Source organism: Labrus bergylta, chromosome 9, assembly GCF_963930695.1.
Source record: "Labrus bergylta chromosome 9, fLabBer1.1, whole genome shotgun sequence".
NCBI classification, from domain to species: Eukaryota; Metazoa; Chordata; class Actinopteri; order Labriformes; family Labridae; genus Labrus; species Labrus bergylta.
Window position 1 is genome coordinate 30767942 of NC_089203.1, and position 107355 is coordinate 30875296.

Below are 107355 nucleotides of genomic sequence, written 5' to 3' on the forward strand. Positions count from 1 at the left end.
GCTCCTGAAATCCTCCTGACCTGCTTGTTCACACATGCACTTCACAGAGGGAGACTATCCCTGTCAGACGGAAGGAGTGGCAGGGGTCTGCTGAGGTAAGACATGACGTAAAAAAGATGACGTGGAAGTGGTGCAAAACAGTTAGGACTGAAGTAACAATAGTAAGAAACTTTAAAAGTCCTGCTGACAGGGAACTGATATAGAATAAAACTGTGACGGAGGAGAGGGTGGCGGTGTAGATGGCGGTGTAGAAGTGCATCATCGTGGTCATTTGGATGGCTTTGTGCTATACTGTGATCCTCTTTGAATTTATTTAACTTACTCTGTGTATTCGATGAGTTCATCTTGATTTGAAACTACAGATCAGACTTATACTTTCATCATGGTCATTTGCTTTCATGAATCATGAACTCGGGTCTTTATTCTTTGAGTAGTAGCTGGGTGACTTGAGAGCGGTGCAGTATGTATGTGACAGGTTGGCAGCGTCTCTCCTTTCTCTTGCTTCCTGAGATGAAAACACGACGGCTCTGAAGTGGTTAGGCCAAACAAACAAGGCGTGGGCACAGTGAGCTTTAATCATCAGAGCACACATGTAGGCTTCCTGATGTGCTTTGAGGTGTGAACCAGAACACCTCTGTGTGTTTTCATTTCAAGCTCCCTCTTTCAGAAGGTCGCCTCAAAACACACACACTAGGAACTTTACATGTATTCCTCATGAGCTGATGCAACGGTGGATTTGTTCAATACATCTTTAATATAAACACAGAACGACCACATGTCACATTGTTTATCACAAAACCCATTATAACAACATATTGCACATGTACAATAACTAAAAAAAAGAAACAGTAGAAGATTAAGATGTTCAAACAAAAGGCCCAATGTACCACTGTACCCCAGGACTGCAAAGACTGACCCCCAATTTCCACTTACTTTTACTTACTTGCTTACTTTTTCTCCGTTGGACGGCGCGCGCCCTACCCCACTGGTTCCTTTTTCTGGCGCCGCCACAGCTCGCCCCGATATGGAAAAGCCTTTATGCCACGCCTTGATAAGAGCCTCATCCATCAAGTCAGTAGCTGGTGAGAGATGGCGAGCCCGTCCTCCCAGGGATCTGTAAGTTCAGCCACCAAGACGGTTTTTGTAGCCTTGGATGGCAGAACTAGTCAGTGATGATGCTGCCACCTCCTCTGGGAAGACCAGACCCCTCTTCAGGTCTACTTACATCTCCCAGTCAGTCACTCGATGCATAATGGAGGGTGGATACCTGGCCACTGTTCTTACACTAGGCGCCCTGTTGCCTTCCTTTTGGAAAGTGATTGTTTTAGCTAATGGTTTTGATCCTCTTCAGTTCCATCCAGTTTCAGTTTTGGTAAGGACCTTGTCGTGTCTCCACCTGTACCGGTCTCTCCCAGTGTCTTGGTACATCCTGGGAGCTCCTGAGCTCTGGTAGTTTCCTCGGGATTGTTGGTGGACGGCCTGCCTGAACAACGAAGCCCCCCCATTTGTCCCTATCCTTCTTCCTGCATCTTATCCCATCTCCCCCATCCCATTTTTAAGCCTGGCGCAGTTTGGGTAGATGGCTGTTGAGTGAGTTTGGATTTTCCCAAGATATCTGCCTGTTTAAAGGAAGTTTTTTCCTCTCCACTGTAACTTTTGCTAAATGTTGCTAAGTGCTCATGATGGTTTACGCTTGGTCTTTGTAATATAGCAATGAGTAAGGTCTGTGGTAGAACTGGGCCTGCAGAAAATCCGCAGAAAGAGGAAACCCTCCGAACCTTGGGACGAGAGTAAATAAAAGAGACTTTCAGAAACTGTTGAGTTGCTAAGTCACCCAGTTTATTACATGCAGCATGGAGAGAAGTTCAGCTATGAGTACAGGATACACAAAGTAAGTTCTCTGCCCGCTCTTGGGGCGTACAATCTTTATATACTTGAGCATATAGTGTGATCGAAACTTACAGAGGAGGATCAAAGAAACAGGTGCAGCTTTATCTGTGTCAGCACCTTGTGGTCAGTGTATAAATATGTGAATGTAGCAGTAACTTGTCCTTGAGAGTTTAAAAAATAGTCCTTATAAGGAGCTGTTGTTGAGTCTGTGTACGTGAGATAAAACACCTGTGGTGAGGTGAGTATCGTGCAAGGTTCGTGTGTTGCAGTGGTCATATAAGGACACGGTGCATGTATACGTGATATGTGTAATGCTATGTGTAATGCATTGGATCAGTTAATGAGCAAACATAAAAGTATAAAGAATATAAGATTCCACAGGTCTTGTATCTGCTCTTTTGTAAAGTGTCTCGAGATAACACTTGTTATGAATTGTCGCTAAACAAATAAAGATTGGTTGATTGATCCAGTTTGTGTTTCAGGGTTACAAAGAGCTGCTCCACACTACTTGCAGGAAGAATCTTAACCCTGAGGTAACGAGTGTTTGTCAAAAGGTCTGCCACAGCACGAAGCCTGCCTTGATCTGTACCCAAGAGATCTTTCCAAGAAAGTGGACGTTCAGGTACCTGGTCCCATTGCGTCCACTGTCCCCGCTGTGAGTGCTAACACCGATCCTCTTCAGCTTCACATAACGAGTCATCCATGATAATGTAATTTGACAAAAACCATAACATTTACACACAATTATATCAAAAGCTGCAGAGAAATCAAACATGATAACAGCTATTATTTTCCTCAGCTTTATACCCTTAAACACGTCATCAACCATTTAAGGTCACTTGCCTGACACCTTATTCGATCTGCCATCTTATACTGTGATAGAGGACCACAATGGAAATAAGCCCTCTGGCTTTTTTGTGTATTTTGGTCCTTGACAATCTATTTTTCTTATATGCAGCCTGATATGATCGGCCTGTCATGTATGTGTTTACATGTTTTCAAATACATCTATCTATCTATCTATCTATCTATCTGTCTATCTATCTGTCTATCTATCTATCTATCTATCTATCTATCTATCTATCTATCTGTCTATCTATCTATCTATCTGTCTATCTATCTATCTATCTATCTATCTATCTATCTATCCATCCATCCATCCATCCATCCATCCATCCATCCATCTAAGTTAAGGTGTAGCTGTAGAATATATTTTAGCAGGTCTTCAGCAGTCAGTCTCCTTCAAGTGTAATCTGAGCTGCACCCTTTTCTCACCTTCAAAGAAGTGTTAAAGAACATGTGGTTTCATCTGAAGATTAACTTTACTGTAAATGCTTGACTGCAAAGGAAATAGACCCGTTAGTCAGAGTGCACATGGCTCAAGATCTGTGCACAGTTCAAAGGATGGCGTCAGACATTTGCGTCATGGACCAGGTGAAGGCTGGAGAACAAGAGGGTCAGTAAAATCTAAGAATAGACTCATCACATCTTTTTTTAGAACAGCTTCATGAAGGATTTAGTTTTACATTTAAAGGTACAGACACAGAAACAGCCTGTTCTGAGCAGGGCTGAAATAGAGGGGTTTATAGACATGATCAAATACAGGATCAGAGTGGATTTAGAACAAGAAACTTCACACACATGTTTTGAGGAGCTCTGAGACTTATTTAAACTGAAGAGGAGGAGGAGGATATGTCACCTTTAACACATAAAATTAGTTCAAACACGTACTTGGACACTGAGACTGAATACTTCTCTGGAAGCCTTTCATGCCCGCCCATGTGTGACGTTGCATGACAGCTATAATAGGTGCTTTAATTACAGATTAAAAAGCAACACGCCCAACCAAAGGCTTATTTGGAGCTTAATCTGAAAAGCATCTTTGTGTGTTAAAGTGTCACACATTGAACATCCTACAGAAACATCCACATTGATGTCATCATATTTAGTTTTAAAGTGTTGATCATGTTAGAATATAACTTCAGAAATATGAGGCCGCTCTGCCAGTTAGAAACACAAACAGCTCTCGATGGTAGATCAGCTGAAATGGGTCACTTGGTTGCAACATTAAAACAGGAAGTGCATTTTCTGTGTTAGCCAATCAGTATGATTTGCTCTTTGGAAAACCTTAATCTTAATCTTAGTCTGACATCTGTGTGGGAGACTTCAGTTGTGCAAGAAGGGTGCTGTAGCACAATGGTCGGAAGATTTGCTGCTTTGATTCTTCTCAGTGCTTTGTGTAAGTACGACTCTTCTCGACTTTCTGAAACAAATGAGAACATGAAACATTTGAGATCAATGATCTAACCCTGACACGCTTTCTGCTGCCGTCTCATAACATCTGATGTGATTTTTCTCTCCTGTCTTCAGCTCAAACTGTGGACATGCAGCACCAGATCTCTATGACTGTGGTTGAACCTGGTGAGGATTTTAACCTGACATGTTCAATCACCGGTCTGAAAGCCGGATTGTTTTACTGGTTTAAGCTCAAGTTCGGATACATGGTCCAAACGGTTGCGGCAGGAAATTTTGGAAACGTAAAAGTTGGAGAACAATTTAAAAACTCTCGACACACTGTCACAGTCAAGGAGAAACTGTATTTTCTCAACATCAGAAATGTAAGCAAAGAAGATGAAGCAACGTACTTCTGTCAAGCTGGAACGGCGTACGAAATGAAGGTTATTAACAGCACTCTCTTAGCGGTGAATGGTAAAGTATGCTCATTACAGTTTGTTCTTTGTCTGCATCTGTGCCCCAAATATCATGAGCTAATTCCTGCTTCACTGTGACTCACACAGATCATAAAAACCACCAGAACCTGGTCTATGTGAAACAAAGACCGGAGGCGCAGTCGGTCCAGGCGGGCGGCTCAGTGAAGCTCCAGTGTTCACTTCTCTCCAAGTCCAAAGAAAACAGAGAGCAGTGTCCAGGTGAACACAGTGTGTACTGGTTCAGAGCTGCAGCAGGAGAAGCTCATCCAGCTGTTATTTACACTCAAAGCCACAGAAGTGAAGAAGAAGAGAAGAGAAGCTGTGTCTACAATCTGTCCAAAACCATACACAACTCGTCTGACGCCGGGACGTACTACTGCGCTGTGCTCACATGTGGACAAATCCTGTTTGGTGAAGGAACTACAGTGAAGACACGTATGTTTTATATTCTAATTTAAGTCATCATGCATGTATTGTTATGTTGCCTTCAGGAACTGTGCAAGAAAAACATCTCCATGATACTTTCACAAAGTTTTTTTTAAAGTTTTTTTTTAAATTTATTTTTGAGGTTTTTATGCCTTTAATGGAGAGATAGAGTGGATAGAGTCGGAAATCAGGGAGAGAGAGAGAGAGAGAGAGAGAGAGGGGAATGACATGCGGGAAAGAGGCCACAGGTGGGATGTGAACCCGGGCCGCCCGCTTGAGACGACAGCCTCCATACATGGGGAGCGCGCACTAACCACTGCACCACCAGCGCCCCACAAAGTTTTTTTTTTGGCCTTATTCTGCTGAAATACAGTTTTTGAAATCTCTACAGGCCATAAGATCTTCTTCAACTTCTAACAGCCGTCTGTTTGTGATGCAGCGACTCTTCTGCACATTTCATACCGACTGTTACAAGCCACAAAGGTTAAGAACAACTGTTAGTGTGTGTAAGGGCGACAGAAGCAGACCGTTGAAAAGTCCTTTTCCTGCACTCCTTTTTGTCCCATCAAAGCCTGAGCACCTCTGTTCATACCTCTGTTCATACCTCTGTTCATACCTCTGTTTATACCTCTGTTTATACCTCTGTTCATACCTCTGTTTATACCTCTGTTCAGACCTCTGTTTATACCTCTGTTCATACCTCTGTTCATACCTCTGTTCATACCTCTGTTCATACCTCTGTTCATACCTCTGTTTATACCTCTGTTCAGACCTCTGTTTATACCTCTGTTCATACCTCTGTTTATACCTCTGTTTATACCTCTGTTCATACCTCTGTTTATACCTCTGTTCATACCTCTGTTCATACCTCTGTTTATACCTCTGTTTATACCTCTGTTCATACCTCTGTTCATACCTCTGTTCATACCTCTGTTTATACCTCTGTTTATACCTCTGTTTATACCTCTGTTCATACCTCTGTTTATACCTCTGTTCAGACAGTTTATGAACAAGCCTTGAGACTTCCTCGTGATAATAATAGTTATGATTTCAGCCTAGGCACAGTATTGCTTTTAGTTTTTCTAGAAGAGGTTCAGGGAATAAGCTCGATCTGCATGAACATTAGCAGTTTTGATATGTTGACACCTGTTAATAAATTATAATCATGTAAAAGCGATTTAAGGTTAAGCGCTGTCTCCTGTGGTTTAAATCTTTTCATTTCAGAACAAGAACCGTGGCCGTTTTACATCACGTTTGGGACACTGCTGCCCTACAGCGTGTTTGTGACGGCTGCTCTCATTTTCTACAGAAACCAAAGGCCCGTGTGTAAACAGTGCAAAGGTAAGTTCAGGTTGTTCAACACATTAACAAAGTCATCATGAGCAGAGCTGGGCACACATTCGTTAATCACAAGCTACATCCTCCAATGTTAAAAAAATAAAGCATATGCTGAAGTGTAAAATCCTGCAGTTCCTCCAGTGTCCACTAGAGGCTGGCTGCAGAAGCACAGGAAGTTGCATACACACCCATTCTAAAAAGCCTGTTAACATGTTTACAGCCTGGTTCAAAAAAACAAATGATGGGTAGATGGGACCGCCATCGATGGGACTCCAGCGCCCCCGGGTTCATCCTTTAATATTTACAGGCTATGACGTTAACGTTATTTTCATTTCAGATAAAAATCAACAGAATAAACTGATATCGAAGTTAACGTCTTTGTTAACACATTAACGCTTAAAGGACTGCTCCCACCTCTGCTCATGAACAAACACTTTTCTAAACAGTCTTTGATATTAAATGTATCTGTGATGCCATCACTTCTCGCTTTTATCAACAGGAGAAAAAACTGCGTCCAATCAAGGCGAACGTCACAGATCAGCTGAAGATCAACCAAATAACGAGGTATATGTAATCAAAGTTTCATATATTGTACAGCTTAACGTGATTTGGAACAGGTGGTTGTTTCACAGTGGATACGTGTAAATCCACTGATGGTGTTGGGGGAGCATTTTTTAATCTGAGTGCCAAAACCAGAAGGACTTATGAAAATAACGACACCAGCTGTAGAGATGAGATACATTTAATTTTCAATGCATGTCTTCTAAGTATAATCAGTCATCTATAGTTTTAACCCCCTAAAGCCCGCCATTTTTCAGGCCAATTTAGGCCCCATTTTTGAGTCGTACAATTCATTTAGAATTTAGGCCAAATTTCAGCCTCATCACCAGGCGTCAGTCCTGCAGTGTTCAATGAGGCACGACGTCCAATCACTGTTCAATTGAATTTCTGACATCAGCAACAGCAGAAATGTCCTTTTCATATGTCTCCTATCATGAAAGAAACAATGGCAGAAATATCTGCAGACCTCCAGCTGACAGGGATTTTTGGTTTAGCTGCTAGTTAGCTTGTGTTGAACGATGATGCAGATTGTGTGTGTAAGAGAGAGAAAGCACATGTTGTGTGCCGTGCATATGAGACAACTAAAACCAACCTCCATCTGCGGGAGTTTATATTGACAACAGTAAATGTTCCTTTCTAGTTTTACCTGCACAGTGTGAGCTCTCAGGTCGCGTCCGACTATCAGTGTTAGCCATAGACTAAATGTTAATGGACGAAGCCTGAGTGTTTCTGCAGGGGGCTTTGGAGTCCCATCGGCAGCAGCCAACCGTGCTGGAAATGCTGTCTCAGCCTAACTGTCAGTCAACCTAACAACAGGCTGAGAGCTGGAGCTGGAACATTACATCACGCCCAACTGTCAATCATGTCAGCTAAGCGCCTAACTATGGATTGTTTTCAGAATCAAAATGGACCCCCCTTGCAGTGTGTGCCAGTGATGACTAATCAGACCTATTGGTTTTTTTGTGCCAGGCTGTAAACACGTTAATTTATGCTGTAAAAACTGCTTTTTTTCCTGTTGTGTGTATGTGACTTCCTGGGTTCCTGGAGCCAGCCTCAAGCGGACAGGAGGGCTTACAGGAGGACCTAGGAGACAAAGTCAAGTTTAACAGCTCTTCAACTTTAAACATCAGAAATCTTTGTTCGTCGTACATTTAATGCCTCGATGGACAGGACAGCTCCAGAGTTTAAACATGGTCCTATATCTGATCTTACGTAGCTGTGGTAAAGGTTTGGTTAGAGCTGTAAAAAAAATTGTGGTTCAGGTTAAAATAAGTTCTACTTCATGGTCAGAGTCACTATTATAAACAAAAGGTGACAGTTGTGTAACAGTTTTAGTCTGACTAAACGTCTACCGTTTGTAGTAAACAGTTTCATATTATTGATTTTATGATCCTGGCTCAAACATCTCAAAGTCAAAATGATCTTTTACAGGATGCTGACGAGGCGGCTCTGAACTACGTAGCGCTGGATTTTGCAGCTAGGAAAGCTAAAAGATGGACGGCTGCGAGGGAGCAGTCGCTGGATTGTACATACTCCGGTGTAGGAGAAAGTCTATGAATGGATTTATTGACACGTACAGACAGAAGCGGCCTGGTTGGACCAAGAATAGATCATTTTACTCTTATGAGCTCCATTATTGTAAACATTTGAATGGAATCTGAATGTACGATTTTGACTATGATGGAAACAAATGTCCTCTGCTCTTTATGTATTATTTATCACAATATAAGACATCTTTCTAAAAGTGGTACAATTCAACGTAAGGTACTGGACCTGACAAACGAAATGTAAACATGATGAGATTTCTTTGTTCTTAATGAAAACTGTTGGCTTTGTGGAACCATTTGACTACACAGAGACGACTGAACCATTTTTCTTTTTATGAATTTTAGTGGTTCTGAAAAGGAAAAGGGACTCTCTTATTCCCAAACTGCTTGTGATGATAGCCTTGATGGTATCCTCTCTGTAGGTTCCAGCTGTGATACCCCAGCTCCTTGTTTCATTTTTATGAATAAACTCTTTTGTAAGCTGGATATATTTTCCAACATGACATTATGTGAAGTGTGAAATGTCTCTTTACTGTTTGGTTGTTTTAATCAGAGCTGGACTGTGTGTAACTTTTTAAAAACAATTTATATAACCATTGTTCTGGTGGCAACGACTCATCGGCTCAAAAGTAAGTTGGCAAAACTTTATTTACATAGCACATTATTACATAAATGAATCACAACATCCAACAGGGCAAAATAAGAATTAGACAAAAACAGAAACAATTGAAGCACAAGAAAGAGTTTGGGAGTAACATGAAGGCTTGGCTGTACAGCTGAGTTTTTAGATGTTTCTTGAAACAGTCCAAAGATTCTGCAGAGCTGATGGTTTGTGGGACTTGATTCCAGAGAGTTGGGGCTAATACAGCAAAAACATGGTCACATTTAATTTAACGATTAGAGCACTAGATGTAAAGGACCAGATGGTGTTGTGAGTGAGTCAGTGGGTTCCTTGATGGGCCAGTTGGTTTTGTTGGTGGGCCAGTTGGTTTTGTTGGTGGGCCAGTGGGTTTTGTTGGTGGGCCAGTGGGTTTTGTTGGTGGGCCAGTGGGTTTTTTATGGGTGGGCCAGTCGGTTTTGTTGGTGGGCCAGTGGGTTTTGTTGGTGGGCCAGTGGGTTTTGTTGGTGGGCCAGTGAGTTTTGTTGGTGGGCCAGTTGGTTTTTTATGGGTGGGCCAGTAGGCTTTGTGGGTTGGCCCGTTGGTTTTCTTTGTGCACCAGTTTGTTTTGTTGGTGGGCCAGTGGGTTTTGTTGGTGGGCCAGTGGGTTTTGTTGGTGGGCCAGTGGGTTTTGTTGGTGGGCCAGTTGGTTTTTTATGGGTGGGCCAGTAGGCTTTGTGGGTTGGCCCGTTGGTTTTCTTTGTGCACCAGTTTGTTTTGTAGGTGGGCCAGTAGGTTTTGTTGAGGGGCCAGTGGATTTTGTTGGTGGGTAGGCCTGTTTGTTTTGATGGTGGGCCAGCTGGTTTTGTTGGTGGACCAGTAGGTTTTGATTGTGGGCCCGTGGGTTCCGATGGAAGGCCAGTGGGTTTTTAAAGATGGCCAGTGGGTTTAGTAAATAATAAAATCTACATGATGCAGGTTTAGAGTTTAAGCTCGACTTTATTAACAGCATCAGAGTTTCACCTGAGCGTACACGCTGTCCTCAGAAAACTCTCTCTTCTTTCTTCCTCTTGGTTTTCTTGCAGAAAAGTTTAGAGCAGCATAGTTTAATTTGTTCTCAGCATCGGCCTGTGCAGAAGATAAAATAGTTTTACAAACACAATGACATGAAAATTAAGATCCTGTCTACTTGATGTTATCTCTTACGGTGTTGTGTTCTTGCCGTGATGCATTATCTTTTCTGGCTTCTGAAACAGCGCTCTCTAATCCTTTTAGGAGAAATAACATGATGAAAATAAATATAAGATGTGTGTTTGAAACATAACTTAGCACAATGAACACCAGAGTATTCCTGACTGAGCTCATGCATCGTGAAAATACAACAACATTTAGAGAGGTCTTTAAAAAGTTGTTTGATACTGAAGTATTTTTAAAAGCAACATACTCCAGAACTTTAACTCATGTTATGATTTGACGCAACAACTTCCCCTTGTATTGGAGGAATAATAGACCAGGAGGATCTCTACTTTGAATCAAGTCATGACTTTGTGAACTTTGTCCACCACTGGTCGCAGCTATTGTTCATCAGGATATCCTTGTATCCCTTGAAAGGCGGCATATAAATTTAAATCTCTTATGATCTGTTTACAGCGCTTACCTCCATGTTGTTTACGTGCTTTTTGTTTGCAGAGGAGGAAAACATTTCCAACAGTAGAAATAACCAAGCAGACGATTAAAATCACCATGATGATAAATCCAAAATGTGTTGATTGTGCTGGAAGAAAAACATAGCCACTGGTCAGTTATAATGTCAACAACAAATTTTAAAATATTTCTTACATGAGCTTATGTGATGTCATACCAACGTCCACTTTGGTCCCATCTCCAAATAAAAGGCGTCCACATGTGTCCACAGCACAGTAGTAGGTCCCAGCATCAGAGGAGCTGATGTTCTTAGAGAAGTGATGAACACAACTTTTCTGAGAGGCAGATCTCTCCTCACATCCATCACGTCTGTTTCCAGCAGTGTAGATGATGTCTGGACGAGATTCATGTGATCCGGCTCTGAACCACAACACGCTGTGACCTCCGGGACACGTTTTACTGTCCGGGTCAGAGAGGACTGAACACTGCAGAGACATCAAGTCTCCTGGACGGAGCTGATCAGAGACTGTCGGCTCCTGAACGACTCTCAGCTCTGTTGTCCTCTCAGTGTTTCCTGCAAATGTTAAGAAGTTCTAATGTAACAAACAGTATCAGCTTAATTTATAAAGCTCTGGCATGATAAGATGTAAGGATGAGAACGTTTTTAAAAGTGTTATTATATCCTGAGTGAAATCATCACCTTGACAAAGACGAGTAACAAACCAGAAGAATTTTAAAGATATATTGTTTTATTTGACAAATATAGAAAAATAGTTTGTTGACACTAAATAACGTTTTTTAACTATTGAGAGACATTAGTACGATGTTGCTTTCAGTGGATGCAGTTATTACGTACCTTTTAATGACACATAGGTTCCACTCCAGCTAATCTTAGGCCACTCCAAGGCTGCACAGTGATACATTCCCTCGTCTTCTTGAGTCGTCGTCAAAATGGTCAGATTGCTCATATTTTCAGAAATGTTAGCATCGAATAATGAAGAAGAGAACTCTGTTTCAAATAGAGGTTTTCCATTTCCCCCCAGTGTCACCATTAATTTCAGCCTTTCCCCGGCGCTCTGCTTGTACCAGAAGACTATCTGGCTTTTGATATCCGGTAAAACACATGTTAAAGTCACAGGTTCCCCAAGTCCAACTGTGGTCACCGGAGGAAGCGTATCTAGATAAAAGAGACAATAATTGAAACAATCAACAACAATTATCACGATTAGACTTCCCATGAATCACCTCTTCCTCTTACATACATGAGAAAGTATTTAGTCATTAAGTTTCATCACTCACACGCCTGATGGAGGAGAAGCAGTGTGATCCACAGCACCATCATCTTGACACTGTCTCATGTGAGGAGGCTCCTCAGTTACTTTGTAAGTGACGATGGTGACGAGGTCATCAAAGTCACTCCTGCACACGCACCTGATTGGTTATCTCAACATGCAATCAAAGAGCATTTCCTACCACACAGGTCTCTGCCTGTTTCTTTTTTTTTCATAAGTACCGGCAGCAAATGACACGAGACAGAACTGACAGAGTCACGACGGTAGAGACAACAAACAACAACGGCGGTATAACCAGATTGGAGATTAGACAAGAAATTAGACAAAACAAATTGTATTTCTATTTAATCCCACTTTTTCACAATAAACTATGTCTTTCCATTTTCATATCATGTTGTGCTCCTTATTTTTTCAATGATATTTTTTGGGGCCTTTTGCCTTTTTTCATAGGACAGCTGAGGAAAGACAGGAAATGCTGGGAGGAGAGAGTGAGGGATGACATGAAGCAAAGGGCCGAGGCTGGACTCAAACCCACGGCCGCTGTGATGAGAGCTATTGCCTCTGTTCATGGGGCGTACAACACAAACACTAGGCTATCAAGCGCCCCCATGTTGTGCTACTTTATTAGAGTTTGAGGCGATTATTTAAGTGTAAATTTGTCCTCAAGTTTTGAAATGTTTTTTTACACATTATAAGCTTGTTTTGCACTTCCCAGCCGACGGAGATTTGTTCTTGATTGTGCTTTAAATATCAGAATCAGAGGCGTGTCTAAGGGCAGAGACATAGAAATATCATTGGCCACCTCAAAAATCCTTAAATATTTGCCCTGTCAAGGGCGGGAATTATGTTTAAAGCAATCGTTAGGTTTTTATTTTTACAAGGCTAGTAGTTTTCTTTACAAATCAGTGTAGCATACTTTCTTTTGTATGTACCTTAATTGTAAATAAAACCTTTGCACATATATTTCATACGTTAGGTGCTCAGGAAGGTAAAGCACTCTGCCTTACTTGCAAAGAACTAACCGGTTAATGTGTATCTGCAAGTTAGACTGTGCAGGATTGTGCATACAAATTTTGAAGTACTTAACAATTCTGACTTTGAACATAAATCTTCTTTTTGTGTAATTAAAACATTAAGATATTTTTTCTATTATCTCGTCGTATAAAGTAGATATGATTGGTGCATTAAGAAAGTTTAAATAATTTATATTTATTTGTATGTGTTTGAGCGTATGTCAAACTTAAGGCGACCCCTGCATAAGACAGTGGCAAGCTACAATATTTTGTGTTTTGTGGGTCGGCCAGTTGGTTTTGTTGGTGGGCTAGTTGGTTTTGTGGGCGGGTAACTAGCTTTTGTTGGTGGGCCAGTTGGTTTTGTGGTTGGGCTAGTTGGTTTTGTTGTTGGGTCAGTTGGTTTTGTGGTTGGGCTAGTTGATTTTGTGGTTGGGCGAGATGGTTTTTTGGGTAGGCCAGTTGGTTTTGTTGGTGGGCAGGTTGATTTTGTTGGTCGTCAGTGGGTTTTGTGGGTGGGCCAGCTGGTTTTGTGGGTCGGCTAGTTGGTTTTGTGGGTGGGTCAGTTGGTTTTGTTGGTGGATCAGTGGGTTTTGTGGGTGGGCGAGATGTTTTTGTTGGTGGGCCAGTTGGTTTTGAGGGCTGGCGAGTGAGTGTTGTGGGTGGGTTAGTTTGTTTTGTAGGTGGGTCAGTTGATTTTGTGGTTGGTCGAGATGGTTTTTTGGGTAGGCCAGTTGGTTTTGTTGGTGGGCAGGTTGATTTTGTTGGTAGTCAGTGGGTTTTGTGGGTGGGCCAGTTGGTTTTGTGGGTGGGCAGGTTGATTTTGTTGGTGGTCAGTTGGTTTTGAGGGTGTGCCAGTTGTTTTTTTTGGGTGGGTCAGTTGATTTTGTTGGTAGGCTAGTTTGTTTCTTGGGTGGGTCAGTTGGTTTTGTTGGTGGGCTAGTTTGTTTTGTGGGTGGGTCAGTTGGTTTTGTTGGTGGGCTAGTTTGTTTTGTTGGTGGGCCAGTTGGTTTTGTGGGTGGGCTAGTTGTTTTTGTTGGTGGGCTAGTTTGTTTTGTTGGTGGGCCAGTTGGTTTTGTGGGTGGGCTAGTTTGTTTTTGTTGGTGGGCTAGTTTGTTTTGTGGGTGGGCCAGTTGGTTTTGTTGGTGGGCTAGTTTGTTTTGTTGGTGGGCCAGTTGGTTTTGTTGGTGGGCTAGTTTGTTTTGTTGGTGGGCCAGTTGGTTTTGTGGGTGGGCTAGTTGTTTTTTTTGGGTGGGTCAGTTGGTTTTGTTGGTGGGCTAGTTGTTTTTTTTGGGTGGGTCAGTTGGTTTTGTTGGTGGGCTAGTTGTTTTTCTTGGGTGGGTCACTAGCTTTTGTGGGTTGCCCAGTTGGTTTTGAGGGCTGGCGAGTGAGTGTTGTGGGTGGGTTAGGGGTTAGTTGATTTTGTTGGTGGGCGAGATAGTTTTTGGAAAATGCCCCAACTGTGACATCTTTTCACACCTTCACAGGTTTGAATCACCACATGGGAAATGGGGTGACTTCTCAGCCCCCAGCTGAGGAATATCGAAACATCAGAAGACTTGCAATGAGCCTTATTACCCAGATTTCAAAGAATGCGCACAAGGTTCATGGAATCTATGGCAAAGGATATAGAGCGGTTTGATCCAGATAACTGCTGCATCGATGAGTACCTCGGAGAGATCAACCTGTGCCTATGTGATTTACCTGATGCATCCACACGAGAAAAACTCAGGCTGATCTGGAAGACAACTTCCAGGAGTGTCCATGACATCATGACTACCCTGCGACGAAAAGGACATCAACGTACGTCTTCCCACTCGAATGGAGAACACATCAACGCCACTCTTGCCGTAAGGGACTGTCGCCGCCATCAAAACTCATCTGCATCTGTGTGCATTGATTGACTTGATGTGGCTTTGTTAAATAAACTCTTTTATAATTTAAAGAGCACTTGTTTGTGATTGCTGGTGTATTTGCATTGTGATACAAGCTGTGTGCGAAGGCTTGTGTACGGATTCCACGCCTTCAATTTATTAAATAAAGATAATTAATTATTAATTCTATTAGTAATTAATTAAATAATTTGAGACTGATGTTGGGGATATTTGGTTATTTGTTCTCTGATCTCAGAGTGGTGCCCCAAATCAATTAAACTTGGTTAATAATATTTTTAATTTATATTCATAATTAATTTAGGATAAGTATTATTATTACAACCAAATTTGACTATATAAAACTCCAACTGTATTAAATACCATCATTCTGATATTTAAAGCCTTTTTTAAAAAACGTGGTGCAAATTCGCCATAGACTGACAGTTCCTGGAAAAACAAAGAGTGGGACCAAATTGCAGATACGAAAACTAAAGATTTAATTTTTACAAAAAGGCAAAATGCAAATACTAAACTTACTCTGCAAAGGTACAAACAAAGTCCATCAAAATCCGAACACAGGGAACTAAAACACAGAAGTTCACAAAGACCATTCGAGGCTCAGGGACACAAGGAAGGAAATGACGTATGACGAATTGACCAGGAAGTGTAAGACTTGAGGTCGTATAACCTTTTCTAGTCTTCTGACTACAGATGGTGCGTTCAATTTGATCTAGGAAGTCGGAAACTCCGAGTTACTGATACGTCATCAGGAATGCCCCTCTGAAGTCTGAATTCCAACTTTGACACTCGTTTAAAATACAAAATACAAAAAAGTGGGGAGCAGGTGGGGCAGTGGTTAGTGCGCGTGTCCCATGTATAGAGGCCATGGTCCTCCAAGCGGGCGGACCAGGCTCGATTCCGAACCTGTGGCTTCTTTCCCGCATGTCATACCCTACTCTCTCTCTTCTTGATTTCCACCAGGACCAGGCTTTCACCTCATGAGTGCTTGTTTACTGCAGATCCTTTCAGTATTTTAAATAATAGAGGATTTAACTTTAATTTAATCCACATTTCAACATCTTTTTTTAACAAAATAATCATGAAAAAAAATCACAAGCAGTATAAAAGAAAATACAGAATGTTTAACCTGCAATCAGATGAGACCTGTCAGCATGCAATAATATCAAGGACTGTATCAGCAAGAAGATTTACTTATCACACACACACACACACACACACACACACACACACACACACACACACACACACACACACACACGGAATGATCTGATCTTCCACAAGTTATTGAAACATATGTTTATTTATTTACAGAGTTTAAGCTTCAGATCATCTTCAAATTAAACATTAAATCATTTTATAACAACCTCTGCCGTCTTTTAACCCTGCGACCTCTTGAACAGTTTGAGGCTGCACCAAGCGGTATCCTCTGGTGTTAAAAAATGAAGCTGATGCTGAAGTATAAAATCCTGCAGTTCCTGGAGTGTCCACTAGAGGCTGGCTGCAGGAACACAGGAAGTCACATACACACCCATTCTAAAAAGCCTGTTTTTACAGCAGAGATGAACATGTTTACAGCCTGGTTCAAAAAACCAAATAGGTGTGATTAGCTCATGTCTCCATGGACACACACTGTACGGGGGGTGAATGTTTTGATGACTCATCAGTTTTGATTTGATGAAGGATAAGAGTTATTCACAATAAGGCGTGTAGCTGACCTGATTGACAGGTGGGCGCGGTGTAACGGTTTGTCAGGAGGTTTAAAACCCGCCTCAGCTCCAGCTCTCAGCCTGTCGTTAGGTTGACTGAAAGTTAGACTGAGACAGCATTTCCAGCATGGAGACCGCCATCGATGGGACTCCAGCGCCCCCTGCAGGAACAGACAGGTGACATCCCTCCGTGCTTTGTGAAGTAATATTTACAGTCTATGTAATGTACACTGAAGACAAACAAGTAAAAACACTGTAAAAAACAATCTAAACAGCGTCTCTCGACCTCCTGCAACCCAGCACAGGACGTGTGGGAGTAGAGAACAAATAAGAAGGTGCAACCCCTAATTAAGAGTACATTCATCTATTTGGATCTACCACAGAAAATACTCTGCTGTCTACTTTTAGGAAGAAGTGTGTCTTTAAAATGTTGCAACACATTGTGAATCAGAATGCTTTATAAAATGTTGAGAACAATCAAACAGGCCATTACACCCTTTGAATCTTAAGACGACTGTTATGTAGACCATGCAGAACTAAGTGCTAAAAAGCAGACCCTATTGAATCACTGATCCATCTCAAAAGCCTTCACAGCGGCGTAGATCCTCTCTTTCTCCGCTGCTTTTGCTCCTTTCTTTGATTTCATCACGGTAAAGACGACGGCAGAATAAACCTGATCTCTCTGTAACAACACAGTGAAGGAGATGAGAACAATCAACATGAATATAAAGTCAGAACAGTAGTTTTATAAACTTTAATCTTACCTTTAAACTCTCCAACATCTGTCTTCTCCAAACATCACAGTTTTCTCCCAAAGCATCAGATGCTGAAATTAGGAGAGAGACAAAAAAAAGATTAGGAAACATTTGAATCAAACATTATTTTATCAAAATGAAACAAGAGTAATCTTTATTACCGTTGTTGTTTGTCTTGATGGCATGAATAAGGAAGGCTATAACGATGAGCGTGAGGGCCAAGGCAGCACAGAGCAGAAAAGTAACTGTGGTTTCCTTCAGTGAAAACTTCCCTGAAACAGAATTAGAAGAAAACGTCCTGATTACAAGATTTTAAAATTAAATTGTTAAATGCAATTTATCCATGAAGCCATAATTAGGCACTTGAATCTGTTTTACTGATACTGTTATCTTCAACGTCCACTTTGGTCCCATCTCCAAATAAAAGGCGTCCACATGTGTCCACAGCACAGTAGTAAGTCCCAGCATCAGAGGAGCTGATGTTCTTAGAGAAGTGATGAACACAGCTTTTCTGAGAGGCAGATCTCTCCTCACATCCATCACGTCTGTTTCCAGCAGTGTAGATGATGTCTGGACGAGATTCATGTGATCCGGCTCTGAACCACAACACGCTGTGACCTCCGGGACACGTTTTACTGTCCGGGTCAGAGAGGACTGAACACTGCAGAGACATCAAGTCTCCTGGACGGAGCTGATCAGAGACTGTCGGCTCCTGAACGACTCTCAGCTCTGTTGTCCTCTCAGTGTTTCCTGCAAATGTTAAGAAGTTCTAATGTGACAAATAGTATCAGCATAATTTATAAAGCTCTGGCATGATAAGATGTAAGGATGAGAACGTTTTTAAAAGTGTTATTATATCCTGAGTGAAATCATCACCTTGACAAAGACGAGTAACAAACCAGAAGAATTTTAAAGATATATTGTTTTATTTGACAAATATAGAAAAATAGTTTGTTGACACTAAATAACGTTTTTTAACTATTGAGAGACATTAGTACGATGTTTCTTTCAGTGGATGCAGTTATTACGTACCTTTTAATGACACATAGGTTCCACTCCAGCTAATCTTAAACCCAGACTCCATGACTGCACAGTGATACATTCCCTCGTCTTCTTGAGTCGTCGTCAAAATGGTCAGATTGCTCATATTTTCAGAAATGTTAGCATCGAATAATGAAGAAGAGAACTCTGTTTCAAATCGAGGTTTTGAATAACTCATCAGTGTCACCATTAATTTCAGCCTTTCCCCGGCGCTCTGCTTGTACCAGAAGACTCTCTGGTTTTTGATATCAGGTGAAACACATGTTAAAGTCACAGGTTCCCCAAGTCCAACTGTGGTCACCGGAGGAAGCGTATCTAGATAAAAGCACAAGAGACAATAATTGAAACAATCAACAACAATTATCACGATTAGACTTCCCATGAATCACCTCTTCCTCTTACATACATGAGAAAGTATTTAGTCATTAAGTTTCATCACTCACACGCCTGATGGAGGAGAAGCAGTGTGATCCACAGCACCATCATCTTGACACTGTCTCATGTGAGGAGGCTCCTCAGTTACTTTGTAAGTGACGATGGTGACGAGGTCATCAAAGTCACTCCTGCACACGCACCTGATTGGTTATCTCAACATGCAATCAAAGAGCATTTCCTACCACACAGGTCTCTGCCTGTTTCTTTTTTTTTCATAAGTACCGGCAGCAAATGACACGAGACAGAACTGACAGAGTCACGACGGTAGAGACAACAAACAACAACGGCGGTATAACCAGATTGGAGATTAGACAAGAAATTAGACAAAACAAATTGTATTTCTATTGAATCTCACTTTTTCACAATAAACTATGTCTTTCCATTTTCATATCATGTTGTGCTCCTTATTTTTTCAATGATATTTTTTGGGGCCTTTTGCCTTTTTTCATAGGACAGCTGAGGAAAGACAGGAAATGCTGGGAGGAGAGAGTGAGGGATGACATGAAGCAAAGGGCCGAGGCTGGACTCAAACCCACGGCCGCTGTGATGAGAGCTATTGCCTCTGTTCATGGGGCGTACAACACAAACACTAGGCTATCAAGCGCCCCCATGTTGTGCTACTTTATTAGAGTTTGAGGCGATTCTTTTTTCTTCAAAGTGTAAATTTGTCCTCAAGTTTTGAAATGTTTTTTACACATTATAAGCTTGTTTTGCACTTCCCAGCCGACGGAGATTTGTTCTTGATTGTGCTTTAAATATCAGAATCAGAGGCGTGTCTAAGGGCAGAGACATAGAAATATCATTGGCCACCTCAAAAATCCTTAAATATTTGCCCTGTCAAGGGCGGGAATTATGTTTAAAGCAATCGTTAGGTTTTTATTTTTACAAGGCTAGTAGTTTTCTTTACAAATCAGTGTAGCATACTTTCTTTTGTTTGTACTTTAATTGTAAATAAAAACTTTGCACATATATTTCATACGTTAGGTGCTCAGGAAGGTAAAGCACTCTGCCTTACTTGCAAAGAACTAAACGGTTAATGTATATCTGCAAGTTAGACTGTGCAGGATTGTGCATACAAATTTTGAAGTACTTAAAAAGTAGTTTGTTTCTTGGGTGGGTCAGTTGATTTTGGCGGTAGGCTAGTTGGTTTTGTGGGTTGGCTAGTTGGTTTTGTGGGTGGGCTAGTTGTTTTTGTTGGTGGGCTAGTTGTTTTTGTTGGTGGGCTAGTTTGTTTTATGGGTGGGCTAGTTGTTTTTGTTGGTGGGCTAGTTTGTTTCTTGGGTGGGTGACTAGCTTTTGTTGGTGGGTCAGTGGGTTTTGTTGGTGGGCTAGTTTGTTTTGTTGGTGGGCCAGTTGGTTTTGTGGGTGGGCTAGTTGTTTTTGTTGGTGGGCTAGTTTGTTTTGTTGGTGGGCCAGTTGGTTTTGTGGTGGGCTAGTTGTTTTTGTTGGTGGGCTAGTTTGTTTTGTTGGTGGGCCAGTTGGTTTTGTTGGTGGGCTAGTTTGTTTTGTTGGTGGGCTAGTTTGTTTTGTGGGTGGGCCAGTTGGTTTTGTTGGTGGGCTAGTTGTTTTTGTTGGTGGGCCAGTTTGTTTTGTTGGTGGGCCAGTTGGTTTTGTTGGTGGGCTAGTTTGTTTTGTTGGTGGGCTAGTTTGTTTTGTGGGTGGGCCAGTTGGTTTTGTTGGTGGGCTAGTTTGTTTTGTGGGTGGGCTAGTTTGTTTTGTGGGTGGGCCAGTTGGTTTTGTGGGTGGGCTAGTTGTTTTTGTTGGTGGGCCAGTTGGTTTTGTGGGTGGGCCAGTTGGTTTTGTTGGTGGGCTAGTTTGTTTTGTTGGTGGGCTAGTTTGTTTTGTGGGTGGGCCAGTTGGTTTTGTGGGTGGGCTAGTTGTTTTTGTTGGTGGGCCAGTTGGTTTTGTGGGTGGGCCAGTTGGTTTTGTTGGTGGGCCAGTTTGTTTTGTGGGTGGGCCAGTTGGTTTTGTTGGTGGGCTAGTTTGTTTTGTTGGTGGGCCAGTTGGTTTTGTGGGTGGGCTAGTTGTTTTTTTTGGGTGGGTCAGTTGGTTTTGTTGGTGGGCTAGTTGTTTTTCTTGGGTGGGTCACTAGCTTTTGTGGGTTGCCCAGTTGGTTTTGAGGGCTGGCGAGTGAGTGTTGTGGGTGGGTTAGGGGTTAGTTGATTTTGTTGGTGGGCGAGATAGTTTTTGGAAAATGCTCCAACTGTGACATCTTTTCACACCTTCACAGGTTTGAATCACCACATGGGAAATGGGGTGACTTCTCAGCCCCAGCTGAGGAATATCAAATCATCAGAAGACTTGCAATGAGCCTTATTACCCAGATTTCAAAGAATGCCCACAAGGCTCATGGAATCTATGGCAAAGGATATAGAGCGGTTTGATCCAGATAACTGTTGCATCGATGAGTACCTCGGAGAGATCAACCTGTGCCTCTGTGATTTACCTGATGCATCCACACGAGAAAAACTCAGGCTGATCTGGAAGACAACTTCCAGGAGTGTCCATGACATCATGACTACCCTTCGACGAAAAGGACATCAACGTACGTCTTCCCACTCGAATGGAGAACACATCAACGCCACTCTTGCCGTAAGGGACTGTCGCCGCCATCAAAACTCATCTGCATCTGTGTGCATTGATTGACTTGATGTGGCTTTGTTAAATAAACTCTTATAATTTAAAGAGCACTTGTTTGTGATTGCTGGTGCATTTGCATTGTGATACAAGCTGTGTGCGAAGGCTTGTGTACGGATTCCACGCCTTCAATTTATTAAATAAAGAAAATTAATTATTAATTATATTAGTAATTAATTAAATAATTTGAGACTGATGTTGGGGATATTTGGTTATTTGTTCTCTGATCTCAGAGTGGTGCCCCAAATCAATTAAACTTGGTTAATAATATTTTTAATTTATATTCATAATTAATTTAGGATAAGTATTATTATTACAACCAAATTTGACTATATAAAACTCCAACTGTATTAAATACCATCATTCTGATATTTAAAGCCTTTTTTAAAAAACGTGGTGCAAATTCGCCATAGACTGACAGTTCCTGGAAAAACAAAGAGTGGGACCAAATTGCAGATACGAAAACTAAAGATTTAATTTTTACAAAAAGGCAAAATGCAAATACTAAACTTACTCTGCAAAGGTACAAACAAAGTCCATCAAAATCCGAACACAGGGAACTAAAACACAGAAGTTCACAAAGACCATTCGAGGCTCAGGGACACAAGGAAGGAAATGACGTATGACGAATTGACCAGGAAGTGTAAGACTTGAGGTCGTATAACCTTTTCTAGTCTTCTGACTACAGATGGTGCGTTCAATTTGATCTAGGAAGTCGGAAACTCCGAGTTACTGATACGTCATCAGGAATGCCCCTCTGAAGTCTGAATTCCAACTTTGACACTCGTTTAAAATACAAAATACAAAAAAGTGGGGAGCAGGTGGGGCAGCGGTTAGTGCGCGTGTCCCATGTATAGAGGCCATGGTCCTCCAAGCGGGCGGACCAGGCTCGATTCCGAACCTGTGGCTTCTTTCCCGCATGTCATACCCTACTCTCTCTCTTCTTGATTTCCACCAGGACCAGGCTTTCACCTCATGAGTGCTTGTTTACTGCAGATCCTTTCAGTATTTTAAATAATAGAGGATTTAACTTTAATTTAATCCACATTTCAACATCTTTTTTTAACAAAATAATCATGAAAAAAAATCACAAGCAGTATAAAAGAAAATACAGAATGTTTAACCTGCAATCAGATGAGACCTGTCAGCATGCAATAATATCAAGGACTGTATCAGCAAGAAGATTTACTTATCACACACACACACACACACACACACACACACACACACACACACACACACACACACACGGAATGATCTGATCTTCCACAAGTTATTGAAACATATGTTTATTTATTTACAGAGTTTAAGCTTCAGATCATCTTCAAATTAAACATTAAATCATTTTATAACAACCTCTGCCGTCTTTTAACCCTGCGACCTCTTGAACAGTTTGAGGCTGCACCAAGCGGTATCCTCTGGTGTTAAAAAAATGAAGCTGATGCTGAAGTATAAAATCCTGCAGTTCCTGGAGTGTCCACTAGAGGCTGGCTGCAGGAACACAGGAAGTCACATACACACCCATTCTAAAAAGCCTGTTTTTACAGCAGAGATGAACATGTTTACAGCCTGGTTCAAAAAACCAAATAGGTGTGATTAGCTCATGTCTGGATGGACACACACTGTACGGGGGGTGAATGTTTTGATGACTCATCAGTTTTGATTTGATGAAGGATAAGAGTTATTCACAATAAGGCGTGTCGCTGACCTGATTGACAGGTGGGCGCGGTGTAACGGTTTGTCAGGAGGTTTAAAACCCGCCTCAGCTCCAGCTCTCAGCCTGTCGTTAGGTTGACTGAAAGTTAGACTGAGACAGCATTTCCAGCATGGAGACCGCCATCGATGGGACTCCAGCGCCCCCTGCAGGAACAGACGGGTGACATCCCTCCGTGCTTTGTGAAGTAATATTTTACAGTCTATGTAATGTACACTGAAGACAAACAAGTAAAAACACTGTAAAAAACAATCTAAACAGCGTCTCTCGACCTCCTGCAACCCAGCACAGGACGTGTGGGAGTAGAGAACAAATAAGAAGGTGCAACCCCTAATTAAGAGTACATTCATCTATTTGGATCTACCACAGAAAATACTCTGCTGTCTACTTTTAGGAAGAAGTGTGTCTTTAAAATGTTGCAGCACATTGTGAATCAGAATGCTTTATAAAATGTTGAGAACAATCAAACAGGCCATTACACCCTTTGAATCTTAAGACGACTGTTATGTAGACCATGCAGAACTAAGTGCTAAAAAGCAGACCCTATTGAATCACTGATCCATCTCAAAAGCCTTCACAGCAGCGTAGATCCTCTTTCTCCGCTGCTTTTGCTCCTTTCTTTGATTTCATCACGGTAAAGACGACGGCAGAATAAACCTGATCTCTCTGTAACAACACAGTGAAGGAGATGAGAACAATCAACATGAATATAAAGTCAGAACAGTAGTTTTATAAACTTTAATCTTACCTTTAAACTCTCCAACATCTGTCTTCTCCAAACATCACAGTTTTCTCCCAAAGCATCAGATGCTGAAATTAGGAGAGAGACAAAAAAAAGATAAGGAAACATTTAAATCAAACATTATTTTATCAAAATGAAACAAGAGTAATCTTTATTACCGTTGTTGTTTGTCTTGATGGCATGAATAAGGAAGGCTATAACGATGAGCGTGAGGGCCAAGGCAGCACAGAGCAGAAAAGTAACTGTGGTTTCCTTCAGTGAAAACTTCCCTGAAACAGAATTAGAAGAAAACGTCCTGATTACAAGATTTTAAAATTAAATTGTTAAATGCAATTTATCCATGAAGCCATAATTAGGCACTTGAATCTGTTTTACTGATACTGTTATCTTCAACGTCCACTTTGGTCCCATCTCCAAATAAAAGGCGTCCACATGTGTCCACAGCACAGTAGTAAGTCCCAGCATCAGAGGAGCTGATGTTCTTAGAGAAGTGATGAACACAGCTTTTCTGAGAGGCAGATCTCTCCTCACATCCATCACGTCTGTTTCCAGCAGTGTAGATGATGTCTGGACGAGATTCATGTGATCCGGCTCTGAACCACACCACGCTGTGACCTCCGGGACACGTTTTACTGTCCGGGTCAGAGAGGACTGAACACTGCAGAGACATCAAGTCTCCTGGACGGAGCTGATCAGAGACTGTCGGCTCCTGAACGACTCTCAGCTCTGTTGTCCTCTCAGTGTTTCCTGCATGAAACCAACAGACCAGGAGGTCAAAACAGAAAAACGTTGTTTCATGTAGAAAAAAAAAGGTCTGCTCTGATGGCATAGAGCTGACTTTATACCAGAATATTTTCAAATCTGATCTAATTATAAAAAAGCTGAGAGACCACAGACATGAGGACAGTCTCGACTCATTTTTCATTTCATAATCCTCTGACACACGAGACGATTCAGCGAGACCATGAGACCACACACCTGCTGTTTGAAGTAATAAAGTAACGGAAACAACAAGCCTCGAATTGGGCCTCTGCCTTTACGCTTCATTTCAGCTGCTGTCTCTTTAAGGTCCCCCTCCCCAAGTGCCCACTCTCTTCTGATTGGCCAGCTCTCTATAAGACTTCTAGGGGGCAGAACACTGCAGGGCTGCAAGGGGAGGGCTGTTCTCCATTGCTTGGAGAAGAGAGTAAATGTAAGAGGTTTCAGCGGCTTATGTAGATGCTTGATCTGAAACTTTACCCATGTTTACTTTGGGCATCCAGCATTGTAACACTAATGTGAGTTTAAAATGAGGATCAGCAGAAAAGGTTGACTGTACTCAAACTCGGCAGATTGGCACTGAAATGGAGTAAATGTGGAGCTGGTTTATCCGAGTTATGACCACTCGAACATCGATGGAACTCCAGTTAAGACAAATGAGTATATTTCACATACAGAATGGTTTTAACAAACTATAAAAATATTGTAAAGCTACATTTAGCACATTTATTATCTCTCTGCTGATCCTGTCATGTGCACATTGTTAGTATTCTCAAATCAGGTTTTGTGTTATTAAAGGGTTAAAGTTCGGAAACTGGATTTCATATTTGATATTTATGAACAGGGCTGCAGCTGCTGAAGGTGATATTGGATGTCAATATAAGATAATTAGGGGCAGATTTTTTCACATCTATATAGCACAGATTTAGATCAGCGTCTTCTGAACGTGTAAAACGTGTAAAAATATATCACATGGTTACCTTTGACGACCAAATAAGTTCCGCTCCATTCAGTTTTGCTGATCCACTCAGTGACCGCACAGTGATACATTCCCTCGTCCTCTTCACTCGTTCTCAGGATGGTCAGGTTGTTGGAGTCGCGGTCATATTTGACCTCAAATCTTGACTCTGAGAACTCTGGTGAGAAGATGGGTTTTATAGCTTTCCGCACAGTCACCATTAACGTCAGAGTATCCCCGTTGCTCTGCTTGTACCAGCTCAGTTCTCGGTGGCTGATCTCGATTTTGGGCAGAGCACATTTTAAGGTCGCAGGTTCACCGAGTTGAACCGTGGTCACTGGAACATGTGTGCCTGGATGAATCAAAACACATCAATTAAATACAGAGAACGATGTGTATTCTTGCTGATGGTTCCAGTTGGCGTGCTGAGAATGAGAAAACGATTACTTACATCCTCGCTGAAAAAGAAGCAGAGTAACCCAAAACAGCTTCATCTTGACTCGGTCTCTTCTTTGATAATGTGTTGGTTCATCAGCAAGTGAAGGAAATGAAGCTCATGTGTCAAACCAGTCAAATGGATCTGATTGGTTACCACAGAATACATACAAAAAGTGAACATCCTGTCATGTAGGTGTCAGCCTGGTCTTGGCGAAGCATATTACAGCTCTTACATCATTTTTAGCCAAAGACGAGAGATTGTGACCTTTGCACACTTTCCTTCCCTTGGTGATTGCTTCTTCCTTTGAAGCAGCAGTTGCTGTTTCCAGTTCTCATCTGTGATACTTCACATCTTTTACATATTGGAAGATAAACAGGGTGGCTTATTTAAAGAACAGGATTCTTAAATCGTTATCCTTCAGAGGTCTTAAAAGTCAGGCTGAACTAATGCTCCCTTTTAGACTGACCTTACATGAACCAGAGCTAATGAGCATTTGCATTTGGTGCGCTCCCTGCATAGCAGTGTGTCTGACATCTCTCCACTAGTGCATGTCCACAGGTCCTGTTTGTGCATGTGTGTCATTTAGGCCTATGTTTGTCTCTCAATAACAGAGTGTAAACACCAGAATTTACCTGAGGGAAGAATAAAGTATATATCTTCAAATTCAAACTTTTCATCCACAAGGCCCAGTTGTTTAAAGCAACAATATGTAGGAAATTAGTTGGTCCATTTTGGCACCGACCAAAGGTCGTTAACTGCACATAGTGCTGTTAAACGCACAGTATGTAAAATCCGCCACCAGGGGGCTCTCAATCAAAACAATAAGAAAAGATAATGTCGAAGCCGGCGGGGAATCATGGGAATGATTCTCTCTGCTACTCCCCCTTCCCCTCCCCCCTGGTGAAAATGAACTCTGTGTTGATCGTAGTAAACCGACCTGAAAAAGAGAATATGTTTTTCCAATGATGTATCTGAGTTTAATTTACATGACGTTTTTATCACTGCAGCACATACAGCAACAGTACGACAGCTTTCAGTTGCAGCTCCCGCTAGCTTATGCAGCGGTCTTTGGCGTAACATCTGGTGTTTCCTTGACAACGATAAACATTTCGTGTCTGTCATGGCGGTCGCCTAAAAGACACGGACCATGTCAACTATAAAATTACAGATTCCCTGGCTTTGATAACTTTTGGAAAAATTTGAGGTAATGCAAGTACTCAACAATAAAATGTATATAACATGGGTTTAGTTAATCTTTAATTAATCAACATATTTTAATGTAAACATTTGTGACAAATATGTAGACGTGGGCGATGGAAGAAGGTAACATATTAACACTTAGTATTAACCTCTGTGAACACATCTCAGTGAAACAAGCTGTCATGGACACGAGCTCTCTATGCTGTGGGTCTATTGCTGAAAACAAAACAGATATTTTGAATCATTGGGTTTCATTTTCCCAACAAAAATGTAAATGAATGCAGTAAAACACGTCTTTAAGTTATTCAAAAAGGAAGCCTATTCTCATCTTTCTCCTGCAAATCAAATATTCCCCCCAAAGAGCGCGGACAAAAAACGGCACAAGCAGTCCATAGCGAAATCGTAAATATTTTTTTTAGAGTTTCATTTCCCCTCGACAACCCTGACGTGGGCATAGATGCTCTCTTTCTCCTCGGTTTGTACATCTCTTGTTCGTGCTCTGCCAGATTTCCTGCTCGTGAAGGTTGGTGCGGAATAAATCAACGAGTCCTCATCCACCTTAAATAATTAAAAAGAGGATTGTTAGGGGATAGCAGCGTTGACAATTTACATGACATCTTCTCTCGGCTTTACTTACCTGCTGATTCTGCTGATCACCACTGGCTGTTTCTGCTCGTCCCTGCAGAGCGACGTCAGCTGTATCATGAAATAAAAACACAGACTGAGTTTCGTCTTTAATCGTTTAATTGATTGATGTACTAGGGACTCTGCTTACCATTGCAACAACCACAAGATGCATTCTTGAGCTTTCTTATCGAATAAATAAGAAAGGCGATAATTACGAGGCATATAGCCAAAGCAGCACATAACAGGAGGAGGAACAGGTGGTCTGTCTTTGAGTCCTCCTTCACTGCTGGAACAAAAATAAGCAAAAGAATCAAAGTAAGTAATCAGTGATTAAGACTCATGTAAAGGGGACATGCTGTGAAAAATTCACTTGTTCAGTGTTTTTGAACATATATTTGGGTAACCTGAGAGTCTACTGACCCACAACATGTGAAATAAACCCATCCAGTCCTTTGTTTGTGGTCTGCATAAGTCTTACAACACAGAGAAAAATGCTCTGTTTCTAATGTGCTCTCCTTGTGATGTCACAGTGGGATTGTGATAAAAAAAAATAACCTCCAATCCGCTGGTATCTCCACCCATGGACTCCACCCCCAGACTAGAACAAAACTTTTGAGCAGGTCCGCACATTTTTATTCTCTCTACAGAGGAGTGATGACTACGGGGAAAACTCAGGGGGGGCTCATTGCATTTAAAGAGACACACACACCAAAACGGAGCGTTCTGAGAGAGCTGGTTTATACAGGGTCACAAACCTCCTCTGGTGCTTGATTCATGTTATATTTTAAAGATTTATATTTGGGCTTTTTGTGCCTTTAATGCAGAGATAGGACAGTGGATAGAGTCGGAAACCAGGGAGAGAGAGCGGGGAATGACATGCGGAGAGAGGCCATGGGTGGACCCGGGCCTCCCACTCAAGACGAGAGTCTCAATACATGGGACGCGTGCCCTAACCACTGCGCCGCCAGCGCGCCCCAGATTCATGTTATATTTTGACCAAAGCACAGCACAGATGTTTCATTTAGACCACAGGGGACTGTTTGAAAAGGTAGTAAAGGGGGAAATGTCCTCTTGTCCACAAGGTTCAATCTCGGGCCCCATGCTTTTCACTGTGTATATGAGCGATATTGTTTCTTCTTTGAATGGTTGTCATGCCCATCTCTATGCGGACGACACTATTTGTATTGTATGCAGATTCTGAACAATTAGCGTTCCATGTGAACACTTGTCTCCGAGTTGCGACAAAATGTCGGCTTTCTATTCAGAAACAAATGAAGACTGTGGCGTGCACACAGTATGTGGAAATTGGGAGTTATAGACATACTGCAGCCTCAACTCAACACCCTCTGGACGCCGTCTATCAAAGACTTCAGTTGCCTTTGGATCAAGCTTTAAACATTGCAGTTTAAAGCCCCGTCCCTTTAACTAGCCTGTTGTAGCTGCATGTTTTGACAAATGAAGCCAGGTCTCAATTACAGGCCCTAATGCATTTAGTGTTGATCAGTTAGTGGATACAAAATCAGGAGAAAATAAAGATTAACTTAAACCTGTGCTCGTGTGCATACCAGCCATGCCATCTTAAAAACCAAAAGAAAATTCTTCATTAGTAACTTAATTTGTTTATTGATATCCACAATATTCTTTTTGGTTGCTATTTACAATTTTTTTTGTATTTTCCATCTTCTGTGCAGGAGAGTTTGTTTGAAAAAGAATTAAATAATAATAGCTAACTTGTTTTATTTCTTGAAAGATTTCTTTCTGGGCCCCTTGTGCCCCTTAATGTAGAGACAGGACAGTTGAAAAGAAAAGAGAAAGAGAGAGGGAAACGACACGTGGGAAAGGAGTCTCAGGTCTGACCCGAACCCAGTGTGCTGTCCGAAGGCCCACAGCCCCAACACATGGGGGGACGCACACCATCCACTCCACCACCAGCACCCCCCAGCAGCCGTTATTACGCAGAACAAGTCGAAGGATATCTCTGTATGATGCTTTTCTTCTTTGCTGCTTGATGTGGTTGTTGTAATTTCATGAAGATCTTGTATGGAGGGACAGAGATAGCATGCTGGGAAGCTGATGTCATGCTTTTTAATGCTTCATTTATTTATCAAATTATTATATATTTGTTGGGTTAGGGTTACGGGTTACACTGTTTTACAATCAGTAACTTTTACATATAAACTTGTTTATCAAATTGTACGATTAGAAACTGCACTTTATGCACTGCTGCACTTTTACCAATGTACCTTGCATTTGCACTTTGCATTTGTTTTATGTATCATCTGTGTTTTATGAAGTATATGTGATTCTCACTGCAACCTAAGTGGTACCAATAAAGTCAGTGAACCTGAACCTAAAGGCTCGTCTTGGTTGGACGACTGTCCAAAATAAGGCTTATTTCATAGACTAAGGTAAATACAAGTCAGGGCACTGAACTCATCATTTCAAACACCAAGGAAACATTTACCTTGTTTGGCCGAGTCTGATCTGTTTCCAGAAGTTTTCTCCTCACATGTGTCCACAGCAAAGAAGTAAGTCCCCTCACCAGAACAGCTGAAGTTCTGAGTGACACTGCAAATACATTTCTTTATCGAGACTCCAGCCGGGTTCCTTTCACTTCCTTTAACACTGTTCTCTGGAGTGAAATTCCATCTTGGATGAGACTGATGTGATCCGGCTCTGAAGCAGCACGCACTGTGTTCTCCTGGACAGGTTTGCTTCTTCTCTGAGTCTCCCGGACCGACCGGATCAGGAGGACGGACTGCAGCGTCTCCAGGTTGTGCTGCTGGGAGATTCAAATCTGATTTTTAAATGTAATTCTGTCAACTCTCAACACAATCTTTTACAAATAGCTAAATTGTGTAAATTATAATTAGCTCACCTTTAACTGTCAGGTTTGTTCCTGTCAGAAAAGTCAAGTTTCGTTGATTTGTTCTCATACAATAATAAAATCCTGTATCCCTCAGCTCTGCTTTTCTCATACGCAGAATAAATTCTCCTCCCTTATCTCGTTGTTCCATAGTTGTAATGCGTGAATTCTTCACATCCAAGCCATTTGCTTTTCCTAAGTATTCAGGAAAGTTTCCAGAACCGAGGCGGATCCAGAAATAGCTTCCTGTAGAGTCAAGCTTACACTTCATTTCAACCTCGTCTCCGACTGCAGCAGTCTTTTCATCAAAGGACGGATGATTCATGCATCCTGAAAAGACATTCTGTCACATAAATATAAGAGATGACAGACTTGTGCATGCTCTCTTCTTCAACGTTAAACTTTAGTTCTTTACATGTGTAGGAATATTTGAGAGTACACTTACGTCCCCCTCTGAGCATCATCAGCACATTAAGCACAAACAGCATTTTCTGGTGAATCCACTCGGCTGATGTTTTGACTGCGAGGTAAAATGATTCACTGTAATTAAATCATTGCATGTGGGAGGGATCAGTGTCAGAGCAACGTGATTGGCTTGTGATTATGCTACTGTGTGCCACAACAGTGGAAATGTTGAGTCTTTCCAACCTAAACACATGAAACCAAACCAGCGAGAGCTTTGGTTTCATGGAGGGTTTCAGACGCTGAAAACACGAGAGATGAATAAATGTGATGTTAAGGTTGCCTACAGAGCATCTTTGACTTTGCACTGTTGACCAAGCTGATGTTTTTATGGTGAAGCTCTCTAGGACACAAACATAAACCCTTAATGAGATGTTATTTCACCTTGTTTGGATCATATATCAAGAGAATTTACTTTCACATTAAGGGTGAGGAAAAAGACAACATGGAACAAAACATCACATTTATATGTTGAACGCTTTTTTTTTCATTAATTGCATGTTGATACATCAGGTTAAGGTCTGCTAACCTCAACTCTGTGGTTTAGCGCAGGAAGTGATGGAAAAGATAAAAAACATTGATTAAAGTTTCACTTCGACTTCATACAACAGCTTCATATGGATGCAGAGGACGAGAAAGTGAACCTCTGTTTCTATTTGTTCAAATTTACAGTTTTTAAACATTCTCTCTCATCTAGGTTTTCCAACTCTTATGACGGCCTGTTTGAATTTCTAGTCTATGATCACTGAGACTGTACCTTGTTCACGTGTCTCTGTTTGGGATTTTTAACACTTTTAACATTCTAACTTAACAATGGATTTGATTTCCTTGTCAGTAGTTTAATTTGTGTGACGGACATCCTCATCTGTGAGTGTTGGGGCTCGCATGTTTTTAAATAGTTCATGTTTTTTTATGCTCCACAACAGAGCTCCTCCTCCTCTCCTGTGCTTCCAGGAGGTCACCATCCTTTTTCATGTTTACCATTATTGTATGCATAGAAGTGTTTGCATCTTGTGTGTTGTTTCTGTGTGATTTGACTATATAACAATTGATTGATTGATTGACTATTTTACAGATCATATTACTGCCTGTCACTATCTGTAAATCTTTGTTACCAACCACATATGTTCCTGGGAGCTCCTGAGCTCAGAGGTCTTGTAGGTTCCTTGGGTTTGTTGGTGAGGATGGCCTGCTGCTGTGGTTAAAATTGGTAAGCTTGAATCCGCATATTATGCTTTGCTGCTTTGACTGCAGATCATCAAGACTGGATGGACAGACTAAGTCAGTGGTTCTCAAAATGTTTGTCTCATGCCCTCATTGGAGGAAGAAAATTACAACATTTTAAATGAGAATAATAATAAGAAGAAGGTATCCTAAGGTGGCTCAGTGGCTTGTTCAGTGGTACTTCAGCAGTGCTACGGAAGTGAATGACCTGGCACCTCATCAGCTACCAGACCGAGGGACTGAATTCAGGAGAATCTGAGAGTTACCTGATGATACATTGATAATAGACATGAACATGAGACCTTGTGAGGCAACATAATGCAGTCTGGTTCATCACTATAAAAACCTCCTTACAGAAAGGAAATAAGCGAGCTGTCCAAAGGGTTCTTAAATGTGCAGTAATTAAAACCAAGACCAATGCATCATGGTTTGTGGTGTTACCAGGCTCATCATGTCTAGTATTCTCACTTATTTCCTTTGTGTGCAGAGCTGTGCATGCAAACACTTAGACAGAAACAGACATTTAAAGTCAGCGCTGAAAAAAACAAATGACACATGGAAACTTAAGCACTGCTGTGGTCAGGCATCAAACAGAGGTGTTAACACAGAGGGGCTTTACTTGTTCTCTCACTCTCAGTTTGAGGCCTGTCAACATCGACCTGCTCTAAAGTGTTAGTGTTTTAAAAGGGCAAGAGGGATGACATCACACGTTTTTGTTTTATGAATCTTTAAAATAGAAACTTACTTTAGAAAAAAGACTGATGGAGGGGTGGGGGTGCCTATTGTTGAGATGTTAGACTGTGGTCTTGAATCATGTTTACTCTTAAACTGGGAGCAGTGTTTAAGCAGCAGCCTGCACACATTATCAGTGACTGAATCCTCACATACCTTCACATGTATTAAGATGTCTTTAATTGCATCTTTTAAACACAATAAAAACAACATTTTTAAAAGTATGGAGGAGCTGTGCTGCACAATGCATACGTAAGAACCAATGTAATTATAAGGAATACGGCATAATACAGAAAGAAAACTGCACTGCTAATGAGCAAATGACCAAACACACCCTGAAATGATCCTGCTGAAGGCTAGTATTTCTCTCCCCTCTGTTCACATCCTGTTGAAGTTCATAGTTAGGCCTGTTCTGAGAAGACAACCTCAAAGGGCGGTCAAATGGCAGAGAAGCAGCCCAACAAACCCACCACAGCATATGCAGCGTTGCTTGTTGTTTTCACAGCAGATGTGCAGATTAACTTTTCACAATGCTTTTAGACCAGCAGACAAAATGCTTAAATATTTGAGGAGGTATCCTGTAGCTGTTTCAATCAATAAATAAATCTTTTGTTGTATAGCGCAAATTCATAACAAGTTTTTATCTCGAGACACTTTACAAAAAGCAGGTAAAAGCCCTTACTCTTTGCTATATTACAAAGACCCAGTGTTAATCCATCATGAGCATAGCACTTAGCAACATTTAGCAAAGTTACAGTGGCAAGAAAAAACGTTGTTTTCCTCATGATGAACAGCCATCTACTGAAACTTGAGGCAGGCTGTCCACCAACGATCCAGAGGACACTGGAACATGAGCGCTCAGGAAAATATGTGCTTAGTAACTAAGATTAACAGATAGCGACATTCAGTAATGTGATCTGAATGCACAGAGAGAGAGAGAGAGAGAGGGAGAGATAAGAGCTCAAGATGCCAGTTCCCCAGGTAGTCTAAGCCTATAGCAGCATAACTACGAGCTCATCTATACCTGCGCCAGCCCTTACTATAAGATTTATCAAAACAGAATGTTTTAAGTCTAGTCTTAATGTATATGTATGTAGTGCCTGTTTCTGTCATTATTGTGGCATAGTGCATATCCATAGGATCCTGTATGTGCATGTGTGTGTATATTTCAACCTATGTGTGTGTTCATGACTTACAGAGTGTAAAAACTGAAATTTCCCCTTGCGGGGATCAATAAAAGTAAATCTTAAATCTTAATCTTAATCTTGTTGAACAAGCTGGTGAGGAAGGCCTGCTCTGTAGTGGGTCTTGATCTGGACAGTTTGGAGACAGTGGGTGAGAGGAGGATGAAGGACACCCTCTCACCCTCTACATGGTGAGCTGTGGCAGATGGGCAGCTCCTTCAGCCAACGCCTCATCCCCCCCCAGGTGCAAAACAGAGCGCTTCAGGAGCTCCTTTGTGCCCACTGCCATCAGACTGTACAACAGCAGCCTATGACAACAATAACAGTCCATCCTGACACTAAACTTCACCCCCATAAAACACTACCCACATGACCTGCCTCATTATTATTATCATTACTAACATTGTATTATTATTATTATTATTATTATTATTATTATTATTATTATTTAGCATCAATGTATATAGACATAAATACTGTACATTCTATATATTTTATTATATTATTATATTAGTCTATATTATATAACATTTCATTATATTACACTATATTGTTCATATTGCACTATATTATATTATATTATACTACATTATATTATATAACTGCACTCTGCATTACTGTGGTACAACACTGCCTCTCTTCTCTGCTGTTTACATTACTTGCTGCTAGTTATCATACCAAGTCACTTTAATCATCACTTTTCACTTTATCTTTTCATTCTCTACAAATACTGTCTCAACTCCCTGCATAGTTAACTTCATCATTCATTTTGCATATACCCCCTGTTTTTATTTTTATTTATCTAATCTGTTTAATGTGTATTTTGAGCTTTCTTGTCTGTGCTGCTGCAACGCCCGAATTTCCCCTCTGGGGATCAATAAAGTATTATCTTATCCTATCCTGTTTTAAAACCCTTCAATAAAAATACATAAAAGAAGAATACAGAGTGCAGTCTATGTGCTTCTAGCAGGAAACCACACAGGCACTGCTGTGCACCCTCTCCCCCAAATAATTATATCACCTGCAGTGTTCTCCCAGCAGAAGACACAAGGGTGGGTCTAACATTGTCCAATTACTCACAAAGCACATTGAGCAGTCATCTTCCAGATAAATCTGGAGCTCCATCACAGTCTAAAAATGTTTATTTCAGCAGCTAAAAGTTGAATTCTGTTTCCTCTTTAGAGTTTCCTCTGTCCTGTCAACTTCACATCTACAGTTTTTAGTTTTGCTGCTAAACTGTGCCATGATGTTTGCAGCTGTGGCGTGTGTTTATACTCTGTGTAGTCTTTATTAACATTAATGAATTTAATACTATTATTAAACAGTTGTTACTGCGCCTCAATCATTGATCTGAGAGGTTATTGTCAATGCTCTGCTTAATAAATATCAGTGTTGGTGATGACAACGATTGAGCCATGAAGTCACCAAATCATTGTTTTGCCAGGGAATACGAGACTTCTTTTCTTGGTCCTTGGGTCATCCTGGCTGCTCTGTTTTTCACTGATCTTTTTCAGCATGGTTGTTTCTTCTCTTAAGGGGCTTGGTTCAAGATCACAGTCATAACCTGAGGACATGTCTTGCTATTTGCTAACCTGTGCTCCCTGAATTAATTCAAACATGTCCAGCACAAGAAGTGCTGATGAATACATTTGTCTGCAGGGAGCTGACCCCATCCTGTAGGGTTTGGATGTCATTATTTATTTCTTCTTTATTTCGAACGATTAAAAAATAGATGAAAATGAAAATTATGCTTATCGAAATGCTAATTGAATAGCTATTTTTTTAATCACCTCTAAGGAGAGGTGGATCAGACAAGCGACAGTTTCTTGGAATGCTGTGTGGTCTGATTGAAAAGGAGCCTCGGTTCCCGGCTCACATAAGGTCGTGGCACACTTTCACCTCGTAAAACAGAAGCCTAGTGGCTGATAATTACTTTAAACTGCTTTGATATACAAATCTAAATTCGGTAGCAGAGCAGATCTGAAGTTTTCCTGTAACTGCATCAGAGACCACTCCACTACCAAACAGAGGTAAGCTGCTCCACTTTCCCTCTTTTTCCTGTAGTTTGTCCCCACTACAGTGCACTTTGTATTACCAAACATTACCCAACACAGAGTGAGCATGCCAGCTTCCAGCTTTAGTTTAGTGCACGACTGCATATATTGTTTATGGTGCTAATACTCTACCTTTGGTGATAAAACCAATCTAACAATGACTGAACACAGATGAGTCAAAACATGTCAAATCATACACAGTTCAAAATTACAAAGGATATTCTCTTCTTATTGTCACATTGCTGCAAGGTTTTACATTTCTCACAGTCTTTAAAAATATACAAATCAATTATTTAATGTTTTAAGCATATCTTTTATTTAGCCAGTCGGAGGAGTTCTGACCCCGGTGTAGATCGTCTCTTCTGTTGCTGCTTTGACTTTTCTCTTCTCTCTTTTGTCCGTTCTAATCTTAGAAAAAGTCGGTGCAGAATAAACCAACGAGTCCTCAGCGCTCTGAGAAAATAACAAAAAATAGTTTGAAGTCAGTATGCTGTTGATAAAGCTGTGCAGAGTATGTATCATGAATTTAGTTTCAACAGCAACATGAGGGTGAAACTTTTGCCCTTTTAGAAATCAGCTACCTGAGAAAAAATAGTCTGAGCAGATATTTATATAAACTTACAAAAAGCAAAACAATATTCCAACAAATGATTCTCGTTGAATCTTTTCTGAAGTATCTCACCTGCTGGCGTCGTCGATCTGCTGCAGGATGTGTTTGCAGAACTTCAGCAGCTGTGATATCAATTAAAAACAAAGATGTAAACATTTAATTTACACAAAGATATAAAGTTAATGTTTGCTCAATACTTTATTTTATTTATTGGAGATAATGTTCTGTTACCTTTGCTGGAATCACACGATTTAGTCTTGATGATATGAATCAGGAAAGCTATAATAATCAAGCTTATAGCCAAAGCAGCTGATAACAGAGACAGAGCTATTACGGCCGTCCGATTGTCGGCTCCTGAAAACATATAAAAACATATTGTGTTAAGATGTTTCACTAAAATCTTCCAGGTAGATTCAATTGTTTGAAAATGAATGTTAAAAAATGATTCATATTGAATGCTCTGCAGTTACCTTTGATGTCAATCTTTTTCCCATTTCCAAACAATGTCTCTCCACATGCGGCCACAGCACAGAAATAAGTCGAGGCGTCGGAGGAGTTGACGGTCTTTGAGAAGCTGTAGACACATTTCTGTGGAGAGTGAGCCTCTGGACTCTCCTCACATCCTCCAGGTCTGTTTCCATGAGTGTAAATGACACTGGGATGATTTTCATCTGATCCAGCTCTGAACCAGAACACTCTGTGTTTCCCTGGACATGTGTTGTTTTCAGACTCAGAGAGAACAGAACACTGCAGAGTCATCAGGTCTCCTGGGTGGACTGGATCCTGTGAAATGTCTTGAACGACTGAGGTGATACTGGGCTCTGGTCCTGAATAAATTCAACACAAAGTAAATACGCTGGATTTGTTAAAAAATATTCAAAGTAGCTGCAGTTTAGAATTAAGAGAAAAACATCCTAGAAAGTATGCTGTATGTTTTTTCCTTATTCAGGGGACATTTGGTTGACTGCTCTCATAAATGGTGTTAGGTATTGTTTTAAAGAAGTTGAAGTGCATTTTATTTACCTTTAATCTGCAGAAATGTTCCTTTTAAAACTGTCATTTTAATACTCTCTCGTTTCACACAAAAGTAAAGTCCAGTGTCCCTGAGTTTTACTCTATTAATAATCACGACAAACGTTCCAGGCTCTTTTTTTGCTGTGAATCCAGGAGTTTCTTCAACAAGGTCAGAATCCATGGCATTGGTTCCGACCAAAACCTCAGGCAAATCACCAGAAACGAGCCGGAGCCAGAATAATTGTGTTGAATACCAAGAAGCATCACGAGGACACGTCAGAGTCACATCATCTCCAACACCAACAGTCTTTGTCTCAAAGTTCTCATAGATGGTGCATCCTGAAGAAAATAAATATATGTCAGTGTTTAACAACAGAGAAAGATCATGTACGCTCTGTGCTAAAAATAAAACATGTTAACCCTTAAAAGATCAGAATTAGACGAGAAGATTGGACATAAACTTACGAGCAAGTGTGAGCGTCAGTAGAAAAACAAGAACAGACTTCATTTTCTCCTTCGTCCACTTAATACAGCAGTAGAATGAACTCGTATGAGAAGCTGCTTCTCCTTCATAGAACCATATAAAGTAGGAGGGAACAATCACAGAGTAATCTGATTGGCCCTTCATTATGAGGGTATTACTTTACAACCACAGTGGAAATTTTTTTGACCGTCTTTCAAGCTAAAGCACATGAAACAATAGCAGCAGCAAGCTTCTGTTTCAAGTTTTCATGGTGGGTTTCTGTACCTGCTGCTGAGCAGAAACACACTAACTACAGTTTTCTTCAGTATTTTTTCAAACTCAACCAGTGGTTCGTGAAAGCATCAACTTTCCCATTTTGGCAAATACGATGATGGATCTTTCGAACCAGAAGTGACCATATTTGGATCTGGATGTGGATACACATTAGTCCCTTACATGCAGCAGTACCCCCCTCTCTGTGTGTGGTTTAACATCCTTTTTGGAGTGTTCTGTGAGTGTGTGGAGTCACATGTCTAGCGAGTGGTCCCTCCCCTAAGGTATATAAGTTGCTGAGACTGAGTGATCTGTTTCGTATTTTTCTTAGCGCTTGAGTGTGCACTGATGAGTCAAATAATCCCCACTGCTGGTGACCAGTCTACTGGGAGCTGCCGGATATTATCTGGTCTGCTGGGGCCCGCAGAGGTCTTGCAGTGCCATTGGCGTGGGAGTCCGCCCCCCTGGATTAGATGGCCTGCGAGTTTCGCAGTCAGGGAGGATCCTGTTGTTCCCTGCCCTCATTCCACACCAGGGCGGAGAAGCAGCAGACCCCAAATCTTTGAGGACTCCAGTCCACTTGTGCCTCAAGTTCAAAGGTTCAATGACCAGGGTGTTTTTAGGCCTTTTTAGGAGTGAGAGTCACCACCATGGTGGCGGGGCAACGTTCTGCTCCCCCCTCATCCAGGGACCTGCTGACAGCCTGACAGTATTACGACGTCATGTACAAGAGGTATTCGTGCTTAGGCACGGTTAGTCTTGTGTAGTGTGACCGCGGGCCTCGCCAGACAGCAGGGGAATGGCGCTGTGGGGGGGCAATCGTGCTTGGGTACAGCACGGTACGGATGGCGAGTGTGACCGCGCCCGTAGGTACCACGAGCAGGTCTGATAACTGAAGGCTCTACCTCCCATAGTACATTTAGAGACTGTAGGTACCACAATCAGGCCTGATAACTGAAGGCTCTACCTCCCATAGTACATTTAGAGACTGTAGGTACCACGAGCAGGCCTGATATCTGAAGGATCTACCTCCCATAGTACATTTAGAGACTGTAGGTACCACGAGCAGGCCTGATAACTGAAGGCTCTACCTCCCATAGTACATTTAGAGACTGTAGGTACCACGAGCAGCCTGTACCACTAGCAGGCCTGATAACTGAAGGCTCCACCTCCCATAGTACATTTAGAGATCGTAGGTACCACGAGCAGGCCTGATAAACGAAGGCTCTACCTCCCGTCGTACATTCAGAGACTGTAGGTACCACGAGCAGGCCTGATAACTGAAGGCTCCACCTCCCGATGTACATTTAGAGACTGTAGGTACCACAAGCAGGCCTGATAAACGAAGGCTCCACCTCCCATAGTACATTTAGAGACTGTAGGTACCACAAGCAGGCCTGATAACTGAAGGCTCCACCTCCCGTAGTACATTTAGAGACTGTAGGTACCACAAGCAGGCCTGATAACTGAAGGCTCTACCTCCCGTAGTACATTTAGAGACCGTAGGTACCACGAGCAGGCCTGATAACTGAAGGCTCTACCTCCCGTAGTTCATTTAGAGACTGTAGGTACCACGAGCAGGCCTGAAAACTGAAGGCTCTACCTCCCATGGTACATTCAGAGACTGTAGGTACCACGAGCAGGCCTGATAGCCGAAGGCTCTACCTCCCATAGTACATTTAGAGACTGTAGGTACCACGAGCAGGCCTGATAGCCGAAGGCTCTACCTCCCATAGTACATTTAGAGACTGTAGGTACCACGAGCAGGCCTGATAACTGAAGGGTCTACCTCCCATAGTACATTTAGAGACTGTAGGTACCACGAGCAGGCCTGATAACTGAAGGCTCTACCTCCCATAGTACATTTAGAGACTGCAGGTACCACGAGCAGGCCTGATAACTGAAGGCTCTATCTCCCGTAGTACATTTAGAGTCCGTACTTAGACCTGCATTCTGGGAGCGTAATGTTCCTGAAGGGTAATACAACATTATCAGCTCTTTAAGATAAGATTTTTCCTGATCAGAGCTTTGTAAGAGAGGAAAGGATTTTAAATTATATTCTAGATTTTATTGGGAGCCAGTGCAAAGAAGCCAATAAAAGAGAAATGTGATCCCTTTTCCTAGTTCTTGTCACTACAGCTGCAGCATTTTGTACTATTTGAAGAGTTTTCAGAGACTTACCAAGGTAGCTGTCTAGTGTGCAGCCAGCCTTATTTTATGAAGCCATAAACTCCCACTACATATCTCTTGTTGAGGCCAAACAGAGCAGGTACAAACCAGTGAGAGATTAGCACCTCCCCTCTGGCTGGTGAAAAACACAATAAAAACACTTCACATTGCTGCCTTTTCCTAAACCTAAGTTGTTGTTGTGATACTATTTCTAATAAAAACAGTATTATAGCTCTCTCACTTTAAAGAAGGTAATAGAAAAGTTAAGTTGAACTTCCTGAGATTCAAACAGAGTGCAGCAACAGAAAAAAGCCTCTTTGTATTCACGCCTCGATGTGAAGCCTAACCACAACGGCACTTGAGTTTCCATGCATGACTTGGTCTTCAGCTGTGACTGTGAATGTGTGTTCATCTGTTTGTTTGTGTGTGTGGGCAAAAAGTTGACCACAGGCAGAACACCTAAAAGTTTTAATGCACAGTGAACTAACCACTAGCATGCAAGAAATATCTCCTAAGCTGTTTCTGCTTCATGCTTTCTCTCTCTCTCACTTAAAGTCAGTAACTTTATATGCACAGTTACGTCCACCTACAGTTACAGCTCAAAAAGGCAATTTTTTTTCAACCTTTATTTACACTCGAGACATCATTGAGGGGCGGACTAGACTTTTGGGGTGGAGCATGCTTGAGCAAAGTACAGATTGCCTAGTGTGAGTGCGCCCTCAAACCTGACTGATATGGGCTCATGATTTTGGTTCTGGAAAGAAAATCTTTAAACTAGTCATTTATTAAGAATTCTATATTGTTTGGCCTGTAATTATTGAGATTACCCTTGTCACCTCCCTTATGTAGGAGCAGGTGAGGGGTTTGTGGAGCATGCTCAAAACGCCTAGTCTAGTTTGGGTCTGACTGAGGTAGGACGTAGGTCAAGCAGCAGTAAAATCAACTGCTGCTTGCCGGTTTCAGTCCTCATGGTTTCCTGTACACAAAAAAACAGGGAATGTGGCAGAACCCTAAACTTGCAATACAATCACTCTGCCAACTAGCCTTTAAGAGGAGTATTGCAGCACTAAGGAGCAAGCATGTTTCAACATTTAAAGGTAGAATATGCAATATTTTACACATAAATATAGCAGAAATCCAGTATATCCTCTGAAAATAACTCTGAGTCATGACTGTCATGAGAGTCCCGTGGTATCTACACACTGTTTACATGGACGAGCCGGCTGGCCGGCTCATCCCCTTGCGTATAAAAGTTGTTTAGTTGAGGGACTAGAGAAAAGAAGAATAACATACTTTACTCACTGCTTATTTGAATGTCATGTAAGTGTTTTTAGATCACGGTCATTTGGTGTAAATTCACATGCAATGTGAAGCTACCAGCAAACTAAAGAGCGCTGCAACGGGAGACGTGGAGCAGCAGTAAAAAATGGCGCACTAAAAAAGCAGACATATATTGTTAATTGACATGCGACATTTAAAAGGTTACCAATCCTGCCTTATGCTGTGATAGCCTATTTGGGTTGTACATAAAAGTAAGGTGTATTTAACTTCATCAAAAAAATTCAATATTTGTGTGTTTCTGAGCACAAACAATTACATTTGCACATGCTGTCTGACAGACGGCTGAGGTGCTTGGAGGGGGGTCTAGAATGTTGGTGGTCCTAGTGTTAATGGATCAAGCAAATGTGTAAAACTTAAAGTCTTGTATTTACTTAAAATGCTGCAGTGATGATGTCCTATTTGTGTTTTTGTGCAGAATCTTCAAGGCTCGATTGTAAAGGTGCTCTACAGATTTCTGACAGGTTGTTCTGGGACCAGGCAGCTAAATCAGAAGACAATATGGCACCCTATTATCTCAAAGAAAGATCTGTGGTTTCTGATTGAACATCCCTGAAGTCAACCAGTGGTGTGTAAAAGCATCAACATGTGCATTTTGACAAATACCCCGATGGTTCTTTAGAATCAGAAGAGACCATTTTTGGACCTGGATGTGGATACACAGTCATTTTAACGCACACATGCCCCCTTCTCTGTGTGTGGTTTAACATCCCTTTTGGAGAGTTCTGTGAGTGTGTTGAGTCGTCCGTGTGCGTATGTTTGCAAACCGTGCGTTGCATTCTATATCGTATAGGCTCCACCCTCTAAGGCTATTGCTATTGGATTTATCACTTGCGAACCTGCGCAGCACTAAAAGAGTTATATGTTGCGGTCCACCCCCATCCACAAGGTGGGCCCCTCCCATGGCAACCTTTTTCTGGAGTGAGAGTCACCACCATGGTGGCGGGGCAGCGTCCTGCTCCCCCCTCATCCAGGGACCTGCTGACGGCCCGTCTGGCAGACCAGTCCCACCAATGTGCCAATCAGGCGTCAGCAGCGACCAACAACCTGTCCAAGCCCATCCACGAGGAGGGCCCCGCCCCAGCTCTCCCCTGAGGTATAAAAGCGACTCAGACTGTGTCATCTGTTCCCTCTTTTCTTCGTGTTTGAACTTGTTTTTATGTGAATGTTTACATTTATATCAGACTCCAAAACAACACCCAGATTTCTTGCTTGATGTGTGGCTTCTGTGAAATTGATGGTAAATGAGCGCTGACTCATGATCCCTCCTGTTTGGGACCGAATACAGTTATTTTGTTTGAAAAAGGAGAAGGCCAAGAATATACCCTTGGGGGACCCCACATGTAATCATTTCATGTTCAGAAACATTTTTACAACCTGAAATAAAGTATTTTCTACCTTGAAAGTAAAGAATACAGCCGTGCAAGTGGAATGACACCACAGTGTTCTGTATTTATGACTTGAGTATTCATAGAGGCCAGTCTGACTTTGGGGCCTTGTAATACCCAGTTATGCCGTTCTTTCAAGCCAAACAGAGTCATAGCAGGTGGCGGTTCAACATGAGTCTGGTTCTGATCCAGGCTTCTGCCTGTTCAACATGAGTCTGGTTCTGATCCAGGCTTCTGCCTGTTCAACATGAGTCTGGTTCTGATCCAGGTTTCACTTTGTAAAAAGCAATTTTTTTATCTTCCCATTGTTACTTTGCTAAATGTTTGTCTGCTGATGGATGAATTTTGTGTTTCTGTAAATATAATAAAGAGTAAAGTGCAGAGCGGCTGTTTTTGTAGAAACATTTATTATGAATTGGTGCTGAACAAATAAAGATTGATTGACTGAATGATTGATTACCTCCAAATGATAACGAGACGTTTGACAGAACCCTGAAAATGTAAAGCAGATTTAGAAACATATATTTCTTATCCTCCCAACATGTGGTGTGATGTTTCCTCATAAACAAAGCGCTCATGGACTTACAGAAAGAACAACGCAGGAGACCCGGTAAGCCTGAATGTTACAGTCCTTTAATCCAAGGAGGTTTGACAAATACATTTTATTATGAATTATAGAATATCATTTGCATACACATACCAATACAGTCACAACCTGAGTGATAGAATATTCATAGCACCTCCTTAAGTTATCTAAGTGTAGATATTTGGAGGTAATCAGCATTTTCTTAAGCTTTAAACAAACTAAAATCAGCTAAATCAAATGTAGCCAAACAGACCTTTTCACTCACTAATTCAAACCAAAATCCTTCACAGCAGCACACATCCTTTTCCTCTGCGCTACTTTTGCATCCTTCACTGCACCACGGTCAGCTTTCCTCATGGTGAAGACCACAGCAGAGTAAACTTTAGTCTCCTCATCAATCTGGGCAAAGATAGACATGAGCTGTTAAATGGACAAAAACATAAGGACAACATGAACATCTTTAAATGATTTACCTGTTGATTTTTCACCCTCTCGCTGTTTAATTGCAGGACGACAGCAGCTGGATAATGAAACAGAAAATACATGCAGAGTTAAAATGAAAGATGAAGAAGGTTTGATGATTTTTTGCTGCTTAGAGAATGAGTTCGTCTAATTACTTGAGCCAACAACCACAGCTGTTAGGAAGATTATAACCCGGCAGAAAAGTGTCTTCCTCCTTCTGAGAACACGTTGTTACATGAAATTGTATAATGCTTTTAGAACGGGTCATCGTCACTAACCTTTAGATTGTTCACTTTCTTCTCTCGGAGTTTGGAAGCAAATGAGAGAAACATTTCCAATCAGAGAAATCACCAAGCAGAGTATCGCTATGACCAGCCCGATCAATTCAAAACTTGCTGTTCGTTCTAGACAAGAATGAAAATAAAAAAGAATGATTTAATTATTAATATAATGTGATTACAGTTCAGGTTCAGGTGCGTTTATTTGTACCCTTAAGTAGGTTTGTTTGCAGCCAGCAAGATAACACACAGATTACAGAACAGATGTAACAATGAACAACACATTAGAGAAAGGGGAACTATATATAAACCGACTAAAACATCATAAAAACCCCAAATAATTATAAAAGTGCTCAATGTTCTCACAATAAGAAGCATAAGGGAGAGAGATATCTCAACCAATAATATCAAAAACAAAAATGATCTCTTCAGGCAGGGTCAAAATACGTTTTTGACATGGAAAAAAAAAAAAATGTTTTTGCAAATATGGCTACAGCTTGTTCACTTCTGTGATAGCAGCAGGAACAAAGCTGTTTTTGTACCGCTGTGTTCTGCACGTTGGGACTAAAATCCTCCGTCCGGGGAGAAGCTGAAAATCACTGAGCAAAGGACGAGAATCATCGTTTATAATCGAGGTAGCTATCCTCTGCAACTGTCTCAGAGACGCCAGGTAGAGATGAGACTCACCAATCAGACTCACCCCACATACCTCAGAACGGAGGTACAGAGCACTGAGGTGCAGGTTTGACTGAAACCATGACACCAAAGAACAAGACAAGACTGATCCAATAACAGCATGATAAAACATCATCATTATGGTTCATGAAAGTACGACAGTTTCCTACAGACACAAACACTGTTTAGACTTTTTACAAAGCGTTAGCTTCAAAGTTAAAATTCAAATCAATGATGGTCCCAATGTTTTTATAAGATTGCACTTACTCAATATTCTGACCTTTGAATAGTGGCATCGTTCACTTGAGTTTTCTTTCTAAAATCAATAATCATATGTTGAGTTTGAGATATGTTCAGCTGGAGGTAAGACTCCTCACACCTGGTACAAACTGGTCATTTACCGGGCCGTGGCTCGTCTCATTCTCTTGAAGCAGACATACAACAACGGAGTCATCGGCATATTTTATAAAGGATGTGTTTTATGATAAATATATGTGTTGAGATCATACCAATCTGCAATGAGACCATCATTTCACACTTTAATCTGCAGATTCTTAGCATAAAAAACGTTTGACCTTCAACATCTACTTTTGTCACATCTCCAAATATGTGCAGTTACAGAAACAGAGCTATTACGGCCGTCTGATTGTCGGCTCCTGAAAACATATAAAAACATATTGTGTTAAGATGTTTCACTAAAATCTTCCATGAATGTTAAAAAATGGTTCATATTGAATGCTCTGCAGTTACCTTTGATGTCAATCTTTGTCCCTTTTCCAAACAATATCTCTCCACATGCGGCCACAGCACAGAAATAAGTCGAGGCGTCGGAGGAGTTGACGGTCTTTGAGAAGCTGTAGACACATTTCTGTGGAGAGTGAGCCTCTGGACTCTCCTCACATCCTCCAGATCTGTTTCCATGAGTGTAAATGACACTGGGATGATTTTCATCTGATCCGGCTCTGAACCAGAACACTCTGTGTTTCCCTGGACATGTGTTGTTTTCAGACTCAGAGAGAACAGAACACTGCAGAGTCATCAGGTCTCCTGGGTGGACTGGATCCTGTGAAATGTCTTGAACGACTGAGGTGATACTGGGCTCTGGTCCTGAATAAATTCAACACAAAGTAAATATGCTGGATTTGATAAAAATATTCTCAATTTAGAATGTTTGCTTTTAGTAAAAATGATTTTTATTTACCTTTAATCTGCAGAAATGTTCCTTTTAAAACTGTCATTTTAATACCCTCTTGTTTCACACAAAAGTAAAGTCCAGTGTCGCCGACTTTTGCTTTATCGATAATCATGACAAACGTTCCAGGTTTTTGTTTTGCTGTGATTCGAGGAGTTTTGTGAACGTCGTCATATTCAAAGCTAAATGTTCCTCCCAAAACCTCAGGCAAATCTCCAGAAACGAGCCGGAGCCAGAATAATTGTGTTGAATACCAAGAAGCGTTACGAGGACACGTCAGAGTCACATCATCTCCAACACCAACAGTCTTTGTCTCAAAGTTCTCATAGATGGTGCATCCTGAAGAAAATAAATATATGTCAGTGTTTAACAACAGAGAAAGATCATGTATGCTCTGTGCTAAAAATAAAACATATTAACCCTTAAAAGATCAGAATTAGACGAGAAGATTGGACATAAACTTACGAGCAAGTGTGAGCGTCAGTAGAAAAACAAGAACAGACTTCATTTTCTCCTTCGTCCACTTAATACAGCAGTAGAATGAACTCGTATGAGAAGCTGCTTCTCCTTCATAGAACCATATAAAGTAGGAGGGAACAATCACAGGGCAATCTGATTGGCCCTTCATCATGAGGGTATTACTTTAAAACCACAGTGGAATTTTTTTTGACCGTCTTTCAAGCTAAAGCACATGAAACAATAGAAGCAGCAAGCTTCTGTTTCAAGTTTTCATGGTGGGTTTCTGTACCTGCTGCTGAGCGGAAACACAATAACTACAGTTTTCATTAGTATTTTCCACTCTGTATAAAAGAAGTGTATGAAGACTGAAGTCAACCAGTGAGCATCAATGTTGGCATTTTTGCAAATACTACAATGGTTCTTTGGAACCAGAAGTGACCATATCTGGACCTGGATGTGGATACACGTTAGTCCCTTACACACAGACACGCCCACTTCTGTGTTTGTGGTTTATTGTCCCTTTTGGAGTATTCTGTAAGGGTGTGTGGTCTTTGATGTGTGTGTGTTTGGAAGTGCTGCGGTACGTTCTGTAGGTTGTGAGGTGTAAAGTAGGTGTAAAGATGGCGGCCTGCTCAGACTCTGCGGCCTGGAGCTCTCCCATTAGATACCACCTGGATTTCCCAACAAAAGGAAATAAAACCTTTGACCATGTTTACTGCAACATAGCAGGGGTTTACAAAGCGTCCCCCTCCCCCACATTGGCCGGTCTGACCACATCAGCCTGCTTGTGACCCCCATATACAGACCTCTCATCGTAAGGATTAAACATCACGCTTTGTACCATCGGGGTCTGGCCTGAGGGAGCAATGCCCAGGCTACAGGACTGCTTCGATGAGACAGACTGGTACATCTTCAAACAAACTGCCACCAACAACAACCACACAGACTTAAACACCTTTGCCTTACCTCTGCTGCACTCAGCACCTTCTGCATGGGCAATATAACCACAGAGATGAACATACATGCACTCCCCAACCACAAACTGTGGATGAATGCAGCTATGGTTAACCTGTTGAAGGCTTGTGAAACTGCTTTCCGCACAGGTGGCCTACAGTACAGCCGGGTCCAGACTGAGGAAAGGCATCAGACAAGCGAAGCGCTGCTACAAAATGCGTATAGAGGAGCTCAGACTCCTGACGCATGTGGCATGGCATCAAGACCATAACAGGCTATGCAGGCAACAACAGCAGCCCAACACACACTGCCAACTCATCTCTCCCTGAGGACCTGAACCACGTCTTTGCCAGGTTTGATTGTAGAGACAATCTCAACAACCCATCACTGACACTGCAGGGGGACATGCCAGGTGGGCTGATGCTGAGCCCCTACTAGGTGAGACCGCCTCGGAACAACTTCATCCAAAACAAAGCCACTGATCGGGTTACAGGAAGGGCCCTGAAACATTGTGCAGGACAGCCAACAGCAGTGTTCACCAACCTATTTAACATCTCCCTGAAGCAAGCAACAGTCCCAACCTGCCTCAAGTTGGCCACAATTCCTCCAGTGCCAAAACAGACAGGAATCAGGTCACTGACTCATTGACCACTGGCGCTGACACCGGTTGTGATGAAGTTCTTTGAACGCCTTGTTCTGGTACACATCAAGAGCAACATGCCACTCTCCTTGGACAAACACCCACAACACAACTGAGGACGCAGTGTCACTGGTCCTCCCCACTGCACAGACACACTTTGATCAGCGGGATGCTGTTCATTCACTTCAGGTCAGCTCCGCTTTCAACCTAAACCACCCCCCCACAACCTGGCCACAAAACTGATCCCGCTGGGCATTAACACTCCTGTGCAGCTGGATCAATGTTTTCCTCACTGACAGGCCACAGACTGTGTCTATGGTAAAAGATGTACCCTAGGGTTCTGTACTGAGCCCTCTACTGTTCTCCCTCTACACACACGACTGCAGACCCTCCCACAAGAATACCTCCGTTCTTAAGTTTGCAGACGACACCATCCTAGTTGGCTGAAACACCAACAACAATAAGTCAGCCTACAGAACAGAGGTTGAGAACTGGGAGCCGAGACAACAACCTGATCCTCAATGCGGTGAAGACGAAGGAGATTGTCCTCGACTTCAGGAGGCTGAAGCCCAACATTAACGGCAAGACAGTGGCGGTCGTGCACAGCTTCAAATACCTAAGTGCCCACGTCAGCCAGGACGCGACTTGGTCCATCAACACCTCAGCGATGGCCAAAAAAGCTCTTCAGAGTCTCCACTTCCTGACATGCCTGAAGAAGGTGTGACTTCCAAATCAGCTGCTGGTGAACTTCTACATGTCAGACATAAAGAAGAAAAAAAAGATCCAAATGATAACACGGGGGCATTAGCTTTAAATTCAAAATAAACAATACTAGACCACGCTGATAGGAATCAGCTCGCCTAGGCCACTTCCTACGCCTGCCGTCCGGTCTACACAGCACCTGACCCCCATGCCAATCCCTGAAGGTGGTGTGCCCACAGGGTGGCAGCTCCATGTTGTTTCTTCGGGTTGAACCCGATTGGGCCCCATGTAGGAAAGCCTGGCCACTAGACGCTTGCCGTCAGGCCCCCCCAGGTCTGGCTCCAGTGAGGTGGCCCAGTCTCTCACTTCCAAGGTATCTGTGTTCCCCTTCTGTTGCTTCTTGGAGGTTTCTGAATCACTCTTTGTTTGGATCTCACCTGGGACCTATGTGCCTTAGGAGACCCTAACAGGGGGTAATGCCCCCCAACAACACAAATTCCAGGTTCACAGGGACATGCAAACCCCTTCACCACCATAAGGTGGCCATTCATTTGGGGCTCAGCAGGATTGTGGGCCGGACCGTCGTGGTGAAGAGGGAACTACGCTGGAAGATTAAACCTACGATTAACCGGTCGATCTTCGCTCCAACCCTCAGCTGTGGTCATGAACTTCAGGAAGGAGAAACTTTTCATCCAGTCAAAATGTGTTACAGTTTTACACTCTTCCTCCCCCTCTCATTCTCACCCTCCCTCTTCCTCTCTCTGCAACCTCTTCCCTTGTTGTTGTAAAAAAAAGGTGCTCACTTGTGGTCTTTTCATAGTGCTTACTTCCTGATCGAAGTGATAACAATTAACCATTGAGGTGTTTGGCTAATTAGCTCATGTCGTGTCATTTTGAATGGCAGTGTTCTGAAATTGCAAACATGTGACTTTATGTCAGATTGTTGTGTCTTATGCAGAGAACCGTGTTCAGTGCATTTAAAAAGTCTCATTTTGAATTGCAAAATGTGTGTAAAGCAGAAAATGTGTTTAGACTTCTGGAGACTTGAGAAGAGGTTTTGCTCTGTGTGTCAGTTTACATAATTGTGCTATGCACGTCATTTTAGTGTGTTAGCAATTGGAAAAAACTGTAATAACTATATTCCCGTCCCCTGTTTTCTTGAGCTGCTGTAATGCACAAATTTCCCCCACGGGGGATCAATAAAGTTTATCTTTATCTTTATCTTTATCTGCAAATATTTCTGTGCATGTGAATAATCCGATGAATTTTCTACAATTCGAACTATTTTAGTATTATGGCAAAGCATACTAAAGATGAGAGTGCTTTTCATTATGCCCAACAGTGTGTAGATGGTTAGACAAAAATCTGGTAATATGAATGAAGTGTGGTGCCATTTGGTGCAAAAGTTTGATTTTGATAATGTTATATGTAGTTTTGGTTGCAGTGCTTCATTTTGCAGGATATATGAGGTATTTTGCAGTTTGGGTGTGTATTTTGATAAAACCAGCATAGTTTGCAAAATTGTTTTTTCGCAATGGGAAAAAACTGTAAAGCAACACCTTTATTAAAAATGAAAGAAATAGTCAAGAATATTATAAAAACTCTGCAGTAGAAGAAGAAAAACAAGTCAGTCCTCGTGTCATACAGAGTTTATTAAAAACAAAAAAGCTTTAAAATAAGAAATGCAACATAAATCCTCAAACACATCTTTCCTTTAATACAATCATCTTTGCCTTTGAATCAACACAAAAATAAAAGTTAAAAGTTAACATCTTTAAAACGACACAGAAAAAAAGAGAAACAGCGGACCAGCTTCTCTCCCACACAAGTGTTCCTGCAACCGCTTCAGAGACCACTCCACTACCAAGCAGAGGTAAGCTGCTCCACTGTTTGTCCCCACTACAGTGCACCTTGTGTTACTGAACATTACCCGACACACAGTCAGCACTCCAGCTTCCGTCCAGTTTTAGTGCACGACTGCAAATATTGTTTATCTTGCTAATACTCTACCTTTGGTGATAAAACCAATCTAACAATGATTGAACACAGATGAGTCAAAACATGTAAAACCATACACAAAACATTACAAAGGTTATTCTCTTCTTATGGTCACATTGCTGTAAGATTTTACATTCCCCACAGTCTTATAATATACATATCAAATATTTAATACGTCTTAAATGAGCACATCTTTTTAGCCAGTCGGAGGAGTTCTGACCCCGGTGTAGATCGTCTCTTCTGTTGCTGCTTTGACTTTTCTCTTCTCTCTTTTGTCCGTTCTAATCTTAGAAAAAGTCGGTGCAGAATAAACCAACGAGTCCTCAGCGCTCTGAGAAAATAACAAAAAATAGTTTGAAGTCAGTATGCTGTTGATAAAGCTGTGCAGAGTATGTATCATGAATTTAGTTTCAACAGCAACATGAGGGTGAAACTTTTGACCTGCGAGAAAGTTTGCATGAGCGCTATAAACGACCAACGGTATAAACGACCGCATAAACGACCAACGGTTAACGGGTGGACAACTTTCTCGCCGTGAATCAGTCAAAGTCTGTCTAAGTAGTTCTGACAAATAATGTTAGCATGCGTTGCTAACTCATCAGGGGACAGTAAGGTTATTCATACAACATCAGGTCATTATATGATAATATCAGCTACCTGAGAAAAAATAGGATGAGCCTGCAGATATTTCTATAAACTTGTAAAAAGCAAAACAATATTCCAACAAATGATTCTCGTTGAATCTTTTCTGAAGTATCTCACCTGCTGGCGTCGTCGATCTGCTGCAGGATGTGTTTGCAGATCTTCAGCAGCTGTGATATCAATTTAAAAAAAAAATGTAAACGTTTAATTTACACAAAGATATAAAGTTAATATTTGCTCAATACTTTATTTTATTTATTGGAGATAATGTTCTGTTACCTTTGCTGGAATCACACGATTTAGTCTTGATGATATGAATCAGGAAAGCTATAATAATCAAGCTTATAGCCAAAGCAGCTGATAACAGAAACAGAGCTATTACGGCCGTCTGATTGTCGGCTCCTGAAAACATATAAAAACATATTGTGTTAAGATGTTACACTAAAATCTTCCAGGTAGATTCAATTGTTTGAAAATGAATGTTAAAAAATGATTCATATTGAATGCTCTGCAGTTACCTTTGATGTCAATCTTTGTCCCTTTTCCAAACAATATCTCTCCACATGCGGCCACAGCACAGAAATAAGTCGAGGCGTCGGAGGAGTTGACGGTCTTTGAGAAGCTGTAGACACATTTCTGTGGAGAGTGAGCCTCTGGACTCTCCTCACATCCTCCAGATCTGTTTCCATGAGTGTAAATGACACTGTGTTTCCCTGGACATGTGTTGTTTTCAGACTCAGAGAGAACAGAACACTGCAGAGTCATCGGGTCTCCTGGGTGGACTGGATCCTGTGAAATGTCTTGAACGACTGAGGTGATACTGGGCTCTGGTCCTGAATAAATTCAACACAAAGTAAATATGCTGGATTTGATAAAAATATTCTCAATTTGGAATGTTTGCTTTTAGTAAGAGGTTAGTTTTTTAAAATTATTTTTATTTACCTTTAATCTGCAGAAATGTTCCTTTTAAAACTGTCATTTTAATACCCTCTTGTTTCACACAAAAGTAAAGTCCAGTGTCTCCGACTTTTGCTTTATCGATAATCATGACAAACGTTCCAGATTTTTGTTTTGCTGTGATTCGAGGAGTTTTGTGAACGTCGTCATATTCAAAGCTAAATGTTCCTCCCAAAACCTCAGGCAAATCTCCAGAAACGAGCCGGAGCCAGAATAATTGTGTTGAATACCAAGAAGCGTTACGAGGACACGTCAGAGTCACATCATCTCCAACACCAACAGTCTTTGTCTCAAAGTTCTCATAGATGGTGCATCCTGAAGAAAATAAATATATGTCAGTGTTTAACAACAGAGAAAGATCATGTATGCTCTGTGCTAAAAATAAAACATATTAACCCTTAAAAGATCAGAATTAGACGAGAAGATTGGACATAAACTTACGACCATGTGTGAGCGTCAGTAGAAAAACAAGAACAGACTTCATTTTCTCCTTCGTCCACTTAATACAGCAGTAGAATGAACTCGTATGAGAAGCTGCTTCTCCTTCATAGAACCATATAAAGTAGGAGGGAACAATCACAGAGCAATCTGATTGGCCCTTCATTATGAGGGTATTACTTTACAACCACAGTGGAATTTTTTTTGACCGTCTTTCAAGCTAAAGCACATGAAACAATAGAAGCAGCAAGCTTCTGTTTCAAGTTTTCATGGTGGGTTTCTGTACCTGCTGCTGAGCGGAAACACACTAACTACAGTTATCATTAGTATTTTCCACTCTGTATAAAAGAAGCATACGTATGAACACTGAAGTCAACCAGTTATTTGTGAAAGCATCAATTTTGAAGTCAAAAGTCTTTGGATGAGGATGTCGACACACATTGTCTGGTTGAGCTGCACGTGCCCAGGAAAATCTCAGAATCTATTTGTCTGGTCTGTTCTTGCTGTCCCCCAAAACACTTGAAGACAAATGTTATATCAAGACGCTTTACAGAGAGCAGGTAAAGACGTTACTCATTGTTATGTTACAAAATAATATTAGGATAGACTACCTCCCATAATACATTTAGAGACTGTAGGTACCACGAGCAGACCTGATAACTGAAGGCTCTACCTCCCATAGTACATTTAGAGACCATACCACGAGCAGTCCTGATAACTGAAGGCTCTACCTCCCATAGTACATTTAGAGACTGTAGGTACCATGAGCAGGCCTGATAACTGAAGGCTCTACCTCCCATAGTACATTTAGAGACTGTAGGTACCACGAGCAGGCCTGATAACTGAAGGCTCTACCTCCCATAGTACATTTAGAGACTGTACCACGAGCAGGTCTGATAACTGAAGGCTCTACCTCCCGTAGTACATTTAGAGACCGTAGGTACCACGAGCAGGCCTGATAACTGAAGGCTCTACCTCCCATAGTATATTTAGAGACTCTAGGTACTACGAGCAGGTCTGATAACTGAAGGCTCTACCTCCCATAATACATTTAGAGACTGTAGGTACCACGAGCAGGCCTGATAACTGAAGGCTCTACCTCCCATAATACATTTAGAGACCGTAGGTACCACGAGCAGGCCTGATAACTGAAGGCTCTACCTCCCATAATACATTTAGAGACTGTAGGTACCACGAGCAGGCCTGATAACTGAAGGCTCTACCTCCCATAGTACATTTAGAGACCGTACCACGAGCAGGCCTGATAACTGAAGGCTCTACCTCCCATAGTACATTTAGAGACTGTAGGTACCATGAGCAGGCCTGATAACTGAAGGCTCTACCTCCCGTAGTACATTTAGAGACCGTAGGTACCACGAGCAGGCCTGATAACTGAAGGCTCTACCTCCCATAGTACATTTAGAGACTGTAGGTACCACGAGCAGGCCTGATAACTGAAGGCTCTACCTCCCATAGTATATTTAGAGACTGTACCACGAGCAGGTCTGATAACTGAAGGCTCTACCTCCCGTAGTACATTTAGAGACCGTAGGTACCACGAGCAGGCCTGATAACTGAAGGCTCTACCTCCCATAGTACATTTAGAGACTGTAGGTACCACGAGCAGGCCTGATAACTGAAGGCTCTACCTCCCATAGTACATTTAGAGACTGTAGGTACCACGAGCAGGCCTGATAACTGAAGGTTCTAAGATAAGATAAGATAAGATAAGATAATCCTTTATTTATCCCACAATGGGGAAATTTACAATGTTACAGCAGCAAAGAGCAAAGATTGCAGACAAAAAGTGAACACAGTACAATTTAAATTAAAAAAAAAGAAAAAATAAGAATGTACAAAAAAAAAATAGATAAAAAAAAAAAAAAATCAGCTTTTGACAAAAGTGTAGTCCGTAATATTCCATGTAACACAGACATGCACACAGTGCACATAAAGTGTAACATGTTATTGCACAAAGTGGTTTGATAAACATAATATAACATTAATATAACATTATTATTGCTTATTGCACAAAGTCAGATTGAATTGTCCAGTTGTGTGTGTGTTTTGTGATCTACTGGGAGCAGGCTTGGTTAAACAGTCTGACCGCAGCAGGAAGGAAGGACCTGCGGTATCTCTCCTTCTGACACCGCGGGTGGCGAAGCCTGCCGCTGAAGGAGCTGCCCAGAGCTGTTACAGTTCCATGCAGGGGGTGGGAAACGTTCTCCATCAGGGATGATAGCTTTGCCATCAACCTTCTGTCTCCCACCACCTCAACAGGGTCCAGTGGGCAGCCCAGGACAGAGCTGGCCTTCTTCACCAGTTTGTTCAGTCTGTTCCTGTCTGCAGCCGTAGTGCTGCTGCTCCAGCAGACCACTCTGTACAGGATGGCTGATGCCACCACAGAGTCATAAAAAGTCCTCAGGAGTGCTACCTGCACACCGAGTCTCCTCGGCAGATGAAGTCTGCTCTGGCCTTTCTTGTAGAGAGCTTGTGTGTTATCAGTTCAGTCCAGCTTATTGTTCAGGTGAACACCCAGGTACTTATAAGAGTCCACTATCTCAATGTCCTTTCCCTGGATGTTCACCAGTATGGGAGAAGTGGGTCTGCGTCCGCATTGATCTGAAGCCAGTTCCGTTGGCACCAGTCCACAAAGTCCAGGTTGAGTTCTCTGTACTCGCCCTCGTCTCCATCAGTGATGAGGCCGACAATTGCAGAGTCATCAGAGAACTACTGCAGGTTACAGTTAGGTGTCTTGCATCACATTGCTGCCTAACTGAAGGCTCTACCTCCCATAGTACATTTAGAGACTATAGGTACCACGAGCAGGCCTGATAACTGAAGGCTCCACCTCCCATAGTACATTTAGAGACTGTAGGTACCACGAGCAGACCTGATAACTGAAGGCTCTACCTCCCATGGTACATTTAGAGACCGTAGGTACCACGAGCAGACCTGATAACTGAAGGCTCTACCTCCCATTGTACATTTAGAGACCGTAGGTACCACGAGCAGGCCTGATAACTGAAGGCTCTACCTCCCATAGTACATTTAGAGACTGTAGGTACCACGAGCAGACCTGATAACTGAAGGCTCTACCTCCCATAGTACATTTAGAGACCGTACTTAGACCAGCATCCTGGGAGCGTAATGTTCCTGAAGGGTAATACAACATTATCAGCTCTTTAAGATAAGATTTTTCCTGATCAGAACTTTGTAAGAGAGGAAAGGATTTTAAATTATATTCTAGATTTTATTGGGAGCCAGTGCAAAGAAGCCAATTAAAGAGAAATGTGATCCCTTTTCCTAGTTCTTGTCACTACAGCTGCAGCATTTTGTACTATTTGAAGAGTCTTCAGAGACTTACCAAGGTAGCTGTCTAGTGTGCAGCCAGCCTTATTTTATGAAGCCATAAACTCCCACTACATATCTCTTGTTGAGGCCAAACAGAGCAGGTAAAAACAAGTGAGAGATTAGCACCTCCCCTCTGGCTGGTGAAAAACACAATAAAAACACTTCACATTGCTGCCTTTTCCTAAACCTGAGTTGGTGTTGTGATACTATTTCTAATAAAAACAGTATTATAGCTCTCTCACTTTAAAGAAGGTAATAGAAAAGTTAAGTTTAACTTCCTGAGATTCAAACAGAGTGCAGCAACAGAAAAAAGCCTCTTTGTATTCACACCTCGATGTGAAGCCAAACCACAACGGCACTTGAGTTTCCATGCATGACTTGGTCTTCAGCTGTGACTGTGAATGTGTGTTCATCTGTTTGTTTGTGTGTGTGGGCAAAAAGTTGACCACAGGCAGAACACCTAAAAGTTTTAATGCACAGTGAACTAACCACTAGCATGCAAGAAATATCTCCTAAACTGTTTCTGCTTCATGCTTTCTCTCTCTCTCACTTAAAGTCAGTAACTTTATATGCACAGTTACGTCCACCTACAGTTACAGCTCAAAAAGGCAATTTTTTTTCAACCTTTATTTACACTCGAGACATCATTGAGGGGCGGACTAGACTTTAGGGGTGGAGCACGCTTGAGCAAAGTACAGATTGCCTAGTGTGAGTGCGCCCTCAAACCTGACTGATATGGGCTCATGATTTTGGTTCTGGAAAGAAAATCTTTAAACTAGTCATTTATTAAGAATTCTATATTGTTTGGCCTGTAATTATTGAGATTACCCTTGTCACCTCCCTTATGTAGGAGCAGGTGAGGGGTTTGTGGAGCATGCTCAAAACGCCTAGTCTAGTTTGGGTCTGACTGAGGTAGGACGTAGGTCAAGCAGCAGTAAAATCAACTGCTGCTTGCCGGTTTCAGTCCTCATGGTTTCCTGTACACAAAAAAACAGGGAATGTGGCAGAACCCTAAACTTGCAATAAAATCACTCTGCCAACTAGCCTTTAAGAGGAGTATTGCAGCACTAAGGAGCAAGCATGTTTCAACATTTAAAGGTAGAATATACAATATTTTACACATAAATATAGCAGAAATCCAGTATATCCTCTGAAAATAACTCTGAGTCATGACTGTCATGAGAGTCCCGTGGTATCTACACACTGTTTACATGGACGAGCCGGCTGGCCGGCTCATCCCCTTGCGTATAAAAGTTGTTTAGTTGAGGGACTAGAGAAAAGAAGAATAACATACTTTACTCACTGCTTATTTGAGTGTCACGTAAGTGTTTTTAGATCACAGTCATTTGGTGTAAGTTCACATGCAATGTGAAGCTACCAGCAAACTAAAGAGCGCTGCAACGGGAGACGTGGAGCAGCAGTAAAAAACGGCGCACTAAAAAAGCAGATATATATTGTTAATTGACATGCAACATTTAAAAGGTTACCAATCCTGCCTTATGCTGTGATAGCCTATTTGGGTTGTACATAAAAGTAAGGTGGATTTAACTTCATCAAAAAAATTCAATATTTGTGTGTTTCTGAGCACAAACAATTACATTTGCACATGCTGTCTGACAGACGGCTGAGGTGCTTGGAGGGGGGTCTAGAATGTTGGTGGTCCTAGTGTTAATGGATCAAGCAAATGTGTAAAACTTAAAGTCTTGTATTTACTTAAAATGCTGCAGTGATGATGTCCTATTTGTGTTTTTGTGCAGAATCTTCAAGGCTCGATTGTAAAGGTGCTCTACAGATTTCTGACAGGTTGTTCTGGGACCAGGCAGCTAAATCAGAAGACAATATGGCACCCTATTATCTCAAAGAAAGATCTGTGGTTTCTGATTGAACATCCCTGAAGTCAACCAGTGGTGTGTAAAAGCATCAACATGTGCATTTTGACAAATACCCCGATGGTTCTTTAGAATCAGAAGAGACCATTTTTGGACCTGGATGTGGATACACAGTCATTTTAACGCACACATGCCCCCTTCTCTGTGTGTGGTTTAACATCCCTTTTGGAGAGTTCTGTGAGTGTGTTGAGTCGTCCGTGTGCGTATGTTTGCAAACCGTGCGTTGCATTCTATATCGTATAGGCTCCACCCTCTAAGGCTATTGCTATTGGATTTATCACTTGCGAACCTGCGCAGCACTAAAAGAGTTATATGTTGCGGTCCACCCCCATCCACAAGGTGGGCCCCTCCCATGGCAACCTTTTTCTGGAGTGAGAGTCACCACCATGGTGGCGGGGCAGCGTCCTGCTCCCCCCTCATCCAGGGACCTGCTGACGGCCCGTCTGGCAGACCAGTCCCACCAATGTGCCAATCAGGCGTCAGCAGCGACCAACAACCTGTCCAAGCCCATCCACGAGGAGGGCCCCGCCCCAGCTCTCCCCTGAGGTATAAAAGCGACTCAGACTGTGTCATCTGTTCCCTCTTTTCTTCGTGTTTGAACTTGTTTTTATGTGAATGTTTACATTTATATCAGACTCCAAAACAACACCCAGATTTCTTGCTTGATGTGTGGCTTCTGTGAAATTGATGGTAAATGAGCGCTGACTCATGATCCCTCCTGTTTGGGACCGAATACAGTTATTTTGTTTGAAAAAGGAGAAGGCCAAGAATATACCCTTGGGGGACCCCACATGTAATCATTTCATGTTCAGAAACATTTTTACAACCTGAAATAAAGTATTTTCTACCTTGAAGGTAAAGAATACAGCCGTGCAAGTGGAATGACACTACAGTGTTCTGTATTTATGACTTTATAAAATCATAGCAGCTTATATGAGTATTCATAGAGGCCAGTCTGACTTTGGGGCCTTGTAATACCCAGTTATGCCGTTCTTTCAAGCCAAACAGAGTCATAGCAGGTGGCGGTTCAACATGAGTCTGGTTCTGATCCAGGCTTCTGCCTGTTCAACATGAGTCTGGTTCTGATCCAGGTTTCTCTTTGTAAAAAGCATTTTTTTTATCTTCCCATTGTTACTTTGCTAAATGTTTGTCTGCTGATGGATGAATTTTGTGTTTCTGTAAATATAATAAAGAGTAAAGTGCAGAGCGGCTGTTTTTGTAGAAAACATTTATTATGAATTGGTGCTGAACAAATAAAGATTGATTGACTGAATGATTGATTACCTCCAAATGATAACGAGACATTTGACAGAACCCTGAAGATGTAAAGCAGATTTAGAAACATGTATTTCTTATCCTCCCAACATGTGGTGTGATGTTTCCTCATAAACAAAGCGCTCATGGACTTACAGAAAGAACAACGCAGGAGACCCGGTAAGCCTGAATGTTACAGTCCTTTAATCCAAGGAGGTTTGACAAATACATTTTATTATGAATTATAGAATATCATTTGCATACACATACCAATACAGTCACAACCTGAGTGATAGAATATTCATAGCACCTCCTTAAGTTATCTAAGTGTAGATATTTGGAGGTAATCAGCATTTTCTTAAGCTTTAAACAAACTAAAATCAGCAAAATCAAATGTAGCCAAACAGACCTTTTCACTCACTAATTCAAACCAAAATCCTTCACAGCAGCACACATCCTTTTCCTCTGCGCTACTTTTGCATCCTTCACTGCACCACGGTCAGCTTTCCTCATGGTGAAGACCACAGCAGAGTAAACTTTAGTCTCCTCATCAATCTGGGCAAAGAGAGACATGAACTGTTAAACGGACAAAAACATAAGGACAACATGAACATCTTTAAATGATTTACCTGTTGATTTTTCACCCTCTCGCTGTTTAATTGCAGGACGACAGCAGCTGGATAATGAAACAGAAAATACATGCAGAGTTAAAATGAAAGATGAAGAAGGTTTGATGATTTTTTGCTGCTTAGAGAACAAGTACGTCTAATTACTTGAGCCAACAACCACAGCTGTTAGGAAGATTATAACCCGGCAGAAAAGTGTCTTCCTCCTTCTGAGAACACGTTGTTACATGAAATTGTATAATGCTTTTAGAACGGGTCATCGTCACTAACCTTTAGATTGTTCACTTTCTTCTCTCAGAGTTTGGAAGCAAATGAGAGAAACATTTCCAATCAGAGAAATCACCAAGCAGAGTATCGCTATGACCAGCCCGATCAATTCAAAACTTGCTGTTCGTTCTAGACAAGAATGAAAATAAAAAAGAATGATTTAATTATTAATATAATGTGATTACAGTTCAGGTTCAGGTGCGTTTATTTGTACCCTTAAGTAGGTTTGTTTGCAGCCAGCAAGATAACACACAGATTACAGAACAGATGTAACAATGAACAACACATTAGAGAAAGGGGAACTATATATAAACCGACTAAAACATCATAAAAACCCCAAATAATTATAAAAGTGCTCAATGTTCTCACAATAAGAAGCATAAGGGAGAGAGATATCTCAACCAATAATATCAAAAACAAAAATGATCTCTTCAGGCAGGGTAAAAATAAGTTTTTGACATTTTTGCAAATATGGCTACAGCTTGTTCACTTCTGTGATAGCGGCAGGAACAAAGCTGTTTTTGTACCGCTGTGTTCTGCACGCTGGGACTAAAATCCTCCGTCCGGGGAGAAGCTGAAAATCACTGAGCAAAGGACGAGAATCATCGTTTATAATCGAGGTAGCTATCCTCTGCAACTGTCTCAGAGACGCCAGGAAGAGATGAGACTCACCAATCAGACTCACCCCACATACAGTTTTCTTTCTAAAATCAATAATCATATGTTGAGTTTGAGATATGTTCAGCTGGAGGTAAGACTCCTCACACCTGGTACAAACTGGTCATTTACTGGGCCGTGGCTCGTCTCATTCTCTTGAAGCAGACATACAACAACGGAGTCATCGGCATATTTTATAAAGGATGTGTTTTATGATAAATATATGTGTTGAGATCATACCAATCTGCAATGAGACCATCATTTCACACTTTAATCTGCAGATTCTTAGCATAAAAAATGTTTGACCTTCAACATCTACTTTTGTCACATCTCCAAATATGTGCAGTTACAGAAACAGAGCTATTACGGCCGTCTGATTGTCGGCTCCTGAAAACATATAAAAACATATTGTGTTAAGATGTTACACTAAAATCTTCCAGGTAGATTCAACTGTTTGAAAATGAATGTTAAAAAATGATTCATATTGAATGCTGTGCAGTTACCTTTGATGTCAATCTTTGTCCCATTTCCAAACAATATCTCTCCACATGCGGCCACAGCACAGAAATAAGTCGAGGCGTCGGAGGAGTTGACGGTCTTTGAGAAGCTGTAGACACATTTCTGTGGAGAGTGAGCCTCTGGACTCTCCTCACATCCTCCAGATCTGTTTCCATGAGTGTAAATGACACTGGGATGATTTTCATCTGATCCGGCTCTGAACCAGAACACTCTGTGTTTCCCTGGACATGTGTTGTTTTCAGACTCAGAGAGAACAGAACACTGCAGAGTCATCAGGTCTCCTGGGTGGACTGGATCCTGTGAAATGTCTTGAACGACTGAGGTGATACTGGGCTCTGGTCCTGAATAAATTCAACACAAAGTAAATATGCTGGATTTGATAAAAATATTCAAAGTAGCTGCAGTTTAGAATTAAGAGAAAAAAATCCTAGAAAGTATGCTGTATGTTTTTTCCTCATTCAGGGGACATTTGGTTGACTGCTCTCATAAATGGTGTTAGGTATTATTTTAAAGAAGTTGAAGTGCATTTTATTTACCTTTAATCTGCAGAAATGTTGCTTTTAAAACTGTCATTTTAATACTCTCTCGTTTCACACAAAAGTAAAGTCCAGTGTCGTCGAGTTTTACTCCATTAATAATCACCACAAACGTTCCAGGCTCTTTTCTTGCTGTGAATCGAGGCTTTTCTTCAACATCAACAAGGTCAGAATCAATGGCATTGGTTCCTCCCAAAACCTCAGGCAAATCACCAGAAACGAGCCGGAGCCAGAATAATTGTATTGAATACCAAGAAGCATCACGAGGACACGTCAGAGTCACATCATCTCCAACACCAACAGTCTTTGTCTCAAAGTTCTCATAGATGGTGCATCCTGAAGAAAATAAATATATGTCAGTGTTTAACAACAGAGAAAGATCATGTATGCTCTGTGCTTAAAATAAAACATACTAATCCTTAAAAGATCAGAATTAGACGAGAAGATTGGACATAAACTTACGAGCAAGTGTGAGCGTCAGTAGAAAAATAAGAACAGACTTCATTTTCTCCTTCGTCCACTTAATACAGCAGTAGAATGAACTCGTATGAGAAGCTGCTTCTCTTTCATAGATACATATAAAGTAGGAGGGAACAATCACAGGGCAACCTGATTGGCCCTTCATTATGAGGGTATTACTTTACAACCACAGTGGAAATTCAAGCCAAAGCACATGAAACAATAGAAGCAGCAAGCTTCTGTTTCAAGTTTTCATGGTGGGTTTCTGTACCTGCTGCTGAGCGGAAACACAATAACTACAGTTTTCTTCATTTTTTTCCACTCTGTATAAAAAAAGTGTATGAACACTGAAGTCAACCAGTGAGCATCAATGTTGGCATTTTTGCAAATACTACAATGGTTCTTTGGAACCAGAAGTGACCATATCTGGACCTGGATGTGGATACACATTAGTCCCTTACACACAGACACGCCCACTTCTGTGTTTGTGGTTTATTGTCCCTTTTGGAGTATTCTGTGAGGGTGTGTAGTCTTTGATGTGTGTGTGTTTGGAAGTGCTGCGGTACGTTCTGTAGGTTGTGAGGTGTAAGGTAGGTGTAAAGATGGCGGCCTGCTCAGACTCTGCGGCCTGGAGCTCTCCCATTAGATACCACCTGGATTTCCCAACAAAAGGAAATAAAACCTTTGACCATGTTTACTGCAACTTAGCAGGGGTTTACAAAGCGTCCCCCTCCCCCACATTGGCCGGTCTGACCACATCAGCCTGCTTGTGACCCCCATATACAGACCTCTCATCGTAAGGATTAAACATCACGCTTTGTACCATCGGGGTCTGGCCTGAGGGAGCAATGCCCAGGCTACAGGACTGCTTCGATGAGACAGACTGGTACATCTTCAAACAAACTGCCACCAACAACAACCACACAGACTTAAACACCTTTGCCTTACCTCTGCTGCACTCAGCACCTTCTGCATGGGCAATATAACCACAGAGATGAACATACATGCACTCCCCAACCACAAACTGTGGATGAATGCAGCTATGGTTAACCTGTTGAAGGCTTGTGAAACTGCTTTTCGCACAGGTGGCCTACAGTACAGCCGGGTCCAGACTGAGGAAAGGCATCAGACAAGCGAAGCGTTGCTACAAAATGCGTATAGAGGAGCTCTGACTCCTGACGCATGTGGCATGGCATCAAGACCATAACAGGCTATGCAGGCAACAACAGCAGCCCAACACACACTGCCAACTCATCTCTCCCTGAGGACCTGAACCACGTCTTTGCCAGGTTTGATTGTAGAGACAATCTCAACAACCCATCACTGACACTGCAGGGGGACATGCCAGGTGGGCTGATGCTGAGCCCCTACTAGGTGAGACCGCCTCAGAACAACTTCATCCAAAACAAAGCCACTGATCGGGTTACAGGAAGGGCCCTGAAACACTGTGCAGGACAGCCAACAGCAGTGTTCACCAACCTATTTAACATCTCCCTGAAGCAGGCAACAGTCCCAACCTGCCTCAAGTTGGCCACAATTCCTCCAGTGCTAAAACGGACAGCAATCAGGTCACTGACTCATTGACCACTGGCGCTGACACCGGTTGTGATAAAGTTCTTTGAACGCCTTGTTCTGGTACACATCAAGAGCAACATGCCACTCTCCTTGGACAAACACCCACAACACAACTGAGGACGCAGTGTCACTGGTCCTCCCCACTGCACAGACACACTTTGATCAGCGGGATGCTGTTCATTCACTTCAGGTCAGCTCCGCTTTCAACCTAAACCACCCCCCCAGAACCTGGCCACAAAACTGATCCCACTGGGCATTAACACTCCTGTGCAGCTGGATCAATGTTTTCCTCACTGACAGGCCACAGACTGTGTCTATGGTAAAAGATGCACCCTAGGGTTCTGTACTGAGCCCTCTACTGTTCTCCCTCTACACACACGACTGCAGACCCTCCCACAAGAATACCTCCGTTCTTAAGTTTGCAGACGACACCATCCTAGTTGGCTGAAACACCAACAACAATAAGTCAGCCTACAGAACAGAGGTTGAGAACTGGGAGCCGAGACAACAACCTGATCCTCAATGCGGTGAAGACGAAGGAGATTGTCCTCGACTTCAGGAGGCTGAAGCCCAACATTAACGGCAAGACAGTGGCGGTCGTGCACAGCTTCAAATACCTAAGTGCCCACGTCAGCCAGGACGCGACTTGGTCCATCAACACCTCAGCGATGGCCAAAAAAGCTTTTCAGAGTCTCCACTTCCTGACATGCCTGAAGAAGGTGTGACTTCCAAATCAGCTGCTGGTGAACTTCTACATGTCAGACATAAAGAAGATAAAAAAGATCCAAACGATAACACGGGGGCATTAGCTTTAAATTCAAAATAAACAATACCAGACCACGCTGATAGGAATCAGCTCGCCTAGGCCACTTCCTACGCCTGCTGTCCGGTCTACACAGCACCTGACCCCCATGCCAATCCCTGAAGGTGGTGCGCCCACAGGGTGGCAGCTCCATGTTGTTTCTTCGGGTTGAACCCGATTGGGCCCCATGTAGGAAAGCCTGGCCACTAGACGCTTGCCGTCAGGCCCCCCCAGGTCTGGCTCCAGTGAGGTGGCCCAGTCTCTCACTTCCAAGGTATCTGTGTTCCCCTTCTGTTGCTTCTTGGAGGTTTCTGAATCACTCTTTGTTTGGATCTCACCTGGGACCTATGTGCCTTAGGAGACCCTAACAGGGGGTAATGCCCCCCAACAACACAAATTCCAGGTTCACAGGGACATGCAAACCCCTTCACCACCATAAGGTGGCCATTCATTTGGGGCTCAGCAGGATTGTGGGCCGGACCGTCGTGGTGAAGAGGGAACTACGCTGGAAGATTAAACCTACGATTAACCGGTCGATCTTCGCTCCAACCCTCAGCTGTGGTCATGAACTTCAGGAAGGAGAAACTTTTCATCCAGTCAAAATGTGTTACAGTTTTACACTCTTCCTCCCCCTCTCATTCTCACCCTCCCTCTTCCTCTCTCTGCAACCTCTTCCCTTGTTGTTGTATAAAAAAAGGTGCTCACTTGTGGTCTTTTCATAGTGCTTACTTCCTGATTGAAGTGATAACAATTAACCATTGAGGTGTTTGGCTAATTAGCTCATGTCGTGTCATTTTGAATGGCAGTGTTCTGAAATTGCAAACATGTGACTTTATGTCAGATTGTTGTGTCTTATGCAGAGAACCGTGTTCAGTGCATTTAAAAAGTCTCATTTTGAATTGCAAAATGTGTGTAAAGCAGAAAATGTGTTTAGACTTCTGGAGACTTGAGAAGAGGTTTTGCTCTGTGTGTCAGTTTACATAATTGTGCTATGCACGTCATTTTAGTGTGTTAGCAATTGGAAAAAACTGTAATAACTATATTCCCGTCCCCTGTTTTCTTGAGCTGCTGTAATGCACAAATTTCCCCCACGGGGGATCAATAAAGTTTATCTTTATCTTTATCTTTATCTGCAAATATTTCTGTGCATGTGAATAATCTGAAGAATTTTCTACAATTCGAACTATTTTAGTATTATGGCAAAGCATACTAAAGATGAGAGTGCTTTTCATTATGCCCAACAGTGTGTAGATGGTTAGACAAAAATCTGGTAATATGAATGAAGTGTGGTGCCATTTGGTGCAAAAGTTTGATTTTGATAATGTTATATGTAGTTTTGGTTGCAGTGCTTCATTTTGCAGGATATATGAGGTATTTTGCAGTTTGGGTGTGTATTTTGATAAAACCAGCATAGTTTGCAAAATTGTTTTTTCGCAGTGGGAAAAAACTGTAAAGCAACACCTTTATTAAAAATGAAAGAAATAGTCAAGAATATTATAAAAACTCTGCAGTAGAAGAAGAAAAACAAGTCAGTCCTCGCGTCATACAGAGTTTATTAAAAACAAAAAAGCTTTAAAATAAGAAATGCAACATAAATCCTCAAACACATCTTTCCTTTAATACAATCATCTTTGCCTTTGAATCAACACAAAAATAAAAGTTAAAAGTTAACATCTTTAAAACGACACAGAAAAAAAGAGAAACAGCGGACCAGCTTCTCTCCCACACAAGTGTTCCTGCAACCACTTCAGAGACCACTCCACTACCAAGCAGAGGTAAGCTGCTCCACTGTTTGTCCCCACTACAGTGCACCTTGTGTTACTGAACATTACCCGACACACAGTCAGCACTCCAGCTTCCGTCCAGTTTTAGTGCATGACTGCAAATATTGTTTATCTTGCTAATACTCTACCTTTGGTGATAAAACCAATCTAACAATGATTGAACACAGATGAGTCAAAACATGTAAAACCATACACAAAACATTACAAAGGTTATTCTCTTCTTATGGTCACATTGCTGTAAGATTTTACATTCCCCACAGTCTTATAATATACATATCAAATATTTAATACGTCTTAAATGAGCACATCTTTTTAGCCAGTCGGAGGAGTTCTGACCCCGGTGTAGATCGTCTCTTCTGTTACTGCTTTGACTTTTCTCTTCTCTCTTTTGTCCGTTCTAATCTTAGAAAAAGTCGGTGCAGAATAAACCAACAAGTCCTCAGCGCTCTGAGAAAATAACAAAACATAGTTTGAAGTCAGTATGCTGTTGATAAAGCTGTGCAGAGTATGTATCATGAATTTAGTTTCAACAGCAACATGAGGGTGAAACTTTTGACCTGCGAGAAAGTTTGCATGAGCGCTATAAACGACCAACGGTATAAACGACCGCATAAACGACCAGCGGTTAACGGGTGGACAACTTTCTCGCCGTGCATCAATCAAAGTCTGCCTAAGTAGTTCTGACAAATAATGTTAGCATGCGTTGCTAACTCATCAGGGGACAGTAAGGTTATTCGTACAACATCAGGTCATTATATGGTAATGTCAGCTACCTGAGAAAAAATAGGATGAGCCTGCAGATATTTCTATAAACTTAGAAAAAGCAAAACAATATTCCAACAAATGATTCTCGTTGAATCTTTTCTGAAGTATCTCACCTGCTGGCGTCGTCGATCTGCTGCAGGATGTGTTTGCAGAACTTCAGCAGCTGTGATATCAATTAAAAACAAAGATGTAAACATTTAATTTACACAAAGATATAAAGTTAATATTTGCTCAATACTTTTTTTTATTTATTGGAGATAATGTTCTGTTACCTTTGCTGGACTCACACGATTTAGTCTTGATGATATGAATCAGGAAAGCTATAATAATCAAGCTTATAGCCAAAGCAGCTGATAACAGAAACAGAGCTATTACGGCCGTCCGACTGTCGGCTCCTGAAAACATATAAAAACATATTGTGTTAAGATGTTTCACTAAAATCTTCCAGGTGGATTCAATTGTTTGAAAATGAATGTTAAAAAATGATTCATATTGAATGCTCTGCAGTTACCTTTGAAGTCAATCTTTGTCCTATTTCTAAACAATATCTCTCCACATGCGGCCACAGCACAGAAATAAGTCGAGGCGTCGGAGGAGTTGACGGTCTTTGAGAAGCTGTAGACACATTTCTGTGGAGAGTGAGCCTCTGGACTCTCCTCACATCCTCCAGATCTGTTTCCATGAGTGTAAATGACACTGGGATGATTTTCATCTGATCCGGCTCTGAACCAGAACACTCTGTGTTTCCCTGGACATCTGTTGTTTTCAGACTCAGAGAGAACAGAACACTGCAGAGTCATCAGGTCTCCTGGGTGGACTGGATCCTGTGAAATGTCTTGAACGACTGAGGTGATACTGGGCTCTGGTCCTGAATAAATTCAACACAAAGTAAATATGCTGGATTTGATAAAAATATTCTCAATTTGGAATGTTTGCTTTTAGTAAGAGGTTAGTTTTTTAAAATTATTTTTATTTACCTTTAATCTGCAGAAATGTTCCTTTTAAAACTGTCATTTTAATACCCTCTTGTTTCACACAAAAGTAAAGTCCAGTGTCGCCGACTTTTGCTTTATCGATAATCATGACAAACGTTCCAGATTTTTGTTTTGCTGTGATTCGAGGAGTTTTGTGAACGTCGTCATATTCAAAGCTAAATGTTCCTCCCAAAACCTCAGGCAAATCTCCAGAAACGAGCCGGAGCCAGAATAATTGTGTTGAATACCAAGAAGCATCACGAGGACACGTCAGAGTCACTTCATCTCCAACACCAACAGTCTTTGTCTCAAAGTTCTCATAGATGGTGCATCCTGAAGAAAATAAATATATGTCAGTGTTTAACAACAGAGAAAGATCATGTATGCTGAGGGGTTTGTGGAGCATGCTCAAAACGCCTAGTCTAGTTTGGGTCTGACTGAGGTAGGACGTAGGTCAAGCAGCAGTAAAATCAACTGCTGCTTGCCGGTTTCAGTCCTCATGGTTTCCTGTACACAAAAAAACAGGGAATGTGGCAGAACCCTAAACTTGCAATAAAATCACTCTGCCAACTAGCCTTTAAGAGGAGTATTGCAGCCCTAAGGAGCAAGCATGTTTCAACATTTAAAGGTAGAATATGCAATATTTTACACAGAAATATAGCAGAAATCCAGTATATCCTCTGAAAATAACTCTGAGTCATGACTGTCATGAGAGTCCCGTGGTATCTACACACTGTTTACATGGACGAGCTCATCCCCTTGTGTATAAAAGTTGTTTAGTTGAGGGACTAGAGAAAAGAAGAATAACATACTTTACTCACTGCTTATTTGAGTGTCACGTAAGTGTTTTTAGATCACAGTCATTTGGTGTAAATTCACATGCAATGTGAAGCTACCAGCAAACTAAAGAGCGCTGCAACGGGAGACGTGGAGCAGCAGTAAAAAATGGCGCACTAAAAAAGCAGATATATATTGTTAATTGACATGCGACATTTAAAAGGTTACCAATCCTGCCTTATGCTGTGATAGCCTATTTGGGTTGTACATAAAAGTAAGTTGTATTTAACTTCATCAAAAAAATTCAATATTTGTGTGTTTCTGAGCACAAACAATTACATTTGCACATGCTGTCTGACAGACGGCTGAGGTGCTTGGAGGGGGGTCTAGAATGTTGGTGGTCCTAGTGTTAATGGATCAAGCAAATGTGTAAAACTTAAAGTCTTGTATTTACTTAAAATGCTGCAGTGATGATGTCCTATTTGTGTTTTTGTGCAGAATCTTCAAGGCTCGATTGTAAAGGTGCTCTACAGATTTCTGACAGGTTGTTCTGGGACCAGGCAGCTAAACCAGAAGACAATATGGCACCCTATTATCTCAAAGAAAGATCTGTGGTTTCTGATTGAACATCCCTGAAGTCAACCAGTGGTGTGTAAAAGCATCAACATTTGCATTTTGACAAATACCCCGATGGTTCTTTAGAATCAGAAGAGACCATTTTTGGACCTGGATGTGGATACACAGTCATTTTAACGCACACATGCCCCCTTCTCTGTGTGTGGTTTAACATCCCTTTTGGAGAGTTCTGTGAGTGTGTTGAGTCGTCCGTGTGCGTATGTTTGCAAACCGTGCGTCGCATTCTATACCGTATAGGCTCCACCCTCTAAGGCTATTGCTATTGGATTTATCACTTGCGAACCTGCGCAGCACTAAAAGAGTTCTATGTTGCGGTCCATCCCCATCCACAAGGTGGGCCCCTCCCATGGCAACCTTTTTCTGGAGTGAGAGTCACCACCATGGTGGCGGGGCAGCGTCCTGCTCCCCCCTCATCCAGGGACCTGCTGACGGCCCGTCTGGCAGACCAGTCCCACCAATGTGCCAATCAGGCGTCAGCAGCGACCAACAACCTGTCCAAGCCCATCCACGAGGAGGGCCCCGCCCCAGCTCTCCCCTGAGGTATAAAAGCGACTCAGACTGTGTCATCTGTTCCCTCTTTTCTTCGTGTTTGAACTTGTTTTTATGTGAATGTTTACATTTATATCAGACTCCAAAACAACACCCAGATTTCTTGCTTGATGTGTGGCTTCTGTGAAATTGATGGTAAATGAACGCTGACACTTGATCCCTCCTGTTTGGGACCGAATACAGTTATTTTGTTTGAAAAAGGAGAAGGCCAAGAATAGACCCTTGGGGGACCCCACATGTAATCATTTCATGTTCAGAAACATTTTTACAACCTGAAATAAAGTATTTTCTACCTTGAAAGTAAAGAATACAGCCGTGCAAGTGGAATGACACTACAGTGTTCTGTATTTATGACTTTATAAAATCATAGCAGCTTATATGAGTATTCATAGAGGCCAGTCTGACTTTGGGACCTTGTAATACCCAGTTATGCCGTTCTTTCAAGCCAAACAGAGTCATAGCAGGTGGCGGTTCAACATGAGTCTGGTTCTGATCCAGGCTTCTGCCTGTTCAACATGAGTCTGGTTCTGATCCAGGCTTCTGCCTGTTCAACATGAGTCTGGTTCTGATCCAGGTTTCTCTTTGTAAAAAGCAATTTTTTTATCTTCCCATTGTTACTTTGCTAAATGTTTGTCTGCTGATGGATGAATTTTGTGTTTCTGTAAATATAATGAAGAGTAAAGTGCAGAGCGGCTGTTTTTGTAGAAACATTTATTATGAATTGGTGCTGAACAAATAAAGATTGATTGACTGAATGATTGATTACCTCCAAATGATAACGAGACATTTGACAGAACCCTGAAAATGTAAAGCAGATTTAGAAACATGTATTTCTTATCCTCCCAACATGTGGTGTGATGTTTCCTCATAAACAAAGCGCTCATGGACTTACAGAAAGAACAACGCAGGAGACCCGGTAAGCCTGAATGTTACAGTCCTTTAATCCAAGGAGGTTTGACAAATACATTTTATTATGAATTATAGAATATCATTTGCATACACATACCAATACAGTCACAACCTGAGTGATAGAATATTCATAGCACCTCCTTAAGTTATCTAAGTGTAGATATTTGGAGGTAATCAGCATTTTCTTAAGCTTTAAACAAACTAAAATCAGCTAAATCACATGTAGCCAAACGGACCTTTTCACTCACTAATTCAAACCAAAATCCTTCACAGCAGCATACATCCTTTTCCTCTGCGCTACTTTTGCATCCTTCACTGCACCACGGTTAGCTTTCCTCATGGTGAAGACCACAGCAGAGTAAACTTTAGTCTCCTCATCAATCTGGGCAAAGAGAGACATGAACTGTTAAATGGACAAAAACATAAGGACAACATGAACATCTTTAAATGATTTACCTGTTGATTTTTCACCCTCTCGCTGTTTAATTGCAGGACGACAGCAGCTGGATAATGAAACAGAAAATACATGCAGAGTTAAAATGAAAGATGAAGAAGGTTTGATGATTTTTTGCTGCTTAGAGAACGAGTTTGTCTAATTACTTGAGCCAACAACCACAGCTGTTAGGAAGATTATAACCCGGCAGAAAAGTGTCTTCCTCCTTCTGAGAACACGTTGTTACATGAAATTGTATAATGCTTTTAGAACGGGTCATCGTCACTAACCTTTAGATTGTTCACTTTCTTCTCTCGGAGTTTGGAAGCAAATGAGAGAAACATTTCCAATCAGAGAAATCACCAAGCAGAGTATCGCTATGACCAGCCCGATCAATTCAAAACTTGCTGTTCGTTCTAGACAAGAATGAAAATAAAAAAGAATGATTTAATTATTAATATAATGTGATTACAGTTCAGGTTCAGGTGCGTTTATTTGTACCCTTAAGTAGGTTTGTTTGCAGCCAGCAAGATAACACACAGATTACAGAACAGATGTAACAATGAACAACACATTAAAGAAAGGGGAACTATATATAAACCGACTAAAACATCATAAAAACCCCAAATAATTGTAAAAGTGCTCAATGTTCTCACAATAAGAAGCATAAGGGAGAGAGATATCTCAACCAATAATATCAAAAACAAAAATGATCTCTTCAGGCAGGGTCAAAATACGTTTTTGACATTTTTGCAAATATGGCTACAGCTTGTTCACTTCTGTGATAGCAGCAGGAACAAAGCTGTTTTTGTACCGCTGTGTTCTGCACGTTGGGACTAAAATCCTCCGTCCGGGGAGAAGCTGAAAATCACTGAGCAAAGGACGAGAATCATCGTTTATAATCGAGGTAGCTATCCTCTGCAACTGTCTCAGAGACGCCAGGAAGAGCTGAGACTCACCAATCAGACTCACCCCACATACCTCAGAACGGAGGTACAGAGCACTGAGGTGCAGGTTTGACTGAAACCATGACACCAAAGAACAAGACAAGACTGATTCAATAACAGCATGATAAAACATCATCGTTATGGTTCATGAAAGTACGACAGTTTCCTACAGACACAAACACTGTTTAGACTTTTTACAAACCGTTAGCTTCAAAGTTAAAATTCAAATCAATGATGGTCCCAATGTTTTTATAAGATTGCACTTACTCAATATTCTGACCTTTGAATAGTGGCATCGTTCACTTGAGTTTTCTTTCTAAAATCAATAATCATATGTTGAGTTTGAGATATGTTCAGCTGGAGGTAAGACTCCTCACACCTGGTACAAACTGGTCATTTACCGGGCCGTGGCTCGTCTCATTCTCTTGAAGCAGACATACAACAACGGAGCCATCGGCATATTTTATAAAGGATGTGTTTTATGATAAATATATGTGTTGAGATCATACCAATCTGCAATGAGACCATCATTTCACACTTTAATCTGCAGATTCTTAGCATAAAAAACGTTTGACCTTCAACATCTACTTTTGTCACATCTCCAAATATGTGCAGTTACAGAAACAGAGCTATTACGGCCGTCTGATTGTCGGCTCCTGAAAACATATAAAAACATATTGTGTTAAGATGTTACACTAAAATCTTTCAGGTGGATTCAACTGTTTGAAAATTAATGTTAAAAAATGATTCATATTGAATGCTCTGCAGTTACCTTTGATGTCAATCTTTGTCCCATTTCCAAACAATATCTCTCCACATGCGGCCACAGCACAGAAATAAGTCGAGGCGTCGGAGGAGTTGACGGTCTTTGAGAAGCTGTAGACACATTTCTGTGGAGAGTGAGTCTCTGGACTCTCCTCACATCCTCCAGATCTGTTTCCATGAGTGTAAATGACACTGGGATGATTTTCATCTGATCCGGCTCTGAACCAGAACACTCTGTGTTTCCCTGGACATGTGTTGTTTTCAGACTCAGAGAGAACAGAACACTGCAGAGTCATCAGGTCTCCAGGGTGGACTGGATCCTGTGAAATGTCTTGAACGACTGAGGTGATACTGGGCTCTGGTCCTGAATAAATTCAATACAAAGTAAATACGCTGGATTTGATAAAAATATTCAAAGTAGCTGCAGTTTAGAATTAAGAGAAAAACATCCTAGAAAGTATGCTCTATGTTTTTTCCTTATTCAGGGGACATTTGGTTGATTGCTGTCATAAATGGTGTTAGGTATTGTTTTAAAGAAGTTGAAGTGCATTTTATTTACCTTTAATCTGCAGAAATGTTCCTTTTAAAACTGTCATTTTAATCCACTCTTGTTTCACACAAAAGTAAAGTCCAGTGTCCCTGAGTTTTACTCCATTGATAATCACCACAAACGTTCCAGGCTCTTTTTTTGCTGTGAATCCAGGAGTTTCTTCAACATAGTCAGAATCAATGGCATTGGTTCCTCCCAAAACCTCAGGCAAATCACCAGAAACGAGCCGGAACCAGAATAATTGTATTAAATACTGAGAAGCGTTACGAGGACACGTCAGAGTCACATCATCTCCAACACCAACAGTCTTTGTCTCAAAGTTCTCATAGATGGTGCATCCTGAAGAAAATAAATATATGTCAGTGTTTAACAACAGAGAAAGATCATGTATGCTCAGTGCTAAAAATAAAACATATTAACCCTTAACAGATCAGAATTAGACGAGAAGATTGGACATAAACTTACGAGCAAGTGTGAGCGTCAGTAGAAAAACAAGAACAGACTTCATTTTCTCCTTCGTCCACTTAATACAGCAGTAGAATGAATTCGTATGAGAAGCTGCTTCTCCTTCATGGAACCATATAAAGTAGGAGGGAACAATCACAGGGCAATCTGATTGGCCCTTCATTATGAGGGTATTACTTTAAAACCACAGTGGAATTTTTTTTGACCGTCCTTCAAGCCAAAGCAGATGAAACGATAGCAGCAGCAAGCTTCTGTTTCAAGTTTTCATGGTGGGTTTCTGTACCTGCTGCTGAGTGGAAACACAATAACTACAGTTTTCTTCAGTATTTTCCACTCTGTATAAAAGAAGTGTATGAACACTGAAGCCAACCAGTGAGCACCAATGTTGGCATTTTTGCAAATACTACAATGGTTCTTTGGAACCAGAAGTGACCATATCTGGACCTGGATGTGGATACACATTAGTCCCTTACACACAGACACGCCCACTTCTGTGTTTGTGGTTTATTGTCCCTTTTGGAGTATTCTGTGAGGGTGTGTGGTCTTTGATGTGTGTGTGTTTGGAAGTGCTGCGGTACGTTCTGTAGGTTGTGAGGTGTAAGGTAGGTGTAAAGATGGCGGCCTGCTCAGACTCTGCGGCCTGGAGCTCTCCCATTAGATACCACCTGGATTTCCTCTCATCGTAAGGATTAAACATCACGCTTTGTACCATCGGGGTCTGGCCTGAGGGAGCAATGCCCAGGCTACAGGACTGCTTCGATGAGACAGACTGGTACATCTTCAAACTGACTGCCACCAACAACAACCACACAGACTTAAATGGTAAATGGACTTGAGCTTATATAACGCTTTTCTAGTCTTCCAACTACTCAAAGCGCTTTTACACCACATGTCACACCTACGCATTCACACCCTTTCACACACTGATGGTAGTGATGATCGTTATGTAGTATCATCCATCAGAAGTAACTAATCTCATTCAAACACCGCCACCGAAGCAGCAGGAGCAATTCGGGGTTAAGTGTCTTGCCCAAGGACACATCGGACATGTTGCTGCAGCTGGGGATCGAACCCTCGACCTTCCGGTTGAGAGGCGACGACTCTACCAACTGATCCACAGCCGCCTTAAACACCTTTGCCTTACCTCTGCTGCACTCAGCACCTTCTGCATGGGCAATATAACCACAGAGATGAACATACATGCACTCCCCAACCACAAACTGTGGATGAATGCAGCTATGGTTAACCTGTTGAAGGCTTGTGAAACTGCTTTCCGCACAGGTGGCCTACAGTACAGCCGGGTCCAGACTGAGGAAAGGCATCAGACAAGCGAAGCGCTGCTACAAAATGCGTATAGAGGAGCTCTGACTCCTGACGCATGTGGCATGGCATCAAGACCATAACAGGCTATGCAGGCAACAACAGCAGCCCAACACACACTGCCAACTCATCTCTCCCTGAGGACCTGAACCACGTCTTTGCCAGGTTTGATTGTAGAGACAATCTCAACAACCCATCACTGACACTGCAGGGGGACATGCCAGGTGGGCTGATGCTGAGCCCCTACTAGGTGAGACCGCCTCAGAACAACTTCATCCAAAACAAAGCCACTGATCGGGTTACAGGAAGGGCCCTGAAACACTGTGCAGGACAGCCAACAGCAGTGTTCACCAACCTATTTAACATCTCCCTGAAGCAGGCAACAGTCCCAACCTGCCTCAAGTTGGCCACAATTCCTCCAGTGCTAAAACAGACAGCAATCAGGTCACTGAGTCATTGACCACTGGCGCTGACACCGGTTGTGATGAAGTTCTTTGAACGCCTTGTTCTGGTACACATCAAGAGCAACATGCCACTCTCCTTGGACAAACACCCACAACACAACTGAGGACGCAGTGTCACTGGTCCTCCCCACTGCGCAGACACACTTTGATCAGCGGGATGCTGTTCATTCACTTCAGTTCAGCTCCGCTTTCAACCTAAACCACCCCCCCACAACCTGGCCACAAAACTGATCCCGCTGGGCATTAACACTCCTGTGCAGCTGGATCAATGTTTTCCTCACTGACAGGCCACAGACTGTGTCTATGGTAAAAGATGCACCCTAGGGTTCTGTACTGAGCCCTCTACTGTTCTCCCTCTCCACACACGACTGCAGACCCTCCCACAAGAATACCTCCGTTCTTAAGTTTGCAGACGACACCATCCTAGTTGGCTGAAACACCAACAACAATAAGTCAGCCTAGAGAACAGAGGTTGAGAACTGGGAGGCGAGACAACAACCTGATCCTCAATGCGGTGAAGATGAAGGAGATTGTCCTCGACTTCAGGAGGCTGAAGCCCAACATTAACGACAAGACAGCGGCGGTCGTGCACAGCTTCAAATACCTAAGTGCCCACGTCAGCCAGGACGCGACTTGGTCCATCAACACCTCAGCGATGGCCAAAAATGCTGTTCAGAGTCTCCACTTCCTGACATGCCTGAAGAAGGTGTGACTTCCAAATCAGCTGCTGGTGAACTTCTACATGTCAGACATAAAGAAGATAAAAAAGATCCAAACGATAACACGGGGGCATTAGCTTTAAATTCAAAATAAACAATACCAGACCACTTCCTACGCCTGCCGTCCGGTCTACACAGCACCTGACCCCCATGCCAATCCCTGAAGGTGGTGCGCCCACAGGGTGGCAGCTCCATGTTGTTTCTTCGGGTTGAACCCGATTGGGCCCCATGTAGGAAAGCCTGGCCACTAGACGCTTGCCGTCAGGCCCCCCCAGGTCTGGCTCCAGTGAGGTGGCCCAGTCTCTCACTTCCAAGGTATCTGTGTTCCCCTTCTGTTGCTTCTTGGAGGTTTCTGAATCACTCTTTGTTTGGATCTCACCTGGGACCTATGTGCCTTAGGAGACCCTAACAGGGGGTAATGCCCCCCAACAACACAAATTCCAGGTTCACAGGGACATGCAAACCCCTTCACCACCATAAGGTGGCCATTCATTTGGGGCTCAGCAGGATTGTGGGCCGGACCGTCGTGGTGAAGAGGGAACTACGCTGGAAGATTAAACCTACGATTAACCAGTCGATCTTCGCTCCAACCCTCAGCTGTGGTCATGAACTTCAGGAAGGAGAAACTTTTCATCCAGTCAAAATGTGTTAAAGCAACACCTTTATTAAAAATGAAAGAAATAGTCAAGAATATTATAAAAACTCTGCAGTAGAAGAAGAAAAACAAGCCAGTCCTCGTGTCATACAGAGTTTATTAAAAACAAAAAAGCTTTAAAATAAGAAATGCAACATAAATCCTCAAACACATCTTTCCTTTAATACAATCATCTTTGCCTTTGAATCAACACAAAAATAAAAGTTAAAAGTTAACATCTTTAAAACGAAAAAAAGAGAAACAGCGGACCAGCTTCTCTCCCACACAAGTGTTCCTGCAACCGCTTCAGAGACCACTCCACTACCAAGCAGAGGTAAGCTGCTCCACTGTTTGTCCCCACTACAGTGCACCTTGTGTTACTGAACATTACCCGACACACAGTCAGCACTCCAGCTTCCGTCCAGTTTTAGTGCACGACTGCAAATATTGTTTATCTTGCTAATACTCTACCTTTGGTGATAAAACCAATCTAACAATGATTGAACACAGATGAGTCAAAACATGTAAAACCATACACAAAACATTACAAAGGTTATTCTCTTCTTATGGTCACATTGCTGTAAGATTTTACATTCCCCACAGTCTTATAATATACATATCAAATATTTAATACGTCTTAAATGAGCACATCTTTTTATCCAGTCGGAGGAGTTCTGACCCCGGTGTAGATCGTCTCTTCTGTTGCTGCTTTGACTTTTCTCTTCTCTCTTTTGTCCGTTCTAATCTTAGAAAAAGTCGGTGCAGAATAAACCAACGAGTCCTCAGCGCTCTGAGGAAATAACAAAAAACAGTTTGAAGTCAGTATGCTGTTGATAAAGCTGTGCAGAGTATGTATCATGAATTTAGTTTCAACAGCAACATGAGGGTGAAACTTTTGACCTGCGAGAAAGTTTGCATGAGCGCTATAAACGACCAACGGTATAAACGACCGCATAAACGACCAACGGTTAACGGGTGGACAACTTTCTCGCCGTGAATCAGTCAAAGTCTGTCTAAGTAGTTCTGACAAATAATGTTAGCATGCGTTGCTAACTCATCAGGGGACAGTAAGGTTATTCGTACAACATCAGGTCATTATATGGTAATGTCAGCTACCTGAGAAAAAATAGGATGAGCCTGCAGATATTTCTATAAACTTAGAAAAAGCAAAACAATATTCCAACAAATGATTCTCGTTGAATCTTTTCTGAAGTATCTCACCTGCTGGCGTCGTCGATCTGCTGCAGGATGTGTTTGCAGATCTTCAGCAGCTGTGATATCAATTTAAAAAAAAGATGTAAGTGTTTAATTTACACAAAGATATAAAGTTAATATTTGCTCAATACTTTATTTATTTATTGGAGATAATGTTCTGTTACCTTTGCTGGAATCACACGATTTAGTCTTGATGATATGAATCAGGAAAGCTATAATAATCAAGCTTATAGCCAAAGCAGCTGATAACAGAAACAGAGCTATTACGGCCGTCTGATTGTCGGCTCCTGAAAACATATAAAAACTTATTGTGTTAAGATGTTTCACTAAAATCTTCCAGGTGGATTCAATTGTTTGAAAATGAATGTTAAAAAATGATTCATATTGAATGCTCTGCAGTTACCTTTGAAGTCAATCTTTTTCCCTTTTCCAAACAATATCTCTCCACATGCGGCCACAGCACAGAAATAAGTCGAGGCGTCGGAGGAGTTGACGGTCTTTGAGAAGCTGTAGACACATTTCTGTGGAGAGTGAGTCTCTGGACTCTTCTCACATCCTCCAGGTCTGTTTCCATGAGTGTAAATGACACTGGGATGAGTTTCATCTGATCCGGCTCTGAACCAGAACACTCTGTGTTTCCCTGGACATGTGTTGTTTTCAGACTCAGAGAGAACAGAACACTGCAGAGTCATCAGGTCTCCTGGGTGGACTGGATCCTGTGAAATGTCTTGAACGACTGAGGTGATACTGGGCTCTGGTCCTGAATAAATTCAACACAAAGTAAATACGCTGGATTTGTTAAAAATATTCAAAGTAGCTGCAGTTTAGAATTAAGAGAAAAACATCCTAGAAAGTATGCTGTATGTTTTTTCCTTATTCAGGGGACATTTGGTTGATTGCTGTCATAAATGGTGTTAGGTATTATTTTAAAGAAGTTGAAGTGCATTTTATTTACCTTTAATTTGCAGAAATGTTCCTTTTAAAACTGTCATTTTAATCCACTCTTGTTTCACACAAAAGTAAAGTCCAGTGTCCCCGAGTTTTACTCCATTAATAATCACCACAAACGTGCCAGGCTCTTTTCTTGATGTGAATCCAGGAGTTTCTTCAACAAGGTCAGAATCAATGGCATTGGTTCCTCCCAAAACCTCAGGCAAATCACCAGAAACGAGCCGGAACCAGAATAATTGTATTAAATCCTGAGAAGCGTTACGAGGACACGTCAGAGTCACATCATCTCCAACACCAACAGTCTTTGTCTCAAAGTTTGTCAGTGTTTAACAACAGAGAAAGATCATGTATGCTCTGTGCTAAAAATAAAACATATTAACCCTTAAAAGATCAGAATTAGACGAGAAGATTGGACATAAACTTACGAGCAAGTGTGAGCGTCAGTAGAAAACAAGAACAGACTTCATTTTCTCCTCCGTCCACTTAATACAGCAGTAAAATTAACTCGTATGAGAAGCTGCTTCTCCTTCATAGAACCATATAAAGTAGGAGGGAACAATCACAGAGCAATCTGATTGGCCCTTCATTATGAGGGTATTACTTTAAAACCACAGTGGAAATTCAAGCCAAAGCACATGAAACAATAGCAGCAGCAAGCTTCTGTTTCAAGTTTTCATGGTGGGTTTCTGTACCTGCTGCTGAGTGGAAACACAATAACTACAGTTTTCATTAGTATTTTCCACTCTGTATAAAAGAAGCATACGTATGAACACTGAAGTCAACCAGTTATTTGTGAAAGCATCAATTTTGAAGTCAAAAGTCTTTGGATGAGGATGTCGACACACATTATCTGGTTGAGCTGCACGTGCCCAGGAAAATCTCAGAATCTATTTGTCTGGTCTGTTCTTGCTGTCCCCCAAAACACTTGAAGACAAATGTTATATCAAGACGCTTTACAGAGAGCAGGTAAAGACGTTACTCATTGTTATGTTACAAAATAATATTAGGATAGACTACCTCCCATAGTACATTTAGAGACCGTAGGTACCACGAGCAGGCCTGATAACTGAAGGCTCTACCTCCCGTAGTACATTTAGAGACCGTAGGTACCACGAGCAGGCCTGATAACTGAAGACTCTACCTCCCATAGTACATTTAGAGACCGTAGGTACCACGAGCAGACCTGATAACTGAAGGCTCTACCTCCCATGGTACATTTAGAGACCGTAGGTACCACGAGCAGACCTGATAACTGAAGGCTCTACCTCCCATGGTACATTTAGAGACCGTAGGTACCACGAGCAGGCCTGATAACTGAAGGCTCTACCTCCCGTAGTACATTTAGAGACCGTAGGTACCACGAGCAGGCCTGATCACTGAAGACTCTACCTCCCATAGTACATTTAGAGACTGTACCACGAGCAGGCCTGATAACTGACGGTTCTACCTCCCATAGTACATTTAGAGACTGTACCAGGAGCAGGCCTGATAACTGAAGGCTCTACCTCCCATAGTACATTTAGAGACCGTAGGTACCACGAGCAGGCCTGATAACTGAAGGCTCTACCTCCCGTAGTACATTTAGAGACCGTAGGTACCACGAGCAGGCCTGATAACTGAAGGCTCTACCTCCCGTAGTACATTTAGAGACGGTAGGTACCACGAGCAGGCCTGATAACTGAAGGCTCTACCTCCCATGGTACATTTAGAGACCGTAGGTACCACGAGCAGACCTGATAACTGAAGGCTCTACCTCCCGTAGTACATTTAGAGACCGTAGGTACCACGAGCAGGCCTGATAACTGAAGGCTCTACCTCCCATGGTACATTTAGAGACCGTAGGTACCACGAGCAGACCTGATAACTGAAGGCTCTACCTCCCATGGTACATTTAGAGACCGTAGGTACCACGAGCAGGCCTGATAACTGAAGGCTCTACCTCCCGTAGTACATTTAGAGACCGTAGGTACCACGAGCAGGCCTGATAACTGAAGACTCTACCTCCCATAGTACATTTAGAGACTGTACCACGAGCAGGCCTGATAACTGAAGGCTCTACCTCCCATAGTACATTTAGAGACTGTACCAGGAGCAGGCCTGATAACTGAAGGCTCTACCTCCCATAGTACATTTAGAGACCGTAGGTACCACGAGCAGGCCTGATAACTGAAGGCTCTACCTCCCGTAGTACATTTAGAGACCGTAGGTACCACGAGCAGGCCTGATAACTGAAGGCTCTACCTCCCGTAGTACATTTAGAGACCGTAGGTACCACGAGCAGGCCTGATAACTGAAGACTCTACCTCCCATAGTACATTTAGAGACTGTACCACGAGCAGGCCTGATAACTGAAGGCTCTACCTCCCATAGTACATTTAAAGACTGTACCACGAGCAGGCCTGATAACTGAAGGCTCTACCTCCCATAGTACATTTAGAGACCGTAGGTACCACGAGCAGGCCTGATAACTGAAGGCTCTACCTCCCGTAGTACATTTAGAGACCGTAGGTACCACGAGCAGGCCTGATAACTGAAGGCTCTACCTCCCGTAGTACATTTAGAGACCGTAGGTACCACGAGCAGGCCTGATAACTGAAGGCTCTACCTCCCATGGTACATTTAGAGACCGTAGGTACCACGAGCAGACCTGATAACTGAAGGCTGTACCTCCCGTAGTACATTTAGAGACCGTAGGTACCACGAGCAGGCCTGATAACTGAAGGCTCTACCTCCCATGGTACATTTAGAGACCGTAGGTACCACGAGCAGACCTGATAACTGAAGGCTCTACCTCCCATGGTACATTTAGAGACCGTAGGTACCACGAGCAGGCCTGATAACTGAAGGCTCTACCTCCCGTAGTACATTTAGAGACCGTAGGTACCACGAGCAGACCTGATAACTGAAGGCTCTACCTCCCATGGTACATTTAGAGACCGTAGGTACCACGAGCAGGCCTGATAACTGAAGGCTCTACCTCCCATGGTACATTTAGAGACCGTAGGTACCACGAGCAGACCTGATAACTGAAGGCTCTACCTCCCATGGTACATTTAGAGACCGTAGGTACCACGAGCAGGCCTGATAACTGAAGGCTCTACCTCCCGTAGTACATTTAGAGACCGTAGGTACCACGAGCAGGCCTGATAACTGAAGACTCTACCTCCCATAGTACATTTAGAGACTGTACCACGAGCAGGCCTGATAACTGAAGGCTCTACCTCCCATAGTACATTTAGAGACTGTACCAGGAGCAGGCCTGATAACTGAAGGCTCTACCTCCCATAGTACATTTAGAGACCGTAGGTACCACGAGCAGGCCTGATAACTGAAGGCTCTACCTCCCGTAGTACATTTAGAGACCGTAGGTACCACGAGCAGGCCTGATAACTGAAGGCTCTACCTCCCGTAGTACATTTAGAGACCGTAGGTACCACGAGCAGGCCTGATAACTGAAGACTCTACCTCCCATAGTACATTTAGAGACTGTACCACGAGCAGGCCTGATAACTGAAGGCTCTACCTCCCATAGTACATTTAAAGACTGTACCACGAGCAGGCCTGATAACTGAAGGCTCTACCTCCCATAGTACATTTAGAGACCGTAGGTACCACGAGCAGGCCTGATAACTGAAGGCTCTACCTCCCGTAGTACATTTAGAGACCGTAGGTACCACGAGCAGGCCTGATAACTGAAGGCTCTACCTCCCGTAGTACATTTAGAGACCGTAGGTACCACGAGCAGGCCTGATAACTGAAGGCTCTACCTCCCATGGTACATTTAGAGACCGTAGGTACCACGAGCAGACCTGATAACTGAAGGCTGTACCTCCCGTAGTACATTTAGAGACCGTAGGTACCACGAGCAGGCCTGATAACTGAAGGCTCTACCTCCCATGGTACATTTAGAGACCGTAGGTACCACGAGCAGACCTGATAACTGAAGGCTCTACCTCCCATGGTACATTTAGAGACCGTAGGTACCACGAGCAGGCCTGATAACTGAAGGCTCTACCTCCCGTAGTACATTTAGAGACCGTAGGTACCACGAGCAGACCTGATAACTGAAGGCTCTACCTCCCATGGTACATTTAGAGACCGTAGGTACCACGAGCAGGCCTGATAACTGAAGGCTCTACCTCCCATGGTACATTTAGAGACCGTAGGTACCACGAGCAGACCTGATAACTGAAGGCTCTACCTCCCATGGTACATTTAGAGACCGTAGGTACCACGAGCAGACCTGATAACTGAAGGCTCTACCTCCCATGGTACATTTAGAGACCGTAGGTACCACGAGCAGACCTGATAACTGAAGGCTCTACCTCCCATGGTACATTTAGAGACCGTAGGTACCACGAGCAGACCTGATAACTGAAGGCTCTACCTCCCATGGTACATTTAGAGACCGTAGGTACCACGAGCAGACCTGATAACTGAAGGCTCTACCTCCCATAGTACATTTAGAGACCGTAGGTACCACGAGCAGGCCTGATAACTGAAGGCTCTAAGATAAGATAAGATAAGATAAGATAATCCTTTATTTATCCCACAATGGGGAAATTTACAATGTTACAGCAGCAAAGAGCAAAGATTGCACACAAAAAGTGAACACAGTACAATTTAAATTAAAAAAAAAAGAAAAAATAAGAATGTACAAAAAAAAAATGGATACTAAAAAATAGATTTAAAAAAAAAAAAAAAATCAGCTTTTGACAAAAGTGTAGTCCGTAATATTCCATGTAACACAGACATGCACACAGTGCACATAAAGTGTAACATGTTATTGCACAAAGTGGTTTGATAAACATTATATAACATTAATATAACATTATTATTGCTTATTGCACAAAGTCAGATTGAATTGTCCAGTTGTGTGTGTGTTTTGTGATCTACTGGGAGCAGGCTTGGTTAAACAGTCTGACTGCAGCAGGAAGGAAGGACCTGCGGTATCTCTCCTTCTGACACCGCGGGTGGCGAAGCCTGCCGCTGAAGGAGCTGCCCAGAGCTGTTACAGTTCCATGCAGGGGGTGGGAAACGTTCTCCATCAGGGATGATAGCTTTGCCATCAACCTTCTGTCTCCCACCACCTCAACAGGGTCCAGGGGGCAGCCCAGGACAGAGCTGGCCTTCGTCACCAGTTTGTTCAGTCTGTTCCTGTCTGCAGCTGTAGTGCTGCTGCTCCAGCAGATCACTCCGTACAGGATGGCTGATGCACAGAGTCATAAAAAGTCCTCAGGAGTGCTCCCTGCACACCGAGTCTCCTCGGCAGATGAAGTCTGCTCTGGCCTTTCTTGTAGAGAGCTTGTGTGTTATCAGTTCAGTCCAGCTTATTGTTCAGGTGAACACCCAGGTACTTATAAGAGTCCACTATCTCAATGTCCTTTCCCTGGATGTTCACTAGTATGGGAGAAGTGGGTCTGCATCCGCATTGATCTGAAGCCAGTTCCGTTGGCACCAGTCCACAAAGTCCAGGTTGAGTTCTCTGTACTCGCCCTCGTCTCTATCAGTGATGAGGCCGACAATTGCAGAGTCATCAGAGAACTACTGCAGGTTACAGTTAGGTGTCTTGCATCACATTGCTGCCTAACTGAAGGCTCTACCTCCCATAGTACATTTAGAGACTATAGGTACCACGAGCAGGCCTGATAACTGAAGGCTCTACCTCCCATAGTACATTTAGAGACTGTAGGTACCACGAGCAGGTCTGATAACTGAAGGCTCTACCTCCCATAGTACATTTAGAGACTGTAGGTACCACGAGCAGGCCTGATAACTGAAGGCTCTACCTCCCGTAGTACATTTAGAGACTGTACCACGAGCAGACCTGATAACTGAAGGCTCTACCTCCCGTAGTACATTTAGAGACTGTAGGTACCACGAGCAGGTCTGATAACTGAAGGCTCTACCTCCCGTAGTACATTTAGAGACTGTAGGTACCACGAGCAGGCCTGATAACTGAAGGCTCTACCTCCCATGGTACATTTAGAGACCGTAGGTACCACGAGCAGGTCTGATAACTGAAGGCTCTACCTCCCATGGTACATTTAGAGACCGTAGGTACCACGATCAGGCCTGATAACTGAAGGCTCTACCTCCCATAGTACATTTAGAGACCGTAGGAACCACGAGCAGGCCTGATAACTGAAGGCTCTACCTCCCATAGTACATTCAGAGTCCGTACTTAGGCTTGCATTCTGGGAGCGTAATGTTCCTGAAGGGTAATACAACATTATCAGCTCCTTAAGATAAGATTTTTCCTGATCAGAGCTTTGTAAGAGAGGAAAGGATTTTAAATTATATTCTAGATTTTATTGGGAGCCAGTGCAAAGAAGCCAATTAAAGAGAAATGTGATCCCTTTTCCTAGTTCTTGCCACTACAGCTGCAGCATTTTGTACTATTTGAAGAGTCTTCAGAGACTTACCAAGGTAGCCGTCTAGTGTGCAGCCAGCCTTATTTTATGAAGCCATAAACTCCCACTACATATCTCTTGTTGAGGCCAAACAGAGCAGGTACAAACCAGTGAGAGATTAGCACCTCCCCTCTGGCTGGTGAAAAACACAATAAAAACACTTCACATTGCTGCCTTTTCCTAAACCTGAGTTGTTGTTGTGATACTATTTCTAATAAAAACAGTATTATAGCTCTCTCACTTTAAAGAAGGTAATAGAAAAGTTAAGTTGAACTTCCTGAGATTCAAACAGAGTGCAGCAACAGAAAAAAGCCTCTTTGTATTCACACCTCGATGTGAAGCCTAACCACAACGGCACTCGAGTTTCCATGCATGACTTGGTCTTCAGCTGTGACTGTGAATGTGTGTTCATCTGTTTGTTTGTGTGTTTTGTTCAAAAAGTTGACCACAGGCAGAACACCTAAAAGTTTTAATGCACAGTGAACTAACCACTAGCATGCAAGAAATATCTCCTAAACTGTTTCTGCTTCATGCTTTGTCTCTCTCTCACTTAAAGTCAGTAACTTTATATGCACAGTTATGTCCAGCTACAGTTACAGCTCAAAAAGGCAATTTTTTTTCAACCTTTATTTACAATCGAGACATCATTGAGGGGCGGACTAGACTTTAGGGGTGGAGCATGCTTGAGCAAAGTACAGATTGCCCAGTGTGAGTGCGCCCTCAAACCTGACTGATATGGGCTCATGATTTTGGTTCTGGAAAGAAAATCTTTAAACTAGTCATTTATTAAGAATTCTATATTGTTTGGCCTGTAATTATTGAGATTACCCTTGTCACCTCCCTTATGTAGGAGCAGGTGATGGGTTTGTGGAGCATGCTCAAAACGCCTAGTCTAGTTTGGGTCTGACTGAGGTAGGACGTAGGTCAAGCAGCAGTAAAATCAACTGCTGCTTGCCGGTTTCAGTCCTCATGGTTTCCTGTACACAAAAAAACAGGGAATGTGGCAGAACCCTAAACTTGCAATAAAATCACTCTGCCAACTAGCCTTTAAGAGGAGTATTGCAGCACTAAGGAGCAAGCATGTTTCAACATTTAAAGGTAGAATATGCAATATTTTACACATAAATATAGCAGAAATCCAGTATATCCTCTGAAAATAACTCTGAGTCATGACTGTCATGAGAGTCCCGTGGTATCTACACACTGTTTACATGGACGAGCCGGCTGGCCGGCTCATCCCCTTGCGTATAAAAGTTGTTTAGTTGAGGGACTAGAGAAAAGAAGAATAACATACTTTACTCATTGCTTATTTGAATGTCACGTAAGTGTTTTTAGATCACAGTCATTTGGTGTAAGTTCACATGCAATGTGAAGCTACCAGCAAACTAAAGAGCGCTGCAACGGGAGACGTGGAGCAGCAGTAAAAAACGGCGCACTAAAAAAGCAGATATATATTGTTAATTGACATGCAACATTTAAAAGGTTACCAATCCTGCCTTATGCTGTGATAGCCTATTTGGGTTGTACATAAAAGTAAGGTGGATTTAACTTCATCAAAAAAATTCAATATTTGTGTGTTTCTGAGCACAAACAATTACATTTGCACATGCTGTCTGACAGACGGCTGAGGTGCTTGGAGGGGGGTCTAGAATGTTGGTGGTCCTAGTGTTAATGGATCAAGCAAATGTGTAAAACTTAAAGTCTTGTATTTACTTAAAATGCTGCAGTGATGATGTCCTATTTGTGTTTTTGTGCAGAATCTTCAAGGCTCGATTGTAAAGGTGCTCTACAGATTTCTGACAGGTTGTTCTGGGACCAGGCAGCTAAATCAGAAGACAATATGGCACCCTATTATCTCAAAGAAAGATCTGTGGTTTCTGATTGAACATCCCTGAAGTCAACCAGTGGTGTGTAAAAGCATCAACATGTGCATTTTGACAAATACCCCGATGGTTCTTTAGAATCAGAAGAGACCATTTTTGGACCTGGATGTGGATACACAGTCATTTTAACGCACACATGCCCCCTTCTCTGTGTGTGGTTTAACATCCCTTTTGGAGTGTTCTGTGAGTGTGTTGAGTCGTCCGTGTGCATATGTTTGCAAACCGTGCGTTGCATTCTATATCGTATAGGCTCCACCCTCTAAGGCTATTGCTATTGGATTTATCACTTGCGAACCTGCGCAGCACTAAAAGAGTTGTATGTTGCGGTCCACCCCCATCCACAAGGTGGGCCCCTCCCATGGCAACCTTTTTCTGGAGTGAGAGTCACCACCATGGTGGCGGGGCAGCGTCCTGCTCCCCCCTCATCCAGGGACCTGCTGACGGCCCGTCTGGCAGACCAGTCCCACCAATGTGCCAATCAGGCGTCAGCAGCGACCAACAACCTGTCCAAGCCCATCCACGAGGAGGGCCCCGCCCCAGGTCTCCCCTGAGGTATAAAAGCGACTCAGACTGTGTCATCTGTTCCCTCTTTTCTTCGTGTTTGAACTTGTTTTTATGTGAATGTTTACATTTATATCAGACTCCAAAACAACACCCAGATTTCTTGCTTGATGTGTGGCTTCTGTGAAATTGATGGTAAATGAGCGCTGACTCATGATCCCTCCTGTTTGGGACCGAATACAGTTATTTTGTTTGAAAAAGGAGAAGGCCAAGAATAGACCCTTGGGGGACCCCACATGTAATCATTTCATGTTCAGAAACATTTTTACAACCTGAAATAAAGTATTTTCTACCTTGAAAGTAAAGAATACAGCCGTGCAAGTGGAATGACACTACAGTGTTCTGTATTTATGACTTTATAAAATCATAGCAGCTTATATGAGTATTCATAGAGGCCAGTCTGACTTTGGGGCCTTGTAATACCCAGTTATGCCGTTCTTTCAAGCCAAACAGAGTCATAGCAGGTGGCGGTTCAACATGAGTCTGGTTCTGATCCAGGCTTCTGCCTGTTCAACATGAGTCTGGTTCTGATCCAGGCTTCTGCCTGTTCAACATGAGTCTGGTTCTGATCCAGGTTTCTCTTTGTAAAAAGCAATTTTTTTATCTTCCCATTGTTACTTTGCTAAATGTTTGTCTGCTGATGGATGAATTTTGTGTTTCTGTAAATATAATAAAGAGTGAAGTGCAGAGCGGCTGTTTTTGTAGAAAACATTTATTATGAATTGGTGCTGAACAAATAAAGATTGATTGACTGAATGATTGATTACCTCCAAATGATAACGAGACATTTGACAGAACCCTGAAAATGTAAAGCAGATTTAGAAACATGTATTTCTTATCCTCCCAACATGTGGTGTGATGTTTCCTCATAAACAAAGCGCTCATGGACTTACAGAAAGAACAACGCAGGAGACCCGGTAAGCCTGAATGTTACAGTCCTTTAATCCAAGGAGGTTTGACAAATACATTTTATTATGAATTATAGAATATCATTTGCATACACATACCAATACAGTCACAACCTGAGTGATAGAATATTCATAGCACCTCCTTAAGTTATCTAAGTGTAGATATTTGGAGGTAATCAGCATTTTCTTAAGCTTTAAACAAACTAAAATCAGCTAAATCAAATGTAGCCAAACAGACCTTTTCACTCACTAATTCAAACCAAAATCCTTCACAGCAGCACACATCCTTTTCCTCTGCGCTACTTTTGCATCCTTCACTGCACCATGGTCAGCTTTCCTCATGGTGAAGACCACAGCAGAGTAAACTTTAGTCTCCTCATCAATCTGGGCAAAGATAGACATGAACAGTTAAACGGACAAAAACATAAGGACAACATGAACATCTTTAAATGATTTACCTGTTGATTTTTCACCCTCTCGCTGTTTAATTGCAGGACGACAGCAGCTGGATAATGAAACAGAAAATACATGCAGAGTTAAAATGAAAGATGAAGAAGGTTTGATGATTTTTTGCTGCTTAGAGAACGAGTTCGTCTAATTACTTGAGCCAACAACCACAGCTGTTAGGAAGATTATAACCCGGCAGAAAAGTGTCTTCCTCCTTCTGAGAACACGTTGTTACATGAAATTGTATAATGCTTTTAGAACGGGTCATCGTCACTAACCTTTAGATTGTTCACTTTCTTCTCTCGGAGTTTGGAAGCAAATGAGAGAAACATTTCCAATCAGAGAAATCACCAAGCAGAGTATCGCTATGACCAGCCCGATCAATTCAAAACTTGCTGTTCGTTCTAGACAAGAATGAAAATAAAAAAGAATGATTTAATTATTAATATAATGTGATTACAGTTCAGGTTCAGGTGCGTTTATTTGTACCCTTAAGTAGGTTTGTTTGCAGCCAGCAAGATAACACACAGATTACAGAACAGATGTAACAATGAACAACACATTAGAGAAAGGGGAACTATATATAAACCGACTAAAACATCATAAAAACCCCAAATAATTATAAAAGTGCTCAATGTTCTCACAATAAGAAGCATAAGGGAGAGAGATATCTCAACCAATAATATCAAAAACAAAAATGATCTCTTCAGGCAGGTTAAAAATAAGTTTTTGACATGAAAAAAAAAATCCTCCGTCCGGGGAGAAGCTGAAAATCACTGAGCAAAGGACGAGAATCATCGTTTATAATCGAGGTAGCTATCCTCTGCAACTGTCTCAGAGACGCCAGGTAGAGATGAGACTCACCAATCAGACTCACCCCACATACCTCAGAACGGAGGTACAGAGCACTGAGGTGCAGGTTTGACTGAAACCATGACACCAAAGAACAAGACAAGACTGATTCAATAACAGCATGATAAAACATCATCATTATGGTTCATGAAAGTACGACAGTTTCCTACAGACACAAACACTGTTTAGACTTTTTACAAACCGTTAGCTTCAAAGTTAAAATTCAAATCAATGATGGTCCCAATGTTTTTATAAGATTGCACTTACTCAATATTCTGACCTTTGAATAGTGGCATCGTTCACTTGAGTTTTCTTTCTAAAATCAATAATCATATGTTGAGTTTGAGATATGTTCAGCTGGAGGTAAGACTCCTCACACCTGGTACAAACTGGTCATTTACCGGGCCGTGGCTCGTCTCATTCTCTTGAAGCAGACATACAACAACGGAGTCATCGGCATATTTTATAAAGGATGTGTTTTATGATAAATATATGTGTTGAGATCACACCAATCTGCAATGAGACCATCATTTCACACTTTAATCTGCAGATTCTTAGCATAAAAAACGTTTGACCTTCAACATCTACTTTTGTCACATCTCCAAATATGTGCAGTTACAGAAACAGAGCTATTACGGTTGTCTGATTGTCGGCTCCTGAAAACATATAAAAACATATTGTGTTAAGATGTTACATTAAAATCTTCCAGGTAGATTCAACTGTTTGAAAATGAATGTTAAAAAATGATTCATATTGAATGCTGTGCAGTTACCTTTGATGTCAATCTTTGTCCCATTTCCAAACAATATCTCTCCACATGCGGCCACAGCACAGAAATAAGTCGAGGCGTCGGAGGAGTTGACGGTCTTTGAGAAGCTGTAGACACATTTCTGTGGAGAGTGAGTCTCTGGACTCTCCTCACATCCTCCAGATCTGTTTCCATGAGTGTAAATGACACTGGGATGATTTTCATCTGATCCGGCTCTGAACCAGAACACTCTGTGTTTCCCTGGACATGTGTTGTTTTCAGACTCAGAGAGAACAGAACACTGCAGAGTCATCAGGTCTCCTGGGTGGACTGGATCCTGTGAAATGTCTTGAACGACTGAGGTGATACTGGGCTCTGGTCCTGAATAAATTCAACACAAAGTAAATATGCTGGATTTGTTAAAAATATTCAAAGTAGCTGCAGTTTAGAATTAAGAGAAAAAAATCCTAGAAAGTATGAAAACATGTTTTTTCCTTATTCAGGGGACATTTGGTTGATTGCTGTCATAAATAGTGTTAGGTATTATTTTAAAGGAGTTGAAGTGCATTTTATTTACCTTTAATCTGCAGAAATGTTCCTTTTAAAACTGTCATTTTAATACTCTCTCGTTTCACACAAATGTAAAGTCCAGTGTCCCCGACTTTTACTCTATTAATAATCACTACAAATGTTCCAGGCTCTTTTCTTGCTGTGAATCGAGGCTTTTCTTCAACATCAACAAGGTCAGAATCAATGGAATTGGTTCCTCCCAAAACCTCAGGCAAATCTCCAGAAACGAGCCGGAACCAGAATAATTGTGTTGAAGATAAAGAAGTGTCACGAGGACACGTCAGAGTCACATCATCTCCAACACCAACAGTCTTTGTCTCAAAGTTCTCATAGATGGTGCATCCTGAAGAAAATAAATATGTTGTTGTTTAACAACAGAGAAAGATCATGTATGCTCTGTGCTAAAAATAAAACATATTAACCCTTAAAAGATCAGAATTAGACGAGAAGATTGGACATAAACTTACGAGCAAGTGTGAGCGTCAGTAGAAAAACAAGAACAGACTTCATTTTCTCCTTCGTCCACTTAATACAGCAGTAGAATGAACTCGTATGAGAAGCTGCTTCTCCTTCATAGAACCATATAAAGTAGGAGGGAACAATCACAGGGCAATCTGATTGGCCCTTCATTATGAGGGTATTACTTTACAACCACAGTGGAATTTTTTTTGACCGTCCTTCAAGCTAAAGCACATGAAACAATAGCAGCAGCAAGCTTCTGTTTCAAGTTTTCATGGTGGGTTTCTGTACCTGCTGCTGAGCGGAAACACACTAACTACAGTTTTCTTCATTTTTTTCCACTCTGTATAAAAGAAGTGTATGAACACTGAAGCCAACCAGTGAGCACCAATGTTGACATTTTTGCAAATACTACAATGGTTCTTTGGAACCAGAAGTGACCATATCTGGACCTGGATGTGGATACACATTAGTCCCTTACACACAGACACGCCCACTTCTGTGTTTGTGGTTTATTGTCCCTTTTGGAGTATTCTGTGAGGGTGTGTGGTCTTTGATGTGTGTGTGTTTGTGTATGTGTAAAGATGGCGGCCTGCTCAGACTCTGCGGCCTGGAGCTCTCCCATTAGATACCACCTGGATTTCCCAACAAAAGGAAATAAATCCTTGGACCATGTTTACTGCAACATAGCAGGGGTTTACAAAGCGTCCCCCTCCCCCACATTGGCCGGTCTGACCACATCAGCCTGCTTGTGACCCCCATATACAGACCTCTCATCGTAAGGATTAAACATCACGCTTTGTACCATCGGGGTCTGGCCTGAGGGAGCAATGCCCAGGCTCCAGGACTGCTTCAATGAGACAGACTGGTACATCTTCAAACAAACTGCCACCAACAACAACCACACAGACTTAAACACCTTTGCCTTACCTCTGCTGCACTCAGCACCTTCTGCATGGGCAATATAACCACAGAGATGAACATACATGCACTCCCCAACCGCAAACTGTGGATGAATGCAGCTATGGTTAACCTGTTGAAGGCTTGTGAAACTGCTTTCCGCACAGGTGGCCTACAGTACAGCCGGGTCCAGACTGAGGAAAGGCATCAGACAAGCGAAGCGCTGCTACAAAATGCGTATAGAGGAGCTCTGACTCCTGACGCATGTGGCATGGCATCAAGACCATAACAGGCTATGCAGGCAACAACAGCAGCCCAACACACACTGCCAACTCATCTCTCCCTGAGGACCTGAACCACGTCTTTGCCAGGTTTGATTGTAGAGACAATCTCAACAACCCATCACTGACACTGCAGCGGGACATGCCAGGTGGGCTGATGCTGAGCCCCTACTAGGTGAGACCGCCTCAGAACAACTTCATCCAAAACAAAGCCACTGATCGGGTTACAGGAAGGGCCCTGAAACACTGCGCAGGACAGCCAACAGCAGTGTTCACCAACCTATTTAACATCTCCCTGAAGCAGGCAACAGTCCCAACCTGCCTCAAGTTGGCCACAATTCCTCCAGTGCTAAAACAGACAGCAATCAGGTCACTGACTCATTGACCACTGGCGCTGACACCGGTTGTGATGAAGTTCTTTGAACGCCTTGTTCTGGTACACATCAAGAGCAACATGCCACTCTCCTTGGACAAACACCCACAACACAACTGAGGACGCAGTGTCACTGGTCCTCCCCACTGCGCAGACACACTTTGATCAGCGGGATGCTGTTCATTCACTTCAGTTCAGCTCCGCTTTCAACCTAAACCACCCCCCCACAACCTGGCCACAAAACTGATCCCGCTGGGCATTAACGCTCCTGTGCAGCTGGATCAATGTTTTCCTCACTGACAGGCCACAGACTGTGTCTATGGTAAAAGATGCACCCTAGGGTTCTGTACTGAGCCCTCTACTGTTCTCCCTCTACACACACGACTGCAGACCCTCCCACAAGAATACCTCCGTTCTTAAGTTTGCAGACGACACCATCCTAGTTGGCTGAAACACCAACAACAATAAGTCAGCCTACAGAACAGAGGTTGAGAACTGGGAGCCGAGACAACAACCTGATCCTCAATGCGGTGAAGATGAAGGAGATTGTCCTCGACTTCAGGAGGCTGAAGCCCAACATTAACGGCAAGACAGTGGCGGTCGTGCACAGCTTCAAATACCTAAGTGCCCACGTCAGCCAGGACGCGACTTGGTCCATCAACACCTCAGCGATGGCCAAAAAAACTCTTCAGAGTCTCCACTTCCTGACATGCCTGAAGAAGGTGTGACTTCCAAATCACCTGCTGGTGAACTTCTACATGTCAGACATAAAGAAGATAAAAAAGATCCAAACGATAACACGGGGGCATTAGCTTTAAATTCAAAATAAACAATACCAGACCACGCTGATAGGAATCAGCTCGCCTAGGCCACTTCCTACGCCTGCCGTCCGGTCTACACAGCACCTGACCCCCATGCCAATCCCTGAAGGTGGTGCGCCCACAGAATGGCAGCTCCATGTTGTTTCTTCGGGTTGAACCCGATTGGGCCCCATGTAGGAAAGCCTGGCCACTAGACGCTTGCCGTCAGGCCCCCCCAGGTCTGGCTCCAGTGAGGTGGCCCAGTCTCTCACTTCCAAGGTATCTGTGTTCCCCTTCTGTTGCTTCTTGGAGGTTTCTGAATCACTCTTTGTTTGGATCTCACCTGGGACCTATGTGCCTTAGGAGACCCTAACAGGGGGTAATGCCCCCCAACAACACAAATTCCAGGTTCACAGGGACATGCAAACCCCTTCACCACCATAAGGTGGCCATTCATTTGGGGCTCAGCAGGATTGTGGGCCGGACCGTCGTGGTGAAGAAGGAACTACGCTGGAAGATTAAACCTACGATTAACCGGTCGATCTTCGCTCCAACCCTCAGCTGTGGTCATAAACTTCAGGAAGGAGAAACTTTTCATCCAGTCAAAATGTGTTACAGTTTTACACTCTTCCTCCCCCTCTCATTCTCACCCTCCCTCTTCCTCTCTCTGCAACCTCTTCCCTTGTTGTTGTATAAAAAAAGGTGCTCACTTGTGGTCTTTTCATAGTGCTTACTTCCTGATTGAAGTGATAACAATTAACCATTGAGGTGTTTGGCTAATTAGCTCATGTCGTGTCATTTTGAATGGCAGTGTTCTGAAATTGCAAACATGTGACTTTATGTCAGATTGTTGTGTCTTATGCAGAGAACCGTGTTCAGTGCATTTAAAAAGTCTCATTTTGAATTGCAAAATGTGTGTAAAGCAGAAAATGTGTTTAGACTTCTGGAGACTTGAGAAGAGGTTTTGCTCTGTGTGTCAGTTTACATAATTGTGCTATGCACGTCATTTTAGTGTGTTAGCAATTGGAAAAAACTGTAATAACTATATTCCCGTCCCGTTTTCTTGAGCTGCTGTAATGCACAAATTTCCCCCACGGGGGATCAATAAAGTTTATCTTTATCTTTATCTTTATCTGCAAATATTTCTGTGCATGTGAATAATCTGAAGAATTTTCTACAATTCGAACTATTTTAGTATTATGGCAAAGCATACTAAAGATGAGAGTGCTTTTCATTATGCCCAACAGTGTGTAGATGGTTAGACAAAAATCTGGTAATATGAATGAAGTGTGGTGCCATTTGGTGCAAAAGTTTGATTTTGATAATGCTATATGTAGTTTTGGTTGCAGTGCTTCATTTTGCAGGATATATGAGGTATTTTGCAGTTTGGGTGTGTATTTTGATAAAACCAGCATAGTTTGCAAAATTGTTTTTTCGCAATGGGAAAAAACTGTAAAGCAACACCTTTATTAAAAATGAAAGAAATAGTCAAGAATATTATAAAAACTCTGCAGTAGAAGAAGAAAAACAAGCCAGTCCTCGTGTCATACGGAGTTTATTAAAAACAAAAAAGCTTTAAAATAAGAAATGCAACATAAATCCTCAAACACATCTTTCCTTTAATACAATCATCTTTGCCTTTGAATCAACACAAAAATAAAAGTTAAAAGTTAACATCTTTAAAACGACACAGAAAAAAAGAGAAACAGCGGACCAGCTTCTCTCCCACACAAGTGTTCCTGCAACCGCTTCAGAGACCACTCCACTACCAAGCAGAGGTAAGCTGCTCCACTGTTTGTCCCCACTACAGTGCACCTTGTGTGACTGAACATTACCCGACACACAGTCAGCACTCCAGCTTCCGTCCACTTTTAGTGCACGACTGCAAATATTGTTTATCTTGCTAATACTCAACCTTTGGTGATAAAACCAATCTAACAATGATTGAACACAGATGAGTCAAAACATGTAAAACCATACACAAAACATTACAAAGGTTATTCTCTTCTTATGGTCACATTGCTGTAAGATTTTACATTTCCCACAGTCTTATAATATACATATCAAATATTTAATACGTCTTAAATGAGCACATCTTTTTAGCCAGTCGGAGGAGTTCTGACCCCGGTGTAGATCGTCTCTTCTGTTGCTGCTTTGACTTTTCTCTTCTCTCTTTTGTCCGTTCTAATCTTAGAAAAAGTCGGTGCAGAATAAACCAACGAGTCCTCAGCGCTCTGAGAAAATAACAAAACATAGTTTGAAGTCAGTATGCTGTTGATAAAGCTGTGCAGAGTATGTATCATGAATTTAGTTTCAACAGCAACATGAGGGTGAAACTTTTGACCTGCGAGAAAGTTTGCATGAGCGCTATAAACGACCAACGGTTAACGGGGGGACAACTTTCTCGCCGTGCATCAATCAAAGTCTGTCTAAGTAGTTCTGACAAATAATGTTAGCATGCGTTGTTAACTCATCAGGGGACAGTAAGGTTATTCGTACAACATCAGGTCATTATATGGTAATGTCAGCTACCTGAGAAAAAAATAGGATGAGCCTGCAGATATTTCTATAAACTTATAAAAAGCAAAACAATATTCCAACAAATGATTCTCGTTGAATCTTTTCTGAAGTATCTCACCTGCTGGCGTCGTCGATCTGCTGCAGGATGTGTTTGCAGAACTTCAGCAGCTGTGATATCAATTAAAAACAAAGATGTAAACGTTTAATTTACACAAAGATATAAAGTTAATATTTGCTCAATACTTTATTTATTTATTGAAGATAATGTTCTGTTACCTTTGCTGGAATCACAAGATTTAGTCCTGATGATATGAATCAGGAAAGCTATAATAATCAAGCTTATAGCCAAAGCAGCTGATAACAGAGACAGAGCTATTACGGCCGTCTGATTGTCGGCTCCTGAAAACATATAAAAACATATTGTGTTAAGATGTTTCACTAAAATCTTCCAGGTAGATTCAACTGTTTGAAAATGAATGTTAAAAAATGATTCATATCGAATGCTCTGCAGTTACCTTTGATGTCAATCTTTGTCCCATTTCCAAACAATATCTCTCCACATGCGGCCACAGCACAGAAATAAGTCGAGGCGTCGGAGGAGTTGACGGTCTTTGAGAAGCTGTAGACACATTTCTGTGGAGAGTGAGCCTCTGGACTCTCCTCACATCCTCCAGGTCTGTTTCCATGAGTGTAAATGACACTGGGATGATTTTCATCTGATCCGGCTCTGAACCAGAACACTCTGTGTTTCCCTGGACATGTGTTGTTTTCAGACTCAGAGAGAACAGAACACTGCAGAGTCATCAGGTCTCCTGGGTGGACTGGATCCTGTGAAATGTCTTGAACGACTGAGGTGATACTGGGCTCTGGTCCTGAATAAATTCAACACAAAGTAAATATGCTGGATTTGATAAAAATATTCAAAGTAGCTGCAGTTTAGAATTAAGAGAAAAACATCCTAGAAAGTATGCTGTATGTTTTTTCCTTATTCAGGGGACATTTGGTTGATTGCTGTCATAAATGGTGTTAGGTATTATTTTAAAGAAGTTGAAGTGCATTTTATTTACCTTTAATCTGCAGAAATGTTCCTTTTAAAACTGTCATTTAATCCTCTCTTGTTTCACACAAAAGTAAAGTCCAGTGTCCCCGACTTTTACTCCATTAATAATCACCACAAACGTTCCAGGCTCTTTTTTTGCTGTGAATCCAGGAGTTTCTTCAACATAGTCAGAATCAATGGCATTGGTTCCTCCCAAAACCTCAGGCAAATCACCAGAAACGAGCCGGAACCAGAATAATTGTATTGAATACCAAGAAGCATCACGAGGACACGTCAGAGTCACATCATCTCCAACACCAACAGTCTTTGTCTCAAAGTTCTCATAGATGGTGCATCCTGAAGAAAATAAATATATGTCAGTGTTTAACAACAGAGAAAGATCATGTATGCTCTGTGCTAAAAATAAAACATATTAACCCTTAAAAGATCAGAATTAGACGAGAAGATTGGACATAAACTTACGAGCAAGTGTGAGCGTCAGTAGAAAAACAAGAACAGACTTCATTTTCTCCTTCGTCCACTTAATACAGCAGAAAAATGACTCGTATGAGAAGCTGCTTCTCCTTCATAGAACCATATAAAGTAGGAGGGAACAATCACAGAGCAATCTGATTGGCCCTTCATTATGAGGGTATTACTTTACAACCACAGTGGAAATTCAAGCCAAAGCACATGAAACAATAGAAGCAGCAAGCTTCTGTTTCAAGTTTTCATGGTGGGTTTCTGTACCTGCTGCTGAGCGGAAACACACTAACTACAGTTTTCATTAGTATTTTCCACTCTGTATAAAAGAAGCATACGAATGAACACTGAAGTCAACCAGTGGTTTGTGAAAGCATCAATTTTGAAGCCAAAGTATTTGAACGAGGATGTCGACACACATTGTCTGGTTGAGCTGCACGTGCCCAGGAAAATCTCAGAATCTATTTGTCTGGTCTGTTCTTGCTGTCCCCCAAAACACTTGAAGACAAATGTTATATCAAGACGCTTTACAGAGAGCAGGTAAAGACGTTACTCATTGTTATGTTACAAAATAATATTAGGATAGACTACCTCCCATAGTACATTTAGAGACTGTAGATACCACGAGCAGGCCTGATAACTGAAGGCTCTACCTCCCATAGTACATTTAGAGACTGTAGGTACCACGAGCAGGCCTGATAACTGAAGGCTCTACCTCCCATAGTACATTTAGAGACCGTAGGTACCACGAGCAGGCCTGATAACTGAAGGCTCTACCTCCCATAGTACATTTAGAGACTGTAGGTACCACGAGCAGGCCTGATAACCGAAGGCTCTACCTCCCATTGTACATTTAGAGACCGTACCACGAGCAGGCCTGATAACTGAAGGCTCTACCTCCCATAGTACATTTAGAGACCGTAGGTACCACGAGCAGGCCTGATAACTGAAGGCTCTACCTCCCATAGTACATTTAGAGACTGTAGGTACCATGAGCAGGTCTGATAACTGAAGGCTCTACCTCCCATGGTGCATTTAGAGACCGTAGGTACCACGAGCAGGCCTGATAACTGAAGGCTCTACCTCCCATGGTACATTTAGAGACTGTACCACGAGCAGGCCTGATAACTGAAGGCTCTACCTCCCATGGTACATTTAGAGACTGTACCACGAGCAGGCCTGATAACTGAAGGCTCTACCTCCCATGGTACATTTAGAGACTGTACCACGAGCAGACCTGATAACTGAAGGCTCTGCCTCCCATGTTACATTTAGAGACTGTAGGTACCACGAGCAGACCTGATAACTGAAGGCTCTACCTCCCGTAGTACATTTAGAGACCGTAGGTACCACGAGCAGACCTGATAACTGAAGGCTCTGCCTCCCATGTTACATTTAGAGACCGTAGGTACCACGAGCAGGCCTGATAACTGAAGGCTCTACCTCCCGTAGTACATTTAGAGACCGTACTAAGACCTGCATTCTGGGAGCGTAATGTTCCTGAAGGGTAATACAGCATTATCAGCTCTTTAAGATAAGATTTTTCCTGATCAGAGCTTTGTAAGAGAGGAAAGGATTTTAAATTATATTCTAGATTTTATTGGGAGCCAGTGCAAAGAAGCCAATTAAAGAGAAATGTGATCCCTTTTCCTAGTTCTTGTCACTACAGCTGCAGCATTTTGTACTATTTGAAGAGTCTTCAGAGACTTACCAAGGTAGCTGTCTAGTGTGCAGCCAGCCTTATTTTATGAAGCCATAAACTCCCACTACATATCTCTTGTTGAGGCCAAACAGAGCAGGTACAAACCAGTGAGAGATTAGCACCTCCCCTCTGGCTGGTGAAAAACACAATAAAAACACTTCACATTGCTGCCTTTTCCTAAACCTGAGTTGTTGTTGTGATACTATTTCTAATAAAAACAGTATTATAGCTCTCTCACTTTAAAGAAGGTAATAGAAAAGTTAAGTTGAACTTCCTGAGATTCAAACAGAGTGCAGCAACAGAAAAAAGCCTCTTTGTATTCACACCTCGATGTGAAGCCAAACCACAACGGCACTCGAGTTTCCATGCATGACTTGGTCTTCAGCTGTGACTGTGAATGTGTGTTCATCTGTTTGTTTGTGTGTGTGGACAAAAAGTTGACCACAGGCAGAACACCTAAAAGTTTTAATGCACAGTGAACTAACCACTAGCATGCAAGAAATATCTCCTAAACTGTTTCTGCTTCATGCTTTCTCTCTCTCTCACTTAAAGTCAGTAACTTTATATGCACAGTTACGTCCAGCTACAGTTACAGCTCAAAAAGGCAATTTTTTTTCAACCTTTATTTACACTCGAGACATCATTGAGGGGCGGACTAGACTTTAGGGGTGGAGCATGCTTGAGCAAAGTACAGATTGCCTAGTGTGAGTGCGCCCTCAAACCTGACTGATATGGGCTCATGATTTTGGTTCTGGAAAGAAAATCTTTAAACTAGTCATTTATTAAGAATTCTATATTGTTTGGCCTGTAATTATTGAGATTACCCTTGTCTCCTCCCTTATGTAGGAGCAGGTGAGGGGTTTGTGGAGCATGCTCAAAACGCCTAGTCTAGTTTGGGTCTGACTGAGGTAGGACGTAGGTCAAGCAGCAGTAAAATCAACTGCTGCTTGCCGGTTTCAGTCCTCATGGTTTCCTGTACACAAAAAAACAGGGAATGTGGCAGAACCCTAAACTTGCAATAAAATCACTCCGCCAACTGGCCTTTAAGAGGAGTATTACAGCACTAAGGAGCAAGCATGTTTCAACATTTAAAGGTAGAATATACAATATTTTACACATAAATATAGCAGAAATCCAGTATATCCTCTGAAAATAACTCTGAGTCATGACTGTCATGAGAGTCCCGTGGTATCTACACACTGTTTACATGGACGAGCCGGCTGGCCGGCTCATCCCCTTGCGTATAAAAGTTGTTTAGTTGAGGGACTAGAGAAAAGAAGAATAACATACTTTACTCACTGCTTATTTGAGTGTCATGTAAGCGTTTTTAGATCACAGTCATTTGGTGTAAATTCACATGCAATGTGAAGCTACCAGCAAACTAAAGAGCGCTGCAACGGGAGACGTGGAGCAGCAGTAAAAAACGGCGCACTAAAAAAGCAGACATATATTGTTAATTGACATGCAACATTTAAAAGGTTACCAATCCTGCCTTATGCTGTGATAGCCTATTTGGGTTGTACATAAAAGTAAGTTGTATTTAACTTCATCAAAAAAATTCAATATTTGTGTGTTTCTGAGCACAAACAATTACATTTGCACATGCTGTCTGACAGACGGCTGAGGTGCTTGGAGGGGGGTCTAGAATGTTGGTGGTCCTAGTGTTAATGGATCAAGCAAATGTGTAAAACTTAAAGTCTTGTATTTACTTAAAATGCTGCAGTGATGATGTCCTATTTGTGTTTTTGTGCAGAATCTTCAAGGCTCGATTGTAAAGGTGCTCTACAGATTTCTGACAGGTTGTTCTGGGACCAGGCAGCTAAACCAGAAGACAATATGGCACCCTATTATCTCAAAGAAAGATCTGTGGTTTCTGATTGAACATCCCTGAAGTCAACCAGTGGTGTGTAAAAGCATCAACATTTGCATTTTGACAAATACCCCGATGGTTCTTTAGAATCAGAAGAGACCATTTTTGGACCTGGATGTGGATACACAGTCATTTTAACGCACACATGCCCCCTTCTCTGTGTGTGGTTTAACATCCCTTTTGGAGTGTTCTGTGAGTGTGTTGAGTCGTCCGTGTGCATATGTTTGCAAACCGTGCGTTGCATTCTATATCGTATAGGCTCCACCCTCTAAGGCTATTGCTATTGGATTTATCACTTGCGAACCTGCGCAGCACTAAAAGAGTTGTATGTTGCGGTCCACCCCCATCCACAAGGTGGGCCCCTCCCATGGCAACCTTTTTCTGGAGTGAGAGTCACCACCATGGTGGCGGGGCAGCGTCCTGCTCCCCCCTCATCCAGGGACCTGCTGACGGCCCGTCTGGCAGACCAGTCCCACCAATGTGCCAATCAGGCGTCAGCAGCGACCAACAACCTGTCCAAGCCCATCCACGAGGAGGGCCCCGCCCCAGGTCTCCCCTGAGGTATAAAAGCGACTCAGACTGTGTCATCTGTTCCCTCTTTTCTTCGTGTTTGAACTTGTTTTTATGTGAATGTTTACATTTATATCAGACTCCAAAACAACACCCAGATTTCTTGCTTGATGTGTGGCTTCTGTGAAATTGATGGTAAATGAGCGCTGACTCATGATCCCTCCTGTTTGGGACCGAATACAGTTATTTTGTTTGAAAAAGGAGAAGGCCAAGAATAGACCCTTGGGGGACCCCACATGTAATCATTTCATGTTCAGAAACATTTTTACAACCTGAAATAAAGTATTTTCTACCTTGAAGGTAAAGAATACAGCCGTGCAAGTGGAATGACACTACAGTGTTCTGTATTCATGACTTTATAAAATCATAGCAGCTTATATGAGTATTCATAGAGGCCAGTCTGACTTTGGGGCCTTGTAATACCCAGTTATGCCGTTCTTTCAAGCCAAACAGAGTCATAGCAGGTGGCGGTTCAACATGAGTCTGGTTCTGATCCAGGCTTCTGCCTGTTCAACATGAGTCTGGTTCTGATCCAGGCTTCTGCCTGTTCAACATGAGTCTGGTTCTGATCCAGGTTTCTCTTTGTAAAAAGCATTTTTTTTATCTTCCCATTGTTACTTTGCTAAATGTTTGTCTGCTGATGGATGAATTTTGTGTTTCTGTAAATATAATAAAGAGTAAAGTGCAGAGCGGCTGTTTTTGTAGAAACATTTATTATGAATTGGTGCTGAACAAATAAAGATTGATTGACTGAATGATTGATTACCTCCAAATGATAACGAGACATTTGACAGAACCCTGAAAATGTAAAGCAGATTTAGAAACATGTATTTCTTATCCTCCCAACATGTGGTGTGATGTTTCCTCATAAACAAAGCGCTCATGGACTTACAGAAAGAACAACGCAGGAGACCCGGTAATCCTGAATGTTACAGTCCTTTAATCCAAGGAGGTTTGACAAATACATTTTATTATGAATTATAGAATATCATTTGCATACACATACCAATACAGTCACAACCTGAGTGATAGAATATTCATAGCACCTCCTTAAGTTATCTAAGTGTAGATATTTGGAGATAATCAGCATTTTCTTAAGCTTTAAACAAACTAAAATCAGCTAAATCAAATGTTGCCAAACAGACCTTTTCACTCACTAATTCAAACCAAAATCCTTCACAGCAGCACACATCCTTTTCCTCTGCGCTACTTTTGCATCCTTCACTGCACCATGGTCAGCTTTCCTCATGGTGAAGACCACAGCAGAGTAAACTTTAGTCTCCTCATCAATCTGGGCAAAGATAGACATGAGCTGTTAAATGGACAAAAACATAAGGACAACATGAACATCTTTAAATGATTTACCTGTTGATTTTTCACCCTCTCGCTGTTTAATTGCAGGACGACAGCAGCTGGATAATGAAACAGAAAATACATGCAGAGTTAAAATGAAAGATGAAGAAGGTTTGATGATTTTTTGCTGCTTAGAGAACGAGTTTGTCTAATTACTTGAGCCAACAACCACAGCTGTTAGGAAGATTATAACCCGGCAGAAAAGTGTCTTCCTCCTTCTGAGAACACGTTGTTACATGAAATTGTATAATGCTTTTAGAACGGGTCATCGTCACTAACCTTTAGATTGTTCACTTTCTTCTCTCGGAGTTTGGAAGCAAATGAGAGAAACATTTCCAATCAGAGAAATCACCAAGCAGAGTATCGCTATGACCAGCCCGATCAATTCAAAACTTGCTGTTCGTTCTAGACAAGAATGAAAATAAAAAAGAATGATTTAATTATTAATATAATGTGATTACAGTTCAGGTTCAGGTGCGTTTATTTGTACCCTTAAGTAGGTTTGTTTGCAGCCAGCAAGATAACACACAGATTACAGAACAGATGTAACAATGAACAACACATTAGAGAAAGGGGAACTATATATAAACCAACTAAAACATCATAAAAACCCCAAATAATTGTAAAAGTGCTCAATGTTCTCACAATAAGAAGCATAAGGGAGAGAGATATCTCAACCAATAATATCAAAAACAAAAATGATCTCTTCAGGCAGGGTAAAAATAAGTTTTTGACGTGAAAAAAAAATGTTTTTGCAAATATGGCTACAGCTTGTTCACTTCTGTGATAGCAGCAGGAACAAAGCTGTTTTTGTACCGCTGTGTTCTGCACGTTGGGACTAAAATCCTCCGTCCGGGGAGAAGCTGAAAATCACTGAGCAAAGGACGAGAATCATCGTTTATAATCGAGGTAGCTATCCTCTGCAACTGTCTCAGAGACGCCAGGAAGAGCTGAGACTCACCAATCAGACTCACCCCACATACCTCAGAACGGAGGTACAGAGCACTGAGGTGCAGGTTTGACTGAAACCATGACACCAAAGAACAAGACAAGACTGATCCAATAACAGCATGATAAAACATCATCGTTATGGTTCATGAAAGTACGACAGTTTCCTACAGACACAAACACTGTTTAGACTTTTTACAAACCGTTAGCTTCAAAGTTAAAATTCAAATCAATGATGGTCCCAAGGTTTTTATAAGATTGCACTTACTCAATATTCTGACCTTTGAATAGTGGCATCGTTCACTTGAGTTTTCTTTCTAAAATCAATAATCATATGTTGAGTTTGAGATATGTTCAGCTGGAGGTAAGACTCCTCACACCTGGTACAAACTGGTCATTTACTGGGCCGTGGCTCGTCTCATTCTCTTGAAGCAGACATACAACAACGGAGTCATCGGCATATTTTATAAAGGATGTGTTTTATGATAAATATATGTGTTGAGATCATACCAATCTGCAATGAGACCATCATTTCACACTTTAATCTGCAGATTCTTAGCATAAAAAACGTTTGACCTTCAACATCTACTTTTGTCACATCTCCAAATATGTGCAGTTACAGAAACAAAGCTATTACGGCCGTCTGATTGTCGGCTCCTGAAAACATATAAAAACATATTGTGTTAAGATGTTACACTAAAATCTTCCAGGTAGATTCAACTGTTTGAAAATGAATGTTAAAGAATGATTCATATTGAATGCTGTGCAGTTACCTTTGATGTCAATCTTTGTCCCATTTCCAAACAATATCTCTCCACATGCGGCCACAGCACAGAAATAAGTCGAGGCGTCGGAGGAGTTGACGGTCTTTGAGAAGCTGTAGACACATTTCTGTGGAGAGTGAGCCTCTGGACTCTCCTCACATCCTCCAGGTCTGTTTCCATGAGTGTAAATGACACTGGGATGATTTTCATCTGATCCGGCTCTGAACCAGAACACTCTGTGTTTCCCTGGACATGTGTTGTTTTCAGACTCAGAGAGAACAGAACACTGCAGAGTCATCAGGTCTCCTGGGTGGACTGGATCCTGTGAAATGTCTCCAACGACTGAGGTGATACTGGGCTCTGGTCCTGAATAAATTCAACACAAAGTAAATATGCTGGATTTGTTAAAAATATTCAAAGTAGCTGCAGTT

The 107355-nt window shown here is 42.0% G+C and overlaps 6 protein-coding genes and 5 long non-coding RNA genes across 15 annotated transcripts; 1 reads left to right on the forward strand and 10 right to left on the reverse strand.

The window, feature by feature from the left end:
• The first annotated feature begins 3301 nt into the window (after positions 1 to 3301).
• On the forward strand, positions 3302 to 8981 carry LOC110004418 (uncharacterized). 2 transcript variants are annotated; one of them, XM_065959021.1, is made up of 6 exons: positions 3302 to 4129; positions 4261 to 4599; positions 4689 to 5036; positions 6252 to 6372; positions 6868 to 6929; positions 8358 to 8497. In XM_065959021.1, the coding sequence occupies exons 1-5, from the start codon at positions 3997 to 3999 to the stop codon at positions 6908 to 6910; spliced, it is 984 nt and encodes a 327-aa protein (XP_065815093.1). In that variant the 5' UTR covers positions 3302 to 3996; the 3' UTR covers positions 6911 to 6929; positions 8358 to 8497. The 2 variants fall into 2 exon arrangements, with proteins under 2 accessions (XP_065815093.1, XP_065815092.1); XM_065959020.1 differs by having other exon boundaries at positions 3324 to 4129; positions 6252 to 6368; positions 6865 to 6929; positions 8358 to 8981.
• Positions 8982 to 9103: 122 nt separating this feature from the next.
• LOC110004058 (uncharacterized) lies at positions 9104 to 12361 on the reverse strand. Of its 2 annotated transcripts, XM_020659592.3 has the most exons (6): positions 12015 to 12361; positions 11572 to 11892; positions 10933 to 11289; positions 10729 to 10845; positions 10278 to 10339; positions 9104 to 10199 (listed from the first exon to the last, which is right to left on the reverse strand). In XM_020659592.3, exons 1-6 carry the CDS (start codon positions 12055 to 12057, stop codon positions 10083 to 10085), a joined length of 1017 nt encoding a protein of 338 aa, XP_020515248.2. In that variant the 5' UTR covers positions 12058 to 12361; the 3' UTR covers positions 9104 to 10082. The 2 variants fall into 2 exon arrangements, with proteins under 2 accessions (XP_020515248.2, XP_065815094.1); XM_065959022.1 differs by having other exon boundaries at positions 11572 to 12059.
• Positions 12362 to 15425: 3064 nt separating this feature from the next.
• On the reverse strand, positions 15426 to 18900 carry LOC109975741 (signal-regulatory protein beta-2-like). Of its 3 annotated transcripts, none has more exons than XR_010666954.1 (6): positions 18406 to 18872; positions 17752 to 18123; positions 17535 to 17645; positions 17383 to 17444; positions 16628 to 17300; positions 15426 to 16410 (listed from the first exon to the last, which is right to left on the reverse strand). XR_010666954.1 is itself a non-coding variant. In XM_020625999.3 (6 exons), exons 1-6 carry the CDS (start codon positions 18898 to 18900, stop codon positions 17184 to 17186), a joined length of 1029 nt encoding a protein of 342 aa, XP_020481655.2. In that variant the 3' UTR covers positions 15426 to 17183. The 3 variants fall into 3 exon arrangements, 2 of the variants coding, with proteins under 2 accessions (XP_020481655.2, XP_065815209.1); XM_020625999.3 differs by having other exon boundaries at positions 15426 to 17300; positions 18406 to 18729; positions 18858 to 18900; XM_065959137.1 differs by having other exon boundaries at positions 15427 to 17300.
• A 3859-nt stretch (positions 18901 to 22759) lies between these two features.
• LOC110004062 (uncharacterized) lies at positions 22760 to 31328 on the reverse strand. Its single transcript, XM_065959069.1, has 12 exons — positions 31237 to 31328; positions 30804 to 31121; positions 30390 to 30722; positions 28074 to 28211; positions 27936 to 27994; positions 27727 to 27856; positions 26111 to 26212; positions 25682 to 26011; positions 24318 to 24689; positions 24101 to 24211; positions 23949 to 24010; positions 22760 to 23866 (listed from the first exon to the last, which is right to left on the reverse strand). Exons 1-12 carry the CDS (start codon positions 31277 to 31279, stop codon positions 23765 to 23767), a joined length of 2100 nt encoding a protein of 699 aa, XP_065815141.1. The 5' UTR covers positions 31280 to 31328; the 3' UTR covers positions 22760 to 23764.
• A 5334-nt stretch (positions 31329 to 36662) lies between these two features.
• On the reverse strand, positions 36663 to 37407 carry LOC109979360 (uncharacterized). The gene is made up of 3 exons (XR_002277648.3): positions 37289 to 37407; positions 37130 to 37179; positions 36663 to 36900 (listed from the first exon to the last, which is right to left on the reverse strand). It is a non-coding gene; the product is annotated as an uncharacterized lncRNA (long non-coding RNA).
• Positions 37408 to 44313: 6906 nt separating this feature from the next.
• On the reverse strand, positions 44314 to 47141 carry LOC109979401 (uncharacterized). Its single transcript, XM_065959095.1, has 5 exons — positions 46905 to 47141; positions 46454 to 46810; positions 45029 to 45154; positions 44762 to 44808; positions 44314 to 44687 (listed from the first exon to the last, which is right to left on the reverse strand). Exons 1-5 carry the CDS (start codon positions 47008 to 47010, stop codon positions 44553 to 44555), a joined length of 771 nt encoding a protein of 256 aa, XP_065815167.1. The 5' UTR covers positions 47011 to 47141; the 3' UTR covers positions 44314 to 44552.
• Positions 47142 to 51284: 4143 nt separating this feature from the next.
• LOC114919474 (uncharacterized) lies at positions 51285 to 52694 on the reverse strand. Its single transcript, XR_003807907.2, has 3 exons — positions 52570 to 52694; positions 52411 to 52460; positions 51285 to 51979 (listed from the first exon to the last, which is right to left on the reverse strand). It is a non-coding gene; the product is annotated as an uncharacterized lncRNA (long non-coding RNA).
• Positions 52695 to 52708: 14 nt separating this feature from the next.
• Positions 52709 to 54365, reverse strand: LOC136180009 (uncharacterized). The gene is made up of 3 exons (XM_065959070.1): positions 54359 to 54365; positions 53233 to 53562; positions 52709 to 53123 (listed from the first exon to the last, which is right to left on the reverse strand). Exons 1-3 carry the CDS (start codon positions 54363 to 54365, stop codon positions 52732 to 52734), a joined length of 729 nt encoding a protein of 242 aa, XP_065815142.1. The 3' UTR covers positions 52709 to 52731.
• A 12799-nt stretch (positions 54366 to 67164) lies between these two features.
• LOC114917354 (uncharacterized) lies at positions 67165 to 68569 on the reverse strand. The gene is made up of 3 exons (XR_003806086.2): positions 68445 to 68569; positions 68286 to 68335; positions 67165 to 67854 (listed from the first exon to the last, which is right to left on the reverse strand). It is a non-coding gene; the product is annotated as an uncharacterized lncRNA (long non-coding RNA).
• Positions 68570 to 78412: 9843 nt separating this feature from the next.
• LOC110005821 (uncharacterized) lies at positions 78413 to 79818 on the reverse strand. The gene is made up of 3 exons (XR_002279186.3): positions 79694 to 79818; positions 79536 to 79585; positions 78413 to 79104 (listed from the first exon to the last, which is right to left on the reverse strand). It is a non-coding gene; the product is annotated as an uncharacterized lncRNA (long non-coding RNA).
• A 17396-nt stretch (positions 79819 to 97214) lies between these two features.
• LOC109979605 (uncharacterized) lies at positions 97215 to 98387 on the reverse strand. The gene is made up of 2 exons (XR_010666897.1): positions 98314 to 98387; positions 97215 to 97909 (listed from the first exon to the last, which is right to left on the reverse strand). It is a non-coding gene; the product is annotated as an uncharacterized lncRNA (long non-coding RNA).
• Between the last annotated feature and the right edge of the window lie 8968 nt (positions 98388 to 107355).

Coding starts and splice junctions, on each gene's coding strand:
- LOC110004418 (XM_065959020.1), top strand. CDS start 3,997: ATGATTTGCTCTTTGGAAAACCTTAATCTTAATCTTAGTCTGACATCT. Junction 4,130..4,260: donor GATTCTTCTCAGTGCTTTGT/GTAAGTACGACT, acceptor TCCTGTCTTCAG/CTCAAACTGTGGACATGCAG. Junction 4,600..4,688: donor CACTCTCTTAGCGGTGAATG/GTAAAGTATGCT, acceptor TGACTCACACAG/ATCATAAAAACCACCAGAAC.
- LOC110004058 (XM_065959022.1), bottom strand. CDS start 11,953: ATGGGAAGTCTAATCGTGATAATTGTTGTTGATTGTTTCAATTATTGT. Junction 10,340..10,728: donor AGCACGTAAACAACATGGAG/GTAAGCGCTGTA, acceptor TTCTCCTAAAAG/GATTAGAGAGCGCTGTTTCA. Junction 10,200..10,277: donor CACGGCAAGAACACAACACC/GTAAGAGATAAC, acceptor TCTTCTGCACAG/GCCGATGCTGAGAACAAATT.
- LOC109975741 (XM_065959137.1), bottom strand. CDS start 18,796: ATGGGAAGTCTAATCGTGATAATTGTTGTTGATTGTTTCAATTATTGT. Junction 18,124..18,405: donor AACCTATGTGTCATTAAAAG/GTACGTAATAAC, acceptor TAACATTTGCAG/GAAACACTGAGAGGACAACA. Junction 17,301..17,382: donor AGATGTTGGAGAGTTTAAAG/GTAAGATTAAAG, acceptor GTGTTGTTACAG/AGAGATCAGGTTTATTCTGC.
- LOC110004062 (XM_065959069.1), bottom strand. CDS start 31,279: ATGCTGTTTGTGCTTAATGTGCTGATGATGCTCAGAGGGGGAC. Junction 26,213..27,726: donor CGTCAGGGTTGTCGAGGGGA/AATGAAACTCTA, acceptor TTGACACATGAG/CTTCATTTCCTTCACTTGCT. Junction 26,012..26,110: donor GCTTCTTTTTCAGCGAGGAT/GTAAGTAATCGT, acceptor TGATTCATCCAG/GCACACATGTTCCAGTGACC.
- LOC109979401 (XM_065959095.1), bottom strand. CDS start 47,010: ATGATTATCGATAAAGCAAAAGTCGGCGACACTGGACTTTACTTTTGT. Junction 46,811..46,904: donor AACATTTCTGCAGATTAAAG/GTAAATAAAAAT, acceptor GAATTTATTCAG/GACCAGAGCCCAGTATCACC. Junction 45,155..46,453: donor GACAAAGATTGACATCAAAG/GTAACTGCAGAG, acceptor ATTCTTGTCTAG/AACGAACAGCAAGTTTTGAA.
- LOC136180009 (XM_065959070.1), bottom strand. Junction 53,124..53,232: donor AACATTTCTGCAGATTAAAG/GTAAATAAAAAT, acceptor GAATTTATTCAG/GACCAGAGCCCAGTATCACC.